Here is a 144,179-nt window from a genome sequence, read left to right as displayed (position 1 = left end):
TAATGGCATATTGAGCCTCAGATCTTCTTCTCTCATCCACAAACACCTGGTCACCAGCATTGTTGGTAAATTGGGTTTTCTTTAGGAAAGAGTGAAGCTGAAAGGGAAAAGGAATCCCAATTACTGGGTAGTACCTGAGCAATGGGCTCCCATTGAAGTACAATCTATGAGTTATTTGAGATATACTGGGTTTGTTTTGTGGCCTTTTCGAGTTCTTACATCTCCAAGATGCCTAATTTAATTTTCAGCCTTGATGTCTCAGTATTTCTCCACCCCTTTTGTGACATCTCTGAAATTTGCTCTCCCATCTCATTCCCACCGACTAGATTCCTTGGCTTTCTTTATCTTCTGCCTAAAATCTCATCTTGTAGAGGAAACTTTTTCAACCCTCTCATAATTCTAGTGCTCTCTCTATTAATTCTTTCCTGTTTTTTTCAATTCACTTTGTATATTATTTATTTGTATTTATTTTCTTTTAGTCTCTCCCATTAGATTGTGACCTTCTTTAGGGTAGAGACTGTTTTTTGCCTTTTTTCATTCCACAGAATGTAAGCATGGTGTAAGTGCTTAATAACTGCTTAATTCATGGATAATTTTTATGAACAAGAGATGTTTATCCTAGGAAAGGAAAGTATTAGGGAAGCCACCATGATGGTCTTTCTAGATCTGAATGGAGGTCATATGAAATGATACTTTTTTTATGTTCACCCAGCCCAGAAGACTGAACTAGCTAAGCAATGGCTAAAAGGGAAAGAGAAGCTACTATTGAACATCATGGCATATGCCTATAGTTTCTGCTGTTAGGAAGGCTGAGGGTGGTGGATCATTAAGTCCAGGACTTCTGATCTGCAGAACTCTTAAAGGTGATTGGGTGGTCTGAGCTAATTCTGTGAAAAAGTGGTGAATTTATGACAGCAGAAGATCACCAGTGTATTTCGTGGCAAGTAGCCAAGGTCAGAGAAACGGAATAGGTACATGTTTCTATGGTGATCAGAATTGGGATCAAGCCTGTGAGTGATCATTACATGCTCACCCCTTGTTATATAGGGGGATAGTTTCAAGAATAAAATGAATAATAAAAACAGAATTCAGTTTTGGTTTTTATTAGGGTCAAGCACTACTTTCTACCACCACCCTCACAGAGACTAAGGATTCTGTTACTGAATTTTAAAAGGGAATGGAATCATGAGTCAGTTTAATTGCCATAAGGAAAAAGTAAGCTTAAAAGTGATAGTCACAGAAAGGACCAATGCAACTTCTTTCCTGAAAGACTGGATCCGTTAATTCTCATGAAAATTCTCAAGAGAATTTTGAGACAACTGAGTTTACCTCAGGCTGTAATGACATCCTGAGGAGAATTTTTGAGACTGGTATCTGGAGAGTGGACTGGTGGAACTGTTTCCATAATGGTGATGAAATCAGTAGCTTCCATTAATGGCTAGAGGAGATTTTAACCTGAATCTTTTCATCAGAGATATGTGTTTAAAATATTTCTCTTCATAATTTTTGTTATGCTCTTAGTATAATGTGTTGATGTATAGTTAATAAGATCCAGGTTTGTCTAAGCTTGGACCTGATGAAAGAGATGATTAAAAACCTATAGGAAAAGAAGTATCCCCCGTTCATTTGTAAACTGGGTTGGAGGTGCAGTGTTAATTGGTTGATTGATGAGAACATGTGTATCACTAAAAGTTTTTAAGTATGAATCCTAACATACTCACAATTATTTTAGAGCTCAGAATGAGAATTAATGAGAAAATTATTCACTAGCAAGAAGTCAAGTCCTGACAACTGGCTATTATTTTGTTGTTAGCCAGTGAAGGGCATTTTATATCCAAAGCGGTCCTACATAGGCTAATGAGAAATACTGCTTCATAAATTAAAGCTGCCACAAAATGTAATAAGGTATATTGGGATATGATATGTTATGATATTCCCTGATTATAAGGACACTGACAAAGTTGTTGTGAAAGCAGTTCCAGTCCAGGCTACATGAATGACTACTTGATGGAACCAGAGGTCATTTCCAGCTCCAGGTCTCTGTGAAAGAAACAACAATTCTCCAAATGACAACTCACAAGTGCTGGGAATTAACAATACAATCTGTGAGGAAAATGTAATCAGAGAATTAGGGATTTGGAAGGGAGTTCATTATCCATTCTGTCCAATCATTACCAAAATATATTTCTAGTACATCATAGTTAAAAAGTGGCCACACATTTGATATTACCTGCCATGAATAGGATTCTAAATGTTCTTCATTTACCATTGATCTTTTCTCTGAATTTCTTACATATATTTCATGGAGGGCCCAAGCCACAGCATAGACAGTATTGTAGATGGTGTAGCTGAAAGCAGACATGGCCATATCAAAAGAGCACAATGGCAAAGTCTCCAAGGAAGCATTTGGTGAACATAATTCTTGTTCTAGGTATTCTGGTTGATCTGGGCACCTAAAAGCAGAGAGCCAGAATCCCCTCAGTAAAGCATCATCAGGGTATTTCAAAGGAGTTACTGTCTTAAGAAAAGTCTTGAATCCAGGAATTTCTCTTGTCAAGTATGAAAATGTGAGAGCCCCATGGAAAGCAAAACCTTGACTATAGAGGGGCCTCATAGTAATGTCCCAGTGAGACGTGGCAATCCACACCTTCTCTATTTGGAATATAGGAAATTGTGAATGTCTCAAAATCATTAATGAATCCGTGTCACCATAGACAAAAATCACTTTGACTGGTGATGTCATGATCCTGGGCATGAAGGTATTTTGTGATTCCATTTGGGTTCTTTCACTGACAGGAATTTTTTCTGTGAAGGATGCACAAACACCTTTCTTTGCCATTTCCCCCCTGATTTCCCAGAGGAATTTTTCCCCTCTCATATCATCTGAGATAACCAGTCCTATCCACTTCCATTCAAAATATACCATTAAGCGGACAACACCTTGGTGGAGAGAAGTGTCTTTGGGGGCCATCTGATAGAGGGAAGGAAACTGGATCTTGTCACTAAGAATTGCATCAAATGGGCCATAGCTGATCTGGAAGAGAAACAAACAGGAATCAGCTTGTTTCATTGTGATGTTGAGAGAACTGAATCAAAATGTGAATTAGTCAATGGGTCATTTTTGCTGACTGAAAAGATGATGTCAATTCCAGTCTATGGTTTAGTATCAGTCGCATTTTAATGTCTGAAAATCTCTGTGTTTATTCCTCTCTCTGAATCCTCAAGGCAGAAGGTGTGTGAATGTGTTTATTATGTTTGAATGATGAAAAAATTAATGAATAAGAGAAAGGAATGCACTAGGAATAAAGAGAAGGTAGAGAAAGAATGAAATAAATTATTTCACATAAAATAGGTGCACACAGAAGGGCTTTTATATGACAGCATAAAATTTTGAGGGAATGCAACAGTACCTCATTCATATGCTCATATGATTTGGATGAAGGAAGTATGTATATAGAAAATTGGGTATAGAAATATTTGGGGGAAGTAAGAGGGCAATAGAATAAGAGAAAGGGAAGTAATAAAAAACCAGGACTCATATAGAAAGTCAGTGAAACTAGAAAAAGTTTACAGGAAATTTCTCTGATAAAGGTCTTCTTTCTCCAAAGGATGCTTGCAGTTTTTGTTTTCTTCACTGGTTTTCAAGTGTATGACCAGAGCACTCTGAAATTCCAATGCTGGTGAAACCACAAGAGTCCCTGAGCTACTTCGTCAAGGCCTCTAAATCATGAACCTGTGTTTGTAGAGATATTAGGGATAAATAATATTTAAAGAAGTCATAAAACTTTAAAATTAGGAGTGAGGGTATAAATGGAGACCTTCACTCACTCCTCTTGCGAGGAGTAATTCCATACTAAAAACTGGTCTCCATTTCATTTAAATGAAGGATTCATATTTTCCTTAAATTTTGTTCCATGAAGATATCCCTACTTCTGTTCTGGATTCCAGACTAACAAAGCAGTCAGTTATATGCCTGAGAAACAATGACAATGCTCAGTATGCGGCCAGGCTGAAAAGTCCATTAGCCCATCTGCAAGGCCAGTGTTCCTAGAAGACCCTTTCTAGTCTTTAAAAGGTGAGCTGCCTTCTGAAAAGAGTTTCCTCATACAGCTGGTATAGCTGTGTCTTTTGTACTCATTAATTAAGTTAATTACCTATTTGTGAGCAATGTCATGAATTTACTCCTGCATCTGCCTTTTCAAAAAGGTTCTTAATTGTTCTCTTAGTACAGCGTTATTGATAAGCTTACCATGTGCTCCTACTCCATTTCTTTTTTTTTTGTACATATAACTATTCTCAGTGAATTAAGGTTGAACATTATTGGACTAAAAGATCTCCAAAGATAAAACACCAAGAGTGATGTGTAATAGACTGACCAGTCTTTCAACTGGGATTCCAGGCATGTATACTTTAATCACTATACTTGCACCAGTGAATTGTGTAATGGTGAGTAGATATTTTAATCTTTCCAATCTTTAGTGACTTTATCTTTGTAATGGGCAAGTATATCCAGGCTACCTATCAGATACTTTCACGAACTGGAATCTAAATGACTCCAATTCTTTTCTTTGTCTATAATTTGGGTGATGCTCCAGGAGAAGTTTATCTTCCCTGATGATTGAGGCAGCTTAAAGGTGCAGAGACAAGAGGCTTTAAGTGGTGTTAAGGAGACCTGAAATCAAATTCTGACACAACTTCTTAGCTTTATGTTCCCACACGTGTAACTTATTTTTTCTCAGTCTCAGTATACTCTTCTGTAAAATTGGGTTTATAATAGTACCTGAGATGGTTGTTGTGAGGAACAATATTAGTATTTGTATAAAGCACATTAAAAACCTTAACGTACTTCATAGATGCAAGATATTGTTGTTGCTGTTATATTGTTAATAATATAATATTAATTTTTTTGTTGATAAAGTCATAGAGAAAGTGAGGTTGAATTTCATTCACCTGTGTAAACCTGTAAAGGTCAAGAAGTGTCCCCATCTGGACAGAGAGAGCTGAGGTGACCCCTCCAATAACAGCCACAGACCTTTCCTGTTTCCTGCAGTTGTAGTTAGGAATGGGCTGGTCTTGGCCAGACAGCCATCTCAGGGAGCTCTCCAAGGTTTTCTCATCACTGTGGTAGGTGTTGTAGAGGTGGAATCCCAGGGAAATGTTGGGCAACAGATGGGGATCTCTGTTAATCTCCTCTACAGCAAACAGTAGAGCCAGAGCCTGCTGGTAATTTTTGTGGAGCCACCTGTAGGGATGAGTGCCACAGAATATTAGCAATTACTACAAAAAAATCTACTTTTCAGGAGCAAGAATTCCCCAAGCGTGTGAGTCAAAACTATGGGCTCAACAAGTTATTCTGTTCATTTTATTTATATTAAGAAGAGCCCTGTCCATGTGCCTTGTTCCTATATTCTTCCTTCCTTTTTATTACAGAGACAGTGAGGATTATTGGCCTTAAGTTTTTATGCTACTCTGTTTGGCTGAGTCAGTCCCTCATTCCAGCAATAGATATAGAGCATCCAGATCCACCTAGATCCTATAGAACATCTGGATGTTCCTTGACCCAGGAGAACGATTGATTAAAGGGTGAGAAAGTAAACACACCAATAAAAGTAATATGAGGAGGTACAGGTGAATGGCATTGGTATCTAAGAAAGCAGAGTAGAGATTAGGTGCCATTCCCATGAAGAAAAAAGGGAAGATTTTACAAAGGACATCATGACCCATGAAACATGAGGATGACTTTTCCATATGGGTCTTTTGGGAAAGGATCATTCCAAGGGAAGAAAATGAATGATACCAACCAGTTCACATAGGTGTGCGCCTAGGAGGAACTGCACATTTGGACTCCCAATTTCTTAATTTGTTCCTTTCTTATATATCTGATGAAAGATGAGGCTCAGGATTATATTTCCCTACTTTCTCACTTTTTTCCCTTCCTGTACTGGTACTGAGAAGAATAGAAAACCAAATTCATTTAAAATATTGTTGTTTAGTACAAGGTATTCAACTAAGAATTGTAAAAATAATAATAGTGAACTACATAAATATAAATGGATAAACTAGCCAATACAGGTTCAACACTGTTCAGATACTTTTGATAGATGTAATCAAAAGTATCTTCAGTGATGAAGTGAAGCTCAAATGTGAACTTCCATTCAGGGCCAGGTGCAAGGACAGTAATGAGACTCTTATTTTAAAAATATTATTGAAATATATAAGGATAACAAGGATTTCTAATTCTAAGGGATTCTAAATCCACCCAAATAAACTCCCTTGTTCCTCAAGAAACCACTTCTCCAGTGTTTTACAGGATACGCTAATTCTCTCTGATCCGACTAACCCAAATTTATGCTATCTAAATAAAAACTACCTTTATTATCCTTATAATTTTTAACTTCACCATCAAATTATAAAATAACAAAGGCTATCTGGTTGAGTCTCAACAAGAATCGTTAGGACTTTGAGCCTTAACAGACTCAGAGTCCAAACCAAAGACCAGGTTTTTCTTTGGTCTTCTCAGAGTTAAATCATTCTAAAAACTGCAATAGATAGTTAGTAGTGTTTCCCAAGTTGGGAAAGGAAAACACTGAGCTCCTTCAGGTCTTTCCCTCAGACAGAGAGAGAGGCAAAGATGTTACCTTCTCCAGCCCTGAGAGAGATTCTCTGAGAGTGTGTCTCTGCCAACTGCCAGAGACCAACTCCTAATTGCCAGAGAGAGCAACTGACACAGAAAAACCATTATAACTGTCAACAATTGAACTTAACACACACTCTCAGCTCTGCTTCAAACTCCAATTCTTTCTCAAGCCAGACTCTTTACATTGTATCCTTAAACTAATAAAATAATACTTTTTTCTAATATCATCTTTATAGAATCCAATCATGAAGAAGAGACATCACAGGTCTTCATGGCAATGTTTTAAAATATATCCAGTGTAGTAAGATTTCTACAGTAGCTACCACCTTTCAAATAATCACATACTATTTTATTGGAGATAGAAGGTGAGGATTACAGTGTCACGACTTGTGGGTAATTCACTCCAAATGATAACATCTACAATATTTTCAGTTCTTGCTTGAGAAGTCTAGTTTTCTGAGATTTAACGAACTTGTGTCCATTCTTTTTTACTTAGTTCATTTTCCATTCAATTTGAATCATCCAGTACAGAAGGAAAGCCTTAACTTTCTCCAAGGAATGCTATTCTCATGACAAAATTTAAAAATTACATAGAGTTTAGAGGGCATTTGACAGAAGAGGATTTTTGCATAAATTCTCACCACGGAATGGTAAAACCTTCTTTTCCTTCTAAATCATACCAACGAGTCTCCCTAAATCGATAATAATAATGATATAAAAGAATAAGAAAAATCATATTAACGCATTAAACAAATAAGCAATGATGAAAATGATTTAATGATTTTTTCCCCTTTATACAAAAAATCCATCTAGATCCAGGAGAATATCTGGAATGTTTTCTTATTAATGAGTGGAAAGAAAGACTAACCTGCTTTTCCTCAGCTATCACAAAGGGAAATTGTCCAGTGATTGGTGTATTTTAGTCTTAATCTCAGTTCCATAGTGCCAAATAACAGAGGCTTATATGCATGTTTACATTGCTATACACAGGAAGGACCTGCTATATAAACTACATTTTCTATTGTGACAAGGAAATCACTTTAAAAGACTGATATATATTGATTTAAGGTCGCCAAGGAATTCAGCTATGTAATTCCTAAATGAAAACTCAAGTCAGCCGTCAGTCTTTTATAGAGTTTAATTACAAACAGGAGGAAGAAAGGAATTAGAGATAGAGATAGAGAGAGAGAGAGAAAGGGGAGAGAAGGGAATAGGGCTTAAATACCCCCTCTGTTTAGGCTGGGCCAAAAGGTCCAAGCCCTTAGATAGCTGGGGCAAAGAAAGGAGATCAGTCCCTATTACTCACGTGACCAAAATGGAGAAACAGTTTCAGAGGCCCCCACCTCCAGCTTCCTTCAGAGCAAGCTTCTCAGAGAACCTCTCCAACCACTCAGAGCCAAAACTCTCCAACCCCCCCCTCAGTCCTCAGACCCCTCTATCTTTAAGGAAACCATCCAAGTTCCCTCCCCTCAGTTCTCACATCTACCAATCACTGTCCATTATTTTCCCTGTGCCAATGGTGGCTCTAGCTTAACCCAGGACTGCCCAGAGGTCTGTGGCTTTGCACATGTCTGTTGGAGGTCATATTCTCAAATAATTAAATCTTTATCTTTTGCTACAGCCCTTCCTAAATCCTGTTACCCTGAGTAGGGTAGAGATTGGAATAATTAAATTTTGATCTATGCTGCAGCCCTTCCTAAATCCTGTTAGGACTGAGTAGGGTGGAGATTGCAATTTCCAAGACTTGGTTCTGTCATTCCAAGTATCTCCATTGTATCAATTCTAAAATCAATCATGACTCAAAGAAATTCCTGTTCTATGCTTAAGCATAGGTCAAAGTCCTTTCCATTGTTCAGCAAAAGGTTTCTGTCCTAAAGTAATCTTAAGAAGGGAGGAGGAGGAACCTCTCATGCCAATGGGGTTCACATTCCAATAGCCAAGACCCACTATCAATAGGAAAATTTTCAAGTATGAAATTTCCCAATGGTGAAATTTCCAACATTTATAAGTCTAAGAAATTTTAAGGTTTACATTATGAAGGGAACTGATACAGGATGAAGCACAAAACTAAAGCCTGGTCATCAGCACAAATGTCAGTACAGCTTGTCTATGTCTCATAAAAGAAATATAGGTTCACTTCTTTTGGAATGCTACAATTTAGAAAAACTTAACTAGATAAACAGGAATTCTTCATGTATGACCTGTTGACATCACTGAGAAAGAGTGGGCATTCCAGAAAGATAGCTGTAAATCTTATTCAATATGTTCTTCACAGGTATCCTGGGTATTCCTCTGACTTTCAAATAACCCCAAATCTACTGATCTCTCATTTTTATTCTGTCACAGGGTGCTTTAGTCAGCTCTGTTGGGATATCCTATCCTGGACTTCTCTGCCTATATGGAACATATAAATAGTCCTAAGAAATATCAAAGAAAATTATAAATTCACATACTCCCAAGAGGGATAATATCTAATGGTATATTTTCCTATGGTAGGAGACCTGGGACAAATATAGCATCTTCACAGAAATAAGAATTCCCAGGACTCCGTAAAATGTTATGTTCACTGTCTATCATATAGGGCAAAGTAGAAAGGATATATGAGAGCTTTTATTCTTGTAGATGGGGCAGATCTCCTTGCCCAATTTTAGTACACTCTATATCACCAAGTATGCCCAAGGATATAAAAGACACAGAGGGCTCAAGAACTTCAGAGTATTAATATAATTCCAGGAGTTTTGGAGTCCACTTCTATTTTTAAGTATTACTATTAGATCCAGAATGGGGAGTGAATACAATAAAAGACTGAACCTGCATGGGACTGACCTTTTCGGGCATGGTATTTGTAGCCAAGTGAAGGATGTAAAAGGATTAAGAGACAAGAAGAGAGGGGAAACATCTATTTACTCATATTGTATGAGCCTGCTTTCTACTTCATCTATAAAGTTCTCTTTATAATCATCACAGGAAAAAGGATGTCACACAGATAGAGAGGCACTTACTGATAAGGCTTACAAGCTTTGTTAGGAGGACTTGCAAACAGGTCTGCTCCTGTTACATTGTTCACTTCAACTGAGAACAAGGATAAAAAGATGCCAATTACCAGGTCCCCATCTTGGGAAACTAAGGGATTGATCTGGTGGAAGCAGGGGAGGTTTCCCATCCTGTGCTCAGATCCTGGAAGCTGCATCAGCATAGAGAGGAGAAAAGAAGAAAGCAGTTGAGAAATACTTTTCTGAATAGGGAGCAACATCTCCCTGAAGATTAGCCAAGTTCCAAGGCTGAGAACACACTCAGACCAGTGCAAAATTAACTGCCTTAATCATGGACTGGTGAGGAACTGTCCAGCATCAGAACTGTCCTGTCCTTTTTTATTAGGTGATCATGCTCTGGTCTGTCTGCCACTCCTGAGGAAACACAATGGGACATTAGTCAGGCCCATAACTAAGTCAAGGGCAATGGTGCAAGGCAAAATGAATGTTTTATAGTTTCCTCAGCTTTTAGGTTTTGTTCTGTCTCCTGGCACCCTTGTTGTTAGATTCTGTTAGGGACCTCTCCCACTTCAGTCTCCACAGGGAAGTCATGATCCATGAAGAACTCTGGGGAGAAAACTGCCTGAGGCACCTCCAGGTGAGTCTCTGCATCCAAGGGAAAAAACAAATATAAAGTGTTTTGGACTCTTCTTTCCCTTGTTCTCAGTGGAGGCTACAATACAGAAGTGCCTTCCTAGGAAAGCAATTTCTGTGTTTTGGGTAGACAAAATAGTCCTTTGAATAAACTTTTAAAAAATTCCCTGGTAGGTGAGTAGCTTAAAAAACACACCTTAAGTGATGACAATTTCCCTGATAACTTCTAATTTTGATGGCCTTGATGTCAACTCCCTGCCTCACTTCTCTAGACTAGGCTATGAGGCACTCTCTTCTGAAGCTGTATTATAGTATGTGCAATGCTCACAAATACCTATCCTACTTCTCCTTTCACTGCCTTGTCAAGATCATTGCATCACAGTCTCAGAGAAAAAAGGGGCCTTGGAAGTTGCTTAGTCAAATAGATTTGTGACAGAATTCCCCTTCCCACTGACTAGCAATACCGACACAGCAGCATTACATTTCCTGCCTAGTAAGGTTATAATGACAGATGAAAGAAGTAACGAATTTAGAGTTGCCAGAACCTCTAGAGCGAATCTGATTCAATACCTTTTTTATAGGTGAGGAAACTGATGCCCAGGAAAATAAATGACTTGTGTGCATTTACACAATATGGAACAGATGAATTCTGGCCTTTTGACTTCACTTAATATTCTTATTGCCCATTAATGCTACCAAAGAAGGGCACAGGTATATACGATACATTCAGATTTCAGGTTGACATGTACTTGTTTAAGAATCTTCATTATTAGTATTTTGCCTTCATGGATTATCTGAATTATAATGTACATATATATTATATATATATTATATATATTATATATTATAATGTACATATATATTATAATGTACATATATATATATAATGTATAACGAATTATAATGTAAGAGGCTATTCAGGGTAAAGCATCATAGATGCAACAGAGCATTCTTGTGTGTATGATTAAATTACTAGAAAAGGAGAAGGAATAAAAACTTTAGGAGAACCTGGCATCACTCTTACAAAACTAGCCAATCTCAATATCATCCCCGGTTGTGGACATCCCATGCGGCCGTGGGAGAAAGGAGAAACAAGAGTTTGAATGAATGATTGGATAGATGGATCAATGAATGAATGAAAATGAATTTCATGACTAATTGTGTTACTTTCTGGTGACACCAATACCAAAGGAAAGACATTCTTTGTACTCTCGAAGCTTTTATTATAATGGGGGAGATAACAGATATAGAGAAGTGATTATCAGGTATGTATATTTTGGTGTGGAAAGTTAGAGAGATGAGTAGAGGCACTATGGAAAGGGGTAAGGCATCCATTCAGAAGTAATGGCAAAAGTGATTTGATAATAATTTCAGAACTGGAAAGAAAGCTTGAAAAAGCTAGCAGGTAAAATGAAGCATACCTTTCAGGGAGCCTAAACTCTGTGGGTGACTAAAATCATCTCTATTCCGGAGAGCAGATCTGCAGGGTGGGAGGTAAACTGTGCAATTGTTAAGTCCCTGGAATTTGGCCTCTGTGGAGACAGGTGAAGCAGGTGTTTTTTCCTGGTCAAAAGTCTTTGAGTCAAAGTCATAGAGAAGCCTAAAACTCCACGTTACCCTCTTCAAGGAAATCAATCCATAGGCAGAATATGTTTATTACCCATAGTAAAAATGCTAGTCATTCTGATACCTGTGTACTTGAATTGGGGGCTCCAGCCTATGGCCTCTCTCCTTCCCTTGTATGAGAGTACCTGGTGTGATTTGCAAGGATAGAATTCTTTTTACTGTCTATAGGAGAATGATGGAGAAGAGATAACTGGGCAAGTGTTATAGAGAGATAGTTAGGTAGATACAATGTTTATCAAGTTCTTTATATGTAGCAGGCTCTGTGCTAAGGTCTGTGGATACATATAGCAGCAATCGAGCCAGCCCCTGTCTTCAGAGTTTACAGCATAGTGGGGGAATATAATAAATGAAAGGGTATTGGAAAGCAGAGAACAGAAGGAGCCTCTAGGAAGTGACATTGAGTCCTGCTTTCTGACCATGTTAGGCAAAAGTTTCTCCTCTCAAATCCAATTGGAAGCAGGAGTACAGTTCAAGTTGTCCATGGTGTGGAGAAGGTCAGAGAATGGTGCCATGGTCAATAACTGCAACTAAGTACCAACTAAGTGTATCTTTCCCCATGATGTTTAGTCTTCTCCCAGACAAGCTACGATCAACCTACGGGTAGGCTTTGCAGTCCTGAAGTTGTTCCCATTGCGACGTTTTATGAAATGATTACGTATTCTTTAATGGCTCTATGCTCATGTTGCCAGTGGAAGCATTAGCCGTGAGACCTTGGCACTGATGCTGCCTGCAATCAATATGGCCCCTTACCTCATGAGTAAGCCCTTAACAGTGTCTCACTTTTGTTATCATTCCTTCTTAGTTCTGATTTTCTGGAAGTAATCCTACTAGTTTTTTAGGTTTAAACTTATATAGTCCTCTTCTCCCAGGAATGCCCCCAAAGGACCCAAATTGTTTATCGGTTAATACTTATAGATTTTCAAAGGTCTTTGTCAGAATTACTCTCAAGACCAGACATAAGTTAAGCCAAAAAACAGACTGGTCAGTGGTAAACAACTAGTGGCAAGATATCTAAAGATGTCCATCATGTAGACATTGGGGAGAAGTTAGAGAAGAGGTATGGACAAAGCATGAGAAACTATGGAGAAGCTTCAACATAGATCCCAGAAATAATTGCACACAAGCAGGAGATCCAGAGAAAGGACACACATATAGGGAGAGGCTCCTTTGGGGAATTTGTTATCCTTGGAAAAGAAACTCATCTTTTACTTTATTTATTTTTTTTAAATATATTTTATTTGATCATTTCCAAGCATTATTCGTTAAAGACATAGATCATTTTCTTTTCCTCCCCCACCCCCCCCCATAGCCGACGCGTAAGTCCACTGGGCATTAGATGTTTTCTTGATTTGAACCCATTGCTTTGTTGATAGTATTTGCATTAGAGTGTTCATTTAGAGTCTCTCCTCTGTCATGTCTCCTCAACCTCTGTATTCAGGCAGTTGCTTTTTCTCGGTGTTTCCATTCCCATAGTTTATCCTTTGCTTATGAATGGTGTTTTTTTCTCCTGGATCCCTGCAAGTTGTTCAGGGACATTACACCGCCACTAAAGGAGAAGTCCATTACGTTCGATTATACCACAGTGTATTAGTCTCTGTGTACAATGTTCTCCTGCTTCTGCTCCTCTCGCTCTGCATCACTTCCTGGAGGTTGGTCCAGTCTCCATGGAATTCCTCCACTTTATTATTCCTTTTAGCACAATAGTATTCCATCACCAACATATACCACAGTTTGTTCAGCCATTCCCCAATTGATGGGCATCCCCTCGTTTTCCAGTTTTGGGCCACCACAAAGAGCGCAGCTATGAATATTTTTGTACGAATCTTTGTGTCCATTATCTCTTTGGGGTACAGACCCAGCAGTGCTATGGCTGGGTCAAAGGGTAGATATTCTTTTGTTGCCCTTTGGGCATAGTTCCAAATTGCCCTCCAGAATGGTTGGATCAATTCACAGCTCCACCAGCAATGAATTAATGTCCCTACTTTGCCACATCCCCTCCAGCATTCATTACTTTCCTTTGCTGTTATGTTAGCCAATCTGCTAGGTGTGAGGTGATACCTCAGAGTTGTTTTGATTTGCATTTCTCTGATTATAAGAGATTTAGAACACTTCTTCATGTGCTTGTTAATAGTTTTGATTTCTTTATCTGAGAACTGCCTATCCATTTCCCTTGCCCATTTATCAATTGGAGAATGGCTTGATTTTTTGTACAATTGATTTAGCTCATTATAAATATGAGTAATTAAACCTTTGTCAGAGGTTTCTATGAAGATTTTTTCCCAATTTGTTGTTTCCCTTCTGATTTTAGTTACATTGGTTTTGTTTGTACAAAAGCTTTTTAGTTTGATGTAGTCAAAATTATTTATTTTACATTTTGTGATTCTTTCTATATCTTGCTTGGTTTTAAAGCCTTTCCCTTCCCAAAGGTCTGACATGTATACTATTCTGTGTTTACCCAATTTACTTATGGTTTCCTTCTTTATGTTTAAGTCACTCACCCATTTTGAATTTATCTTGGTGTAGGGTGTGAGGTGTTGATCTATTCCTAGTCTCTCCCACACTGTCTTCCAATTTTCCCAGCAGTTTTTATCGAATAGTGGATTTTTGTCCCAAAAGCTGGGATCTTTGGGTTTATCGTATACTGTCTTGCTGAGGTCGCTTTCCCCCAGTCTATTCCACTGATCTTCCTTTCTGTTTCTTAGCCAGTACCAAATTGTTTTGATGACTGCTGCTTTGTAATATAGTTTTAGGTCAGGGACTGCAAGGCCCCCATCATATGTGTTTTTTTTTTCATTATTTCCCTGGATATCCTTGATCTTTTGTTCTTCCAAATGAACTTTGTTATGGTTTTTTCTAAATCAGCGAAGAAGTATTTTGGTAGTTCAATGGGTATGGCACTAAATAGATAAATAAGTTTGGGTAGGATGGTCATTTTTATTATATTGGCTCGTCCTATCCATGAGCAGTTAATGTTTTTCCATTTGTTCAAGTCTAGTTTTAGTTGTGTGGAGAGGGTTTTGTAGTTGTGTTCATATAGTTCCTGTGTTTGTCTTGGGAGGTAGATTCCTAGGTATTTTATTTTGTCTAAGGTGATTTTGAATGGGATTTCTCTTTCTAGTTCTTGCTGCTGAGCTGTGTTGGAGATATATAGAAAAGCTGATGATTTATGTGGGTTTATTTTGTATCCTGCAACTTTGCTAAAGTTGTTGATTATTTCAATTAGCTTTTTGGTTGAATCTCTAGGATTCTTTAAGTAGACCATCATGTCATCCGCAAAGAGTGATAACTTGGTCTCCTCCTTGCCTATTTTGATGCCTTCAATTCCTTTATCTTCTCTAATTGCTACTGCTAGTGTTTCTAGTACAATGTCAAATAGTAGAGGTGATAATGGGCATCCTTGTTTCACTCCTGATCTTATTGGGAATGCATCTAGTTTATCCCCATTGCAGATGATATTAGCTGTTGGTTTTAGATATATACTGTTTATTATTTTTAGGAATGACCCTTCTATTCCTATGCTTTCTAGTGTTTTTAATAGGAATGGGTGTTGTATTTTATCAAAGACTTTTTCTGCATCTATTGAGATAATCATGTGGTTCTTGCTAGTTTGCTTGTTGATGTGGTCAATTATGTGGATGGTTTTCCTAATGTTGAACCAGCCCTGCATCCCTGGTATGAATCCTACTTGATCATGGTGAATGATCCTTCTGATCACTTGCTGGAGTCTTTTTGCTAGTATCCTATTTAAGATTTTTGCATCTATATTCATTAGGGAGATTGGCCTATAGTTTTCTTTCTCTGTTTTTGACCTGCCTGGTTTTGGAATCAGTACCATGTTTGTGTCGTAAAAGGAGTTTGGTAGAACTCCCTCTTTGCTTATTATGTCAAATAGTTTGTATAGTATTGGGATTAACTGTTCTCTGAATGTTTGATAGAATTCACAGGTGAATCCATCAGGCCCTGAGGATTTTTTCTTAGGAAGTTCTTTGATGGCTTGTTGGATTTCAATTTCTGATATGGGATTATTTAAGAATTCTATTTCCTCTTCTGTTAGTCTAGGCAGTTTGTATTTTTGTATATATTCATCCATTTCTCCTAAATTGGTGTATTTATTGCCATATAATTGGGCAAAGTAATTTTTAATGATTGCCTTAATTTCCTCTTAATCGGAGGTGCTGTCCCCCTTTTCATCTTTAATGCTGTGAATTTTCTTTTCTTCCTTCCTTTTTTTAATTAGATTGACCAGTACTTTGTCTATTTTGTTTGTTTTTTCAAAGTACCAGCTTCTTGACTTATTTATTAAATCAATAGTTCTATCAATTTCTATTTTATTAATTTCTCCCTTAATTTTTAGGATTTCTAATTTGGTTTTCTGCTGGGGGTTTTTAATTTGATCGCTTTCGAGTTTTTTCATTTGCATTTCCAATTGATTGATCTCTGCTCTCCCTTGTTTGTTAAGATAAGCATTCAGGGATATGAATTTACCTCTGATTACCGCTTTGGCTGCATCCCAAAAGGTTTGAAAGGATGTTTCTCCATTGTCATTTTCCTCGATGAAATTATTAATTGTTTCTATGATTTCTTCTTTAACTAAACGGTTTTGGAGTATCATATTGTTTAATTTCCAATTGGTTTTAGATTTGGTTTTCCATGTACCATTACTAATCATTATTTTTATTGCCTTGTGATCTGAGAAGGCTGCATTCATTATTTCTGCTTTTTTGCATTTGTGTGCTATGTTTCTGTGACCTAATGTATGGTCAATTTTTGTGAATGTGCCATGTGGTGCTGAGAAGAAGGTGTATTCCTTTTTATCCCTATTTATTTTTCTCCATATGTCTATTAATTCTAATTTTTCTAAGATTTTATTCACTTCTTTTACCTCTTTCTTATTTATTTTTTGATTTGATTTATCTAAATTTGATAATGGTTGGTTTGAGTCTCCCACTAGTATGGTTTTATTGTCTATTTCTTCCTTCAATTCTCCTAGTTTCTCCATTAGAAATTTGGGTGCTATATTATTTGGTGCATACATGTTGATTAATGATATTTCCTCATTGTCTAGAGTCCCTTTTAACAAAATATAATTATCTTCCCTATCCCTTTTGATCAGGTCTATTTTTGCATTGGCTTTATCAGATATCATGATTACCACTCCTGCCTCCTTTCTATCAGTTGAGGCCCAGAAGGTCTTACTCCATCCTTTAATTCTGACCTTGTGGGTGTCAACCCGCCTCATGTGTGTTTCTTGAAGACAACATATGGTAGGGTTTTGGATTCTAATCCATTCTGCTATTTGTCTACGTTTTATGGGTGAGTTCATCCCATTCACGTTCAAAGTTATGATTGTCATTTGTGGACTCCCTGGCATTTTTATTGCCTTCCCTAATTCTAACCTTTTCTTCCTTGGCTCTACCTTTTAGTCCAGTGATTTACTTTGAATCAGTCCCCCTTGTCCCCTCCCTTGATGTTTCCCTTTTTAGTCCCTCCCTTTTTCTTCCCTCCCCTCCCCCCTCTCTTTTCCTCCCTTTTTGTTCTCCCTCTCCCCCTCCCCCCCTTGGTTTTCCCTTCTCCTTACTCTTGTTGGGTAAGATAGAATTCAAGATCCCAATGGATCTGGATGTTTTTCCCTCTCAGAGTTGATTTCCCTGAGATTGAGGTTTAAGTAAACCCCCCCCCCTCTTCCTCTCCTTCTTATAGGAGTTTTCTTCCCCTCCCCTTCCCATGTGAATCTTTGTGTGAGAATGATTATTCTATTTGGTCTTTCTTTACCCTCTATTTATACATTACATTTCCCCCACATATTAGTATACATAGATTGATATAAATGTAGTCCTTATAGAAGAGAGTTTGAGTAAAAGAAGAAGATAAAATTTTTCCCCTTTCCTTAATATTTACCTTTTCAGGTATTCCTTGCTCTTTGATTTTCGGTATCAAACTTTCCACAGAGCTCTGATCTTTTCTTTGCAAAAAGTTGGAAGTCTTCTATTTTGTTGAATGCCCATACTTTCCCTTGGAAGTATATAGTCAGTTTTGCTGGGTAGCTGATTCTTGGTTGGAGACCCAGCTCTCTTGCCTTTCTGAAAATCATGTTCCATGCCTTACAATCATTCAGAGTAGAACTTGCAAGGTCTTGTGTGACCCTGATTGGCATTCCTTTATATCTAAATTGTCTTTTTCTGGCTTCCTGTAGGATTTTTTCTTTTGTTTGATAGCTTTGGAATTTGGCAATTACATTCCTGGGAGTTGTCTTTTGGGGGTTTAGTGTAGAAGGTGTTCTGTGAGCTCTGTCATTGGCTGTATTGCCCCCTTGTTCTAGAATCTCTGGGCAATTTTCTTTGATTATATCTTGTATCACCATGTCCAGTTTGGTGTTTATTTCTGGCTTTTCTGGGAGTCCAATTATTCTTAAATTATCCCTTCTCCCTCTATTTTCCAGATCTATCACCTTGTCGGTGAGATATTTTATGTTCTCTTCTAATTTCTTGGTATTTTGGCTTTGCTTTATTAATTCTTGCTCTTTTACACGATCGTTGTCTTCCAGCTGCCTGATTCTGGCCTTTAAAGCCTGGTTTTCCTTTTCAGTTTCATCATACCGGTTTTGTAGATGCGTGAATTTCTTTTGCATTATTTCCAACTTTTCCTCCCAGAAGGCTTCCATCTTTTTGGTCATTTCTGATTCAAATTCTTCATAGGTTTGTGGAGAGTTTCCATTTCCTTTGGAAGGTTTTGGAGCATTTTCTTGTATATTATCTTCTATTTGCTTTGTATTTTGTATTTGGCTCCATAGAATGTGTCCAAAGTTGCCCCTTTCTTCTTATTTTTCTTGGTATTTTGGGGCTTCTGTGCTTCTGTGGAGTTTGCCATCTCTGAATGTGGAGGATTAGCATTTCTTATCTCTGTCTGGTGTTCAGAGGCTTTAGTCCTGGGCAGATTGTCGTTTCTATGAGCTTTCCCTGGGTTAAACTGAATATGCCTCACTGGAACTGGAATGGAAGGGTCGGACCATGTTGCTTTCCGGAAGTTGCCTTCAGAATCGCTGGCCGTGAGGCTGTTTCATCGGCCTGCAGGGGGATGGGCTGCAGCTTCCCCAAGCTCCGAGGGCAGGGACTTTCACTGAGACTTGGATATCAGGATCCAGCCCCTGAGGCTGTCTTGCTCCAGGCAGTGACTTTCACTGGGACTCGGATAGAAGGCCCTGAGGGTTGTTGTTCCGAGGACCCTGCTCTCTGAGCCAGGTCGGGCTGCGGCTTCCCGGAGCCTTGGACTCTGCGCTCCTACCCCTTAGGTCCAAGTGATCTCGGGTTCTGGCTTTTGAGGGGAGCCGTACCTTTTGATCTGGGTCCAGGTCCAGGAGGAGGGTTCCCAGGGTCTGTGCTGTTGATCGTTTTGAATTTCAGCGCCTTAGGAGCTTATAGTTTGAGATCGGTCGGGAAGGGTTTTCCGGAGATCTGAACTTTAGCTTTCTCTAAGTCGCCATCTTAACCGGAAGTTCTACAATCATTACTTCTAACATGGGCATCAGAGGTTTTTCTCAACAAGCCTTAGCCCCTGGCATAGATGAAGCCTTGAAGACTCACAGCTCTCCTCCTGGGGCTTTGCCCAAGAGAATATTCTCATCTTTTACTTTAAATCCAGCTGCTCTTACTCTGTCCTATCCTTCTTTGGACAGAGAATTTCTTGTGAATTGAGAGATTTCAGGGATTCATGTCTATGAACTTAGTTGATTTCAACAAACATTTTAGGTACCCTCTGTGTGGAAAGACCAAAGCCGAGATGTGAGGAGGTTCAGAAACAAAGTTTAGAAGATGTGTAATCATTTCCTAATAGATTTCTTAGTCTGGTAATGGGAAAATGCAAGGGAAAAATTCAGTTATTAAACATTTTACATGCAAGGTTGAAGAGTGTTAAATAAGTTATAGTAAAGGGATATCATTGGAAGTATCCAGGGAAGATTTTCTGATTTTTACATTAATCTTTAGATGATGGGAATGACTTCCAATGCTGTTTCAAAGAGTAAAGATATAAATAAAGTCAATGGAGGGAAACAATGGAGCATGAACTCTAAATAAAGGAGAAACATGTTCAGATGTGTGGGTAATGGGGTTCATTGGCCAGCGTTGGCCTCATTGTTAGAATATGTACAGTACCATTTGCCTTCTGCCAGTCTATATGGTGCTGCTGAACTTACTTCTTTTTGCCCTTGCTTCTGAGAACACAGTAGGAAATAGACTCTTTCTTATAAGCTTCCTTCATGGTGATGAAAAGACTTCTTATAGCTGCTGAACCAGAATTGAGTGTGCATAAGACATTTTCAAATAGATGAATTCTCTCTCTCTCTCTTTCAGAGTATTCTGTGAGAAAAGAACTATTATAGATCTCTCTAGGTGGGAGAATAGACAGTTGCAATTGCCTGTCTCAATTGTCTCATTTCCTTACCGTATTGCCATGTGACTGTGAATGTCTTTTTTTCCATTTAATTTCGATTCCTTTCTAATCTCAGATGATTGAACTGAGGAGAAGTATACAACATTGTGACCTTTGAAGGGTCAAAAGGATTGCCACATCTCTTAGCATCTATATCCAAGTCCAGTGAAAAACATGCCTTGGAAATGGACCTATCTGATCCATTTCAGACATGAATTGGCTCTGGCACTGTAGGCACTGTGTCCTGAAATAAGTAAGCAACTTACCTACTGGGTATGCCACACAGAGCAGTAAATTTAATGGTGAGAATGTTTGTTTACAAATATTCATTTTTTAAATATTGTCTTCAAGAATTGACAGGTTTTGTGGTTTTATTCCTTTTAGCACAATAGAATTCCATCACCAACATATACCACAATTTGTTCAGACTTTCCCCAATTGAAGGGCATTCCCTCATTTTCCAATTTTTTTGCCACCACAAAGAGCTCAGCTATGAATATTCTTGTACAAGTCTTTTTCCTTATTATCTCTTTGGGGTATAGACCCAGCAATGCTATGGCTGGATTGAAGGGCAGACATTCTTTTATCGCCCTTTGGGCATAGTTCCAAATTGCCCTCCAGAATGGTTGGATCAGTTCACAACTCCACCAGCAATGCATTAATGTCCCAACTTTGCCACATCCCCTCCAGCATTCATTACTTTCCTTTGCTGTCATGTTAGCCAATCTGCTAGGTGTAAGGTGATACCTCAGAGTTGTTTTGATTTGCATCTCTCTAATTATAAGAGATTTAGAACAATTTTTCATGAGCTTATTAATAGTTTTGATTTCTTTAACTGACAATTGCCTATTCATGTCCTTTGCCCATTTATCAATTGGAGAATGGCTTGATTTTTTATATAATTGATTTACCTCTTTGTAAATTTGAGTAATTAGACCTTTGTCAGAGATTTTTGTTATGAAGATTGTTTCCCAATTTGTTACTTCCCTTCTAATTTTGGTTATGTTGGTTTTGTTTGTACAAAACCTTTTAAATTTGATGTAGTCAAAATGATTTATTTTACATTTTGTGACTTTTTCTAAGTCTCACTTGGTTTTAAATTATTTCCTTTTCCAAAAATCTGACATGTATACTATTCTGTGTTCACCCAATTTGCTTATAGTTTCCTTCTTTATGTTCAAGTCATTCACCCATTCTGAGTTTATCTTGGAGTAGGAGGTGAGGTGTTGATCCAAATCTCATCTCTCCCACACTGTCTTCCAATTTTCCCAGCAGTTTTTTATCAAATAGTGGATTTTTGTCCCCAAAGCTGGGATCTTTGGGCTTATCCTAGACTGTCTTGCTGAGGTCACTTACCCCAAGTCTATTCCACTGATCCTCCTTTCTGTCTCTTCGCTAGTACCATATTGTTTTGATGACCACTGCTTTAGAGTATAGTTTGAGATCTAGGACTGCAAGGCCACCTTCCTTTGCAGTTTTTTCATGATTTCTCTGAATATCCTTGATATTTTTTTCTTCCAAATGAACTTTGTTATGATTTTTTCTAATTCAATAAAAATGTTTTTTGGTAGTTCGATGGGTATGGCACTAAATAAGTAAATAAGTTTGGGTATGATGGTCATTTTTATTATGGTCGCTTGTCCTACTCATGAGTAGTTAATGTTTTTCCAATTGTTTAGATCTAGTTTTAATTGTGTGGAAAGTGTTTTGTAGTTATGTTCATTTAGTTCCTGAGTTTGTCTTGGCAGATAGATTCCCAAGTATTTTATATTGTCTAGGGTGATTTTAAATGGAATTTCTCTTTCTAATTCTTTCTGCTGAGATGTGTTGGAGATATATAGAAATGCTGATGACTTATTGTAGCATACCAGGCATGTTAGCATCTTGGAAGTATGGTTGATGTATAGATATTGTATCCTGTATATTCATTTACCAGACACAGTCAGATCACTTAATGTTCATTGCATGGAAAGGGACAGTCCAAAGGACAGCGCAAACGACAAGCAAATTCCTGGGCTGGGCATTGACAGCCACAGAGTCCTGGCTTGGGCTACATTCATTTACAAAGAGTGGGTTGGATTAATCTCCTCCTCTTTGATTCTGTCATTGTCAATTCTATCAATGTAAAAACCTATATCATGTCACATATTGCCTCCATCGTAGCCCTATACAAGAACAAAGGCTCACGAGGCTGTGACAACTACAGAGGCATCTCACTACTCTCCATTGCCGGAAAGCTCCTCGCCCGTGTTATATTCAATAGACTCCTGTCATCTGTTTCAGAGCAGAACCTGCCTGAATCACAATGTGGCTTCTGACCAGATCGTAGCACCATTGACATAGTCTTCACAGTGAGGCAAATGCAGGAAAAATGCCTTGAGCAGAACCTGAGTCTCTACATTGTTCATAGACCTGACAAAAGCATTCGAAACAATGAACAGGGACGCATTGTGGGTGATCCTTAGCAAGCTCGGTTGCCCAGCAAAATTCGTCAAACTGATACAGCTCTTTCATGTCGGCATGACAGGGGAAGTCCTATCTGGTGGAGAGACTTCCGATCGCTTCGACATCTCCAATGGCATGAAACAAGGCTGTGTCCTCGCTCCAGTACTATTCAACCTATTTTTCACCCAAGTATTATGACATGCTGTGATGGATCTAGACCTGGGCATCTACATCAAATACCGACTGGATGGCTCACTATTCGACCTTCACCGCCTGACTGCAAAAACAAAGACAACAGAGAGACTCGTCCTGGAAGCTCTCTTCGCAGATGACTGTGCTCTCATGGCCCACCAAGAAAATCATCTCCAAACCATTGTGGACAGGTTCTCTACCGCAACAAAGCTATTTGGTCTGACTATCAGCCTCAGCAAAACAGAGGTGCTGCTCCAACCTGCACCAGGGAGGCCAACGAACCAGTCGTGCATCACAATCGACGGTACACAGCTTTCTAACATCAACACTTTCAAGTACCTGGGCAGCACCATCGCCAACGATGGGTCCCTAGATCACGAGATTAATGCCAGCATCCAAAAGGCCAGCCAGGCACTTGGGCGGCTGTGCTCCAAAGTCCTCCAACACAGCGGTGTAAACACTGCGACGAAGCTCAAAGTGTACAACGCAGTGGTCCTCAGCTCGCTCCTGTACAGTGTGAGACATGGACACTGTACCAGAAGCACATGAAACAGCTGGAGCAATTCCACCAATGCTCTCTCCGGTCAATCATGAGGATCCGATGGCAGGACTGAATCACCAACCAGGAAGTCCTCGACAGAGCCAACTCCACCAGCATCGAAGTCCTGGTCCTCAAAACCCAGCTACAATGGTCTGGACATGTCATCTGCATGGACCCACAGTGAATACCAAGACAGGTATTCTATGGTGAACGGTCAGCTGGACTCAGGAAACAAGGCCGACCAAAGAAAAGATTCAAGGATCAGCTAAAGTCCAACTTGAAGTGGGCTGGCATGACACCAAAGCAACTAGAACTCGCTGCCTCTGTCAGAAGCAGCTGGCGAGCCCACATTAACCATGCCGCCACCACCTTTGAAGATGAGCGACGTCGACGTCTTGCCGCTGCGCGTGAACGCCGACACCAGGCCACAACCGCACCTCCCGTAACAACGGGCGTCCCAGGCCCCATGTGCCACACACTGTGCTCCTCAGCCTTTGGACTCCAAAGCCACATGAGGGTACACTGTAGATGAAACTGCACAAAGACAGTGGTCATTCTCGGTCACCTAGAGACTACCACTACCACTATTTACTAATCACCTCTCACTTGACATTCCTAAGGTCTCCAATAAAAGCTGGGGAACATGTGCAAGCCTCCTCTTCTCTTACACCTCTTGCTCTTGCAGCCCTTGCTCTCTCCCTTCCCTCTTACAGTCTTGATTTTGGTCTTGCCTATAATGCTCCTCATGCCTGACTGATTTATGCAGCACAGCTGCCCCGCACATCTCCCATTAATCTCTGTGCCATCTGGCCCATGGGGGATGTCCCAGAGTTCTCAGCTCCACACATGTTCTCTTGTTTCTCATACTTATAATTTCTCTGCTTGCTTTCTCTTTCTAGGGAGATAATTGCGGAGCTCACAACTTCCCATGTGTTTTAACTTGTGGTCTCTCAGTCGTTAGTCCTGAATCTCTTCCTCTGACTGCCTTATCTATTTTACATCCATATTCCTCTAGCCTCCAATTTCCTTCTCAGGTCACCACCCACAGGTTCATTATATAGGAGCTGCTGACAGGTCCTATACTTATGTGGGTTTATTTTGTATCCTGCAACTTTGCTAAAGTTGTTGGTTATTTCCACTAGCTTTTTGGTTGAATCTCTAGGATTCTTTAAGTAGACCATCATGTCATCTGCAATGACTGATAGCTTGGTCTCTTCATTGCCTATTTTAATACCTTCAATTTCTTTTTCTTCTCTAATTGCTACTGCTAGTGTTTCTAGTACAATGTTAAATAATAGCAGTGATAACAGGCATCCTTGTTTTACTCCTGATCTTATTGGGAATGCATCTACTTTATCCCCATTGCAGATGATGTTGGCTGATGGTTTTAGATACATATTGTTTATTATTTTTAGGAATGACCCTTCTATTCATATACTTTCTAGTGTTTTCAATAGGAATGGGTGTTGTCTTTTATTTTTATCAAAGACTTTTTCTGCATCTATTTAGATAATCATGTGATTTTTGTTGGTTTGCTTGTTGATGTGGTCAATTATGTGGATGGTTTTCCTAATATTGAACCAGCCCTGCATTCCTGGTATAAATCCCAACTGATCATAGTGAATAACCCTCGTGATGACATGGTAGCAATGCATTACCCAAAAGAGTGAGTTTCTAAAGATGTGATTTTAGTCCCTATAAAAGATGGATAGAGATAATATTTTGGGAATGGATGCCTTTCTATCATGTTGTATATTTAAAACTCAGCTCCCTCACCAAAAGAGAAAACCACACTAACTACAAAGATACATACATACATATATATAATATATATATATATGAAATATATATACTCTGTATATTCACACATTAGTTATGGCACATACATATGGATATATATGTGCATATACATGAATATACATACATAACTATCTATATATGTTAGTAGTTGAATCCTTCAGGATACATAGGAAGTTTGATTCTGGAGCTTGAGCTTGGAGGAGCCCCGCAGACAACTCTCCTTCACACTGCTCACAAGAGATAAGTTAATAACAATATACATAAACATAGTGTGCTTGGCTTTGACAATAAGATCCACTTCTTCTGAGATTCAAATAAGAGATAGTCTAAATTTTCTTCTTTTTTAAATTATCAAGAATATATATACAAACTCCAGAAAAGTTAATCCACAAATCCCACAAAAAATCCACAAAAAAAAATTTTGATCCAATGCCCATAACCTACATCTCAAGCCTAATCTCCAACTATCCAACCCAATATGTCTCTCTTGATAGAAGATATAAGATGTAACCTTCTATTCTGGACATAGACCTGGCCTCAAAATCTGGATTCAAAACCAGTTTTTGATGTATACTGGCCATGTGGCCTTTGGGCAATGTACCTAATCTCTTATATGCCATAGGCATGTTTCTCTGGACAAGTCCAAGGGAACAAATTGTAGAGAAGGCTCCATGTTTTGGTCATTCTCTTACATGTGGATTGCTGGCAATGTTGACAGTTTCTTCTATCACTGCCTACATGTCCACCTACCAATGGATAGTAAGAATCTTCTCACTTGAAACCTATGGTTTGGAAAGATTGGAAAAAATCTAAAAAGTAGAAATACATCAGAGTGTATAAATGGAGATTTTGAACCTTTGGACTTCATCCTCAAGAAGAACCTTGGGCCAAATTATTGTTGTGAACTTTGATTAGAATTTGAGCAATTTTAGGATAAAAACCTTGCTACCTCCCAGAAAAAAGAAGGTGCCATGAAGATGCCTGCAGAGATCACATGCTGCACCAGAAGATCCAGAATGAACTTTGGGATGTGAATTGAACTATGGGGAGTTGAAATACTTTTATTTTGAATGTATACTCTTATGCCAAAGGGGACTGCCCCCAAATTGGCTATTTTGTCAACCTAGTAATCATTGATTTTGTTTTCTTTTCCTTTATCCACAAATTATTGCGATTTATAAATTGATAATGTTTTTATGATCCTTTGGGGAGACTGTTCTCTGAAAGGATCACAGTGGGGTATGTATAAATAGAGATTTTGAAACTTTGGATTTCATCCCCCCAGAAGTCCCTTAGTATTTCCCCAAATTCCTTTTAATCTCTCCACCACATAGGATAAGTTCTGAGGCTCCATCTCCCTCTCTCTCTTTTACTTGTGACCAGGCTGAGTTTAGGTAGTTCCTTTACTTTAGTTCTAATTAATAAAACTTTATAAAATATAATATTTTAATATATGTTATATATTATATTTCTATTATATATTATTAATAAATTATATTAATATAACAAAATATTAATTTTAAAACTCACAAGAGGCCAACTAGTCTATACCTGAATGTGAATTCTTGCTAGGCCATTGCCTTCAAATAGTGATGAAGCCTAAAGATTTCTACTCACTTAGTAATTCACTATTTCTCAAAGCAGCCCAGGACACTGGGATTTCTCCAAGTGTTAGAAAGTTTCCATTACATTGTGCTCAGATTTATTTTACATCTCTTGCCCAATGATCCTAGCTTTACCTTTTGGGATGAAGAAAAACAAATTGAATCTCTCATCCCCATGCCAACCCACAAATACTTGAAAGTAGCTATGGTGACATTCTACCAAATCTTTGCATCGCTAGACTAATTCTCATTCCGTTGAACTGATTCTCAGAGGAAACGACTGCAAGGTTTTTTACTTCCTCATTCATATTCTCTGGATAATTTTTAAAGCTTACTTTGTCCTTCCTAAAATGTGGTATCCAGACTGGGTACAACATTCCAGATGAAGTTTCAGAAGAGTAGAGTATAATACAACACTTGAATTTTTCATTCTAAATCCACCAGTCTAAGTAGATCGATCTGTGTCTAACCTGTGGATGTCTTGACTCCCAAGTGAGTCTATAATCCATTAGAGGTCAGAGGCTGTGTTTCTGCATTTCTCGCACATTGCCTAATGTTGTATGAAGCACAGATTTCACAGTTGTTATTGAGTTAAATAGAATTTTGGCCACAAGGACAATAAAGTTGCATAGTGAGATAGTGAAGATAACAGAAGTATGTTCCTGATCATTGCTTTTATTGTGTTATGATCTGAAAAAGTTGCATTTATTATTTCTACTTTTCTGCATTTCTTTGCCATGTTTTTATGACCTAGTACATGGTCAGTATTTGTGAATGTGCCATGTGCTGCTGAAAAGAAGGTGTATTTCTTTTTGTCCCTAAAAGAGACAATTGAAAAATAAGAGAGAGTCTATAGCCCCTTTGCATGAATCCACAGATAAATCAGTAACCTGCCACTTCTGTGAGAAGAAGGGCCACAAAATGATAGAGTGTAGAACTTTTCTCAAGATTATCAGAAGGAATACGCAGTTTAATAACAACTACAGAAGTGATAATTTTAGAAATTATAATAATTATAGACATAAAAACTTTAGAAATCAAAATCATAGAAATAGAAATTGGGAAAATAATGACAGTGCTCCAAATGCAGAAAATGATAATAGTGCCCAACAACAATATATAAAAAATGGTGCTCGTCCAAGAAATACTCGAGGTGCTAATGCCCCTTAGGGGGGTACCCAAGGAACATCCCAAATACAATAAAGGGGGTTCTTCTTAGCCTATATTGATTTTGTTGATATTGATTAACCTTTTTCAGTTTTGTCTCCTGTCCAAATTGTAGGAAAGAATGAATAAAGAACTTAAAACTATGATTGGAAAATTATGCACTGAGAAACATTTAAAATGGCCTGAAATTCTCCCTCTGGCCCTATTTTATCTTAGAAGAAGGCCTAGAGGAGACCTACACATCTCACCATTTGAGATGCTTTTTGGACATCTGCCTATACAGGCTAAACCTTTTCCCCGTGCATATACATCACTATTAGGGGGAGATACTACTATTGCTTCCTACATACAGGAATTACAGCACAAACTGTGTGAACTTCATGAATCCAGAGCTGCACTACAAGCCAGACCACTAGATTTTTCTCTTCATGACCCAAACCCAGGAGACAAAGTGTATATTAATAATTTCAAGCTTACTGGAGCAACTCAACCTTCGTGGGAAGGACCATTCCAAATATTGTTAACTACTCCAACACCTATAAAGGTTGGAGAGAAGGACTCTTGGATTCATTGCTCACATGTAAAGAGAGCATCTTCTGTTGAGACTGATTGACTTTATCCTATCACATGCATTGAAGATACTAATCCATAGACAAGTGGATACTGTTTTCAAGAACACATTAAATTCATGTTTTTTTCTTTTTTCCTCCTTATTTTTGCTTTTCATTTATTTTTGATTAGAATATTTGATATTTTTTCTTTTTTCTTTTTCTCATTTCTTGTACTTAAGGTACATACAATTAATATTATTTTTCTGCAATAATATGTTTTATATATATATATATACATATATATATATATATATACTTGCTATAATATCAATGCATACCCAAAAGCTTTAAACTATAGCAACCTGCCATTTATTGATAAAATGTTATGGGACTGTGATTAATGTTTATGTCTGATTCTAGAAAAAGGGATAAAAACAAGGAGCACAGACTTAACCTGAATTAGTGCCAAAAGAGCAGACAGTAAATACTAATGTGGACTCGAGGTTGTGATGCTTGACATGTTAAGTTGTAGGACTTCCTTGTATCTACACTCTTTGTGAAGTACTCAGACATTTACCAAATTTCGACTATCATGCTAGCTCCCTATACCCCTGAGAATGATAAAAATCAGACCAGGGAATGACGCTTCCCTATCAAAATAGAATTCTAGTTTTTTTTTTCTTCCTTTAGTATGTCAAGTTTCTGTAGTCTTGGCTGCAAATGGGTAAGTGAAATATTATTGCATTCTGTCCTACAGACTTGTGGGATAGAAATTACTTTAAATTGGACCTATACAAGGGCCTATTTTGAATTTTTTCCTTTCCTTATGTTTTTGGTTATTTTTTCTTCTTTTGATAATTGACTCAAACATCCCCATAACTCAACATTGCATCGTGAGCTGAACTGGATGTTTTTTAACACCAACTTCAGGGGGGGATTGTATTTTAATAAAAATCTAAGATTTTGATTTTTTTGTTCAAGAAATATCTTCAAGGAAAGAAGCTTGCTGACTCCTAAATCCAGAGAATGAACTGTTGCAGAAAGATGCCAGAAAACCCACACTACATCAAGAAGATCAAGAATGAACTTTCGGTGTGGGTGATTGAACTGAAGTTTGATTGAACATATATTTGTAAATATACACTTTTATGCCAAGGGGACTGCCCCTAATTTGGCTTTCTGTCAATGCACCTAGCAAAACATTGGTTTTGCTTTCTTTCTTTTCTATTCCTCCATCACTACTGTAATTTCCTCTTAGAAAATTGAACATAGTATACAAGAAGTGCTTTAGGACTATAAGATGATTATGTTAAACGATCAATGGGGAGACTAGTCTCCCAATGATCAAGGGGGGGGATTGTGAATCTTAAAAACTACTCAGACTCTACTTTAGAAGATTTGATTAAGCTATTCCACATTTTTAACCATGGAGGTACTTGATCAGGAATGTATTGAGAACTTTTAAAATTACTCCACCCTACTTGGACAGTGCCTTAGGGGAAAATAAAGTTGCAAACTCCTGATTGAACAATTAAAGTCCCTAACTCATACTTATAGTAAAGCTGGAACCTTAAGCTAGGTGTGTTTTTAGATCTAATACAAAAAGGTGCTAAGTACCTATAAATGTTAAATTAGTACCTAAAAGGTCAAGCAACTTACAAAAGGCATGCTTAACAAAGAGGTGTGAAGTACTCAGAGCATTTAATCTAACTAGAGAAGGTGAGAACAAAAGAAGATGAAAACTAAGAATGGCCAGTCCTGGAAAAAAGTGTCTACTGTGATTGGTAGATGTGAAATTTTAGGGGAGGTGAAATAAGAGAAAATTTCTTTAAAAATAAGGGGTAAAAGATAATTTAGTTAGTTGGAGTTCTGAGATGACATGAGGGACATTTTGAATTGAGTTTGCAATTGAATTCAGTTTGGAGAGGATTTCAGTTTGGAGGGAAAGAACCCAGCCTGGAGATGATCTTGTGGTGAGTGATGAAGACTGACTTGCTCTCACTTAAGCTCAGGCCTAGGCCAATTTGGCCTAGGCCCTTTTCTATTGCTTGGCTCAGCTTGAGCTGGAGCAATTAATTCTCTCTCTCTCTCTCTCTCTCTCTCTCTCTCTCTCCTTCCCTTAATGCCATCATTCTTCATATTAATTAAAATCTCCATAAATCCCAGCTGACTTGGGTACTTTTCATATTTGGGAATTTCCCATGGCAACCACTTATTTAGATTTTAAGTCAAAACACTAAAATTATCTTTACAGTTTGGTCAAAACCTTTATAGTTTTTGGCATTTACAGTTTTTAACAATCTCATTATTTGCCTCATTGATAAGATTAAGCCAGGGTGGAGTTGATCTGCAAAACTGGATGTGCTCTGAGGGCAAAACCTCGAGACAGGGAGGGAGAGAATGATGGAAGCTTTTGACTGTGACTAGGATGTCCTCTCTGTGCTTCTCCTCCTGCTGCCTCCCTGCCACCTGTGATCAATGCCATGAGCCTGTCACAGCTGTTCCAGCAAAGCACTCCTCTTGGACTAGAGCCCTTTCCTGCCCAGAGATTCCAGCTGCCATTGGAGATTCTGCACTGTAAGTGGAGGATGGGTCCTGGATCTTCTTTCTTCCTTTCCCTTGAAGCTGAGTGTTCAAAATTCAGGCTTTTTTTTTGGGGGGGGGTACCTTTTAAGTTGAATCCAGCAGGAGGGTTCCCTAGCTCTGTTCTGTTATTAGATTTGGTTTTCTGTTCCCTTGAAACACTGTGTTTTTGGTTGGTGTGGAAGGATTTTCAGAGATGTGGACTTTTTCTGTGTCTTAGCTGCTATCTTGACTCCTCCTCCCACTGTATATTTGTTTTCCTTTATGTAATAGCTTATTGTAATTCCATTTCCCACTAATTCCTTATGTAAGGTAGTTAGTTGATGGAGAGGAATAAACAGTTAAGTTTTAGGTAAGAACTGTTTGTTGTTGGATTAGATAAGTAAGATAGAATGGGTTTAGAATAAGGGGAGATTTATATAGTGATGAGCATATTACAAATCTATAGATTTGGTCAGATGTTCAGAGGGCAGAATGGAGAAGGTAAGGGATAGAGTAAAATTCATGGATTAACTTTAAGAGAAAAAGAGGAAAATTTGGATACAATCCCTGGGAGAAGATTCTGATTAGGAAAAAGGGATCTTGTGAGTTTTTACTGGCATTAATGGTCACTCTGCTTCTCTGGATCTGGCTTTGATTGAGCTGGAAGGAGCTTCTTTGCTCTGGCAATTTTCCCTTGGAAATCCTAATCTCATGGAAATGTATTGATTCCTGGGTTTGAGCATCTACCTTGGAGCAGACTGCCTTTTCCCTAAGTACAGAGACCATCTTCCTGAGATCCATCTGTCAGAAATCCATTTGGTGAAGGTAAACCCCGGGGTTTGATCATCTGGGATTCTGAGTATACCTAAGAACAACCCCAGGCTTTAGGTAAGGGCTCAAATACATCTTTGAGTCCTTACTCTTTATCCTTTTGGATAATTCATATCAATTATGTTGGCAGATAGTCGGATAGCTAGGTTTTCTGGGTCTTAGAGATAAGGAGTTTAGAGTAGTTTGAGTGAATTCTCAAAAAGAAATAATTCACTGTGAGGTGAAAGACTTTGGGTGGAGATTAGAACTGTAGTTTTAGGAACCTATCTATTATTTCCTCTTTACTCTTGTTATAAAAATCAACTTTGTTTCTAAATCCCAAGGAGTTTTGTGCTTTACTGGTCCTGAAGAGGTCTCTAGATGAGTAGTTATCATCTCCTATCCATTTAGGAAGGAATTTTATTTCAGCAGCATCATCAAAATTAGCAACAATATGATCAAAACAGCAGTAGTCATTACAATTGGGGGATACAGTCCATGTATGAGAGGGGAACTTGGAAAGTATCCAGAGTGAATGTCATGATATAGTCATTGGAGTTCAAACATCATCCAATCAGATAAATATGACTATGCTACATGAATGTGGATTATTCTTCAAGTGTATCATTTCAGGAACAGAAAGTACAAGGTTGTGCCCCAGAAAATATCTTGTCTCTGGAATCTCATTTATTCTTGATCTGTCTCTGGGTATTTCGGTCTGGCTTCAGGAGGATCACATAACATTTGGGAATAAAGATGCAGCCCAGTAGCCCAGCACTGGAGGCCAAGATGGAGAAGATCTCTACAGTCACCATGGCCTTCCCTTTGGTGCTCTGATATGTGGGCAGAAAAGAAGCCCAGACACTGCAAAACACCAGCATGCTGAAAGTGATGAACTTGGCTTCATTGAAGGTATCAGGCAGGTTCCTAGCCAGAAAAGCTACACTAAAGCTTCCCAGAGCCAGAAGGGCCATGTAGCCCAAGACACAGTGAAAGGCTAAGACAGAGCCCTCATTACATTTAAGGATGATGTGACCATATTGAGAGTGTGTGTCTGCCTCTGGAAAGGGGGGATAAGTTCCCAACCAGATGCCACAGAAAATCACTTGCAACCCTGAACATATGAGGACAATACAGACAGACACTCTAGGATGCATGAATATGCGTATCCTGCTCCCTGGCCTGATCCCTTTGAAAGCCAGAACCACTATGAAGGTTTTGGCCAAAACGGAGGAAACAGCCACTGTGAAGACAACTGCAAATACTGTTTGTTGTAAGAGGCAGGTGGCAGGGGTAGGATGGCCTATGAAGATTAGGGAGCAGAGGAAACAGAAGATAAGTGAGATGAGGAGAGTATAGCTGAGAGTCCTGTTATTGGCTTTGACTATGGGAGTGTCTTGGAACTTCACAAAGACCCCCAGAACCAGAGCTGTCAGTAAAGAGAAGGAGACAGCTATGAAGGCCAAAGTCATCCCCAAAGGTTCTTTCATATTCAGGAAGGTGACAACCTTGGGGAGGCAGAGATCTTTGTGCTTATTTGGATATTCATCCTCTGGACACTTTGTACATTGTTCTGCATCTGTAAGAGAGAAACATGGACTCCAAATTTAGATTCAATGGATTATCCCTATGCCCAGATATAGAAAATAGTCATGCTAGCTGTGACACCTTCTTTTGAGTCCAGAAGTCACAAGATTCCCATCTGTCTATGGAGAGAGACAATGTCTTTATTAAATAACATGGCACCTAGGGTTAGACCCAGTCTTTTCATGTTGTTTATCATTGACTGGTCTTAGATCACATTGATTCTTTGTATTCCTTTTCCTTACCTGATGACACCTGTTCTTTTTAATTTATTCTCTTAGTTCCATTAATTTGGGAACTGGAGGCTGTTAGTATCAAATGTAAAGATCACTTCTGAGTTGTTGTGTTCTATCCTGCATCAACAACTAGCAAAAGATTGCCTGTATTAGTTCTTCTTCATTCCTTCCAGCTCCCACTTCACATCTTCCCATAATGAATTTGTGTGAATTTTATGCATACATATATATGTATACATACATACATACATACATGTATCTATCTATATCTATCTATATCTATCTATCTATCTATCTATCTATCTATCTATCTATCTATCTATCTATCTATCTATCTATCTATCTATATCTATCTGTCTATCTGTCTGTCTATCCATCCATCCATCTATCTATCCATCTATCTATCTATCTATCTATCTATCTATCTATCTATCTATCTGTCTGTCTGTCTGTCTGTCTGTCTGTCTGTCTGTCTGTCTGTCTGTCTGTCTATCTGTCTGTCTGTCTGTCTTCTTTTCTGCTCTGCTGATTGATTGATTGATCAGGTTGAGTACTGATGTCAGATCTTCCCTAGCTGTCAGCAGAAACTGAAAAGGAGCTGGGCTTTCCACCTTTTGTTAAGGTGTTCTGTATTAGTTGCAGCCTTCACTCTTGGAGCTTGATTAGCCAGGCTCTCAGAGCAGTCTGTGGAGGAGGGGTGAGCTTCTCTGCCCTTTGAAAGCTTGATAAGATTAAGTCATGGTGGAGTTGATCTTGCAGAGGTGAATTTGCCCTGAGGTCAAAATCTCAGGAAGGGGAGGGCAATATGGAGTGTCTTGGCTTCCATTGGGCTGCCTTTTCTGAACTTCTCCAGTTGCCTCCCAGCCACCTGTGTTCAAAGCTCTGAGCCTGGCAAAGCTTTGCCCACAAGGTACTTCCTCCAGACTAGTGTCCTTGCCCAGTCAGAGATTCCAGCCACTACTGGAGGCTTGGTACTGTAGGTGGGGGAGGGGTTCTGGGACCTTACTTCTTCCTTCCTCTTAAACCCAAGTGTTCTAGAATTCAGGCTTTTTTGGGGGGTGTACCTTTTATGTTGGATCCAGCAGGAAGGTTCCTTAGCTCTGTCCTGTTGTTAGATTTGGTTTTCAGTCATCTAGCAGCATTTTCTTTTTAATTGTTGAGGAAGGATTTTCTGAGGTCTGAACTTTTGCTGCCTCTACCCTGCCATCTTGACTGCCTCAGGAATATTTCTTATGGAAAAATCCTCTTTTGTTTTGTAACTGATTGTCCTGTTAATGCTCAGGAAATTGATGCCTTTCCTGGATTTAGTTCCTCCCTCTGAAACATATTTTCTTGAAATCCCACAGAAGTAACTCAACTCCTCAATGTTCTAGAATAGTATAAGACAATAAGGTGCTGACCAGCAATGTTAGAGGCAGCTTTTAATTTGGGAGTTCCCATTAGAAATGATGTCACATGTTAAATCTAGTCCCAGCCCCCATCCCTATGATTGCTTTTTTTCATATTGGCTAAAATGACCCAAGTAAAAGTCTGTTGCCTTTAGCATTCTCTAGTGTGTCTGACTTTTCTGTGTCATTCTGTGGATCAAACTTGAAATTTGAAATTGAATGTTGGACTGTTAGTCAGGAGCAATGGGTATCAGTCTGTGGATGGCTCATTGATAGCCTAATACAGTCATATAATTTCTCTGGATTTCATGTTTGAATGAAAATGTGTGGAAAAGATGATCTGTGAGGACCCTGCTCATCTTCAACATCCATTCAGTTATGAGAAGATCTTCCTCTGATACCAGATCCATAAATTAGACAAAGAGTGAAGTCTACGAATTATTTTGCATTATACCCACAAGAATGGAAAACCTCCTTCCATATCCACTTTCTCAGCCAATATTATATACCACATTCAAAGTTAGCCAAGGCAACCTTCATCTCCTTAACTCATTCTCCATTTTCACCATTAACCTTCTTGACTTGACTACTGTCAAAGTTCTTTCCCTCCTAGTAATTTTCAATTCATCAGACCTTCCAATATTCAGGTACATCAGTTTACCCATTGATGTGGGTTTTTGTTCCGTTGTTAAAGATAATGGTTCAAATCTGGCTGCCCAATCTGTGGGACTCTTGTCCTTGACCTTTCACAAGATTGGGAGTATACAACAGTTCTGTCTAATGTGCTAAAGGCATCCCTCATGAACTCCTGACATCAACATATCAAGGGACCATTCCAACTGGCCCCTTATTATCCTTCAATCTCACCTCATGATCTTCTCACTTCTTCCTGCACTGCATTGTATGCTCCTGTACATCTTGTGCCCTGAGTCTTCTTTTAACGATTTTATTTGGTTATATGGTGAAAATCTGTTCACATCTCGCTTGCTTTTGGAGTAATTTTCAATTTCAATTCTTTGAAGACTGTTGTATTTTGAATCTCTCAGACAGAATATAAAACATCCTTAGAGTTGTTGTTTAGAAGATCAGTTTTCATTTCTAGAATAAAGTTGGGGTCATAAAGGAGAGCTACAATTTTCCACATGCATTATAGACTGTGTGGAAGAGAGGATTACAGAATTCATTGCAATGGCTTGATTGCAAAAACATCATGAAGGAAGATGATGGAATGCTCCTTGCCAGCAGGGGATGGGCTAGAACCTCTAGCTGAGAAAAGCAGCTGGACAGTTTGAATCTTGCTTCTTTCTCTTCTGACAAGGAGGAGAGAAGAGCATCATCTGAGCTCAACATGCTGAGGTTCTTCAAATCTCTGAAGTTGATCAGAGCCCAGCCCTACCCATTTCAATAGTGAATAGAGACTTTTTCCCTGTTGGGAATAGAAGAGACTATCCACCCAAGAAGAGTTACAATTGGCATCTTCTATAATTGATATCCCTCTAAATCAGGAATCCAATAGCCAAACTCTATATCTCTCCAGGGACTCAAGTCCCCAGACTTAGTCATAAATCTTTAATAGGGGAATTTAGGATATTAGTTAGGGATTCCTACTTTTCCCTCTACCCATAAAACCCCATTGTCCTTATATTACAGAGAATAAATAGTTGTTGTTACCTAGTGGAGCCTGAGCTTCAATTGACAGTTGAAACCAAAGAGGGAGAAAGGAACATCTTCTTCCTTTCCATCAAATAGTTGTTGAGATCAGGATAAACATCCACAAGGGGAGTAAGATCAGAAATCAGAGACTGAAGGGGAACTTTGCCTTTTGCCTCTCAGCTCTGGACCTTGGTCAGACCTCTCCCTTTCCATTGTGTAGCTCTACCTGAGAGGTCAGGGAGAGCCTTCTTCCATCTTTCCCCTTTCTTACTCACATAGTTATAGATTGATTTCTGACTCTCTAGGACAACTGCTCCCCTTTTCCTGTTCAGCTCTGGGTAATTTACTGTATTGTAGGTCTCCAATATGAATAAAGCTGAACAATCTGTGTAGGTTATTTTTCTACATGAATGTGATATCCTTGGAAATACACAGTCTTTACCAAGTATCATGAGTGAAAATTAAGAAAAAGTTAACCTGGGGCAGTGAGGTTGCTCAGTGCCTCAGCCACTTCTGGAGTTTAGAGGACCTGGCTTCAAATCTAGTCTCAGATACTTTCTGTTTGTGTGATCCTGGGCAGGTCCCTTTATCTCAACTGCCTAACCTTTACTAATCTATTTCCTTGAAAATGATACTTGAATCAATTTTAAGACAGAAGGGACGTGTCTTTCATTTTTTTCTAATAAAGGAAAAGTTAAATTGAGGCACCCTTCTATAAGAAAAATAAATGATCAACATTTTATTAAAGGATGAATCAATGACACTGCCTTTGGTCAAAGACCCTGAGCTTAATTATAACACATTTTAGGGGATAATAACAGAGAACCAAACAGAGTGAGTGGCATCATGGCGTTAAAGATAATATAACTGATTACAGAGCTGAGTTGTGGGGAACAATATGATTGTATTAAAATCTGGTAATAATAGATTAGCAATAACCCCCTCATTGTTCTCTGTGAGTCAACTATTTTCATTATTGAGTTTAGGTACAGTGTTTAGACATAAGGGATCAGACCTTTTGTATATTAAGCCAGATGTCATTGAATGATGCCTTGTTGGTGTTAAGACACTAGACCTGACTCTCTCTTGATATGAATCCTCCAAAATTTGCTAATTACTTGAGGCAACAATAGAACAGTGCTCATCAAGATTGCTGGATTGTAAAACCTAATCAATTGTAATGATTTACAAAGTGTCTGCAATGTACAGACAATGAATTCAAACTCTTTGGGTGGAGTACAGACTTATAATAAAGATCTTTGTAAAGTTCCAGAACAAACAGTATAATGTGGTCCAGAAGAATTCCAGCTGAAGGACCTTACCAAGTCAGGGGGATACCTCTGAAATTCAGGAGAGGGACTAGTTCTCCCATTCAAATCAACAAACATCTTTAGAGAGTAGGTCTGGCTTTCTTTGGATGTTCATTGAACAATCAGTAGAGTGGAATTACAATACATACCTTTTCTCTCCAAGTCAATTGGAAAGCAGGTCCAATGTGTTTCCATTGTTGAATATCTCTTCCAAAACTCTCTTTTTATCTGGAAATATCTAGGTATTTAGAGTTTTTCTCTCTGGGCAGAAATTGAGAAGTTCTAAAACCTAACTATATGAATTTTTAGAATTGTAGTCCTAAAGAGAAAGTGTTTTTTCCTTGTCCTGGCATAGAGATTTTTTTTTTTCATTTTTGGATGTGTAAATCTTGAAATCTCTCAGACTTGTGAATGTTAAAAATTTCCCCATCAGGGAAATTCTTAATTGGAACAAATTCCCTACTGAGAAACATTCCTCATTTTGATGTGAGAACTCGCCAGGATCAGAAATGGGAGGACCTCTATTCCACCCGTACTTAAGAATGCTTTAGGGCAGAAAACTCCTTGCTAAACAAAGAAAGTACTTGGAACCATGCTTATGGTGGGGCAAGGAGTTCTTTGAGCCAGGCCTGTTTTTAGAATTGATACAATGGGATGCTAGGTACCTAAAAGGGTTGGGCAAGTTTTCTCTTGATGAGAATAGTTGACTCAGCTGTGTTTTCTCTTGTTCAGACTTAATAAGGAAATTGGTTGACACAGCAGCATTTTTTCTGATTCAGACTTACTGAGGAGATTGGTCGACTTAGCAGGGATTTAGATGGGCAGTCCTTTGGAAAGCATCTACAGTGATTGGTAGATGTAGGGACTTAGAGGAGGTGACATGGGAGAAAAACCCCTATATAAGAAAAAGCAGAATCTCTTGAGGATATTCCTTTTGGAGGATCTCTGATGAGGATCGCTTGGGAAGAATCTCTTGAGAGAGGCTCTGGAGAAAGGAAACTCTTGGAGGACAATTTCTAAGGAGGTCTCCCTGGAGCTCCTCTAAGGGGACTCTGTCCCTCTGGAGGCTCTGGAGCGAGGCCCTTTGGAACAGTCTCTGGCTGGAAGGCTCTCTGGTGAAGTCAGCTGAGATGGAACTGGCCTGGTGTTACTAGAATCCTTGTTTACTCAGACCTTGTGGTGAGTGTTAAAAAACTGACTGATTTCTCTCTTAAGACTCAGGTCTAGGCCATATTGGCTTGAGGCCCTTTATACTTATTCCTTTCTTACTCTCTCTCTCTCTCTCTTTCTTTGATTACTCATTGTATTGTTAATTAAAATCTCTATAAAACCCAATTGACTTGGGTATTTGAATAATTGGGAATATTTCCCTAGTGACCACCTTATATTTGATTTAAAAACCAAGACACTGTAGTGAAAAATATTTTCTGCAGTCAAATTTACTCACCCTCCCTTATATCTATCACAATTTATATCTTCCACTATTTTAATCACTACAGTTTAAGACCTCAACCATTTTAAATCTCACAGATGGAAATCCACTTGGAAAAAAGCACAGTTAAAGCCACATACAAAGTTCAGTAAAATTAAGTTTGGAGGTGGACCATGCCTGGCAATAGCAAATGTTGAGAGTGAGGAAAAACGGGAGACACAGAGAGAGACCAAGTAGAGGAGAGAGAGGAAGATAGAGAGAGGGAGGGAAATAGGATCAAACCAAATGGAGGTAAAGAGATAGAGGGAAAGAGACAGAGACAGAGATTGATAAAATGTTGGACAGAAACAGGAGAGACAGAGACAGAGGGAAGGAGAAGGGAGAGGGAAGAAAGAACATCTTGATGAGGTAGCTGTAGTTCACAAAAACTTCCAGGTTGTGTCCCTTATTTAGGTGTCAGAAGGACTGCAGGGAAGACTCAATTGCTCTCTTCCCTCTTCCTTATTTTTGTAGCTAACAGGCATCTGGTGCCTGATATTAGCTTCCTTAATCTAACATTCAAATTCCATAAAATTTAATTTCTTCCAGCACAAATCTGCTCTTCCAGGTACTCCTGGACTCACACCACAGTCCTTGGTGTTGTTATTATGGAGAGCAGCACAACATCAAAAGAACATCCCATTCCCCCTGGATAGATGTGTGCAATGGTGATGGCCACTGCTCTATATCTGAATATGAAATCAACTTCTTTTAATGGCCTTTGCAAGATGATTTAGACTAAACACCTCACCTTAAATCATTCAACATAAACAATACTGTATATCCTGAGACACTCAGACTGCATCATTTCTATCAGCACCTTTGATTTCCTGCTGGAGTGGAACTCTGCTTCCTGGAATGAACTCTCTCAGGCTTTCACTTTAGAACAGAATATCTATCTATATCTATATCTATATCTACATCTATATATCTACATCTATATCTTCATCTATATCTATATCTACATCTATATCTACATCTATATCTATATCTAATCTATGTGTGTGTTTTATCTCTCTATATTTGTATATATATATATATATATATATATATATATATATATATATATATATATATATATATATATACATAAATACACAAACTCATCCAGGACAAGAATAAGGGCGAATTTTAGTTTCATCAAAGAAATAAGATATTAAATTATTTCATCCCCATAGATCCCTATAGATCTCTGTGTTGTGAGATCAATGGACTCTTTCTATGATTACTTATGTCAGGATATATCTTGGGTTGCCTTTGGCCTCATATGGTCACTTCCTCTGACAGTGATGTTCCTGGGAGTGACTACACAAGAATAACATCAGTTATTTTCTATAACGTACCCTTCTGACTGGAAATTTCTCCTTCTGGGCATGGAGAGCAGTCAAAGCAGCAAGTAGGCTGCCCCTCCAAAGGGGTCTTCTTAAATCCAGGACAACAACTTTCACTACATACTGCACAGGGAACCTAAGAGAATGACAGGAGAGTGAAATATGCATCTTTAACTGAGAGCTGCCGATGTTTGAGGCAGAAAAAGGATTTTTATCTATGTAACTCTGCTTGACAGCTACTCCTTAGAGAGGTAATTTGTAGTGTAGATAGAATATTAAGCTTGGAGTCAAGAAGATATGAAAAATATATGCTATGTGGCTCTGGAAAAATCAATTTACCTTTGTCTTTCACAGTTTATTAAATCTTCAAATGGCATTAATTTTTTTTAAACCCTCACCTTCCATCTTGGGGTCAATACTGTGTATTGGCTCCAAGGCAGAAGAGTGGTAAGGGCTAGGCAATGGGGGTCAAGTGACTTGCCCAGGGTCACACATCTGGGAAGTGTCTGAGGCCAGATTTGAACCTAGGACCTCCCGTCTCTAGGCCTGACTCTCAATCCACTGAGCTACCCAGCTGCCCCCTCAAATGGCATTAATAACAATACATCAAAGGATTGTTGTGAGGATAATATCATATTTATAAAACTACTTGGAGCACATTAGGTACATGATAAATGCTTCTTCCTTTGTCCCTTCTTTTATAAATCTTTTTTTTCATGCAAAACATTTTCTATATTAGTCATTTTGTGTAAGAGATATCATATAGGAAAAAAAAAGAAAAAAAGAAATTGACACAGGGAATTATAGAAACCAAGAAAGTTGTATGTCTAATTTAGGTCATACCATATGAGACTATATAGCAGGGAAAGAGCAGGTCCTAGACTCCTACCAAAGTCACTAACATACTTTGAATCCCAGATCCAGGGTGCAATGAGAAAGGGAAAGTGTGCACATGGATGAATTTCTGGGATAAGGATTGGTCTTAGGTGCTCTATGTTGTTCTATGAGAGGAGAACCTTTGGTAAAAATGTTAACATCGTGGCTCACATCCCGAGTGCAGGCAGGGACTCAGCACCAGTTTTGATCTCAATCTGATGTCTACAGAGGAATAAGCAGGGCAGGATTCCCTTACCCAATAGATGCAGCAATTCTGTTATTCTGAATCAGCAAAGCTTCCTAATATCTGAGTCATTCTACTGTTGCTTAAATCTAAATCCAGGTCAAAAAGTAGGAGAGTTCAGAGCAATGTTGGGAGGATGGGAGAGTATAAGCAAACTGCCTTTATCCAGAATGAAACCATTATGAAAACACTGAAATCTTTATATCCTCACCTGAATTATCCTGACATCTTGGAATAACACTGAAGTCAACACTCCCCAGAAAACAGCAAGATGACTATTCTAAACCTTCCCTCCAGAAGTGTCTAGAGCTGATGTGAACATGAGGCAAATACCAAAGTTAATAAGTCAACCATATAACTGCTCAAATAAATAAAAAATACTAGAATAAAAAGTCATTAGAATGAGGATGTTGAAGACATAACCCAGAAGAAATCTATACGATGTCTCAAAGATGTCTCCAAAAAGTCTCAAAGAAAAATACAGATTTGCTGTAAGCTCACATGGAATTACTGAAAGAGATGAAGCAAGAGTTTTCTAAATAACTAAAATGCTTTCTTCAATGAAATTCATGTAGTTGAGAAACATTGGAAAAGAAATAACAGATTTCAAGGAATGAATTGCACAGTGATTAAACAGATTGAAGAAGAGATACACAACTTTGCCCAAGACACAAACTCTGAAAATAACCTTAGGCTAAACAGAAGCTATCGACTTTATGAGACAATAAGAAATACTAAATTAAAAAGACATAAAAATAAAAGGAAAAGTATTTTTTTTGTAAAAATAAGTGGCATCTAAAACATATTTAGGAGATAAAAAATTAAGTTTGGACTTCTGAAATGCCTTGACCAAAGAGAGAATCCAAGCACCATTATTCCTGAAATATTTTTCTTTTTCTTTTAATTTTCCAGTCACTTCCTTGTAATTTTTTTTAAAAACACCCATATTTTTGGTCCTGTAATCAGTACTATGTATTGCTTCCAAGGTAGAAGAGCAGTAAGGGTTAGGCATTGGGGATGCAATGGATAGAGAAGTCAAATTGTGCTTCAGATACTTGCTAGCTATGTTACCTTGTGGAAGTCACTTAACTATTTTCTTCAGTTTCTTGCATGTAAAATGGGGATACACTGGAGGACGCAAAGGCAAATCATTCCATAATCTTTGCCAAGAAAATCCGTGCACAAAATATATAGGATCACATTGAGTTCAACATGACTTAATGATAACAAGAAGAGATTCCACCAAGTGTGCCCATTGCTTGTGTCATCTTGAAAAAATCATTTACCTTCCCTGAGCAAGAGTTTTTTCATGTATAAAGAGGAAAACAACAGACTTAGATTGTCTGTGAGATCACATCATTGTCTTGGTCTATAATTTTATTCTAATAATTGGTTGTCTACTATTTGTAAATACAAGCAATAAAGAGTAATCAAATAGGGCCATAAATGTTCTTGTGATTAGAAGTATCAATCTAACATTTAAAATGTTTCTGACCTTTGAGTCCCACCAGTCCCACACTATGGCATCCTCACAGATTGTGAAATCTTGACCAAATTGAGCTTTGGGGACAAACTGCCCCACTTTCACCAGAGCGTCAGTGCCATTCGGAAAGAACACATAGTTCATAATGGCATACTGAGCCTCAGATCTTCTTTTCTCATCCACAAACACCTGGTCACCAGCATTGTTGGTAAATTGGGTTTTCTTTAGGAAAGAGTGAAGCTGAAAGGGAAGAGGAATCCCAATTACTGGGTAGTACCTGAGCAATGGGCTCTCATTGAAGTACAATCTGAGTAATAGGGGAGATACTGGATTTGTTTTATGGTCTTTGGGAGTCCTGTAGTCTTATATGTCTAAGATTCCTAATTTCATTTTCAGCCTTGATGTCTCAGTATCTTTCATCCCCTTAAAAAAATAAAATATTGCCAAGGTCTATTAATCTCACTTTTGTGACAACTCTGAAACTTGCTCTCCCTCCTCATTCACACCAACTAGAATTTTCTTTCTTTAACTTCTGCCTAAAGTCTCCTCTCGTAGAGGAAACTTTTTCAACCCTCTCTCTAGTGCTCTCCCTTTTTATTCTTTCCTGTTTTGTTCCCAATTCATTTAGCATATTATTTATTTTCTTTTAATCTCTCCCATTAGATAGTAACCTTCTTTAGAGTACAGACTGGGTTTTTTGCCTCTTTTCATATACACAGAATACACAGTGTAAGTGCTTAATAACTGCTAATTCATGTACAATTTTATGAACAAGAGATATTTATCCTAGAAAAGAAAAGTTTTAGGGAATCCACTATGGTGGCCTTTCTACGTCTGAAGTCATATGGAATAATAATTTTTTATGTCTGCCTTGCCTAGAAGACTGAACTAGCAGCAATGGCTAAAAGGGAAAGAGAAGCGACTACTGGGCACCATGGCATATGCCTATAGTTTCTGCTGTTAGGAAGGCTGAGGGTGGTGGATCATTAAGTTGAGCACTTCTGATCTGCAGCACTCCTAAAGCTGACTGGGTGTCTGACCTAATTCTGTGAAAAAATGGTGAATTTATGATAGCAGAAGATTATCAATGTATTTCATGACAAGTAGCCAAGGTCAGAGAAATAGAATAGGTTCACGCTTCCATGGTGATCAGTATTGGGATCAAGCCTGTGAATGATCATTACCTGCTCACCCCTTGTTATATAGGGGGATAGTTTCAAGAATAAAATGAATAATGAAAACAGAATTCAGTTTTGGTTTTTATTAGGATGGAACACTACCTTCTATCGTCCCTCCCACAGAGACTAAGGAATCTGTTATTGAATTTTAAAAGGGAATAGAATCATAGAGTCAGTTTAGTTGCCATAAGGAAAAAGTAAGCTTAAAAGTAAGACAACTGTGAGAGTCACAGAAACGACCAATGCAACTTCTTTTCTGAAAGACTGGATCAGTTAATTCTTGTGAAAAATCTTGGAGAATTTTGAGACAACTGAGTTTACCTCAGACTGTAACAACATCCAGAGGAGAATTTTTGAGACTGATATCTAGAGAGTGGACTGGTGGGAATGTTTCCATAATGGTGACAAAAGCAATAGGTTCCATTAATGACTAGAGGAGATTTACCCAGAATATTTTTTAATCACAGATATCTGATTAAAATATTTCTCTGCATAATTTTTGTTATACTCTTAATATAATTTATTGAGGTATAGTTAATCAGATCTGTTTGTTTAAGCCAGGACCTGATAAAAGAGATGACTAAAAACTTATAGAAAAAAAAAGTATCTCCAATCCATTTTTAAACTGGATGAGGGTGCAGAGTTAATTGATTCATGGGATAATGTGCATCACTAAAAACTCATGAGGAAGTATCCTAACATGCTCATGATTTCTTTAAAGCTCAGAATAAGAATTAATGAGAAAATGATTCACTAGCAGGAAGAGAAGTCCTGACAACTGACTATTATTTTGTGGTCGGCCAGCGTAGGATAATTTTTAACCAAATTCCCCCATATAGTCTTTGAGAAATATTGTCTCAACAATTATAGCTGCCACAAAATGGAATAATGTATATTGAGAGATGATAGAGTATTCCCTGACTAGAAGTACACTGACAAAGTTGGCGTGAAAGCAGTTACAGTCCAGGCCACATGAATGACTACTTGATGGAACCAGATGTCATTTCCAGTTCCAAGTCTCTATGAAATAAACAGCAATTCTTCAAATGACAGCTCACAAGTGCTGGGAATTAACAATACAATATCTGAGAAATATCTAGTCAGAGAATTAGGGATTTGGGAGGGAGTTCATTATCCATTGTGTAGAATTAATAACCAAAATATATTGCTAATAGATCATAACTAAGAAGTGGCCACCCATTTGATATTACCTGCCATGAATAAGGTACTAAATATTCTTCATTTGCCATTGATCTTTCCTCTGATTTTCTTCTAGATATTTCATGGAGAGCCCAAGCCACAGCATAGACAGTATTGTAGATGGTGTAACTGAAGCCTGACATAGTCATATCAAAAGAGCACAATGGCAAAGTCTCCAAGGAAGCATTTGGTGAACATAATTTTTGTTCTAGGTATTCTGGTTGATCTGGGCACCTAAAAGCAGAGAGCCAGAATCCCCTCAGTAAAGCATCATGTGGATATTTCAAAGGAGTTACTGTCTTAAGAAAAGTCTTGAATCCAGGAATTTCTCTTGTCAGGTATGAAAATGTGAGAGCCCCATGGAAAGCATGACCTTGACTATAGAGGGGCCTCATAGTAATGTCCCAGTGAGATGTTGCAATCCACACCTTCTCTATTTGGACTATAGGCAATTGTGAATGTCTCAAAATCATTAATGAATCCGTGTCACCATGGACGACAATCACTTTGCCTGATGATGTAATGATCCTGGGCATGAAGGTCTTATGTGATTCCATTTGGGTTCTTTCACTGACAGGGATTTTTTCTGTGAAGGATGCACAAACACCTTTCTTTGCCATTTCCTCCCTTATTTCCCAGAGGAATTTTTCCCCTCTCATATCATCTGAGACAACCAGTCCTATCCAGTTCCATTCAAAATATACCATTAAATGGACAACACCTTGGTGGAGAGAAGTGTCTTTGGGGGCCATCTGATAGAGGGAAGGAAACTGGACCTTGTCACTAAGAATAGAATCTAATGGGCCATAGCTGATCTGGAAGAGAAAGAAACAGGAATCAGTTTGCCCCATTGTGATGCTGAGAGAACTGAAGCAAAATGTGAATTAGTAAATGGTCCTTTTTTGTTGACAGAAAAGATGATGTGAATTTTAGTCTATGCTTTAGTATAAGTGGTATTTTAATCTCTGAAAATCTCTGTATTTATTCCCCCTCTCTGAGTCCTCAAGGAGGCAGTGATGTGGTCCAGTGGCAGCATTCTGTATAGACAGAAGTTGTGGGAATGTGTTAATTGTGTTTGAATGATGAAAAAATTAATGAATAAGAGGAAACAATGCACTAGGAATAGGGGAAGGTAGAGAAAAATGGAATAAATTATTTCACATAAAAGAGGTACACATGGAAGGGTTTTTAAAAGGTCGTATAAAATTATGAGGGAATGTACTTCACTCATATGATTTGGATCAAGGAAGTTAAGTATGCATATACACAATTATGTATAATATTTTTTTTCTTTACAGGGAAGGATGAGGGCAATGGAATAAGAGAAAGGGAAGTAATAAAAAACAGGACTAATAACAGAAGTCAGTGAAACTAGAAAAAGTTTACAGGAAATTTCTCTGATAAAGGTCTTCTTTCTCCAAAATATAGAGAACTGAATTAAATTTCCAAAAATAAGAATCATTGCCCAATTGATAAATGGTCAAGGGATATGAACAGGCAATTTTCAGAAGACATAAATGTTATCTATGTTCTCATTTTTTGTTCTGCATCAGTTCGTGGAGGTCTTTCCAGCTCATATGGAAATCAAGCAATTTACTCCTCCTTATTCCATAACAGTATTATATAAGCATCATTTCCCACAGTCATTCCCCAATCAAGGGACGCCATCTTGTTTTTCAATTTTTTTTTGCCAACATAGAGAACACAGCTATAAATATTTTTTTACAAATATTTTTTATTATTATCTCTTCAGACTACAAACCTAGTATTGGTATTTCTGGGTCACAGAGTAGGCATTCTTTTAAAGCCCTTTGGGTATAATTCCAAATTGCCCTTCAGAATGTCTGGGTCAATTCACAGCTCCACCAACAGTGTATTAGTGTCCCAATTTTGCCACATCCCTGACAACATTTATTACTTTCCTTTGTTGTCATAATAGCCAATCTGTGAATCTAGTAATTTCTGAAAGCAGATTCATTCCTCCTTTACTGTCAGGATCAAAGAAGAACTAACCTTCAATGGATGCACCATTCTGACACTTCCCTATACAGAACCTTATCCAGTCATGTGCCTTTTGGCCAACAAAGATGCAAGATGAATTCTTTACGTGGTTCCCCTGACTTAGGGATCTCACTTTGGTTTCCAAATCCCAATAAAGATCTCTGTGCCCTTTAAGCTTTCAATTATTGTTTTCTTTGCTGGTCTTCAAGTGTATGACAAGAACACTCTGAAATTCCATGCTAGTCAAACCAAAAATCTCCCTGAGCTAATTCTCCAAGGCCTCTAAATCCTGAACCTATATGTGTAGGGATATTAGAGATGAATAATATTGAATGAAATTGTGAAAGCTTTAAAAATAGGAAGGAAGACAGAAATAGAGACTTTCATTCATTCATCTTTTAATATGAATAATCCCATATTAAAAACTGGTGTCCATCTCATTTAAATCAAGGACTTATTTTTTCCCTTATTGCATTCCTACTTTTGTTCTATATTCCAGACTACCAAAGAAGTCAATTATGTGCCTGACAAACAATCACAATACTCAGTATGCGGCCAACTTCCAAGAGCAGTGTTGCTAGAAAGACCCATTCTGGTCTTTAATAGGTGAGCTGCCTTCTGAAAAGAATTTTCTCATACAGTTAGTATAGCAGAGTCTCTTGTATTCATTAATGACATTAATTACCTATTTGTAAGCAATGTCATGAATTTACTTCTGCACCTGCATTTTCATAAAGGTACTTATGGCTCTCTTAGTATAGCATTATACACAGGCTTACAATGTACTCATGCTCCATTTTTTTTTTGTACATATCACTCTTAATGAATTGCAGTTGAACATTTTTGGACTAAAAGATTTCAAAAGATAAAACACCAAGAGTGAGATAAAATGTGAGAGTCTGACCAGTCTTTCAACTGGAATTCCAGGCATGTAAACTTTAATCCCCACTCTTTCACCCGTGAATTATGTAATGCTGAGTAGATATTTTAAGCTTTCCAATTTTTTATGACATCATCCGTGTAATGAACAAGTATGTCTAGGTTTCTTATCAGATATTTTCATGAGCTGGAATCTAAATGACTCCAATTCTATTCTTGGTCAATAATTTGGGTGGTGTTCCCAGAGAAGTTTATCTTCCCTGATGACTGAGGCTGCTTAAAGATGCAGTGACAAGAAGATTTTAGCTATGTTAAGAAGACCTGAGATCAATTTCTGCCACAGGAACTTCTTTGCTGTATCATTGCAGACAAGTAACTTAATTTTTCTTCCTCTCAGTGTCCTCCTCTGTAATATTATGCTTAAAAGAGCACCTGAGGGAGTTGCTGTGAGGGGAAGAATAACAGTATTTATATAAAGCATATTAAAAACCTTAAAGCACTTCACAAATGCTAGTTATTGTTGTTGCTGTTGTGTTATTAAAATAATAAGAGTAATGTTTTGGTTGATAAAAGCATAGAGAAAGGCATAGTCAGGTTGAATATCTTTCACCTGTGGAAACTTATAGAGGTCGAGTAGTGTCCCCATCTGGACAGAGAGAGCTGAGGTGACTCCTCCAATAACAGCCACAGACTTGTCCTGCTTCCTGCAGCTGTAGTTGGGAATGGACTGGCCTTGCCCAGACAGCCACCTCAGGGAGCTCTCCAAGGTTCTCTCATCACTGTGGTAGGTGTTGTAGAGGTGGAATCCCAGGGAAATGTTGGGCAACAGATGGGGATCTCTGTTAATCTCCTCTACAGCAAACAGTAGAGCCAGAGCCTGCTGGTAATTTTTGTGAAGCCACCTGTAGGGGTGAGTGCCACAGAATATTAAGAAAGCCTACAAAAGAATACTTTTCAGGAGGAAGAATTCCTCAGTCACCAGAGTCAAAACTAAAGTCTCAACCATTTCATTTATATTAAAAATAGCCCTATCCATGTGCCTTGTTCCTATATTCTTCCTTTCTTGTGATTCCAGAGTAGTGAGGACTGTTGGCATTAAGTTTTTATTATTTTTTATTACTCTGCTTGCCTCCTTCGAATAACAGATATATAGAGTATCCAGATCCACCTAGATCCTGTAGGGCATCTGGATGTTCCTTGACTCTAGTAGAACAATTTATAAAGGGCAAGAAAATATTCCAATGAAAGTAATACAAGGTGGTACCGGCAAATAGCACTGATATAAAAGAAAGAAATGTAGAGGTTAGGCCCCATTCCAATGAAGAAATAAAGGAAGACTCTATGAAGGGCATCATGGCCCATGAAATGTGAGAATGACTTTGCCATATGGGTCTTTGTTCAAGGGGCCATTCCAAGGGAAGGAAATGTATGATACAAACCAGTTCTCATAGGTATGAGAATAAAAGGAACTGCACATTTGTGCTCCCAAGGTCTCAATTTGCTCTTTTCTCATATATCTGATGGAAGATGAGGTTCAGGCTCAGAGTTCCCTACTTTCTAACTTTTTCCTTCTTGTACTGGCATTGAGAATAATAGAAAATTAAATTTATTTAAAAGATTATTATCTCATAACTGGTCTTCAACCATGAATCCAATCATAAAGAAGAGACACTTCAGACATTCATGGCAATATTTTAAAATATATCTAGTGTAGTATAATTTCTCCAGCATCTACCACCTTTCAGACAATCTTAGTTTTATTGGATATAGAAGCCGAGGATTAGTGTCACAACTTGTGGGTAATTCACTTTGCATGATAGCATCTACATCATTTTCAGTTATTTCTTGAGAATCCATTTGCTAGTTTTCCAAGATTTAAAGAAATTGTGTCCAGTTTTTTACTTCATTTTCCATTCAATTTGAATCATTGAGTATAGGAGGAGAGCCCTGACTTCTCCCATGAAATCCTATTCTCACAACAAAAATTTAAAACTGTGTGAAGTTTAGAGGACATTTGACAGAACAGGATTTTTGCTTAAATTCTCACCATGGAATTGTAAAATCTTCTTTTCCTTCTAAATCATACCAACAATTCTCCCTAGATGGAGAATAATAATGATAGAAAATATAATAAGAACAATAATATTAAAGCATTAAATAAATAACCATTGATGAAAAAGATTTAATTATTTTTCCCTTTTGTAAAAAATCCATCTACATCCTGGAGAATATCTGGAAATCTTTTTATTAATGAGTAGAAAGAAAGACAAAAAAGGAAAAAGAAATCCAGACAAGTTAAAATAGTGGCAGAAGGTAAGATAGGTCCATAGAAGCATTTGACAGTAAGAAGTTACAAAATAAGAGGTCAGGATGCTCATCTGCCAAAGGATTATCCATTGTATTTCATAATCTGTCCCCTACAAGTATGACAGAGTTAATTGCTAACCTTTTCCATAGCTTTCACAAGGGGAAATTGTCCAGGAATTGGTTTATTTTAGTTTTAATTCCAGGTCCATAGTGCCTACTAACAGAGGCTATACACAGAAAAGACCTGCTATATAAACCAGGTTTTCTATGAACGGAACTGATCCAGGAGGAAGCACTAAACTAAAGCCTAGCCATCAGCACAAATGTCAGGACAGCTTGGCTATGTCTCATGAAGGAAATATAGCTCCACTTCCTTTGGAATGCTATAGTTTGGAAAAGTTGAACTAGATAAACAGGAATTCCTCACATATGACCTACTGAAAATCAGAATACTCCAGACATCACTGAGAAAGAGTGGGCATTCCTGTAAGACAGTTCTAAATCTCACTGAACACTTACTATACAGGTATCCTGAGTATTCCTCTGATTTCCCAATAACTTCAAATCTATTGATCCCTCAGTTTTAGACTCTGCCCCACAGTGCTCTAATCAGTTCTATTGCTATATCATATCCTGGCATTCTTTCCCTATCAGGAACATATAAACAGTCCTAAGAAATATCAGGGAAAATGATAAATTCACATGCTCCCAAGAGGGAGAATATCTAATGGTATCTTCCAATACCAGGAGACCTCAGACAAATATAGTGTTATCACTGAAGTAGGAATTCCCAGAACTCCCTAAATGTTATGCTCACTTTTTACCACATAGACCAATGTAGAAAGAACATATGAAACATTTCATTTTTGTAGATAGGGTAAATCTCTTTGCCAATTTTAGTACACTCTAAACCACTAAGTCTGCACAAGGATATAAAAGGGAGAGTGGGCTCAAGAATTTATAATATTACCATAATTCCAGGAGTCTTTCATTCTTAAGTATTAATATTAGTTTAGGAATGGGGAGTGATTCAATAAATGACTAAACCTGCTTAGGACTGATCTTTTTGCATATGGGTATTTGCAATTAAATGAAGAGGAAGAAATAGAAGAAAATGGTTTTTTTTTCTGCTTAACTCTGAGGGTCAATGAAACCTAAGGAAAACTGTGAAGGATATAAAAGAATTAAGAAACAAGAAGAGAGCAGAAGCCTGTATTGACTCATACTGTATGAGTCTGCTTCATCTATAAAGTTCTCTTTGAATTCATCAAAGGAAAGGGATGTCATACAGATAGAGAGGCACTTACTGATAAGGCTTACAAGCTTTGTTAGGAGGACTTGCAAACAGTTGTGCTCCTGTTACATTGCTCACTTCAACTGAGAACAAGGATAAAAAGATGCCAATGATCAGGTCCCCATCTTGAGAAACTATGGGATGAATCTGGTGGAAGCAGGGGAGGTTTCCCATCCTGTGCTCAGATCCTGGAAGCTGCAGGAGCATAGAGAGGAGAAAAGAAGAAAGCAGTTGAGAAATACTTTTCTGAATAGGGAGCAACATCTCCCTGAAGATTAGCCAAGTTTCAAGGCTGGGAAAACCCACTCAGACTAGAGCAAAATTTACTGGCTTAATCATGGACTGGTGAGGAACTGTCCAGCATCAGAAATGTCCCGTCACTTATTAGATACCCATGCTCTGGTCTGTCTGCTACACCTGAAGAAAAACAATGGGACAATAGTCAGGCCCTAAACCAAGTCAAGGGCAATGATGCAAGACAAAAATGAATGTTTTATAGTTTCCTCAGCTCTTAGATTTTGTTCTGTCCCCTGGCAGCCTTGTTGTTAGATATGGTTAGGGACCTCTCCCACTTCAGTCTCCACAGGGAAGTCATGATCCATGAAGAACTCTGGGGAGAAAACTGCCTGAGGCACCTCCAGCTGAGTCTCTGCATCCAAGGGAAAAAAACCATAAAATATTTTGGACTCTTTTTTTTTTCTTGTTCCCAGTGGCATCTACAATACAGAAGTGCCTTTCTAGGAAGGCAATTTCTGTGTTTAGGGTAGTCAAAATGGTCTGTGAATAAACCTGTAAAAATTCCCTGGTAGGTGATTAGCATAAAAAAGACAGCTTGATTGATGACATTTTCCCTGACAGCTTCTAAGACCAATGGCCTTGATGTCAACTCCCTCAACTCCCTTCCTCACTTCTCTAGACTAGGCTGTGAGGCACTCTCTTCTGAAGCTGTATTATAGTATGCACAGTGCTCACAAATACCTATCCTACTTCTCCTTTTACTGCCTTGTCAAGATCATTGCATCACAGTCTCAGAGAAAAAAGAGGCCATCGAGATTGCTTAGTCAAATAGATTTGTGACAGAATTCCCCTTCCCAATGACTAGCAATACTGACACAGCAGCGTTATATTTCCTGCCTAGTAAGGTTATAATGACAGATTCTGATGATACACATTGTGTTCTTTTGATGATGGAAGTAAAGAATTTAGAGTTACCAGAGCCTCTAGAGTGAGTCTGATTTAATACATTCTTTTTATAGGTGAGGAAACTGATGTCCAGGAAATAATATGATTTGTCTATACTTTCACTATGGAGGAGATGAATTCTGTTCATTTGGCTCCAAACTTAATATTCCTGTTGTGCATAAATGGTACCAAAGGAGGGCACAGTTATATCTCATCCATTCCTGAATTATCATGTACTGAAGAGGCCATTCAGGATAAAGCATCATGGCCATAACTGAGTATTCTAGTGTGTGTAATTAAATTACTAGATAAGGAGGAATACAAACCTGAGGAGAACCTGACATCACTCTTACAAGACTAGCCAATCTCAATATCACCCCCAGTTTTGGACATCCCATGTGTGCTGTAGGAGAAAGGGGAAGCAATGGTTTGAAAGAATAATTGGCTAGATGGATCAGTGAGTGAATGAAATTGAATTTTATGACTCATTGTGTTACTTGCTGGTGACATCAATACCAAAGCAAAGAGATTCTTTGCAATCTAGAAACTTACATTCTAATAGGGAGAGAGCACATATAAAGAAGTGGTGATCAGGTATGTATATTGTAAAAATTAAATTATATTTATACTAATAAAATATTATATTTTATGAGGTTTATTAAGGAGTATTAGAAATCAAGGAATAAAGAAGATGCAAAATAAAAACCCACATTCCCATGGCTGATTAGCTAATTCAGAATTTCTGCGCTTAGCTTACCACTAACTTACTATATCATTGCAATTGAAGAGAAGAAAGAGAACGAGAGAGGTGTTACTGCCAGTTAAATACCAGTTGTGATCTTGCCAACCTGGGGACTCAGGTGAGATTATAGGGAATTCTGGGAAATACCAAGGAATTCTGGGGATTGAAGTCTGGGGTTAAAAATCTCCATTTTTAAATTTCCCCCTGAGTCCCGAGGAAGGCCAGTCTCTTCAATGGGTCTTGTAAGCATACCAACTTTGAAATTACAATAATTTGAGGATAAGAGGGAAAGAGAACAAAACCATTAATTGCTAGGTGCATTGACAAAAAGCCAGTTAGGGGTCAGTCCCCTTTGGCATAAGAGTATACATACAAATGCATCCAGACCCCGACACAGTTCAAATAACCACATCCCAAAGTTCACACTGGATCTTCTGGTACAGCTTGTGGTCTGTGGAGGCATCTTGAAGGTGTCTTCTCCAAACAGTTAACTTTTTGGATTTGGAGAGGTAACATGTTTCTTAACCTAAAATTACTCTCAAAAGAAAGTTACACTTTGCAATTTAAAATAATAATTATACATTCCCCCCTGATGAGGGTGATTGAAAAATACAGATATCATTTAGGGATGCATGGCTGAGTTATGATGTATATGAATCAATTGGCAAGAGAAATAAAAAACACACAAAAAAAACAAAATAAAAAAGATAATTTCTGGATGAAATATAGACTATCAAAGTCTTATGTGTAAAAATTCTAAGTAAAGGAAAAATAAATCTATAACAGGTCCTTGAATCAGGGCCCAATTAAAATGATTTAAGCATTTACCCAATCAGTAGCCCAGACTACAGAAAGTTGCCACATTATGAAAGACAGAAAAGGGTCTAGATTGTAGGAGTCAGGTAGGAGCCAAATTTGAGATACTTGGTAGAATATGGAACAAGGAAGACCTACCTTTAACACATGTTAAACAGCCACAACTACATTCAAGTCCTCTTGTCATGGCTCAAAATTTTCATCAACCCCATCGGGATTGGTTGGTCTCTTTGACCCTGTGCTTAATTGGCACTATACAGTTTAGCTTTGTGCTTCTTTGACACTGTGCAATGGCTCTTTTTTTATTCTCTTGTCCTGGAATCAGACAGAATCATTAAGCAAAGTCCCATAATTTTTTAAACAATTAATGGCATCATTTTTGTAGTCTCAAGTTTTTTGGGTATGCATTAATATTATAGTAAATATTTTTTAAACTTATATTACTGCAAAATAAAAAAAAGTTAAAGAAAATCTTAATACTGGTGACATGTGTTTCAAATATAAAAAGGAGAGAAAAAATAAAAAACTGAAATAGTATATATTGCACATGCAAGAAAAATATAAAAATAGAGTTTTAAAATTAAAAAATATGGCTTATAATCATTGACACACTGTCAATTTTAACAATTTATTTTCATATTAAGATTTTATTTATTTTATTATTTATTTTATATTATATTTATATATAACATATTATATTATTAATATTAATAAAATATAGAATACAAAGGTTTCTCAAAAAAAAATGAGATACATTTCCTCCTCATACCTGTCCATGATCCACTGTGAGTACAAGCAAATGATTTTCACAAAGTAACAGTTTTTTCATAACGAACAGTAGTACAACACATAATGCAAATTCAAAAAGTATTAATATCCCCAAAATTCACAATAGTTCAGTTAATTACAATTAATTACAATAGCAAAGAAATCCACTATCATATTTCATATAAGTCTGCTGTATGAAGTTTAAAACTAATGGGGGGGGAGCTGGGTAGCTCAGTGGATTGAGAGTCAGGCCTAGAGATGGCAGGTCCTAGGTTCAAATATGGCCTCAGACACTTCCCAGCTGTGTGATCCTGGGCAAGTCACTTGACCCCCATTGCCTAGTCCTTACCTCTCTTCTGCCTCGGAGCTAATACACAGTATTGACTCCAAGACAGAAGATAAGGGTTTAAAAAAAATAAAGCAAATGGATGCTTGTCACAAGTTTTTCAGGTGTAGCAATGTTTCAACCAGGGAATGATTTTGTTTTGTGTCCTATCTTGTATTGCCATTTAATGACCTTTTGTTATTTATTTTCAGGTCTAATTGTTGTTTCAGGTTGCAAAATCTCACTATATGGCCAATTTTTCCACAAAGGAAGCATCTTTGATTATTGGATCTCTGTCTAAAGGGTTGTATATCTCTCCTTGGTCTATAAGCTTGCAATGTAGCTATGTTTTAAATTTCATCAATTTCCTTTTGTTTAATTGTGCTATTTGACTCCTTGAGTTTGGCTTTACACTCTTTTATTATTTCATCTTTGTCACTTAGGATTTCTTTATGACCTGTGAATATGTAAGTTGCATTTTTCTTAAATCTTCCAGAATTAACATTTCCCAGTCTTGTCATTGAAGCTTAAAATATGTTCTAATAGGTGTGTTACCCCTTTCACAAAATTGTCTCCTTATGTGTTGAAGATTTTGTTCATTTAAATTTTCAAAGCCAAGCACATCCTCATCTACTTGAACAAATTACCCTTGTGGGACAACACCTATACTCACTCAAAAAAGAAAATCTGTATTAGTGACCTTTGTCACTAATATAGTTCCTTTTGTAACATTTTGTGCCTTTTCTATTTTTTTGTATTTTCTTGAATGTGTTATTGCTTTATCTACCTGATTTGCACTCACATGGTTTTATCTACCTCATTTGCACTAACAATATGGGTCATAGCAAGTCAAAGAGGAAATGAATCTTATTTTTTTAAAGTAGCCTCTATACTTTACCTCGATGATTGTAGAATATACACATTTTAATATTTTTGCTTTTATTCCTACATGTGTCATACAGTATTTGATTTCTATCTCTCGTTTTTTGCCTTTGAAGTCCATGTCACCAGTATTTTAAATGTTTTTACTTGTTTAGATTTTTGCAATTGTGAATTTTAAAACTATTCCACCCTTATCAGACTTTACTTTAGAACAGTGGTTCTCAACCTTTCTAATGCCATGACCCCGCAATACAGTTCCTCATGTTGCAGTGACCCCAAACCAAAAAATTATTTTGGTGGCTACTTCAAAACTGTAATTTTGCTACAGTTATGATTCGGAATGTAAATACCTGATATGCATTATGTATTCTCATTGCTACAAATTGAGAGGTTGAGAACCGCTGACTATTGGATAAAAACTGCTGGGAAAATTGGAAGACATCAGTGGAGAGATTAGGTTTGCATCATCATCTCACACCCTACACCAGGATAAACTCAGAATGGGTAAATGGCATGAATATAAAAAGGAAACTATAAGTAAATTAGGGGAACACAGAATAGTATACATGTCAGATCTTTGGGAAAGGAAAGACTTTAAAACCAAGCAAGAGCTAGAAAAAAAATCACAAAATGTAAAATCAATAATTTGGATTACATCAAATTAAAAAGGTTTTGTACAAATAAAACGAATGCAACCAAAATTAGAGTGGAAGCAACAAATTGGGAAACAGTGTTCATAACAAACTCTGACAAAGGTCTAATTATGCAAATTTATAAGTAACTAAGCCAATTGTATAAAAAATTCAACCAATCTCCAATTGACAAATGGGCAAGCGACATGAATAGGCCATTTTCAGTTAAAGAAATCAAAATTATTAATAAGCACATGAAAAATATTCTAATTTTCTTATAATCAGAGAAATGCAAATCAAAACAACTCTGAGGTATGTCCTCACACCTATCAGATTGGCTAACATGACAGCAAAGGAAAGTAATGAATGCTGGAGGGGATGTGGCAAAGTCAGGACATTAATGCATTGCTGGTAGAGTTGTGAATTGATCCAACAATTGTGGAGGGCAATTTGAAACTATGCCCAAAGGGCAATACAAGACTGTCTGCCCTTTGATACAGTCATAGCACTGCTGGGTTTGTACCCTAAAGATATAATAAGGAAAAAGACTTGTACAAGAATATTCATAGCTGAGTTCTTTGTGGTGGCAAAAAATTGGAAAATGAGGGAATGCCCTTCAATTGGGGAATGGCTGAACAAATTGTGGTATATGTTGGTGATGGAATACTATTGTGCTGAAAGAAATAATAAAGTGGAAGAATTCAATGGGAACTGGAACAACCTCCAGGAATTGATGCTGAGTGAAAGGAGCAGAACCAGGAGAACATTGTACACAGAGACTGACACACTGGGGTACAATAGAATATAATGGACTTTTCTATTAGTGGCAATGTAGTGATCCTGAACAGCTTGGAGTAATCTAAGAGAAAAAACATTATCCACATTCAGAGGAAAAACTGGGAGTAGAAACCCAGAAGAAAAACAATTGCTTGAATACGTGGGTTGAGGGCATATGACTAGGGATGTAGACTCTAAATGAACTTTCTAATGCAAACACCTACAACATGGAAATAGGTTCTGATCAAGTACCCATGTAATACCCCTGAAATTGCACATTGGCTGTTGGAAGGATGGGGAGCCGGGAGGGAGGAAAATAATGTTATTCTTGTAACCAAGGAACAATGTTCTAAATTGACTAAGTAAATTAATTAAAAAAAGATAAGACTATCTAAAGAATGGGAACACCAGTAGGGTCTTGAACCATGAAGCATCTTTCATATTAAGACAGAGGAAGGTAATCCCAACTTTAAACAAAATTGAACAAAAAAGGAGCAGACATAGGTCTAAGTATGGCATGTGTTAAAGACAGGGAAACAGGGGTTTGGTTGAAAATTAAGATAAATGTTGTGAAGGTGTAGAAAGTAAGTGGATATTTTTTTCTGGAAAGATGATGGAAGAGATGGTCTTTCCTTTATATAATTTATTCATGATAAATCAATGAGAAAATTAGAATGAATTAAAATGATGATGAAACACCTTGTTAATTAAAAAAAACTCTTATGAACACATGAATACTTGTCACATGTTCTACAGATTTAGCCAATCTTTCAACCTTAGATGAGATATTTTTAACAATGTCTATTATTGCCATTATTCCAAAATTTGGTGGGAGAAACCAGAAAAACCTCTGTACTATTGATGAAGAGTTACAAATGTAATAAATCCATTTCGAAGCTTCAAGGCTTCACAGGAAAAAATCATTCCCAACTCCTGGATGAGATTATAACACATCACAGTGCAATTAAGCTACTTGGGCACTTCCCTCCCTCTTGGTATGAGAGTGTAATACTGTAACAGAACTGTCTCCAAAATGTCCCAATCATTTGCACGTGGAACTGAGGACTAAAAAGTGAAAATCATTGCAGATATGTCATCTACTATGTTTTCAATAAATGAAGAGATGGGAAAATACAACAATGTCATTGCGCTTTACTTCAACTACAAATGGACCATTAACTCTTGTTACAAAAAACTCAGAGGCAGGCAAATAAGCAGTCAGAGACAGTTGTGCTCCCAGATATGTAAAAATCACTTTTGAAGACCTATTAAAATCAATTGAGATTATTAAATAATTAAATTCTCCAAAGCTTTCATACAGGTGGAAACCAGTTTGATGGAGTCCATTCATCAGCTCTGTGTGACAATTAACTTAGGCAAAAAAGGTACAAAAAGCTGTTTATGGGCTTTTCCCAATGATATGTTCTTCAATGAAATCATAGGGAAGGTACAAATAAAGACAATGTAACAGAATAATTCAATTTTGCTAGCTTACAAAGTTGTTAACAGTATATTACATACATCTTGTATTTAGAATTATGTTACAGAGACTTCTTTATTCTGGGGAGAGGAACAAACTGAAACAGTTAACATCATTAAGGCAATGTGTTCTGAAAAGACTTAAAATTCACCTCCAGACTCTTTGAGGTTCCTTCCCATTCCAGGTACCATCAGTCATCTAAATCCCTTTGTCCATACCTCTGGGGTCCCCAATACTGAGGGAGAGTTCCCACACTGAGTATAGATATTTGGGTTTGAGTTTTGATTTGCTTCATTTGAATAATTATTTCTCCTACCAATATCATTATTCCTGAAACTTCTATTCCTATTTCCTCAATTTCTTTTCTTACAATTCATAATTACATTACCCACTTTTCCACAAAAATAACAAGTTAGTGGTTGTTTTGTGGATTCTTGTAAGGGATCTCCTTGCTTTGCTTTTCCAATTGTTTCAGTTAATTATTTTATTTCCATCCTCAATGTCTCCACTAGAGTAGTGTTCTCTTTATCCTTCTCACACTGTTTAGCACTTAATTCCTTTATTTTCTTCCCTAATGTTTCTACTAAATGAGTGTCCTCTTCTTTTTCCTTATGCTCCTCAAAAGCATAAACTTCCATTCTTTTTAAGTCTTCAAAGTTCATAGTAGGCCAGTTTGGAAACTAGTAATATAATTCTTAACTACCTTATAATTGTTTTTCATAAATTGAATTCTGATTTGTCTAAAATCCCTTTCCCTATCAAGATCCAATTCTATATACCTTTCTCCCAGTTCAACAATCCTATCCATAAACTGAGAGGGGTGTTCACTGTCTTCCTGTTTTAGATTCTCAAATTTAGTCCATGTTCCAGGCCTATTAGAACAAGCTCTCATAGCTTTTAGTAATGCATTTATAGTCTGGCATAGTTGTAAGTAATCTTGCTTTGAATTTGGGTCCCATTTGGGATCTTCAGTTGGCCAACTCGATGTTCCCTCTCCCTGGGCCTGATTAACAAGAGAAATAATCTTGTTCCTTTCCCTTTCCATTTGCAAGGCCTGGAGCAAATCTTCCACATCAAGCCATGTGGGATTATACTTGCAAAAATTATTTCAACTTTATTTATGAGCAATATACGCTCACATTATAAGAAAGGTATTTTTTCTTTGTATCTCTCAATGTCCTATGGAGAGAAAGGTGTATGATGTTTAATGTTTACTAAATCTCCACTTCTGTTAAATGTAGGAACATCCCTTGAAGGTAAAAGGACTTTATTTCAATATTCTGTGGTAACTGCTGCTTGGCCTTTGTTCTGGAGTTCAATGGAGTGGGTTGTAGTGAGGCTAGTAGGGGAAGGGTGTGGGGTGGGTAAATGGAGAGAAAAGGGTTTGTAAACCTCAAAATTTCTTAGACTTATAAATGTTGGAAATTTTACCATTGGGAAATTTCATACTTGAAAAATTTCCTATTGATAGTGGGTCTTGACTATTGGAATGTGAACCCCATTGGCATGGGAGGTTCCTTCTCTTTCCTTCTTAAGATTACTTTAAGACAGAAACCTTTTGCTGAACAATGGAAAGGACTTTGACCTATGCTTAAGCATAGAACAGGAATTTCTTTGAGTCATGATTGATTTTAGAATTGATACAATGGAGATACTTGGAATCAATCTCCACCCTATTCAGTCCTAACAGGATTGAGTAAGGGCTGCAGCCTAGATCAAAATTTAATTATTCCAATCTCTACCCTACTCAGGTTAACAGGATTTAGAAAGGGCTGTAGCAAAGGAGCAAAGATTTAATCATTTGAAAATATGACCTTCAACAGACATGTGCAAAGCCTCTGGGCGGTCCTGGGTTAAGCTAGAGCCTCCATTGGCACAGGGAAATTGATGGACAGTGATTGGTAGATGTGAGAACTGAGGGGAGGCAACTTGGATGGTTTCCTTAAAGATGAGGGGGGTCTGGAGACTCGGGGTGGTGGTTGAGGAGTTGGTCGGAGTGGTGGCAATGTACTCTGAGAAGCTTGCTCTGAAGGAAGCTGAAGGTGGGGGCCTCTGAGACTGTTTCTCCATTTTGGTCACGTGAGTAATAGGGACTGATCTCTTTTCTTTGCCTCAGCTATCTAAGGGCTTGGGCCTTTTGGCCCAGCCTAAACAGAAGGGGTATTTAAGCCCTATTCCCTTCTCTCCCTTTTTCTCTCTCTCTCTATCTCTAATTCCTTTCTTCCTCCTATTGAAATTAAAACTCCATAAAAGGTTGACAGCTGACTTGAGTTTTCATTTAGGAATTACATAGCTGAATTCCTTGGCGACCTTAAATTAATATATATCAGTCTTTTAAAATGATTTCCTTGTCATATTGTGGCTGACCACACGGGAGTCTAAAGAATCCTCTCAATAAAACTTTTGAAATTCCTTGCCTTTTTACTATACCGTCTCACCACTTAGTCCCTTTTTTTTTTATAATAAAAAACTTGGCTTAAAGACACAGCAGCTAGAACACGTGAGTATAAAAAACTTTTTCTCTTTTCTCCTTAAGTTAAATTGGAATCAGCAGTTTTTTCTTTTTCTTCCCTTTAATCTAAATGGACAGCTGGGTAGCTCAGCGGATTGAGAGCCAGCCCTAGAGACAGAAGGTCCTGGGTTCAAATCGGACCTCAGATACTTCCCAGCTGTGTGACTCTGATAGACAGAAAACAGCTGTTTTAAATCTCAGCAACAGGACTCTAAACTCCTGGCTGGAAGAGCTGTTTCTAAATATCCTTTCCCTTAAGGAACAACTTCCTGGATTTAAAAAAAAAAACAACCTTGTGGAAAGTTTGTGGCTTTGCCCTGCTCCCCACGTGTTTTGTGGAATTACAAAATATATATTTAAAAAATGAGTACTACATTCTTTGACAATTATATGGCAGCTGAAGAAGTAGGGGCATTGGGGAATGCAGGATACCTCCAAATTTTTATATTAATAGGTACTGTCATTTTTGTACTCCTCAATACTATATTTAGAGATGAAAAAATAAAAAAAATTGAGGATAAAATAAAACAAAATGAGGATAAAATAAAACAAAATGAGGATAAAATAGAAAATATTGAGGATAAAATAGAAAATATTGAGGATAAAATAGAAAAAATTGAGGATAAAATAGGAAATATTGAGAATAAAATAGAAAAACTTGAGGATAAAATAGGAAATATTGAGAATAAAATAGGAAATATTGAGGATAAAATGGGAAATATGGAGGATAAAATAGGAAAAATTGAGGATAAAATGCAAGCCCAATTAGAAGATCTAAAAAGTTTCTTACAGGATTAATGGGCAAACACCCACTCTACCAGAAACAGACCTGTTTCTGAACCTTTGAATGAGGAAATTTCCTTCCCTGAAATAGAGATGGAAAACACCTTCCCTTTAGCCCAGTTAACAGACTGCTTCTCTCGAGTAGTGCAAATCTTGTCTGAATTTAATCCCCAAAACCCTTCCCATGCAATCCCAGCTTCTCATGTTCCTTCTCCTACAGAAAACCAAATTCCAATGCAAGGGAGATCTTGTCCTCCTAGAGAAACCTGTCCTTGTCAAACTGACCCACAGGTACAAAATTCAACTAGAGGCCTGTTTCCTCTAAGAGAAGTACCTGAAATAGGATGGAATGGGGATGTGGTGACTTTAAGACATAGGATACCGTTTACTCCCCAAGAAATAAATGAATTTACACAAAATATCCCCACATATGAACAAGATCCTTTTCTAGTAACAAAAAAGATGGGAGACATATTTTTTCAGTATAATCCGTCTTACAAGGACGTTGAGAGCTTACTACAGGCTTTTTTAAGTGAACATGAAAAAAATAAAATAATTGCCCATGTCAACAAAACCCGGGGGCGTAATGCAGCACATTGGCCATCTCAGGATCCTGAATGGGACTATAACAATCCTGAGGATTATCTACAACTATACCGTTGTAGAGAGGCCATCCTCACGGCCATGAAGGAATGTGCAGACAGTACAGATAAGTGGATGGAACTGGAAAAAATTAAGCAAAAGGAAGACGAAACACCCTCCAGATTTATGGACAGAATTATCGAGTTTGGGGACAGATACTTAGATTGGGACTTAACTAAAGAGAGTAGTTTAAGACAAGTTAGAAGAATCTTTGTAAACAATTCTTGCAAAGCAATTAAGAATTATTTTAGAACACAATGCCCAAGATGGTCAGATATGGACCTTGAAGAATTGCGAAAAACAGCTATATATGTTTTAAAGGGAGACAAGGAAAAGGAGGAAGAAAATAATGATGACATGGAGGAAGTGAAGAAAAAAATAAGATATTTAATAGATAGGATGACTAAATTAGAAAGTGGGCATGATAATGAACCAATGACAATTGCCCCTCTCCAGAAATCCAATTATCAATCCATTACTTGCCACTTCTGTGAGAAGAAGGGCCACAAAATGATGGAATGTAGAACCTTTCTTAAGATGTTTGGAAGGAATACACAGTTTAATAATAGTTTTAGAAATAATAACTATAGAAACGATGATAATGGTTATAGAAACCAGAATTCTAGAAATTATAATAATGACTATGGAAATAACTATAATGAATATAGAAATAAGAACTATAGAAACCAGAATTATAGAAATAGGAATTGGGAAATTAATGACAATGTTCCAATTAAAGAAAATTATAATGATAATGAACAACAATATATGAGAAATGGAGCTCGTCCAAAAAATACTCGAGGTACTAATGACCCTCAGAGAGGTGCCCTTCAGGAGGGTGCCCAGGGAACTTCCCAGTATAATAAAGATGATTCTTCTTAGATTGTATTGATTTTGTTGATGTTAATTAACCTTTTTCAGTTTTTTTTTCTCCTCTCCAAATAGTAGGAAAGGATGAATAAAGAACTTAAGACTATGATTGGCAAATTATGCACTGAGACCCATTTAAAATGGCCTGAAATTCTCCCTCTGGCCCTATTTTATCTTAGAAGCAGGCCTAGAGGAGACTTACATATTTCACCATTTGAGATGCTTTTTGGACATCCGCCTATACAGGCTAAGCCTTTCTCCCCGGCTTATACATCGCTATTAGGGGGAGATATTACTATTGCTTCCTATATACAGGAGTTACAGCACAAACTACGTGAACTTCATGAATCCGGAGGTGCAGCACAAGCTGGACCATTAGACTTTTCTCTGCATGACCTGAACCCAGGAGATAAAGTTTATATCAAGAATTTCAAGCGAACTGGAGCAACTCAACCTTCATGGGAAGGACCATTCCAAATATTATTAACTACTCCAACATCTATAAAGATTGGAGAAAGAGACTCTTGGATTCACTGCTCACATGTGAAGAAAGCATCTTCTGCTGAGACTGATTGACTCTATCCTATCATATGAATTGTGACTCTATCTTATCATAAGAATTGGAGATAATAATCCATAGACAAATGGATGCTTTTTTTTTCCCAAGAATATATTGAATTACTGATTTTTTTCTTATTTTTTCTTATTTCTTTTCTTTTATTTTTTTATCAGAATATTTGATTTTTTTTTCTCATTTTTTTGTACTGAAGGTACACATAATTAATACTAATATTATTTTTCCCTGCAGTAATACAAGTTAATATATATATATATATATATATACTCTTGCTATAATATCAATATATGCCTAAAAGCTTTAAACTATGGGAACCTGCCATTTATTGATAAAATATTATAGGACTGTGATTAATGTTTGTGTCTGATTCCAGGAAAAGGGATAAAAACAAGGAGCACAGACTAAACCTGAATAGTGCCAATAGAGCACACATGAAATATTAAAGTGAGACTCGAGGTTGCGACGCTTAACTTATGTTTAAGTCATAGGACTTCCTTGTATCTACACTCTTTTCGAAGTACTCAAACAAGTACAAAGCTTGACTATCATGCTGGCTCCCTATATCCCTGAGGAAAAAATCAGACAAGGGAATGACATTTCCCCATCAAAATAGAATTCTAATTCTTTCCTTCTTATATTATGGCAACTTCCTGTAGTCTTGGCTACAAATGGCTAAGTGAAATATTACTGCATTCTGTCCTACATACTTGTGGGATAGAAATTACTTTAAACTGGACCTAAACAAGGTCTATTTTGAATTTTTCTTATGTTATTTTTCTATTCTTTTGATAATTGGCACATACACCCCCATAACTGAACATTGCATTCTGAGCTAAACTTGATATTTTTTTTAAGATACTTACTTCAGGGGGGATTGTATTTTAATTTAAAATCTAAGAATTTTTTGAATTGAATTTTTGAAAAAATCCAAGAATTTTGTTTAAGATTTTACTTTTATAAAAAATTCAAAGATTTTGATTCTGTTTGAGAAAAGATCTTCAAGAAAGAAGCTTGAAACTTTTATATCCAGAGAATGAACTGTTGCAGAAAGATGCCGAAACCCTACACTTCATCAAGAAGATCAAGAATGAACTTTGGATGTGATTGATTGGACTGAACTTTTGATTGAACATTTATTGTAACTGTACACATTTATGCCAAAAGGGACTGCCCCTAATTTGGCTTTCTGTCAATGCGCCTAGCAAAACATTGGTTTTGCTTTCTTTTCTTTTCTATTTCCTCTCTCACTATTCTAATTTCTCTTAGAAAATTGAATATTGTGTATATCTTTAGTTAGAAGTGAATTTAGAACTACAAAATGATTATGTTAAATGATCAATGGGGAGACTAGTCTCTCAATGATCATCAGGGGGGACTGTAAACCTCAAAATTTCTTAGACTTATAAATGTTGGAAATTTCACCATTGGGAAATTTCATACTTGAAAAATTTCCTATTGATAGTGGGTCTTGACTATTGGAATGTGAACCCCATTGGCATGGGAGGTTCCTTCTCTTTCCTTCTTAAGATTACTTTAAGACAGAAACCTTTTGCTGAACAATGGAAAGGACTTTGACCTATGCTTAAGCATAGAACAGGAATTTCTTTGAGTCATGATTGATTTTAGAATTGATACAATGGAGATACTTGGAATCAATCTCCACTCTATTCAGTCCTAACAGGATTGAGTAAGGGCTGCAGCCTAGATCAAAATTTAATTATTCCAATCTCTACCCTATTCAGGTTAACAGGATTTAGAAAGGGCTGTAGCAAAGGAGCAAAGATTTAATCATTTGAAAATATGACCTTCAACAGACATGTGCAAAGCCTCTGGGCGGTCCTGGGTTAAGCTAGAGCCTCCATTGGCACAGGGAAATTGATGGACAGTGATTGGTAGATGTGAGAACTGAGGGGAGGCAACTTGGATGGTTTCCTTAAAGATGAGGGGGGTCTGGAGACTCGGGGTGGTGGTTGAGGAGTTGGTCGGAGTGGTGGCAATGTACTCTGAGAAGCTTGCTCTGAAGGAAGCTGAAGGTGGGGGCCTCTGAGACTGTTTCTCCATTTTGGTCACGTGAGTAATAGGGACTGATCTCTTTTCTTTGCCTCAGCTATCTAAGGGCTTGGGCCTTTTGGCCCAGCCTAAACAAAAGGGGTATTTAAGCCCTATTCCCTTCTCTCCCTTTTTCTCTCTCTCTCTATCTCTAATTCCTTTCTTCCTCCTATTGAAATTAAACTCCATAAAAGGTTGACAGCTGACTTGAGTTTTCATTTAGGAATTACATAGCTGAATTCCTTGGCGACCTTAAATTAATATATATCAGTCTTTTAAAGTGATTTCCTTGTCACAGGTTGGTCAGGGGATGGGGAGGCAGAGAAAGAGAGAGAGGATTGGATTGGGGGTGTGGGGGAGAGGAAAGGGGAAGAGGCCAGGCAAGAGAGGAGTAGTCTGGGTGAGGTCCAGAGGAAGAGCCATAGTAAGGTGGGTGGGATAGGTCAAGAGAAGGAGGCTAGGGAAAAGGATTGCCAAGAGAATAAGGTAAGTTGGGATGGTACAGGTGGGGATACGGGAGATTGACAGGTACTGGGTAGTTAGGAGAAGGAGGGTATATGTTGTAGGGTGGTAAGGGAGGGTAGAGAGATTGGTAGGAAACTGTATGGGAGTAGTAGGGGATGAGAGAGGTCTGACAGCGAGAGGAACTGAAGGGTTCAAGTCCTGATTTTGGTCACTATGAGAAGATACCTCCCCACAAGCCAGGTGAGATGATCTAATCAAGAGTTCAGGAGGAGGAATTAAAGGAGTTAAACTAGAATGATTTGTTTCCAAAGAAAGTATGGTTTCCTCACTAGAGGGAATGGTTGATTTATCATCATGATATGCCCATAACAGCCAGTATTTATAATCTTGGGAATCTTTGTTTTTAATGACTAACTTCAAGTCTTTTAAGATCTTGAAGTCAAAAGAGCCATATTTTGCCTATGTATAATATATGTCCATCCAGGCCTTGAAAAAAATTTTGGCTTCTTCTTTTGTCATCCAATTCTCCTTAGGTATATTAGGAGTATCCCAACAATTTAAAAGTTTATGCAGGGGTGAATCTGGAGGAATATTTCCTGATTTCCCTTGATTTGTTGCAGTATTTCCTATAGTGTCAAGTCTGTCTGTCTTAATCTTCCTATTTAATCTAGTCTGACTATTGCTAAATGGTCAGTTTAAACATTGAAAAATTCCCAAAACATAAAAACATGGAGATACAAAGTTTTTCAATGCTATTGTGGAAGGCAATGAGTGTAGGTTAAAAAAATAAGCTAATATAAGGAACTAAATATTTGTTGCACAGCAAGAGTACTAATAATGAATTGCACTTAGTATAATTATTGTTATTAATAATTAGTTATAATATGTTTGTTATAATGTTGTTTTATAATCAAGAATAGTGAATAATCATAAACAACATGTATCAATTATCAATTATTATTATGAATAATTAATGATAGTTGGTAGTGAATAATGATAGTTATTGAAAAATAATAATTATTGTTATTGATAGTATCATTAATACTATCATGTTCTATAATTATTCCTTAATATTGCATTGAATTAATTTGATTTAATTTTGGCTTTTTTCAATTTTAGAAATTTGGTTTTAATTTTAATTAAATATTATTAATATTTAGTTATTAATAATCCTTTTATTTAAATGTATTCGATTTAATATCAGTATTTTGGATTAGTAACAGCAGTAGGGAAAGTATTTTCTTTTAAATTAATTGCAGTTTTAATTCTCGACAGTAGGTGGCACTATAATTGCTTGTAGAGTGGAATACACGAACTTAGACTTTTATCTAACAAGCAGGGAGATAAAGGAAGAGAGAGAAAAAAAACATGGTGTGGCTTTTGATATGCTTATAGGAAACAGGCAGAATGTGCAGGGCAGGGAAGGGAGAGAGAAGGGTCTAGTCCTTCCCTTCCTCCATTGGTAAAAGCCACATATTTTCAAAGTTGGGGGTGCTGGGTGTCAGGGGCAGGAAGCCCCTAACTCTAATTACCTCCAGTCTGGGATTACCCCCATGTTTAGTCTAAGGGGTGTCTCCCCCTGCTGTTGTTGTGTTGAACACAAAGGCAGCATGCAGCCAGGAGTCTGTGTCAGCATCCTGGTAGGTATCAAGCCCTGAGGAGAGTTCAGGGGCTGGGAAGAAGCAGGAGTTTGCATATTTGGTAGTTGGGAAAGTCACAGACTATCAGGGTGCACACGGGATCCCTTCTGAGCAAAAGGATTCCTTCCCTTCCCTTCCTCTACCACCCCACCCTGGTCTAAAATGGGGGTTGGGGGGAAACCACGTGGGAGGGAGAGTCCTTAATGATCTGGGGAAAAAATCAGTATTTGCCTCCCTATCTGTGTCCTAAAACCCCCTGGTTCTGTTCAGAAAGGCCCAGACTCTGTACTCTACTGACCCACTGTGGGCTGACAGAAAGGAATGGCGGGGGAGGGGGAGGAGGAAGTCTCACTGATCAGATCCACCTGAGTGGCCAGTGTGAAAAGGGAAACTACCATTTCTCTGTTGAAGTCAAGGTGCTTTTTGCTTATGCAAGCAGACTCAAAAAGAAAAACTGAGACTTCTGTCTCCTGGCCAAGGTGATCAAAGGAGAAGAGCAGTTGCTCTAAAAAACCCTTTAATCTATCCTAAACAATTTTAAGTCTCAGAAGAAAAGTAAAGGTCCTAAAAAAAAGATTTTGGTTGCCATCTTTAATAAGTGAAAATGAATATATCTGCCCAGCTATTAATTTTATAAAGTTTATTAATAGGAAAAGTAGATCAGCACAGACTTAAATATCTTTCTTACTCTAAGTCTTCCGACCACATGCTCCCTAGTCTCCATTAATCTTTCTTTCCCTTACCTGTCTCTCCAGACCTGTGTCTGTCCAAGAAGCTCAGAAAAGAACTGCCCCCTTCCTTCTATTGATGTTCAGGATGCAACTTTGGCATTTAGAGAATCTGGATCAAGCAGGTCAAAAACTGGGGGTGGTGGTGGTGATGAATTTCCCCTGACACAAAGGCTATTAATTCTGCACCTTGAACACTTATATTTGATGGCAGTGAAGTTACCCACAGAGTTGCAAATTCTGTGACTACAGCTGCTCCAGTGTAATGTATACCATCCTTCATGAATGAAGAACCATTTGTAAACAAAACTAGATCTGAATTTTCCAAAGGAGTGTCCAGGAGATTATCATGAAGTTTTTCTGCCATGGACACTAATGATTTGAGACTATGGAATGGTTCTCCAGTTATTGGTAAATGTGGAAGCAAGGTGGCAGGGTTGAGTGTTGTGCAGCATCTTAAAGTAATGCTTTCACTGCCTAATAAAGTTATTTCATATCTTGTAAGTGTTTGGTCAGAGAATGCCTATGTTCTATGCCTTAACAACAATGCTTCAACTTCATGAGGACAGATTATCATTAGTGGGAATCCCAATACTAAATCCACAGATTTTGTTACTAGTGAAGTTGGTGCAGCTACACCTCTAAGACATGGTGGAGCTCCTGAAGCTATTGTGTCTAGTTGAGCTGAATAATATTAACACCTGAAGCTACACCCATCCATTCATGTACATGTAGAGTGAATGGTTTGTTGTAATCTGGGATGCCTGGAGTAGGGGACAGGATAGCCTGTTTTAATTTGGTAAGTGCTTTCAGAGATTAGCTTAAAGAGGAAAAGAATGGAGTTTGGATATAAACCCTGGGAGAGGATTCTGGGAAGGAGAGGATTGTGGGAGATTTTTGGACTGAAAATAACTGTCATTTCACTTTCTTCTTTGATTTCCACTGAGCTGGAAGGACTTGATTTCCACTGACTTGATTTCCACTGAGGAGGAAGAAAGTTTTGCTCTGAGAGATTTTTCCCTAGGCTGCCATACTTTCATGCAGAGATTATTGAGTCCTTAATTGAGAATCTGCTTTGGAGAAAACTATCCCTGAGTATAGAGATCATCTGCCAGAAGTCCTCTTGGGCTAAAGTAATCCCAATATGGTCATCTGGGACTTTGGGTTATTTAGTATAGCCAACCCCAGGCTTTTCTTTTGCCTTGTTTTGTTCATCCAGACTATGTAGATTAGTTTAGAGTTAGTTTTGGATTTTTTAAGGTAATATCAAGGAGCTGTAGGCAAGTCCTAGAGAAAAGAGAGACAACTCTCCTTTTGTAGGATACGAAGAAGTTGGGTGGAGCTTAGTTTTAAGAGTGTTAGGGTCTTACCTACCAGTTTTCCTTACATTATAAAATAAATTTGATTTTATTATAAGCCAAAGGGTTTGTTCTTTATTTGCCCTGGGAAGGTTCCTAGGTGGGTTATATAATTTCACATCCCTCTAGGACAGTTTCCTATTTCAATAGTATTTTGTTTAAGATTTTTGTACGGGGGATGGAGCCAAGATAGTAGAGAAATACACAACTCACTTGATCTCTACCAAATTACCCTACTAGAAACTATGATATAATACCCCCAAATTTTGGGGAATTATTTTGGAGCAGCATAACCAAAACAACTTAGTAGGCTGGCAGAAAAAGATCTATTGCATTGGGATTGCATTTGGTTACAAAGTAGCATGTGAAGAAAAATATGAATTCCACTCAAGTCCCAAAACAATTAATGGAGGAATTCAAAAAGTATTTTTAAAATCAAATAAGAAAGGCAGAAGAAAACTTGGGAAAAGGAATGAGAGTGAAAAAGGAAAATCATGAAAAAGTCAATTGCCTGATAAAGTAGGCTCAAAATACTGAAGAAATTAATGTCTTAAACAACAGAATAGGTCAATTGGTAAGAGGCGTACAAATCTAAAGAAGAGAGAAACTCCATAAAAAAACAGAATTGGCAAAATAGAAAAAGATATAAAAAATGCAGTAAAGAGAAGAATTTCTCAAAAAGCAGAATTGGATATATGTGAAAAAGGAATGAAGATTTACTGAGCAAAATAATTCTATACAAAGTTGAATTAGCCAAATAGAAAAGAAGTTAAAAAAGCTCACTCAAGAAAATCATATCTTAAAAATTAGAATTGGGCAAGGGGACGCTAATTACTCCATGAGACATCAAGGAATAATCAGAGTAAAAAAAATGAAAAAAATTAGAAGAAATTGTGAAATGTCTCATTTCAAAGCTAACTGTCTTGGGAAATGAATCCAGAAAAGATAAACTAAGAATTATAGAACTACCTGAAAGTCAGATCCAAAAAAGAGCATAGACATCATTTTTCAGGAAATGAATTAGGAAAGCTACTTTGATATTTTAGAAGCAGAGGGTAAAATAGATTTACAAAAATCCACCAATCACCTTCTGAAAAAGATCATAAAAAGATAACTCCCATTCTTATTATAGCTTGATTTCAGAATTCTCAGGTCAGGGAAAATATTGCTAGTAGCCAAAAAAACAAAAAAAACAAAAAACAAAACACAATTCTGACATCGTGGAGTAATAATCAGGATAACACAAGATTTATTGTTTTTTATATTAAAGAATGAGAGGTCCTGGAATATGATATTTCATAGAAGAAAGGGACTAGGAATACAACCAAGAATCACTTCCTCAGTAAAATTGAACATAATCCTTATGGGGAAAAATGTGTATTTAATGAAATAGAGGACTTTCAAACATTCCTGAAGAAAAGGCCAGAGCACAGTGGAAAATTTGAGTCTCAAACATATGACAAGTGAAGCATAAAAAGGTAAACTGGAAATATAAATCAAAAGACATTCATTAAATTTAAACTATTTATATATCTACATGGGAAGATTCTTCTTATAACTCCTAAGAACTTTAACTTTATTAGAGCAGTTAGAAGGAGTATGCATAAACAGAGGGCAAGGTTATGAGGTTAATATGATTGGATATCTAGAACAAAAATTAAGCCATAAGAAAGAGAAATGAATTGGGAGAAGGAGGATGGGAAAAATAGAATGGGGTAAATCATTGCACATAAAAGGGGCAAGAAAGAACTTTTCTAGTGGAAGATGGAGGGGTGAACAAGAATTTAGGGTTAGGGTTAGAAGTAATATATGTATATAATATAGACAGAGGGCAGGGGTATGAGGTAAATATGATGGGATACCTAAAAATATTAAGCCATAAGAAAGAGAGAAGAGAAGAGTGAGAAGAAGAGAAGAGTGAGAAGAAGAGAGAGAAGAATTGGGAGAAGGGGGATGGTGTAAAGATTAAAATTAATATTCAATACTCCAAGTATTATTTTAATATTACTTATTAAAATCCACTTAGAGCAGAGAGAAATAAAAAAACAATCAAATAAATAAAAAAAAAAACGAAAACAGAAAAGCCAAAAAGCCACTACCTCCTTCAAGCTGGTACCAGCCCAAGAGACTGTGTGGGTGGAAGAGGGAAACTCAAAACTCCCTCCAGGTAAGGAGATGCACAAACAGGAAAAGGAAAAGGGGATTGTGGGAAATGTAGTCTCGAGGGTTCAAGATTCTAAATCAATACAATGGGAAAAATAGAATGGGGTAAATTATGCACATAAAAGAGCTTTTACAATGGAGGGGAAGATGTGGGAGATGAGGAAGGAAGTATGTGAACCCTACTCTCATCAGAATTGATTCAATGAGGGAAGAACAGATACAATCAAATGGGCATACAAATCCATCTTACTTTACAGAAATGTAATGGGAGTGGTAAGAGGATAAGAGAAAGGTGTGAGGCTGATCGAATAAAGGGCAAATTGGGGGAAGTGGAGGTCAGAAACTAAACAGGGGCAAATAGGGTGAAGAGTAATACACAGAAATTATAATGGTGCCAAATCTTTTTTTAACAACAAGCTTCTCTAATAAAGGCCTCATTTCTCAGAGTCATAGGAGAAATGACACAAAAGTATAAGAATGCCATTCCCCACTGAAAAATAGTTAAAAGCTATTAGCAGGCAGTTCTCATACTGAAAGATGTGGGTTTTGCCACTCAAAAAGGTTAGTAAAGCAGAAGTCTGATGACTCTGTTTCTAGACTTGTATCCCAAAGAGATAAAAATAAAAAAGGGGAAGGACTTATATAGAGAGAAATTTTAAGGCAGCTCTTTTTGTGGGATCCCATAATTGGAAAGTGTGGGGATACCCATCATTTGGGGAATGACTCAGTTATAATATATGATTGTAATGGTAATTGTAATATGTATTGTTCTATAATAAATAATGACCATGAAGAGGTTAGAAAAACCTGCAAAGACTTACATAGTCTGAAGCAAAGTGAAATAATCAGAATTAGGAAAATATTGTAAACAGTGATAGGAATAGTGTACAATGAACCACTGTGAATAATTTAGCTATTCTCAATAATACAATGATCCAAAATAATCCTAAAGAACCCATGATAAAATAATCATCTTCTTCTAGAGGAAGTTCTGATGGAATCTGAATCCAGATGATAGGAAAAATATTGTTTTATTTCTTAATTCTTTTTGTTTGGCTTTTCTTACATAAAAGAATTAATATTGAAAAGCATTTTGTATGATTGCAATTGTAAAATCTAAATGTAATTGTAATATTAATAATATTAATAATATTATTATAATAATATATAATAATAATAATATTAATATATTATATATAATAATAATAATAATAAATTGTAAAATCTAAATCTAAACTGTTTACCATGTGGAACAGAAAGAGAATGAATTTGAGAATCTTAAAATTCTTTTTTTAAATGTTAAAAAGGTTTTACATGTGATTGGGAAAAAATGAAATAAAAATTTAAAAAGATTTTTGCATTTATATTCATTAGAAATATTGATCCTTATTTTTATTTCTTTTTCCTGTTCTTCCTGGTTTATTAACAACACCATATCTGTGTTATAAAAGGAATTTGGTAGAGATCCTTCTTCAGATAGTTCTCCAAATAGTTCAGATGGCATTGAAATAAACTGTTCTTTAAAGGTTTGGTAGAATTTACTGCAGCATCCATCTGGCCCTGAGACTTTTTCTTAGGAAATTCATTGGATGATTTGTTCAAGTTCTTTTTCTAAGGTGGAAATTTTTATGTATTCAATTTCTTCTTCTGTTAATCTGGGCAATTTATATTTCTTTAAATATTCATTTATTTTAATTCAGTTATCAGATTTATTGGAATAAAATTAAGCATAATTAACTCCTAATAATTGCTTAATTTCCTCTTAATAGGCTGTAATTTTGTCCTTTTTACTTTTAATACTGGTAATTTGATTTTCTTTCTTTTTTGGGTCAAATTATTCAATAGTTTATTTTTTTTAGTGTTTTCATAATATCAACTAACTACTTGTCTTTTAAAAAATTGATTCAATGGTTTTCTTATTCAAATTTTTCTTAATCTTTGCTTTGCTTTATCAGACTTTCTAATTTGGTATTTAATTGTGGGTTTTAGATATTTTCCCCCTAGTTTATTTAGTTGTATGACTCCCATACCTCCCCCCACACCAGAGACAGTGACCTATGACTTATTTGGGAAAAGTTCCATGGCTTCACCTGAAAATCTGAGCCCTCAGTTGGAGTCACTCTGGTTCCCGATTCCCACCCCCAAGAAGGATGCCTGGGAAGGAAGAATCACTCTGGTCTTTGGGTTAATCCTTCATTCCCAAAGAGAAGGATGCTTCCCTTGGTATGGGTAGGTGGGAGTGGGGATGATGGGAGCAGGGGCTGGTGGTGAACCTGGGTATAAGGTTCTTGGACTCTCTTCTCTTTCCCAATTTCTCTGGGATCACAAGGGCTGAAATTGCTGGAACTAAAGACTTGCAATGGGACTGGAGACTTTGGGTAAAGACAATTTGGTAACCTTCCTTCCTTCCTTCCTTCCTTCCTTCCTTCCTTCCTTCCTTCCTTCCTTCCTTCCTTCCTTCCTTCCTTCCTTCCTTCCTTCCTTCCTTCCTTCCTTCCTTCCTTCCTTCCTTCCTTCCTTCCTTCCTTCCTTCCTTCCTTCCTTCCTTTCTTTCTTTCTTTCTTTCTTTCTTTCTTTCTTTCTTTCTTTCTTTCTTTCTTTCTTTCTTTCTTTCTTTCTTTCTTTCTTTCTTTCTTTCTTTCTTTCTTTCTTTCTTTCTTTCTTTCTTTCTTTCTTTCTTTCTTTCTTTCTTTCTTTCTTTCTTTCTTTCTTTCTTTCTTTCTTTCTTTCTTTCTTTCTTTCTTTCTTTCTTTCTTTCTTCTTCCTTCCTTCCTTCCTTCCTTCCTTCCTTCCTTCCTTCCTTCCTTCCTTCCTTCCTTTCTTTCTTTCTTTCTTTCTTTCTTTCTTTCTTTCTTTCTTTCTTTCTTTCTTTCTTTCTTTCTTTCTTTCTTTCTTTCTTTCTTTCTTTCTTTCTTTCTTTCTTTCTTTCTTTCTTTCTTTCTTTCTTTCTTTCTTTCTTTCTTTCTTTCTTTCTTTCTTTCTTTCTTTCTTTCTTTCTTTCTTTCTTTCTTTCTTTCTTTCTTTCTTTCTTTCTTTCTTTCTTCCTTTCTTTCTTCCTTCCTTCCTTCCTTCCTTCCTTCCTTCCTTCCTTCCTTCCTTCCTTCCTTCCTTCCTTCCTTCCTTCCTTCCTTCCTTCCTTCCTTCCTTCCTTCCTTCCTTCCTTCCTCTCTTTTTACTTATAAATCTAATATGTTTCCAAGATTAATTTTAATTATAAAAATCATATACTACAATTTGTTTAGCCATTCACCAACTGATGGACAATGATTAAGGGTGGTCATGAGCAGTATCTCATAAAGCAGAAGCATTGGAGATAAATAAGTTAAAAGAGAGCTTGGAAAGAGATCCAAATAAATAAAGTCACCCCATGATGATATATAGATTAAAATGGAGGAAAAGAAATAGAAGAAAATGGATAAAGATATGTAAAATTATTCTAACAATTTTCATGATCTTGGACCCATCACACTCAAATCATGTCACAGTCCAAGCTACACTTCTAGGGAAGTCAAAATTGTATTAAGTAAAAGAAAGATAGGAAAAGCTGCTGAATTGGACAAAGTGAATATGAAGGAGCCTTGTCCTGAAGATGACACCATTGGGAAAACACAGAGGGATTGAAATTTAAGGTACCTAAAGAATGAAAAAATGTACTATAGATTCAGACTTTAAATAACAGTGATAATAAGAAATCCAAAATGGCATAAAAGGAGAGACCCCTTTGAATTCACTCAAATTTGTCTCCAAAAAGTATAAAAAGTGCCACAAAATGAATTCTGGAGCAGCAAAGCTAAGAAACAATGGAAGGAACAGTGATCCTCCCCTTCCCCTAACATAGGTCAAGAAATAATCTAAAAAGATCAGAATAAAAAGAAAAATATTGATGAGCTCCTGCAGATATCGCTTATCCCCATCCCAGGAACTGTGGGGACTCATCATGTTAATCTACTTCTGCTTTGGATATATGTGGAAAAGAGATCAAATGATTATTGATGATTTAGTGTATATTCTCGAAAGTAATGGCAACTATTTTTAAAAATTAGGTACAAAAGTGGGTACCACAAAATTTTACCCAAATCCAAATTATTTTGCATTTTTGACAATAAAGAAATTTGACCCTTTTGGAAAGGTCTCAACTTCTATGTTCCTTTCAGAAATGTACAGAAATTTCCAAAGATCCCCTTCAACCTTAAGTCCTTTGCATTACATCATGCTAAAAGTCATTGTAGAAGCTAAAAAAAAAACACAAGAAAGAGTCAGGGATGTGTGCCTTAGAAAATCATGGAATGGCTTGGAATCATTCTGATGCCTTTGACATGGTCAGCACATCAGTAGTCATCAAAATTGGAGGATATAGTCCGTGTATGAGAGTGGAACTTGGAAAGTATCCAGAGTGAATGTCACAATATTCTAATTAGGGTTCAAACATCACCCAAAAATATAAATATGACTATACTAGATTAATGTGGATTATTCTTCAAGTGTATCATTCCAGGAACAGAAAGGACAAGGTTGTGCTCCAGAAAATATCTTGCTTCTGGAATCTCATTTATTCCTGATCTGACCCTGAGTATTTCTGTCTGGCTTCAGGAGGATGATATAACATTTGGGAATAAAGATGCAGCCCAGTAGCCCAGCACTGGAGGCCAAGATGGAGAAGATCTCCACAGCCACCATGGCCTTCCCTTTTGTGCTCTGATATGTGGGCAGAAAAGTGATCCAGACACTGCAAAACACCAGCATGCTGAAAGTGATGAACTTGGCTTCATTGAAGGTGTCAGGCAGGTTTCTGGCCAGAAAAGCTACACTAAAGCTCCCCAGAGCCAGAAGGGCTATGTAGCCCAAGACACAGTAAAAGGCAAAGGCAGAGCCCTCGTTACATTTAAGGATGATGTGGCCATATTGAGAGTGTGTGTCCACCTCTGGAAAGGGGGGATAAGTTCCCAACCAAATGCCACAGAAAATCACTTGCAACCCTGAGCAGATGAGGACAACATAGACAGACATTCTAGGATCCATGAACATGCGGATCCTGCTCCCTGGCCTGATACCCTTGAAAGCCAGAACCACTATGATGGTTTTGGCCAAAACAGAGGAAACAGCCATCGTGAAGACAACTGCAAATACTGTTTGTTGTAGGAGACATGTGGTAGTGGTAGGATGGCCTATGAAGAGCAGGGAGCAGAGGAAACAGAAGATGAGGGAGATGAGGAGAGTATAGCTGAGAGTCCTGTTATTGGCTTTGACTATGGGAGTGTCTTGGAACTTCACAAAGACCCCCAGAACCAGAGCTGTCAGTAAAGAGAAGAAGACAGCCATGAAGGCCAGAGTCATCCCCAAAGATTCTTTCACATTTAGGAAGGTGACAACCTTGGGGAGGCAGTGTTCTCTCTGCTTATTTGGATATTCATCCTCTGGACACTTTGTACAATGTTCTACATCTGCAAGAGACAAAGAAGGATTCAAAGTTTAGATTCAAAGAATTATTCCTATATCCAGATATAGGAAATAGTCATGCTAGTTGTGACACCTTCTTCTGAGTCCAGAGGTCAGAGGATTCCCATCTTGCTTGGCTGAGATTCACTGTCTTCCATAAATAACATGACACCTAAGGCTAGACCCAATCCCTTCATGTTCATTATCACTAGCTGATCTTAAATCATTTAATTATATTTAATTGATTAATTAAAAGAATTTCCCCATGGTTTCATATTTTATGTTCTTTCCCTCCCCTCTTCCACCCACTTCCCATAGCCAATACAGAATTCCACTTTGTTTTCACATGTGTCATTGATCAAGACCTATTTCCATATTATTGATATTTGCACTAGGGTGATCTTTAGAGTCTACATCCCCAATCATATCCCCACCGACCCATGTGATCAAGCAGTTGTTTTTCTTCTTCTTTTTAAATTAAAACCCTCACCTTCCATCTTGCAGTCAATACTGTCTCCAAGGCAGAAGAGTGGTAAGGGCTAGGCAATGGGGGTCAAGTGACTTGCCCAGGGTCACACAGCTGGGAAGTGTCTAAGGCCATATTTGAACCTAGGACCTCCCATCTCTAGGCCTGGCTCTCAATTCATTGAGCCACCTAGCTGCCTCCAGTTGTTTTTCTTCTGTCTCTACTCCTACAGTTCTTTCTCCCATTTGCTATTTTTAATTCATTCTCTTAGTCCAATAAACTTGGAAACTGGAAGCTGCTAGTAGCAAATGTGAAGATCAGTTTGTTGTGGTTTTGTTATATTGTGCATCAGCAACTCTAGGAATAGGTTGCTGCATTAATCTTTCATTTATTCCAGCTCCTGATTCACCCCCTTCCATAATGAATTTGTATGAGTTTTATATATATTTTGCAGATGTTTATACATGTTGTCTCCTCCACGAGAATTGAAGCTCTCTGAAATCAGGAATTATTTCCATTTTGACTTTGTGTCCCCACCATTGATCACCAGTCTGTCACATGTCACTATGGAGTGACTGATTGATGATTTATTTCTTATAGACAAATCCTCTTTTGTTTTGTAAATGGTCATCCTGTTAATGCTCAGGAAATTGATGCCTTTCCATGATATATTCAATTCCAAAATATACTAATAGCATGGCTAATCAAATAGCTTCAACCTAAATTCTCATTGGGTCACAGATTGGATTCTTTTTCACTTGTTTTTGGAATAGCGAGTTGACCCTATTTTAAATCTCTCATTTATATCTATGAAATTGTTTGAGATTTACCCCACAAATGGTATTCCTATAACCTTCCCTGGCCCTCTAGAGCTATCTTGTTTTCAGCAGGTAATCTCTTCTCCAAAATACCCCCTTTATTTCTCTTGGCCTCTCCCTCTCTTTTTTATGGTTTTCTATAACATGAATCTTTCAGGCCCCAAAGAGGCCCCAGATTCTAAACTGAATTGTCTCCATGTCATTAGAGTTGAAAATTCCAATAATCTGCCTACTGGTGATGTCAGAAATCCCTACAGAAGCTGTCATTTTACTATAAAGTATAAGTACACATAAATTGCAACAGGAATAAACTATAGGACTTGGAGTCAGGAATGCCTAAGTTCAAACACTGCTTTAGACATGTACTAGTTATGTGACTATGGGCAAGTCACATCTTTGTCTTAGTTTTCATACCAGTGAAATAGGGATAATAATACCTCATGTCATTGTGGTGAGGTTTAAGTAAAATAGTGTAGATAAAGCACAAAATAAAAGCACACTATATAAATGCTAAATCCAATAATAACAATAATCATCATCATTATCATCATCACTAAATTAGTAAATATCTCTGATTCCAGGGAGGAGAAACATGTGTTCTCATAGCAAAGGAGGAGAACAGATAATGGTAGGACCTAGAATTTGTCTACATTCTAGGAACTAGTCATAGAACCAATCTTTCCTCTACTTTCCTCTTTTCCATTCTATCTTGCCTTGAAAAGAGTCTAAAGCAAGACTCAAATGTAATACCAATGGGTGAGTCATAATATCTAGTCTTTTCCCAGATGCCATGATATATTGACTCCCTAGGTATTGTCATCCAAGTGTATATTTACTCATCCTAATTTTGTCCCATTCTTTGATTCCTGAGTTTATTCATTTTCTGATGTCACTCCATATTCAATGTGATGTAGTTGATGGTTGGCAAAAAAAGACCTGTCTTCCATTCCTCTCTCTGAAACATACATTCTTGTAATTCTATAGTAGTCAACCAACTCCTCAATGTTCTAGAATAGTATAAGACAATAAGGTTTACTTTAGGTGCTGTGAAAGGAAATTCTTGGTTCTCTTTTCTATTCTGAGTTTGCACTCATGAAAAGGGAATCCTTTGTTCTTTTTCTTAGTTGGAGTTTAAGCTTTGGTTAACACCAACTTAAGTACCTCACTAGATTTTGAAGACAGGATTAATTCTCTTTTGTCTTCCTTTTGATTGAATCAACACAAGCTTAAACTAGGTGGAGGAGCTCAAAAACCACTTAGTGAATTCACACCCTGCCTAGTGCTAGGTGAGAAGCCAGCAAGATATTGGGAGAGCTCCACCCTTTTTTCTAACTCAAATATCCAGAAACTTGTGAATTCTTTTAAGCGTTCACACATTCAGAAAGGTATGGTTCCAAAGGTGTGAATCCTAGGAGAGTTGCTACCTTCAGAGGACAATAGGTTTAACAATTTTGGACACTTTGATTGGTCCCTGTGAAGAGGGGTGGGAATAGAAACCACCACAAAAGCCACAAAAATCTTTGGGCTGGCAGTCTGGTGAAGTTGAATCTTGTGGAGAGTGTCTCCTGGAGATAGTCATCAAGGAACCTCATTGGAGACTGCAGAGTGGATCCTGACTTCAACTTAGACTCTGACTGCTGGGCTACTGTGGAAGAGGTGAATGCTAAAATGAATGCAATAACTGTATTTTGCAAGGTTATCTCATGAAGAAATGAGATGAAACACTGATTGCCAATTGGGGGGATTGGAATGGAACATTCCAGTTAAGAAAAGGAAAGAGCAGTTGGGGGCTGCTGGTCTTTCCTCTTTGACTTGAAGAGGAAAGAAGCAAAATCTTCATTGAGACTACTTAGCTACCAATTTACAAAATCCCTTGATGAGCAGGAAAAGATCCAGACCATTTATCTGTGTTACAGTAGTGGTATAGAGACTTTTTTCCCTTTGGTGAAGGAAATAGTCTGTTCTTAAGAAGACTCATTCAAGCTATATCTTTGAGACAAGAAATACCATAATCTTGACTCTATAAAGACATTAAGATAGTCTGGGACTTAGTCCCTAGACTTGTGCCTCAAACCCCTGAAGACATCTATAGGAGGGAGATAACTCAGGGACTCCCTGTTTCCTCTTTCCTAATTCATACCATAACCCCTTACCCAGCGAATAGCTAATTTATTTTACTGAGGACTCAGACATCTTAAATGAACTAGAAAGGGATTACAAATACCATCAACTAAAGAAGAAAGAGACTGAAAGCTCTAGTCAGATCTGACTCTATTGTTCAAATAGCTCTGCCTGGGGGGAGGGAGAATTGGTATTACTCTTTATCTGTTCCCTCTCTCTCAAGTACCTGTCAAAACTTTGGTTCCTTTGATTCCTCACTAGTACACTACTTGGTTGGGTGAGTGAAAAGGCTGACTCCCTTTCCAATTTCCTAAGAGACCAGCTTCCATCTTGGAGGAGGCCACATGATTACTCACTACTAGCCCTCCTGGCTGTGTACAAGTATAGGTATTTTCTCTAACCTCTTTCACATTTCTCTATTTTATTGTTTCCCCTCTATTTTGGTAAATAAACTGCACCCTACCATTAAATCGAACCTTTATAGTGCTGACCTGCAAAGTAAGAAGCAGTTCCTAATTGGAGAATTCCCTTTAGCAGTGATGTCACAGGTCCTTCTAATCTCAACCTCTATCCTTATCATTACCTTTTTTATATTGTCTAAAATAATTCATAAAGTTAAATGCCTGCTGCTTTTAGCATTCTCTAGCATGTCTGAATTTTCTGCGTCACTCTGGATCAAACGTGAGACATGAGTTGAATATTGGACTGTTAGTCAGGAGCAATGGGTCTTTGGATGGCTCAATGGTAACCTCACAGAATTATTTAATTCTCTGGATTTCATGTTTGACATAAAATGTATTGAAAAGATGATCTCTGAAGACCCTGCTTGGTTTCAACACTGGTTCAGTCATGTGTAGATGATCCTCTGAAACCAGATCCACAAATTAGAGCAATGGAAAGAGCGCAAAGCCAAAACCTTCTGATGGACTATAGATTTATTATAGAAATATTCGTAAAGCTCCAAGAGAAATATGCAAACAGTATAACGTGGTCCACCAAGAATTCTACCTGAAGGATCTGACTAACTCAGGGGAATACCTCTGTAATTCAGCAGAGGCACTAGTTCTCCCAGTGAAATCAATAAGTATTTTTAGAGAGCATGAATGACTTGCTTTGGGAAGTTATTCAATAATCAGTAGAGTGGAATTACAATACATACTTTTTCTTCAATGGCAGGACCAATGTGTTTCCATTGTTGAGTACCTCTTACCAAATTCTCCCTTTCTCCAGAAATATATCAGTATTTAGACTTTTCCCTCTGTGGGCAGAAGTTGAGAAGTTCTAAAATCTAACTAGATGAATTCTTAGAATAGTAGTCCTAGAGAGAAAGTGTTGTTTTTTCCTTGTCCTGGCATAGATTTTCATTTTTGGATGGACATACCCGTTTTTAAAGAAGCACAGTTAAAGCCACATACAAAGTTCAGAAGAATTCAGTTTGGAAGTGGATCATTCCTGGCAATTGCAGAGACTGAGAGTGGGGGAGAGACATAGTGAGACAAAGAAGAGGAGTAAGAGATGAAGACAGAGATGGAGAGAACTAGGGGCAAAGCAATGGAGGCAGAGAGATAGAGGGAAAGAGTCAGAGATGGATAAAATGTTAGAGACATAAACAGAATGAGAGAAAAAACAGAGAGAAGGAGAAGGGAGAGGGAATAAAAAAACACCTTGATCAGTGTAGCTGTAATTAAGAAAAACTTCCAGGTTATGTTCCTTATTTCAGTGTCAAAAAGACTTCAGGGTGGACTTAATTGTTTTCTTTCCCTTTCCTAATTTTTGTAGCTATCAGGCTTCAGGTGCCTGATATTAGCTTCCTTATTCTAACATTCAAATCCCATAAAATGTCATCTCTTCAGCACAAATCTGCTCTTCCAGGCACTCTTGGACTATACCACAGTCCCAGGTGTTCTAATGATGGAGAGCAGCAAAGTATCAAGAGAACATCCCATTCCCCTCTGGATTTGAACATGAAATCAACTTCTTTTAATTGCCTTTGCCATTGATCTTAGACTAAACATCTCACCTTAAATAACCCAACCTAAAGAACACTGTATATTTTGAGACACTGAGACTGCTTCATTTCAATCAGCACCTTTGATTTCCTGCTGGACTTGAACTCTGCTTTCTGGTATGACCTCTCCATGGCTTCCACTTTAGTATCGAACACACACACACACACACACACACACACAAACATACACAGACATAAATTTCAACATACATATGTACATAAGCTTTAGTCACTAACCAGTATATCCTGTGCAAGAATAAGGGTAAATTTTAGTTCATCAAAGAAATAAGCCATTAAATGATGTTATCCCCATAGCTACTTCTCATCATGTCATAAGGTCAAAGAACCTTGTCTATGATTACTTATTTCAGGATATTTCTTGGCTTTTCTTTGGCCTCATGTGCTCTCCTCCTCTGACAGTGATGTTCCTGGAGGTTGTAGGTGACTGCAAAAATAACATTCCTTATTTTCTATAACTTACCCTTCTGACTGGAAATTTCTCCTTCTGGGCATGGAGAGCAGTCAAAGCAGCAGTTAGGCTGCCCCTCCAAAGGACTCTTCCTAAATCCAGGAAGACAACTTTCACTACACACAGCACTGGGAACCTAAGAGAATGACAGGAGAGTGAAATATGCATCTTTAACTGAGAGCTGCTGATGTGTGCGGCAGAAAAAGGAATCTTATTTATATAACTGTACTTGACAGCCACCCCATAAACATATAGATAGACTATTAAGCTTGGAGTCAAGAAGATCTGACAAATACTTGCTGTGTGGCCCAGGAAAAATCAATTTACCTTTGTCTTTCATAGTTTATTAAATGTTCAAATGGGATTAATAACAATACCTCAAAGGATTGTTGAAAGGATAAAATCATATTCATAAAACCACTTGGAACACATTAGGTGCATGATAAATGCCTCTTCCCTTGTATTTCCCTTTCATATATCTTTGTTCATGCAAAATATTTTTTATATTAGACATTTTGTGTGATAGATATCTTATAGGAAAAAAAGTAATTGACAGAAGGGAGTATAGAAACTAGGAAAGGGGTATGTCTGGTTTAGGTCATACCATATGAGACTATACAGCAGGGAATGAGCAGGTCCTATATCCCTACCAAGACCATTAACATATTTTGAATCACAGATCCAGGGTGCAAGGAGAAAAGGGAACGTGTACACATGGATGACTTGATGAGATAAGTATTGGTTTTAGGCTCTCTATGTTGGTCTATGAAAGGAGTACTTTTGGTGAAAAATGATAACACTGTGGCTCACATCTTGAGTGCAGAGCAGGGGCTCAGCACCTGTTTCCATGCCATTCTGAGGTCTACCCAGTAATAAGCAGGGCAGGATTCCTTTACCCAACAGAAGCTGCAATTCTGTCATTTTGAATCAGCAAAGCTCCCCAAATGGTTGACAGCATCTGAATCATTCTACTGTTGCTTAAATCCAAAGTCAGGTCAAAAAGTAGGAGAGTTCAGAGCAATGTTGGGAGGATGGGAGAGTATAAGCAAACTGCCTTTATCCAGAATCAGACCATTTTGAAAACACTGAAATCTTATATCCTCACCTAAATTATCCCGACATCTTGGAAAAACACCAAAACAACACTCCCCAGAAAAAGAAAGATGACTATTCTAAACCTTCCCTTCAGAAGTGTCTAGAGCTGATGTGAATATGAGGAAAATCCGAAGTTAATAAGTGGACCAAATGAATGATCAAACAAAGAAAAGAACACCAAAATAAAAAGTCATTAGAATAATGAGGATGTTGAAGATACAACCCAGAAGAAAACTATAAAATATCACAAAAAACCTCAAAGAAAAATACAGATTTGCTGTAAGCTCAAATAGAATTCTTGAAAGCAATGAAGCAAGAATTTTTTAAATAACTAAAATGCTTTATTCAATGAAATTCATGTTGTAGAGGAAAAACTGGAAAAGAAGTGACAGATTTTAAGGAGTGAATTGCATAGCAATTAAACAGATTGAAGAAGAGGTACATAATTTTGCCCATGACAGAAATTCTGAAAATAACCTTAGACTAAACAGAAGCTATTGACTTTGAAAGACAATAAGAAATATTAAAATAAATTCAAAAGACATAAAATAAGACAAAAAGTATTTTCTTTTGTAAAAATAAGTGGCATCTAAAATATATTGAGGTAATAAAAATAATGTTTGGACTACTGAGATGCCATGATCAAAGAGAGAATCCAAGCATCATTATTCCTGAAATATTTTCCCTTTTCTTTTCATTTTCCAGTGGTAAAGGTAAAAATTATGGTTGGACTGAATATTTGAGAGTTTGCTTGCCAGGAATTTAATTACTAAATTCCAATAAATTACTTGTCAGAATGGCTTTTATGGTTGTTTATTTACAAGTAGAGTGAAGAAAGTAAGGAATTGAAAGGGAGAGAGAGAGAGAGAGAAAGAGAGGGGGGGGGGTAGCTGCTCTGGCCTGGTCTGAACCAGGCAGGAATTCAGAGGCCCCAGAAGGGGGAGCCCAGAATTAATTTAACAAAGCCTCCACCCTCCTCCAAGATAGGGGCTTCTCCAGAGGCTAGTTCCTCCAGAAAATCCAAGGAAAGGGAGTCAGCCTTTTCACTCACCACATGTCCATCCAAAGGGAAGCAGTCTGAGATCTCAACCTGAGCTCCTCCAATGCCAAGTTCCAAGGTGAAAATGCCCTCACAGGAAGTGACCAACAAATTTAAAAGCAGTTCTTTGTGTCACTTCCTGTGCCTTCCTTCCACCTTTACATGTACCAATGGTGTCTTAAATTTGGCTTTTGAACTGCCCAGGCATCATCCAGTTGTTTTTGATTTGTCACTTGCTAGTACATGTGGGTCATAGACCTTCCCCCCTCCACACTTAATCCTTAAGTGGGGGAGTATACATTCCTGGTGACTAAAAATCTAAAGAATAAGTAGGGTGGAATTAATCTCATTTTCACACCAGTCAATAACATGCATTCTTAAAAAGAAAAAAAAAAACCTTATCTTTTTTTTTTTTTAAACCCTTACCTTCCTTCCGTCTTGGAGTCAATACTGTGTATTGGCTCCAAGGCAGAAGAATGGTAAGGGCTAGGCAATGGGGGTCAAGGGACTTGCCCAGGGTCACACAGCTGGGAAGTGTCTGAGGCCAGATTTGAACCTAGGACCTCCCATCTCTAGGCCTGGCTCTCAATCCACTGAGCCACCCAGCTGCCCCCAAAACCCTTATCTTTTGACCTGGAATCAGTACTCTGTATTGCTTCCAAGGTAGAAGAGCAGTAAGGGTTAGACATTGGGGATGCAATGGATAGAGAAATAGGCCTGGGGTTAGGAATATCTGCTTTCAAATTGGGCTTCAGATACTTACTAGCTATGTTACCTTGTGGAGGTCACTTAACCAAAATTTCCCACAGTTTCTCGTATATAAAATGGGGACACACTGGAGGAAGAAAGAGCAAACCACTCCATTTTCTTAGTTGGACATGACTTAATGACAACAACAAGAAAATATTCCTCCAACAAGTGTGCTTGTTGTCTGCATCATTTTGAAAAAAAATACTTACCTTTCCTGAGCATGAGTTTCCTCAAGTACAACGAGGAAGACAACAGACTTAGATGGTCTTTGAGATCGCTTCATTATCTTGGTCTATAATTTTAATGTAATCATTGGTTTTCTACTATTTGTAAATACAAGCAATAAGGAGCAATCAAATAGTGCCAGAAATGTTCTTGTGATTAGAAGTATCAATCTAACATTTAAAATGTTTCTGACCTTTGAGCCCCACCAGCCCCACACTATGGCATCTTCCCAGATTGTGAAATCTTGACCAAATTGAGCTTTGGGGACAAACTGCCCCACTTTCACCAGAGCGTCAGTTTCATTTGGAAAGAACACATAGTTCATAATGGCATATTGAGCCTCAGATCTTCTCCTCTCATCCACAAACACCTGGTCACCAGCATTGTTGGTAAATTGGGTTTTCTTTAGGAAAGAGTGAAGCTGAAAGGGAAGAGGAATCCCAATTACTGGGTAGTACCTCAGCAATGGGCTCCCATTGAAGTACAATCTATGAGTTATTTGAGATATACTGAGTTTGTTTTGTGGCCTTTTGGAGTTCTGTAGTCTTACATCTCCAAGATGCCTAATTTAATTTTCAGCCTTGATGCCTTGCGTATCTCTTTGCCCCTTTTCTCACTTTTTGTGACATCTTTGAAATTTGCTTTGAAATTTGACTAGATTCCTTGGCTTTCTTTAAGTTTTGCCTAAAATCTCATCTTGTAGAGGCAACTTTTCAACCCTCTTAATTCTAGTGTTCTCTCTGTCTGTTAATTCTTTCCTGTGTTTTAAAATTAATTTTTATATTATTTATTTTATTTTAGTCTCTCCCATTAGATTGTGACCTTCTTTAGGTTGTACACTGTTTTTTTTTTTGCCTCTTTTCATATCCACAGGATGTAAGCACAGTGTAAGTGCATAATAACTGCCGAATTAATGGATAATTTTATGAACAAGAGATGTTTATCCTAGAAAAGGAAAGTATTAGGAAAGCCACCATTGGTCTTTCTAGAGCTGAATGGAGGTCATATGGAACCATAATTTTTTTTATGTCCAATTGGTCCAGAAGACTGAACTAGCAGCAATGGCTAAAAGGGAAAGAGAAGCGACTACTGGGCACCATGGCATATGCCTATAGTTTCTGCTGTTAGGAAGGCTGAGGGTGGTGGATCATTAAGTCCAGGACTTCTGATCTGCAGAACTCTTAAAGGTGACTGGGTGGTCTGAGCTAATTCTGTGAAAAAATGGTGAATTTATGACAGCAGAAGATCACCAGGGTGTTTCATGGCAAGTAGCCAAGGTCAGAGAAAAGGAATTGGTTCAAGCTTCCATGGTGATCAGAATTGGGATCAAGCCTATGAGTGATCATTACATGCTCACCCCTTGTTTTATTGAGGGGGAGTTTCAAGTATGAAATGAATAATAAGAACAGAATTCAGTTTTTTTTAAATTTTTATTTCTCTATTGCCCCTCCCACAGAGACCAAGGATTTGTTACTGAATTTTAAAAGGGAATGAAATCATAGAATCAGTTTAGTTAACATAAGGAAAAAAGATTTAAACTAAAACAACCTGTGAGAGTCACAGAAAGGACCAATGCTACTTCTTTCCTGAAAGACTGGATCAATTAATTCTCATTAAAAATCTCAGGAGAATTTTGAGATAACCAAATTTACCTCTGGTGTAGAGACATACCAAGGAGAATTTTTGAGCCTGATATCTGGACATAGGGGACTGGTGGGAATGTTTGTTTCCATAAGTGGTTAAAAAATCAAAAGCTTCCATTAATGGCTAGAGGACATTTTAACCTGAATCTTTTTTTTCATCAGACATATGTGATTAAAATATTTCTCTGCATAATTTTCATTATGCTCTTAATATAATGTATTGATGTATAGTTAATAAGATCCAGGTTTGTCTAACACAGGACGTGATGAAAGAGAGGATTAAAAACCTATAGGAAAATAAGTATCTCAAGTTCGTATATAAACTCAGATGGAGGTGCAGAGTTAATTGATTGATTCATGAGAACATGTGCATTAGTAAAAGTTTATAAGTATGGATCCCAACCTACTCACGATTGCTTTAGAGCTCCGAATGAGAATTAATGAGAAAATTATTCACTAGCAGGAAGAGACGTCCGGACAACTGACCATTATTTAGTTGTTAGCCACTGTAGGACATTTTATATCCAAATCAAAACCACACAAGCTAATGAGAAATACTATTTCAACAATTATAGCTGCCACAAAATGGAATAAAGTATATTGAGAGATGATAGATTATTCCCTGACTAGATGTCAATGGACAAAATTGTTGTGAAAGCAGTTCCAGTCCAGGTCACATGAATGACTACTTGATGGAACCAGAGGTCATTTCCAGCTCCAAGTCTCTATGAAATAAACAGCAATTCTCCAAATGACAACTCACAAGTGCTGGGAATTAACAATACAATCTGTGAGGAGAATGTAATCAGAGAATTAGGGATTTGCGAGGGAGTTCATTATCCATTGTGTAGAATTAATAACCAAAATATATTGCCAATACATCATAACTAAGAAGTGGCCACCCATTTGATATTACCTGCCATGAATAAGGTACTAAGTATTCTTCATTTACCATTGATCTTTTCTCTGATTTTCTTCTAGATATTTCATGGAGAGCCCAAGCCACAGCATAGACAGTATTGTAGATGGTGTAGCTAAAGCCTGACATAGTCATATCAAAAGAGCCCAATGGTAAAGTGTCCAAGGAAGCATTGGGTGAACATAATTCTTGTTCTAGGTATTCTGGTTGATTTGGGCACCTAAAAGCAGAGAGCCAGAATCCCCTCAGTAAAGCATCATGTGGATATTTTGTAGGTGTAACTGTCTTAAGAAAAGTCTTGAATCCAGGAATTTCTCTTGTCAAGTATGAAAATGTGAGAGCCCCATGGAAAGCAAAACCTTGACTATAGAGGGGCCTCATAGTAATGTCCCAGTGAGACGTGGCAATCCACACCTTCTCTATTTGGAATATAGGAACTTGTGAATGTCTCAAAATCATTAATGAATCCGTGTCACCATGGACGACAATCACTTTGCCTGATGATGTCATGATCCTGGGCATGAAGGTCTTATGTGATTCCATTTGGGTTCTTTCACTGACAGGGATTTTTTCTGTAAAGGACACACAAACACCTTTCTTTACCATTTCCCCCCTTATTTCCCAGAGGAATTTTTCCCCTCTCATATCATCTGAGACAACCAGTCCTATCCAGTTCCATTCAAAATATACCATTAAATGGACAACACCTTGGTGGAGAGAAGTGTCTTTGGGGGCCATCTGATAGAGGGAAGGAAACTGGATCTTGTCACTAAGAATTGCATCAAATGGGCCATAGCTGATCTGGAAGAGAAAGAAACAGGAATCAGCTTGTTCCATGGTGATACTGAGAGAACTGAAGCAAAACGTGAATTAGGAAATGGGCCTTTTTTGTTGACAGAAAAGATGATGTGAATTTTAGTCTATTTCACAAATACAGAATAGAAATACAGAACAAATACAGTTATAAATACAGAAAATCTCTCTATTTATCCCTCTCAGTCCTCAAAGGGACAGTGATATAGTGCAGTGGCAGGATTCTCTATAGACGGAAGATGTGGGAATGTGTTAATTAAGTTTGAATGATGAAAAAATTAATGAATAAGAGAAATGAATTCAGTAGGAAAAGGGAGAAGGTAGAGAAAGAACGGAATAAATTATTACACATAAAAGAACTACATATGGAAGGTGTTTTATATTTCAGCATAACATTTTGAGGGAATGCAACAGTACCTCACTGATATTATTTGGATCAAGGAAGCAAGTAGTTATATACATAATTGGGTATAATAATACTTGTTTCTTAAAGGGAAACAGGAGGGTAATGGAATAAGAGGAAGAGGAGTAATAAAAAACCAGGACTAATAAAGGAAGGTAGTTAAATTAGAAAAAGTTTGCAGGAAATTTCTCAGGTAAAGATCTTTTTTCTCTTAAATATAGAGAACTGAATAAAATTTACAAAAATAAGAACCACTGCTCAATTGATGAATGGTCAAGGGATATGAACAGGCAATTTTCAGAAGACATAAATGTTATCTATATTATCATTTTTTGTTCTTCATCAGTCATGGAGGTCTTTCCAACTCATATGGAAATCAAGTAGTTTACTATTCCTTATTTCATAATAGTATTATATCACCATCATATACCACAACCATTCATCAAGCAAGGGACACCATCTTATTTTCCAATTTTTTGGCATCACAGAGAGCGCAGCTATAAATAATTTTGTATCAACATTTTTCATTATTATCTCTTTGGATTACAAATCTAGTAGTGGTATTGCTGTGTCACAGAGTAGGTATTCTTTTAAAGCCCTTAGGACATAATTCCAAATTGACTTTCAGAATTGCTGGGTCAATTCACAACTCCACCAACAGTGTATTAGTGTCCCAATTTTGCTCCATTCCTTCCAACATTTATTATTTTCCTTTATTGTCATAATAGCCAATCTTCTGAACCTAGCAATTTCTGAAAGCAGATTCATTCCTCCTCTACTGTCAGGATGAAAGAAGAACTAACCTACAATGTATGCACCATTCTGACACTTCCCTATACAGAATCTTATGCAATCGTGTGCCTTTTAGCCAACAAAGATGCAAGATGAATTCTTTACATGGTTCCCCTGACTTAGGGATCTCACTTTGGTTTCCAAATTCCAATAAAGATCTCTGTGCCCTTTCAGCTTTCAGTTATTGTTTTTTTTTGCTGGTCTTCAAGTACATGACCAGAACTCTGAAATCTCAATGTGAGTTATACCACAAAATTCCCTGAGCTAATTATCCAAGGCCTCTAAACCCTGAATGTATGTGTAGAGAATATTAGAGACAAATAATATTTAATGAAAATATGAAAGCTTTAAAATAGGAGTGAAGACAGAAATAGAGGTTTTCAGTCATTCCTCTTTTAATAGGAGTAACCCCATACTAAAAACTGGTCTCCAATTCATTTATAGCAGGACTCATATTTTCCTTTTTTTTTTGTTCCATGAAGCAATCCCTATTTCTGTTCTGGTTTCCAGACCACAAAAGCAGTCAGTTATATGCTTGACAAACAATGACAATACTCAGTATGCAGCCAGGCTGAAAAGTATATTAGCCTATCTATAAGGCCAGTGTTCTAGAAGATCCTTTTCTGGTCTTTAACAGGTGAACTGCCTTCTGAAAAGAGTTTCCTCATACAACCAGTATAACAATGTCTTTTGTACTCATTAATTAAGTTAGTTACCTACTTGTGAGCAATGTCATGAATTTATTCCTGTACCTGCCTTTCCATAAAGATACTTATGGCTCTATTATTATACCATTATATATATATATACCATTATAGATAGCCTTACCATGTGCTCATGTTCCAGGCTTTTTTTTTGTATATATCACTCTTCGCAATGAATTAAGGTTGAACATTATTGAACTAAAAGATTTCAAAAGATAAAACACCAACAGTGAGATACGATAGACTGACCAGTCTTTCAACTGGAAGTCCAGGTATATAAATTTTAATTTTGATTTCTACTCGTACATTACATGAATTATGTAATGCTGAGCAGATATTTTAAGCTTTCCAATTTTCAGTGACGTCATCTGTGTGATGGGCAAGTAAATCTAGGTTTTCCTATCAGATACTTTCATGAACTGCATTCTAAATGGCTCCCATTCTCCTCTTGGTCTACAATTTTGGATGATGCTCCAGGAGAAGTTTACCTTCCCTGATGATTGAGGCAGCTTCAAGGTGCAGTGCCAAGGGGATTTCAATGGTGTCAAGAAGACCAGAGATCAAATTCTGCCATGGGGACTTCTTAACTGCATGATTCTCGATAAGTAAATTAATTTTTCTCAGTCTCAGTATCCTCCTCTGTAAAATTAGGCTTATAATATCACCTGAGGGGATGGCTGTGAGGAACAATAACAGTACTTATATAAAGCACATTAAAAACTTTAAAGCACTTCATAAATGCTAGTTATTGTTGCTGTTATGTTATTACAAATAATAATATAATAGTATTTTTTGGTTGATAAAGGCATAGAGAACGGCATAGTCAGATTGCCTATCATTCACCTGTGGAAACTTGTAGAGGTCGAGTATTGTCCCCATTTGGACAGAGAGAGCTGAAGTGACTCCTCCAATAACAGCCACAGCCTTGTCCTGCTTCCTGCAGCTGTAGTTGGGAATGGGCTGGTCTTGGCCAGACAGCCACCTCAGGGAGCTCTCCAAGGTTCTCTCATCACTGTGGTAAGTGTTGTAGAGGTGGAATCCCAGGGAAATGTTGGGCAACAGATGGGAATCTCTGTTAATCTCCTCTACAGCAAACAGTAGAGCCAGAGCCTGCTGGTAATTTTTGTGGAGCCACCTGTAGGGGTGAGTGCCACAGAATGTTAACAAATGCCACAAAAAGAACTCTTTTCAGAAGGAAGAATTCCTCAGTCAGGAGAGTCAAAACTAAGCACTTAACCAGTTATTCAGTTCATTTAATTTATATTAAAAGAAGCCCTGTCTATGTGCCTTGTTCCTATACTCTTCCTTTCTTGTGATTCCAGAGAGAGTGAGGATTATTGGCCTTAAGTTTTTATGTGATTCTGTTTGCTTGAGTCACTCCTTTATTCCAACAATAGATACAGAGCATCCAGATCCACCTAGATCCTATAGAACATCTGCATGTTCCTTGACCCTAGGAGAACTATTTTATAAAGGACAACAATATAAATGTACCAATAAAAGTAATATAAGGTTGTACAGGTAAATAACATTGATATAAAAGAAAGCAGAGTAGAGGTTAGGTCGCATTCCTATGAAGAAATAACAAAGGCGTTATGAAGGGCTTCATGGCCCATGAAATGTGAGGATGACTTTGCTATATGGGTCTTTGGGGAAGGGGCCATTCCAAGGGAAGGAAATGTATGACACAAACCAGTCCACATAGGTGTGAGAATAGGAGGGACTGCACATTTGGGGTTCCAGTGTCTTAATTTGCTCCTTTCTCATTTATCTGATGAAAGATGAGGTTCAGGCTTAGTGTCCCCTACTTTCTAACTATTTCCCTTTTAGAATAGAAAACCAAATTCATTGAAAACATTGTTATCTTGTAACCATTATTCAATCAAGAATCCAGTCATAAAGAAGAGACATCTCAGGTATTCATGGCAATGTTTTAAACTAATGTCGTAAGATTTCTCCAGCAGCTACCCTGTCAGACAATCTCAGACTGTTGTATTGGGGATAGAAGCTGAGGATGACAGCATCACAACTTGTGGGTAATACACTCCCCATGCTAGCATCTCCTTCATTTTAAGTTCTTTCCATTTGCTAGTTTTCTGAGATTTAAAGAAATTATGTCCATTTTTTACTTAGTTCACTTTCTATTAACTTTCACTAAGTAATGTTATTCTCATGACAAAATTTAAAACCAATAGAGTTTAGATGGCATTTGATAGAACAGGATTTTTGTTTAAATTCTCACCGTGGTAAAACCTTCTTTTCCTTCTAAATTGTACCAACAATTCTCCCTAGATGGAGAATAATGATAGAAAAGAGAATAAGAGCAATCATATTAAAGCATTAAATCAATAACCATTGATGAAAATGATTTAATGCTTTCCCCCCTTTTCTACAAAAAATCCTTCTAGATCCTCGAGAATATCTAGAATATTTTCTTATTAATGAGTAGAAAGACAGACAAAAAAGGAAACAAAGTTATCCAGAGCAGTTAAAAAAGTGACTGAAGGTAAGATAGATCTATAGAAGCATTTGACAGCAAGATGTTACAAAAGAAGAGGTTAGGATGCTTATCTGCCAAAGGATCATCCATTGTATTACATAATCTTAACAAGTATGACAGAGTTAATTGCTAACCTGCTTTCCCTCAGCTATCACATGGGGAAATTGTCCAGGAAGTGGTGTATTTTAGTCTCAATCCCAATTCCATAGTGCTGACTAACAGAGAGGACCTGCTATATCAATCTACAAAGGGAACTGATCCAGGAGGAAGCACAAAACTAAGGTCTGGCCATCAGCACAAATGTCAGGACAGCTCAGCTATGTCTCCTAATGGAAATATAGCTCCACTTCTTTTGGAATGCTACAGTTTAGAAAAGTTGAACTAGATAAACAGGAATTCCTCACATATGACTTGCTGAAAATCAGAATACTACAGACATCACTGAGAAAAGAGTGGGCATTCCAGTAATACAGTTCTAAATCTCACTGAACACTTACTACACAGGTATCCTGAATATTCCTCTGATTTCCCGATAATTCCAAATCTATTGATCCCTCAGTTTTAGACTCTGTCTCAGGATGCTCAAATTAGCTGTGTTGCAATATCCTATCCTGGTCTACTCTGCCTATATAGAACATATACATAGTTCTAAGAAACATCAAGGAAAATGATAAATTCACATACTCCCAAGATGGAGAATATCTAATGGTATATGTTCCAATGGTAGGAGACCTGGGACAAATATAATGTCTTCACTGAAGTAGGAATTCCCAGGGCTCTGTAAAATATTATGTTCACTGTTTAGTAGTAGTCTCTCGGTAACTGAGGATGACGATTGTCTTTGTGCATTTTCATCTATGGAGGATAGATGAGTGTGCACAAAGACTTGTGCGTGAAGGAGATTTAAATGGAAAAGTCGATGCACAGAGACAGTCCCACTCTCTCGGCATTGGAAGCCTGGGTCCAGTGGCATGAAAAATCGTTACACCTGGAGACTTCCACTTCACTGTTTATCATATGGGGTAATGTAGAAAGGAAATTTGAGAGCTTTCATTCTTGCAGATGGGGCAGATCTCCTTGCCCAATTTTAGTACACTCTGTACCACTCAGTCTGCCCAAGGATATAAAAGGGACAGAGTGCTCTAAACTTCAGGGTATTAATATAATTCCTGGAGTCTTGGAGTCCACTTCCATTCTTAAGCATCAATATTAGGTCAGGAATGGGTAGTGAATACAATAAAAGACTGAACCTGCTTCGGAATGACCTTTTTGGGTATAGGTATTTGCAGCAGAGTGAAGAAGAGGAAATAGAAGAAATTAGTTTTTTTTTCTGTTTAACTCTGAGGGTCAATGAAACATAAGGAAAACTGTGAAGGATGTAAAAGAATTAAGAGACAAGAAGAGAGGGGAAGCCTGTATTGAATCATGCTATATGAGCCTGCCTTCTGCTTCATCTATAAAGTTCTCTGTCTAATCACCACAGCAAAATTAATATCATAGAGATAGCGAGACACTTACTGATAAGGCTTACAAGCTTTGTTAGGAGGACTTGCAAACAGGTCTGCTCCTGTAATACTGTTCACTTCAGCTGAGAATAGTGATAAAAAGATCCCAATTACCAGGTCTCCATCTTGAGAAACTAGGGGATTGATCTGGTGGAAGCAGGGGAGGTTTCCCATCCTGTGCTCAGATCCTGGAAGGTGCAGGAGCATAGAGAGGAGAAAAGAAGAAAGCAGTTGAGAAATACTTTTCTGAATAGGGAGCAACATCTCCCTGAAGATTAGCCAAGTTCCAAGGCTGAGAAAACACACTCAGACCAGTGCAAAATTAACTGCCTTAATCATGGACTGGTGAGGAACTGTCCAGCATCAGAACTGTCCTGTCCTTTTTTATTAGGTGATCATGCTCTGGTCTGTCTGCCACTCCTGAGGAAACACAATGGGACATTAGTCAGGCCCATAACTAAGTCAAGGGCAATAGTGCAAGGCAAAATGAATGTTTTATAGTTTCCTCAGCTTTTAGGTTTTGTTCTGTCTCCTGGCACCCTTGTTGTTAGATTCTGTTAGGGACCTCTCCCACTTCAGTCTCCACAGGGAAGTCATGATCCATGAAGAACTCTGGGGAGAAAACTGCCTGAGGCACTCCAGCTGAGTCTCTGCATCCAAGGGAAAAAACAAATATAAAGTGTTTTGGACTCTTCTTTCCCTTGTTCTCAGTGGAGGCTACAATACAGAAGTGCCTTCCTAGGAAAGCAATTTCTGTGTTTTGGGTAGACAAAATAGTCCGTTGAATAAACTTTTAAAAAATTCCCTGGTAGGTGAGTAGCTTAAAAAACACACCTTAAGTGATGACAATTTCCCTGATAACTTCTAATTTTGATGGCCTTGATGTCAACTCCCTCAACTCCCTGCCTCACTTCTCTAGACTAGGCTGTGAGGCACTCTCTTCTGAAGCTGTATTATAGTATGTGCAATGCTCACAAATACCTATCCTACTTCTCCTTTCACTGCCTTGTCAAGATCATTGCATCACAGTCTCGTAGAAAAAAGGGGCCTTGGAAGTTGCTTAGTCAAATAGATTTGTGACAGAATTCCCCTTCCCACTGACTAGCAATACCGACACAGCAGCATTACATTTCCTGCCTAGTAAGGTTATAATGACAGATGAAAGAAGTAACGAATTTAGAGTTGCCAGAACCTCTAGAGTGAATCTGATTTAACACCTTTTTTATAGGTGAGGAAACTGATGCCCAGGAAAATAAATGACTTGTGTGCATTTACACAATATGGAAAAGATGAATTCTGGCCTTTTGACTTCACTTAATATTCTTATTGCCCATTAATGCTACCAAAGAAGGGCACAGGTATATACGATACATTCAGATTTCAGGTTGACATGTACTTGTTTAAGAATCTTCATTATTAGTATTTTGCCTTCATGGATTATCTGAATTATAATGTACTGAAGAGGCTATTCAGGGTAAAGCATCATAGATGCAACTGAGCATTCTTGTGTGTATGATTAAATTACTAGAAAAGGAGAAGGAATACAAACTTTAGGAGAACCTGGCATCACTCTTACAAAACTAGCCAATCTCAATATCATCCCCGGTTGTGGACATCCCATGCGTGCTGTGGGAGAAAGGAGAAACAAGAGTTTGAATGAATGATTGGATAGATGGATCAATGAATGAATGAAAATGAATTTCATGACTAATTGTGTTACTTTCTGGTGACACCAATACCAAAGGAAAGACATTCTTTGTACTCTCGAAGCTTTTATTATAATGAGGGAGATAACAGATATAGAGAAGTGATTATCAGGTATGTATATTTTGGTGTGGAAAGTTAGAGAGATGAGTAGAGGCACTATGGAAAGGGGTAAGGCATCCATTCAGAAGTAATGGCAAAAGTGATTTGATAATAATTTCAGAACTGGAAAGAAAGCTTGAAAAAGCTAGCAGGTAAAATGAAGCTTACCTTTCAGGGAGCCTAAACTCTGTGGGTGACTACCATCATCTCTATTCCGGAGAGCAGATCTGCAGGGTGGGAGGTAAACTGTGCAATGGTTAAGTCCCTGGAATTTGGCCTCTGTGGAGACAGGTGAAGCAGGTGTTTTTTCCTGGTCAAAAGTCTTTGAGTCAAAGTCATAGAGAAGCCTAAAACTCCACGTTACCCTCTTCAAGGAAATCAATCCATAGGCAGAATATGTTTATTACCCATAGTAAAAATGCTAGTCATTCTGATACCTGTGTGCTTGAATTAGGGGCTCCAGCCTATGGCCTCTCTCCTTCCCTTGTATGAGAGTACCTGGTGTGATTTGCAAGGACAGAATTCTTTTTACTGTCTATAGGAGAATGATGGAGAAGAGGTAACTGGGCAAGTGTTATAGAGAGATTGTTAGGTAGATACAATGTTTATCAAGTTCTTTATATGTAGCAGGCTCTGTGCTAAGGTCTGTGGATACATATAGCAGCAATCGAGCCAGCCCCTGTCTTCAAGGAGTCTACAGCATAGTGGGGGAATATAATAAATGAAAGGGTATTGGAAAGCAGAGAACAGAAGGAGCCTCTAGGAAGTGCCATTGAGTCCTGCTTTCTGACCATGTTAGGCAAAAGTTTCTCCTCTCAAATCCAATTGGAAGCAGGAGTACAAGTAGTTCAAGTTGTCCATGGTGTGGAGAAGGTCAGAGAATGGTGCCATGGTCAATAACTGCAACTAAGTACCAACTAAGTGTATCTTTCCCCATGATGTTTAGTCTTCTCCCAGACAAGCTACGATCAACCTACAGGTAGGCTTTGCAGTCCTGAAGTTGTTCCCATTGCAACGTTTTATGAAATGATTACGTATTCTTTAATGGCTCTATGCTCATGTTGCCAGTGGAAGCATTAGCCGTGAGACCTTGGCACTGATGCTGCCTGCAATCAATATGGCCCCTTACCTCATGAGTAAGCCCTCAACAGTGTCTCACCTTTGTTATCATTCCTTCTTAGTTCTGATTTTCTGGAAGTAATCCTACTAGTTTTTTAGGTTTAAACTTATATAGTCCTCTTCTCCCAGGAATGCCCCCAAAGGGCCCAAATTGTTTATCGGTTAATACTTATAGATTTTCAAAGGTCTTTGTCAGAATTACTCTCAAGACCAGACATAAGTTAAGCCAAAAAGCAGACTGGTCAGTGGTAAACAACTAGTGGCAAGATATCTAAAGATGTCCATCATGTAGACATTGGGGAGAAGTTAGAGAAGAGGTATGGACAAAGCATGAGAAACTATGGAGAAGCTTCAACATAGATCCCAGAAATAATTGCATATAAGCAGGAGATCTAGAGAAAGGACACACATATAGGGAGAGGCTCCTTTGGGGAATTTGTTATCCTTGGAAAAGAAACTCATCTTTTACTTTAAATCCAGCTGATCTTACTCTGTCCTATCCTTCTTTGGACAGAGAATTTCTTGTGAATTGAGAGATTTCAGGGATTCATGTCTATGAACTTAGTTGATTTGAACAAACATTTAAGTACCTTCTGTGTGGAAAGACCAAAGCCGAGATGTGAGGAGGTTCAGAAACAAAGTTTAGAAGATGTGTAATCATTTCCTAATAGATTTCTTAGTCTGGTAATGGGAAAATGCAAGGGAAAAATTCAGTTATTAAACATTTTACATGCAAGGTTGAAGAGTGTTAAATAAGTTATAGTAAAGGGATATCATTGGGAGTATCCAGGGAAGATTTTCTGATTTTTACATTAATCTTTAGATGATGGGAATGACTTCCAATGCTGTTTTAAAGAGTAAAGATATAAATAAAGTCAATGGAGGGAAACAATGGAGCATGAACTCTAAATAAAGGAGAAACATGTTCAGATGTGTGGGTAATGGGGTTCATTAGTCAGCGGTGGCCTCATTGTTAGAATATGTACAGTACCATTTGCCTTCTGCCAGTCTATATGGTGCTGCTAAACTTACTTCTTTTTGCCCTTGCTTCTGAGAACACAGTGGGAAGTAGACTCTTTCTTATAAGCTTCCTTCATGGTGATGAAAAGACTTCTTATAGCTGCTGAACCAGAATTGAGTGTGCATAAGACATTTTCAAACAGATGAATTCTCTCTCTCTCTCTCTCTCTCTCTCTCTCTCTCTCTCTCTCTCTCTCTCTCTCTTTCGAGTATTCTGTGAGAAAAGACCTATTATAGATCTCTCTAGGTGGGAGAATAGACAGTTGCAATTGCCTGTCTCAATTGTCTCATTTCCTTACCGTATTGCCATGTGACTGTGAATGTCTTTTTTTTTTTCCATTTAATTTCGATTCCTTTCTAATCTCAGATGATTGAACTGAGGAGAAATATACAACATTGTGACCTTTGAAGAGTCAAAAGGATTGCCACATCTCTTAGCATCTATATCCAAGTCCAGCGAAAAATATGCCTTGGAAATGGACCTATCTGATCCATTTCAGACATGAATTGGCCCTGGCACTGTAGGCACTGTGTCCTGAATTAAGTAAGCAACTTACCTACTGGGTATGCCACACAGAGCAGTAAATTTAATGGTGAGAATGTTTGGTTACAAATATTCATTTTTTGCATATTGTCTTCAAGAATCGACAGGTTTTGTGATTTTATTCCTTTTAGCACAATAGTATTCCATCACCAACATATATCATGATTTGTTCAGCCATTCCCCAATTGAAGGGCATCCCCTCATTTTCCAATTTTTTGCCACCACAAAGAGCACAGCTATGAATATTCTTGTACAAGTCTTTTTCCTTATTATCTCTTTGGGGTACAAACCCAGCAGTGCTATGGCTGGATGAAAGGGCAGACAGTCTTTTATCGCCATTTGGGCATAGTTCCAAATTGCCCTCCAGCATGGTTGGATCAATTCATAACTCCACCAGCAATAAATTAATGTCCCGACTTTGCCACATCCCCTCCAGCATTCATTACTTTCCTTTGCTGTCATGTTAGCCAATCTGCTAGGTGTAAGGTGATATCTCAGAGTTGTTTTGATTTGCATCTCTCTAATTATAAGAGATTTAGAACAATTTTTCATGAGCTTATTAATAGTTTTGATTTCTTTAACTGACAATTACCTATTCATGTCCTTTGCCCATTTATCAATTGGAGAATGGCTTGATTTTTTGTACAATTGATTTACTTCTTTGTAAATTTGAGTAATTAGACCTTTGTCAGAGATTTTTGTTATGAAGATTGTTTCCCAATTTGTTACTTCCCTTCTAATTTTGGTTATGTTGGTTTTGTTTGTACAAAACCTTTTTAATTTGATGTAGTCAAAATTATTTATTTTACATTTTGTGACTTTTTCTAAGTCTCACTTGGTTTTAAATTATTTCCTTTTCCAAAAATCTGACATGTATACTATTCTGTGTTCACCCAATTTGCTTATAGTTTCCTTCTTTATGTTCAAGTCATTCACCCATTCTGAGTTTATCTTGGAGTAGGAGGTGAGGTGTTGATCCAAACCTCATCTCTCCCACACTGTCTTCCAATTTTCCCAGCAGTTTTTTATCAAATAGTGGATTTTTGTCCCCAAATCTGGGATCTTTGGGCTTATCCTAGACTGTCTTGCTGAGGTCACTTACCCCAAGTCTATTCCACTGATCCTCCTTTCTGTCTCTTAGCTAGTACCATATTGTTTTGATGACCACTGCTTTAGAGTATAGTTTGAGATCTAGGACTGCAAGGCCACCTTCCTTTGCAGTTTTTTCACGATTTCTCTGAATATCCTTGATCTTTTTTTCTTCCAAATGAACTTTGTTATGATTTTTTCTAATTCAATAAAAGTGTTTTTTGGTAGTTCGATGGGTATGGCACTAAATAAGTAAATAAGTTTGGGTATGATGCTCATTTTTATTATGGTCGCTTGTCCTACTCATGAGTAGTTAATGTTTTTCCAATTGTTTAGATCTAGTTTTAATTGTGTGGAAAGTGTTTTGTAGTTGTGTTCATATAGTTCCTGAGTTTGTCTTGGCAGATAGATTCCCAAGTATTTTATATTGTCTAGGGTGATTTTAAATGGAATTTCTCTTTCTAATTCTTTCTGCTGAGATGTGTTGGAGATATATAGAAATGCTGATGACTTATTGTAGCATACCAGGCATGTTAGCATCTTGGAAGTATGGTTGATGTATCGATATTGTATCCTGTATATTCATTTACCAGACACAGTCAGATCACTTAATGTTCATTGCATGGAAAGGGATAGTCCAAAGGACAGCGCAAATGACAACCAAATTCCTGGGCTGGGCATTGACAGCCACAGAGTCCTGGCTTGGGCTACATTCATTTACAAAGATTGGGTTGAATTAATCTCCTCCGCTTTGATTCTGTCATTGTCAATTCTATCAATGTAAAAACCTATATCATGTCACATATTGCCTCCATCGTAGCCCTATACAAGAACAAAGGCTCACGAGCAGGCTGTGACAACTACAGAGGCATCTCACTACTCTCCATTGCCGGAAAGATCCTCGCCCGTGTTATATTCAACAGACTCCTGTCATCTGTTTCAGAGCAGAACCTGCCTGAATCACAATGTAGCTTCTGACCAGATTGTAGTACCATTGACATAGTCTTCACAGTGAGGCAAATGCAGGAAAAATGCCTTGAGCAGAATCTGAGTCTCTACATTGTCTTCATAGACCTGACAAAGGCATTCGACACAATGAACAGGGATGCATTGTGGGTGATCCTTAGCAAGCTCGGTTGCCCAGCAAAATTCGTCAAACTGATCCAGCTCTTTCATGTCGACATGACAGGGGAAGTCCTATCTGGTGGAGAGACTTCCGATCGCTTCGACATCTCCAATGGCATGAAACAAGGCTGTGTCCTCGCTCCAGTACTATTCAACCTATTTTTCACCCAAGTATTATGACATGCTGTGATGGATCTAGACCTGGGCATCTACGTCAAATACCGACTGGATGGCTCACTATTAGACCTTCACCGCCTGACTGCAAAAACAAAGACAACAGAGAGACTCATCTTGGAAGCTCTCTTCGCAGCTGACTGTGCTCTCATGGCCCACCAAGAAAATCATCTCCAAACCATTGTGGACAGGTTCTCTACCACAACAAAACTATTTGGCCTGACTATCAGCCTCAGCAAAACAGAGGTGCTGCTCCAACCTGCACCAGGGAGGCCAACGAACCAGTCGTGCATCACAATCGACGGCACACAGCTTTCTAATGTCAACACTTTCAAGTACCTGGGCAGCACCATCGCCAACGATGGGTCCCTAGACCACGAGATTAATGCCAGGATCCAAAAGGCCAGCCAGGCACTGGGGCGGCTGTGCTCCAAAGTCCTGCAACACAGCGGTGTAAACACTGCAACGAAGCTCAAAGTGTATAACGCAGTGGTCCTCAGCTCGCTCCTGTACGGTGTGAGACATGGACACTGTACCGGAAGACATGAAATAGCTGGAGCAATTCCACCAATGCTCTCTCCGGTCAATCATGAGGATCCGATGGCAGAACCGAATCACCAACCAGGAAGTCCTCAACAGAGCCAACTCCACCAGCATCGAAGTCCTGGTCCTCAAAGCCCAGCTATGATGGTCCGGACACGTCATCCGCACGGACCCACAGCGAATACCAAGACAGGTATTCTATGGCGAACTGTCAGCTGGACTCAGGAAACAAGGCCGACCAAAGAAAAGATTCAAGGATCAGCTAAAGTCAAACCTGAAGTGGGCTGGCATGACACCAAAGCAACTAAAACTCACTGCCTCTGTCAGAAGCAGCTGGCGAACCCACATTAACCATGCTGCCACCACCTTTGAAGATGAGCAACGTCGACGTCTTGCCGCTGCGCGTGAACGCCGACACCAGGCCACAACCACAGCTCCCGTAACAACTGGCGTCCCATGCCCCGTGTGCCACAAACTGTGTGCCTCAGCCTTTGGACTTCAAAGCCACATGAGGGTACACTGTAGATGATAATGCACAAAGACAATTGTCATTCTCGGTCACCGAGAGACTACCACTACCACTATTTACTAATCACCTCTCACTTGGCATTCTTAAGGTCTCCAATAAAAGCTGGGGAACATGTGCAAGCCTCCTCTTCTCTTACACCTCTTGCTCTTGCAGCCCTTGCTCTCTCCCTTGCCTCTTACAATCTTGATTTTGGTCTTGCCTATAATGCTCCTCATGCCTGACTGATTTATGCAGCACAGCCGCCCCGCACATCTCCCATTAATCTCTGTGCCATCTGGCCCATGGGGGATGTCCCAGAGTTCTCAGCTCCACACATGTTCTCTTGTTTCTCATACTTATAATTTCTCTGCTTGCTTTCTCTTTCTAGAGAGATAATTGCGGAGCTCACAACTTCCCATGTGTTTTAACTTGTGGTCTCTCAGTCTTTAGTCCTGAATCTCTTCCTCTGACTGCCTTATCTATTTTACATCCATATTCCTCTAGCCTCCAATTTCCTTCTCAGGTCATTATATAGGAGCTGCTGGCAGGTCCTATACTTATGTGGGTTTATTTTGTATCCTGCAACTTTGCTAAAGTTGTTGGTAATTTCCACTAGCTTTTTAATTGATTCTCTAGAATTCTTTAAATAGACCATCATATCATCCACAAAGAGTGATAGCTTGGTATCCTGCTTGCCAATTTTGATGCCTTCAATTTCTTTTTCTTCTCTAATTGCTACTGCTAGTGTTTCTAGTAAATGTTAAACAATAGAGGTGATAATGGGCATCCTTGTTTCACTCCTGATCTTAATGGGAATGGATTTAGTTTCTCCCCATTGCAGATGATATTAGCTGATGGTTTTAGATATATACTGTTTATTATTTTTAGGAACGACCCTTCTATTCCTATGCTTTCTAGTGCTTCTTAATAGGAATGGGTGTTGTATTTGTCAAAGGCTTTTTCTTCATCTATTCATATAATCATGTGATTTTTGTTGGTTTACTTGTTGATATGGTCAATTATGTGGATGGTTTTCCTAATATTGAACCAGCCCTGCATTCCTGGTATAAATCCCACCTGATCATAGTAAATAACCCTCGTGATGACATGGCGGCAATGCATTACCCAAAAGAGTGAGTTTCTAAAGATGTGATTTTAGTCCCTATAAAAGATGGGTAGAGATAATATTTTGGGAATGGATGCCTTTCTATCATGTTGTATATTTAAAACTCAGCTCCCTCACCAAAAGAGAAAACCACACAAACTACAAAGATACATACATACATATATATAATATATATATATGAAATATATATACTCTGTATATTTACACATTAGTTATGGCAGATAGTCGGATAGCTAGGGATAGCTAGGTTTTCTGGGTCTTAGAGATAAGGAGTTTATAGTAGTTTGAGTGAATTCTCAAAAAGAAATAATTCACTGTGAGGTGAAAGACTTTGGGTGGAGATTAGAACTGTAGTTTTAGAAACCTATCTATTATTTCCCCTTTACTCTTGTTATAAAAATAAACTTTGTTTCTAAATCCCAAGGAGTTTTGTGCTTTACTGGTCCTGAAGAGGTCTCTAGATGAGTAGTTATCATCTCCTATCCATTTAGGAAGGAATTTTATTTCAGCAGCATCATCAAAATTAGCAACAATATGGTCAAAACAGCAGTAGTCATTACAATTGGGGGATACAGTCCATGTATGAGAGGGGAACTTGGAAAGTATCCAGAGTGAATGTCATGATATAGTCATTGGAGTTCAAACATCATCCAATCAGATAAATATGACTATGCTACATGAATGTGGATTATTCTTCAAGTGTATCATTTCAGGAACAGAAAGTATAAGGTTGTGCCCCAGAAAATATCTTGCTTCTGGAATCTCATTTATTCTTGATCTGTCTCTGGGTATTTCTGTCTGGCTTCAGGAGGATCACATAACATTTGGGAATAAAGATGCAGCCCAGTAGCCCAGCACTGGAGGCCAAGATAGAGAAGATCTCCACAGCCACCATGGCCTTCCCTTTGGTGCTCTGATATGTGGGAAGAAAAGAAGCCCAGACACTGCAAAACACTAACATGCTGAAAGTGATGAACTTGGCTTCATTGAAGGTATCAGGCAGGTTCCTAGCTAGAAAAGCTACACTAAAGCTTCCCAGAGCCAGAAGGGCTATGTAGCCCAAGACACAGTGAAAGGCTAAGACAGAGCCCTCATTACATTTAAGGATGATGTGGCCATATTGAGAGTGTGTGTCTGCCTCTGGAAAGGGGGGAGAAGTTCCCAACCAGATGCCACAGAAAATCACTTGCAACCCTGAACATATGAGGACAATACAGACAGACACTCTAGGATGCATGAATATGCGTATCCTGCTCCCTGGCCTGATCCCTTTGAAAGCCAGAACCACTATGAAGGTTTTGGCCAAAACGGAGGAAACAGCCACTGTGAAGACAACTGCAAATACTGTTTGTTGTAAGAGGCAGGTGGCAGTGGTAGGATGGCCAATGAAGATTAGGGAGCAGAGGAAACAGAAGATGAGGGAGATGAGGAGAGTATAGCTGAGAGTCCTGTTATTGGCTTTGACTATGGGAGTGTCTTGGAACTTCACAAAGACCCCCAGAACCAGAGCTGTCAGTAAAGAGAAGGAGACAGCTATGAAGGCCAATGTCATCCCCAAAGGTTCTTTCATATTCAGGAAGGTGACAACCTTGGGGAGGCAGTGATCTTTGTGCTTATTTGGATATTCATCCTCTGGACACTTTGTACATTGTTCTGCATCTGTAAGAGAGAAACATGGACTCTAAATTTAGATTCAATGGATTATCCCTATGCCCAGATATAGAAAATAGTCATGCTAGCTGTGACACCTTCTTTTGAGTCCAGAAGTCATAAGATTCCCATCTGTCTATGGAGAGAGACAATGTCTTTATTAAATAACATGGCACCTAGGGTTAGACCCAGTCTTTTCATGTTGTTTATCATTGACTGGTCTTAGATCACATTGATTCTTTGTATTCCTTTTCCTTACCTGATGACACCTGTTCTTTTTAATTTATTCTCTTAGTTCCATTAATTTGGGAACTGGAGGCTGTTAGTATCAAATGTAAAGATCACTTCTGAGTGGTTGTGTTCTATCCTGCATCAACAACTAGCAAAAGATTGCCTGTATTAGTTTTTCTTCATTCCTTCCAGCTCCCACTTCACATCTTCCCATAATGAATTTGTGTGAATTTTATGCATACATATATATGTATACATACATACATACATATATCTATCTATATCTATATCTATCTATCTATCTATCTATCTATCTATCTATCTATCTATCTATCTATCTATCCATCCATCCATCCATCCATCCATCCATCCATCCATCCATCCATCCATCCATCCATCCATCCATCCATCCATCTATCTATCTATCTATCTATCTATCTATCTATCTATCTATCTATCTATCTATCTATCTATCTATCTATCTATCTATCTATCTATCTTTCTGTCTGTCTGTCTGTCTTCTTTTCTGCTCTGCTGATTGATTGATTGATCAGGTTGAGTACTGATGTCAGATCTTCCCTAGCTGTCAGCAGAAACTGAAAAGGAGCTGGGCTTTCCACCTTTTGTTAAGGTGTTCTGTATTAGTTGCAGCCTTCACTCTTGGAGCTTGATTAGCCAGGCTCTCAGAGCAGTCTGTGGAGTAGGGGTGAGCTTCTCTGCCCTTTGAAAGCTTGATAAGATTAAGTCATGGTGGAGTTGATCTTGCAGAGGTGAATTTGCCCTGAGGTCAAAATCTCAGGAAGGGGAGGGCAATATGGAGTGTCTTGGCTTCCATTGGGCTGCCTTTTCTGAACTTCTCCAGTTGCCTCCCAGCCACCTGTGTTCAAAGCCCTGAGCCTGGCAAAGCTTTGCCCACAAGGTACTTCCTCCGTGTCCTTGCCCAGTCAGAGATTCCAGCCACTACTGGAGGCTTGGTACTGTAGGTGGGGGAGGGGTTCTGGGACCTTACTTCTTCCTTCCTCTTAAACCCAAGTGTTCTAGAATTCAGGCTTTTTTGGGGGATGTTCCTTTTATGTTGGATCCAGCAGGAAGGTTCCTTAGCTCTGTCCTGTTGTTAGATTTGGTTTTCAGTCCCCTAGCAGCATTTTCTTTTTAATTGGTGAGGAAGGATTTTCTGAGGTCTGAACTTTTGCTGCCTCTACCCTGCCATCTTGACTGCCTCAGGCATATTTCTTATGGAAAAATCCTCTTTTGTTTTGTAACTGATTGTCCTGTTAATGCTCAGGAAATTGATGCCTTTCCTGGATTTAGTTCCTCCCTCTGAAACATATTTTCTTGAAATCCCACAGAAGTAACTCAACTCCACAATGTTCTAGAATAGTATAAGACAATAAGGTGCTGACCAGCAATGTTAGAGGCAGCTTTTAATTTGGGAGTTCCCATTAGAAATGATGTCACATGTTAAATCTAGTCCCAGCCCCCATCCCTATGATTGCTTTTTTTCATATTGGCTAAAATGACCCAAGTAAAAGTCTGTTGCCTTTAGCATTCTCTAGTGTGTCTGACTTTTCTGTGTCATTCTGTGGATCAAACTTGAAATTTGAAGTTGAATGTTGGACTGTTAGTCAGGAGCAATGGGTATCAGTCTGTGGATGGCTCATTGATAGCCTAATATAGTCATATAATTTCTCTGGATTTCATGTTTGAATGAAAATGTGTGGAAAAGATGATCTGTGAGGACCCTGCTCATCTTCAACATCCATTCAGTTATGAGAAGATCTTCCTCTGATACCAGATCCATAAATTAGACAAAGAGTGAAGTCTACGAATTATTTTGCATTATACCCACAAGAATGGAAAACCTCCTTCCATATCCACTTTCTCAGCCAATATTATATACCACATTCAAAGTTAGCCAAGGCAACCTTCATCTCCTTAACTCATTCTCCATTTTCACCATTAACCTTCTTGACTTGACTACTGTCAAAGTTCTTTCCCTCCTAGTAATTTTCAATTCATCAGACCTTCCAATATTCAGGTACATCAGTTTACCCATTGATGTGGGTTTTTGTTCCATTGTTAAAGATAATGGTTCAAATCTGGCTGCCCAATCTGTGGGACTCTTGTCCTTGACCTTTCACAAGATTGGGAGTATACAACAGTTCTGTCTAATGTGCTAAAGGCATCCCTCATGAACTCCTGACATCAACATATCAAGGGACCATTCCAACTGGCCCCTTATTATCCTTCAATCTCACCTCATGATCTTCTCACTTCTTCCTGCACTGCATTGTATGCTCCTGTACATCTTGTGCCCTGAGTCTTCTTTTAACGATTTTATTTGGTTATATGGTGAAAATCTGTTCACATCTCGCTTGCTTTTGGAGTAATTTTCAATTTCAATTCTTTGAAGACTGTTGTATTTTGAATCTCTCAGACAGAATATAAAACATCCTTAGAGTTGTTGTTTAGAAGATCAGTTTTCATTTCTAGAATAAAGTTGGGGTCATAAAGGAGAGCTACAATTTTCCACATGCATTATAGACTGTGTGGAAGAGAGGATTACAGAATTCATTGCAATGGCTTGATTGCAAAAACATCATGAAGGAAGATGATGGAATGCTCCTTGCCAGCAGGGGATGGGCTAGAACCTCTAGCTGAGAAAAGCAGCTGGACAGTTTGAATCTTGCTTCTTTCTCTTCTGACAAGGAGGAGAGAAGAGCATCATCTGAGCTCAACATGCTGAGGTTCTTCAAATCTCTGAAGTTGATCAGAGCCCAGCCCTACCCATTTCAATAGTGAATAGAGACTTTTTCCCTGTTGGGAATAGAAGAGACTATCCACCCAAGAAGAGTTACAATTGGCATCTTCTATAATTGATATCCCTCTAAATCAGGAATCCAATAGCCAAACTCTATATCTCTCCAGGGACTCAAGTCCCCAGACTTAGTCATAAATCTTTAATAGGGGAATTTAGGATATTAGTTAGGGATTCCTACTTTTCCCTCTACCCATAAAACCCCATTGTCCTTATATTACAGAGAATAAATAGTTGTTGTTACCTAGTGGAGCCTGAGCTTCAATTGACAGTTGAAACCAAAGAGGGAGAAAGGAACATCTTCTTCCTTTCCATCAAATAGTTGTTGAGATCAGGATAAACATCCACAAGGGGAGTAAGATCAGAAATCAGAGACTGAAGGGGAACTTTGCCTTTTGCCTCTCAGCTCTGGACCTTGGTCAGACCTCTCCCTTTCCATTGTGTAGCTCTACCTGAGAGGTCAGGGAGAGCCTTCTTCCATCTTTCCCCTTTCTTACTCACATAGTTATAGATTGATTTCTGACTCTCTAGGACAACTGCTCCCCTTTTCCTGTTCAGCTCTGGGTAATTTACTGTATTGTAGGTCTCCAATATGAATAAAGCTGAACAATCTGTGTAGGTTATTTTTCTACATGAATGTGATATCCTTGGAAATACACAGTCTTTACCAAGTATCATGAGTGAAAATTAAGAAAAAGTTAACCTGGGGCAGTGAGGTTGCTCAGTGCCTCAGCCACTTCTGGAGTTTAGAGGACCTGGCTTCAAATCTAGTCTCAGATACTTTCTGTTTGTGTGATCCTGGGCAGGTCCCTTTATCTCAACTGCCTAACCTTTACTAATCTATTTCCTTGAAAATGATACTTGAATCAATTTTGAGACAGAAGGGACGTGTCTTTCATTTTTTTCTAATAAAGGAAAAGTTAAATTGAGGCACCCTTCTATAAGAAAAATAAATGATCAACATTTTATTAAAGGATGAATCAATGACACTGCCTTTGGTCAAAGACCCTGAGCTTAATTATAACACATTTTAGGGGATAATAACAGAGAACCAAACAGAGTGAGTGGCATCATGGCGTTAAAGATAATATAACTGATTACAGAGCTGAGTTGTGGGGAACAATATGATTGTATTAAAATCTGGTAATAATAGATTAGCAATAACCCCCTCATTGTTCTCTGTGAGTCAACTATTTTCATTATTGAGTTTAGGTACAGTGTTTAGACATAAGGGATCAGACCTTTTGTATATTAAGCCAGATGTCATTGAATGATGCCTTGTTGGTGTTAAGACACTAGACCTGACTCTCTCTTGATATGAATCCTCCAAAATTTGCTAATTACTTGAGGCAACAATAGAACAGTGCTCATCAAGATTGCTGGATTGTAAAACCTAATCAATTGTAATGATTTACAAAGTGTCTGCAATGTACAGACAATGAATTCAAACTCTTTGGGTGGAGTACAGACTTATAATAAAGATCTTTGTAAAGTTCCAGAACAAACAGTATAATGTGGTCCAGAAGAATTCCAGCTGAAGGACCTTACCAAGTCAGGGGGATACCTCTGAAATTCAGGAGAGGGACTAGTTCTCCCATTCAAATCAACAAACATCTTTAGAGAGTAGGTCTGGCTTTCTTTGGATGTTCATTGAACAATCAGTAGAGTGGAATTACAATACATACCTTTTCTCTCCAAGTCAATTGGAAAGCAGGTCCAATGTGTTTCCATTGTTGAATATCTCTTCCAAAACTCTCTTTTTATCTGGAAATATCTAGGTATTTAGAGTTTTTCTCTCTGGGCAGAAATTGAGAAGTTCTAAAACCTAACTATATGAATTTTTAGAATTGTAGTCCTAAAGAGAAAGTGTTTTTTCCTTGTCCTGGCATAGAGATTTTTTTTTTCATTTTTGGATGTGTAAATCTTGAAATCTCTCAGACTTGTGAATGTTAAAAATTTCCCCATCAGGGAAATTCTTAATTGGAACAAATTCCCTACTGAGAAACATTCCTCATTTTGATGTGAGAACTCGCCAGGATAAGAAATGGGAGGACCTCTATTCCACCCGTACTTAAGAATGCTTTAGGGCAGAAAACTCCTTGCTAAACAAAGAAAGTACTTGGAACCATGCTTATGGTGGGGCAAGGAGTTCTTTGAGCCAGGCCTGTTTTTAGAATTGATACAATGGGATGCTAGGTACCTAAAAGGGTTGGGCAAGTTTTCTCTTGATGAGATTAGTTGACTCAGCTGTGTTTTCTCTTGTTCAGACTTAATAAGGAAATTGGTTGACACAGCAGCATTTTTTCTGATTCAGACTTACTGAGGAGATTGGTCGACTTAGCAGGGATTTAGATGGGCAGTCCTTTGGAAAGCATCTACAGTGATTGGTAGATGTAGGGACTTAGAGGAGGTGACATGGGAGAAAAACCCCTATATAAGAAAAAGCAGAATCTCTTGAGGATATTCCTTTTGGAGGATCTCTGATGAGGATCGCTTGGGAAGAATCTCTTGAGAGAGGCTCTGGAGAAAGGAAACTCTTGGAGGACAATTTCTAAGGAGGTCTCCCTGGAGCTCCTCTAAGGGGACTCTGTCCCTCTGGAGGCTCTGGAGAGAGGCCCTTTGGAACAGTCTCTGGCTGGAAGGCTCTCTGGTGAAGTCAGCTGAGATGGAACTGGCCTGGTGTTACTAGAATCCTTGTTTACTCAGACCTTGTGGTGAGTGTTAAAAAACTGACTGATTTCTCTCTTAAGACTCAGGTCTAGGCCATATTGGCTTGAGGCCCTTCATACTTATTCCTTTCTTACTCTCTCTCTCTCTCTCTTTCTTTGATTACTCATTGTATTGTTAATTAAAATCTCTATAAAACCCAATTGACTTGGGTATTTGAATAATTGGGAATATTTCCCTAGTGACCACCTTATATTTGATTTAAAAACCAAGACACTGTAGTGAAAAATATTTTCTGCAGTCAAATTTACTCACCCTCCCTTATATCTATCACAATTTATATCTTCCACTATTTTAATCACTACAGTTTAAGACCTCAACCATTTTAAATCTCACAGATGGAAATCCACTTGGAAAAAAGCACAGTTAAAGCCACATACAAAGTTCAGTAAAATTAAGTTTGGAGGTGGACCATGCCTAGCAATAGCAAATGTTGAGAGTGAGGAAAAACGGGAGACACAGAGAGAGACCAAGTAGAGGAGAGAGAGGAAGATAGAGAGAGGGAGGGAAATAGGATCAAACCAAATGGAGGTAAAGAGATAGAGGGAAAGAGACAGAGACAGAGATTGATAAAATGTTGGACAGAAACAGGAGAGACAGAGACAGAGGGAAGGAGAAGGGAGAGGGAAGAAAGAACATCTTGATGAGGTAGCTGTAGTTCACAAAAACTTCCAGGTTGTGTCCCTTATTTAGGTGTCAGAAGGACTGCAGGGAAGACTCAATTGCTCTCTTCCCTCTTCCTTATTTTTGTAGCTAACAGGCATCTGGTGCCTGATATTAGCTTCCTTAATCTAACATTCAAATTCCATAAAATTTAATTTCTTCCAGCACAAATCTGCTCTTCCAGGTACTCCTGGACTCACACCACAGTCCTTGGTGTTGTTATTATGGAGAGCAGCACAACATCAAAAGAACATCCCATTCCCCCTGGATAGATGTGTGCAATGGTGATGGCCACTGCTCTATATCTGAATATGAAATCAACTTCTTTTAATGGCCTTTGCAAGATGATTTAGACTAAACACCTCACCTTAAATCATTCAACATAAACAATACTGTATATCCTGAGACACTCAGACTGCATCATTTCTATCAGCACCTTTGATTTCCTGCTGGAGTGGAACTCTGCTTCCTGGAATGAACTCTCTCAGGCTTTCACTTTAGAACAGAATATCTATCTATATCTATATCTACATCTATATATCTACATCTATATCTTCATCTATATCTATATCTACATCTATATCTACATCTATATCTATATCTAATCTATGTGTGTGTTTTATCTCTCTATATTTGTATATATATATGTACATATATATATATATATATATATATATATACATAAATACACAAACTCATCCAGGACAAGAATAAGGGCGAATTTTAGTTTCATCAAAGAAATAAGATATTAAATTATTTCATCCCCATAGATCCCTATAGATCTCTGTGTTGTGAGATCAATGGACTCTTTCTATGATTACTTATGTCAGGATATATCTTGGGTTGCCTTTGGCCTCATATGGTCACTTCCTCTGACAGTGATGTTCCTGGGAGTGACTACACAAGAATAACATCAGTTATTTTCTATAACGTACCCTTCTGACTGGAAATTTCTCCTTCTGGGCATGGAGAGCAGTCAAAGCAGCAAGTAGGCTGCCCCTCCAAAGGGGTCTTCTTAAATCCAGGACAACAACTTTCACTACACACAGCACAGGGAACCTAAGAGAATGACAGGAGAGTGAAATATGCATCTTTAACTGAGAGCTGCCGATGTTTGAGGCAGAAAAAGGATTTTTATCTATGTAACTCTGCTTGACAGCTACTCCTTAGAGAGGTAATTTGTAGTGTAGATAGAATATTAAGCTTGGAGTCAAGAAGATATGAAAAATATATGCTATGTGGCTCTGGAAAAATCAATTTACCTTTGTCTTTCACAGTTTATTAAATCTTCAAATGGCATTAATTTTTTTTTAAACCCTCACCTTCCATCTTGGGGTCAATACTGTGTATTGGCTCCAAGGCAGAAGAGTGGTAAGGGCTAGGCAATGGGGGTCAAGTGACTTGCCCAGGGTCACACATCTGGGAAGTGTCTGAGGCCAGATTTGAACCTAGGACCTCCCGTCTCTAGGCCTGACTCTCAATCCACTGAGCTACCCAGCTGCCCCCTCAAATGGCATTAATAACAATACATCAAAGGATTGTTGTGAGGATAATATCATATTTATAAAACTACTTGGAGCACATTAGGTACATGATAAATGCTTCTTCCTTTGTCCCTTCTTTTATAAATCTTTTTTTTCATGCAAAACATTTTCTATATTAGTCATTTTGTGTAAGAGATATCATATAGGAAAAAAAAAGAAAAAAAGAAATTGACACAGGGAATTATAGAAACCAAGAAAGTTGTATGTCTAATTTAGGTCATACCATATGAGACTATATAGCAGGGAAAGAGCAGGTCCTAGACTCCTACCAAAGTCACTAACATACTTTGAATCCCAGATCCAGGGTGCAATGAGAAAGGGAAAGTGTGCACATGGATGAATTTCTGGGATAAGGATTGGTCTTAGGTGCTCTATGTTGTTCTATGAGAGGAGCACCTTTGGTAAAAATGTTAACATCGTGGCTCACATCCCGAGTGCAGGCAGGGACTCAGCACCAGTTTTGATCTCAATCTGATGTCTACAGAGGAATAAGCAGGGCAGGATTCCCTTACCCAATAGATGCAGCAATTCTGTTATTCTGAATCAGCAAAGCTTCCTAATATCTGAGTCATTCTACTGTTGCTTAAATCTAAATCCAGGTCAAAAAGTAGGAGAGTTCAGAGCAATGTTGGGAGGATGGGAGAGTATAAGCAAACTGCCTTTACCCAGAATGAAACCATTATGAAAACACTGAAATCTTTATATCCTCACCTGAATTATCCTGACATCTTGGAATAACACTGAAGTCAACACTCCCCAGAAAACAGCAAGATGACTATTCTAAACCTTCCCTCCAGAAGTGTCTAGAGCTGATGTGAACATGAGGCAAATACCAAAGTTAATAAGTCAACCATATAACTGCTCAAATAAATAAAAAATACTAGAATAAAAAGTCATTAGAATGAGGATGTTGAAGACATAACCCAGAAGAAATCTATACGATGTCTCAAAGATGTCTCCAAAAAGTCTCAAAGAAAAATACAGATTTGCTGTAAGCTCACATGGAATTACTGAAAGAGATGAAGCAAGAGTTTTCTAAATAACTAAAATGCTTTCTTCAATGAAATTCATGTAGTTGAGAAACATTGGAAAAGAAATAACAGATTTCAAGGAATGAATTGCACAGTGATTAAACAGATTGAAGAAGAGATACACAACTTTGCCCAAGACACAAACTCTGAAAATAACCTTAGGCTAAACAGAAGCTATCGACTTTATGAGACAATAAGAAATACTAAATTAAAAAGACATAAAAATAAAAGGAAAAGTATTTTTTTTGTAAAAATAAGTGGCATCTAAAACATATTTAGGAGATAAAAAATTAAGTTTGGACTTCTGAAATGCCTTGACCAAAGAGAGAATCCAAGCACCATTATTCCTGAAATATTTTTCTTTTTCTTTTAATTTTCCAGTCACTTCCTTGTAATTTTTTTTAAAAACACCCATATTTTTGGTCCTGTAATCAGTACTATGTATTGCTTCCAAGGTAGAAGAGCAGTAAGGGTTAGGCATTGGGGATGCAATGGATAGAGAAGTCAAATTGTGCTTCAGATACTTGCTAGCTATGTTACCTTGTGGAAGTCACTTAACTATTTTCTTCAGTTTCTTGCATGTAAAATGGGGATACACTGGAGGACGCAAAGGCAAATCATTCCATAATCTTTGCCAAGAAAATCCGTGCACAAAATATATAGGATCACATTGAGTTCAACATGACTTAATGATAACAAGAAGAGATTCCACCAAGTGTGCCCATTGCTTGTGTCAACTTGAAAAAATCATTTACCTTCCCTGAGCAAGAGTTTTTTCATGTATAAAGAGGAAAACAACAGACTTAGATTGTCTGTGAGATCACATCATTGTCTTGGTCTATAATTTTATTCTAATAATTGGTTGTCTACTATTTGTAAATACAAGCAATAAAGAGTAATCAAATAGGGCCATAAATGTTCTTGAGATTAGAAGTATCAATCTAACATTTAAAATGTTTCTGACCTTTGAGTCCCACCAGTCCCACACTATGGCATCCTCACAGATTGTGAAATCTTGACCAAATTGAGCTTTGGGGACAAACTGCCCCACTTTCACCAGAGCGTCAGTGCCATTCGGAAAGAACACATAGTTCATAATGGCATACTGAGCCTCAGATCTTCTTTTCTCATCCACAAACACCTGGTCACCAGCATTGTTGGTAAATTGGGTTTTCTTTAGGAAAGAGTGAAGCTGAAAGGGAAGAGGAATCCCAATTACTGGGTAGTACCTGAGCAATGGGCTCTCATTGAAGTACAATCTGAGTAATAGGGGAGATACTGGATTTGTTTTATGGTCTTTGGGAGTCCTGTAGTCTTATATGTCTAAGATTCCTAATTTCATTTTCAGCCTTGATGTCTCAGTATCTTTCATCCCCTTAAAAAAATAAAATATTGCCAAGGTCTATTAATCTCACTTTTGTGACAACTCTGAAACTTGCTCTCCCTCCTCATTCACACCAACTAGAATTTTCTTTCTTTAACTTCTGCCTAAAGTCTCCTCTCGTAGAGGAAACTTTTTCAACCCTCTCTCTAGTGCTCTCCCTTTTTATTCTTTCCTGTTTTGTTCCCAATTCATTTAGCATATTATTTATTTTCTTTTAATCTCTCCCATTAGATAGTAACCTTCTTTAGAGTACAGACTGGGTTTTTTGCCTCTTTTCATATACACAGAATACACAGTGTAAGTGCTTAATAACTGCTAATTCATGTACAATTTTATGAACAAGAGATATTTATCCTAGAAAAGAAAAGTTTTAGGGAATCCACTATGGTGGCCTTTCTACGTCTGAAGTCATATGGAATAATAATTTTTTATGTCTGCCTTGCCTAGAAGACTGAACTAGCAGCAATGGCTAAAAGGGAAAGAGAAGCGACTACTGGGCACCATGGCATATGCCTATAGTTTCTGCTGTTAGGAAGGCTGAGGGTGGTGGATCATTAAGTTGAGCACTTCTGATCTGCAGCACTCCTAAAGGTGACTGGGTGTCTGACCTAATTCTGTGAAAAAATGGTGAATTTATGATAGCAGAAGATTATCAATGTATTTCATGACAAGTAGCCAAGGTCAGAGAAATAGAATAGGTTCACGCTTCCATGGTGATCAGTATTGGGATCAAGCCTGTGAGTGATCATTACCTGCTCACCCCTTGTTATATAGAGGGATAGTTTCAAGAATAAAATGAATAATGAAAACAGAATTCAGTTTTGGTTTTTATTAGGATGGAACACTACCTTCTATCGTCCCTCCCACAGAGACTAAGGAATCTGTTATTGAATTTTAAAAGGGAATAGAATCATAGAGTCAGTTTAGTTGCCATAAGGAAAAAGTAAGCTTAAAAGTAAGACAACTGTGAGAGTCACAGAAACGACCAATGCAACTTCTTTTCTGAAAGACTGGATCAGTTAATTCTTGTGAAAAATCTTGGAGAATTTTGAGACAACTGAGTTTACCTCAGACTGTAACAACATCCAGAGGAGAATTTTTGAGACTGATAGCTAGAGAGTGGACTGGTGGGAATGTTTCCATAATGGTGACAAAAGCAATAGGTTCCATTAATGACTAGAGGAGATTTACCCAGAATATTTTTTAATCACAGATATCTGATTAAAATATTTCTCTGCATAATTTTTGTTATACTCTTAATATAATTTATTGAGGTATAGTTAATCAGATCTGTTTGTTTAAGCCAGGACCTGATAAAAGAGATGAATAAAAACTTATAGAAAAAAAAAGTATCTCCAATCCATTTTTAAACTGGATGAGGGTGCAGAGTTAATTGATTCATGGGATAATGTGCATCACTAAAAACTCATGAGGAAGTATCCTAACATGCTCATGATTTCTTTAAAGCTCAGAATAAGAATTAATGAGAAAATGATTCACTAGCAGGAAGAGAAGTCCTGACAACTGACTATTATTTTGTGGTCGGCCAGCGTAGGACAATTTATAACCAAATTCCCCCATATAGTCTTTGAGAAATATTGTCTCAACAATTATAGCTGCCACAAAATGGAATAATGTATATTGAGAGATGATAGAGTATTCCCTGACTAGAAGTACACTGACAAAGTTGGCGTGAAAGCAGTTACAGTCCAGGCCACATGAATGACTACTTGATGGAACCAGATGTCATTTCCAGTTCCAAGTCTCTATGAAATAAACAGCAATTCTTCAAATGACAGCTCACAAGTGCTGGGAATTAACAATACAATATCTGAGAAATATCTAGTCAGAGAATTAGGGATTTGGGAGGGAGTTCATTATCCATTGTGTAGAATTAATAACCAAAATATATTGCTAATAGATCATAACTAAGAAGTGGCCACCCATTTGATATTACCTGCCATGAATAAGGTACTAAATATTCTTCATTTGCCATTGATCTTTCCTCTGATTTTCTTCTAGATATTTCATGGAGAGCCCAAGCCACAGCATAGACAGTATTGTAGATGGTGTAACTGAAGCCTGACATAGTCATATCAAAAGAGCACAATGGCAAAGTCTCCAAGGAAGCATTTGGTGAACATAATTTTTGTTCTAGGTATTCTGGTTGATCTGGGCACCTAAAAGCAGAGAGCCAGAATCCCCTCAGTAAAGCATCATGTGGATATTTCAAAGGAGTTACTGTCTTAAGAAAAGTCTTGAATCCAGGAATTTCTCTTGTCAGGTATGAAAATGTGAGAGCCCCATGGAAAGCATGACCTTGACTATAGAGGGGCCTCATAGTAATGTCCCAGTGAGATGTTGCAATCCACACCTTCTCTATTTGGACTATAGGCAATTGTGAATGTCTCAAAATCATTAATGAATCCGTGTCACCATGGACGACAATCACTTTGCCTGATGATGTAATGATCCTGGGCATGAAGGTCTTATGTGATTCCATTTGGGTTCTTTCACTGACAGGGATTTTTTCTGTGAAGGATGCACAAACACCTTTCTTTGCCATTTCCTCCCTTATTTCCTAGAGGAATTTTTCCCCTCTCATATCATCTGAGACAACCAGTCCTATCCAGTTCCATTCAAAATATACCATTAAATGGACAACACCTTGGTGGAGAGAAGTGTCTTTGGGGGCCATCTGATAGAGGGAAGGAAACTGGACCTTGTCACTAAGAATAGAATCTAATGGGCCATAGCTGATCTGGAAGAGAAAGAAACAGGAATCAGTTTGCCCCATTGTGATGCTGAGAGAACTGAAGCAAAATGTGAATTAATAAATGGTCCTTTTTTGTTGACAGAAAAGATGATGTGAATTTTAGTCTATGCTTTAGTATAAGTGGTATTTTAATCTCTGAAAATCTCTGTATTTATTCCCCCTCTCTGAGTCCTCAAGGAGGCAGTGATGTGGTCCAGTGGCAGCATTCTGTATAGACAGAAGTTGTGGGAATGTGTTAATTGTGTTTGAATGATGAAAAAATTAATGAATAAGAGGAAACAATGCACTAGGAATAGGGGAAGGTAGAGAAAAATGGAATAAATTATTTCACATAAAAGAGGTACACATGGAAGGGTTTTTAAAAGGTCGTATAAAATTATGAGGGAATGTACTTCACTCATATGATTTGGATCAAGGAAGTTAAGTATGCATATACACAATTATGTATAATATTTTTTTTCTTTACAGGGAAGGATGAGGGCAATGGAATAAGAGAAAGGGAAGTAATAAAAAACAGGACTAATAACAGAAGTCAGTGAAACTAGAAAAAGTTTACAGGAAATTTCTCTGATAAAGGTCTTCTTTCTCCAAAATATAGAGAACTGAATTAAATTTCCAAAAATAAGAATCATTGCCCAATTGATAAATGGTCAAGGGATATGAACAGGCAATTTTCAGAAGACATAAATGTTATCTATGTTCTCATTTTTTGTTCTGCATCAGTTCGTGGAGGTCTTTCCAGCTCATATGGAAATCAAGCAATTTACTCTTCCTTATTCCATAACAGTATTATATAAGCATCATTTCCCACAGTCATTCCCCAATCAAGGGACGCCATCTTGTTTTTCAATTTTTTTTTGCCAACATAGAGAACACAGCTATAAATATTTTTTTACAAATATTTTTTATTATTATCTCTTCAGACTACAAACCTAGTATTGGTATTTCTGGGTCACAGAGTAGGCATTCTTTTAAAGCCCTTTGGGTATAATTCCAAATTGCCCTTCAGAATGTCTGGGTCAATTCACAGCTCCACCAACAGTGTATTAGTGTCCCAATTTTGCCACATCCCTGACAACATTTATTACTTTCCTTTGTTGTCATAATAGCCAATCTGTGAATCTAGTAATTTCTGAAAGCAGATTCATTCCTCCTTTACTGTCAGGATCAAAGAAGAACTAACCTTCAATGGATGCACCATTCTGACACTTCCCTATACAGAACCTTATCCAGTCATGTGCCTTTTGGCCAACAAAGATGCAAGATGAATTCTTTACGTGGTTCCCCTGACTTAGGGATCTCACTTTGGTTTCCAAATCCCAATAAAGATCTCTGTGCCCTTTAAGCTTTCAATTATTGTTTTCTTTGTTGGTCTTCAAGTGTATGACAAGAACACTCTGAAATTCCATGCTAGTCAAACCAAAAATCTCCCTGAGCTAATTCTCCAAGGCCTCTAAATCCTGAACCTATATGTGTAGGGATATTAGAGATGAATAATATTGAATGAAATTGTGAAAGCTTTAAAAATAGGAAGGAAGACAGAAATAGAGACTTTCATTCATTCCTCTTTTAATATGAATAATCCCATATTAAAAACTGGTGTCCATCTCATTTAAATCAAGGACTTATTTTTTCCTTTATTGCATTCCTACTTTTGTTCTATATTCCAGACTACCAAAGAAGTCAATTATGTGCCTGACAAACAATCACAATACTCAGTATGCGGCCAACTTCCAAGAGCAGTGTTGCTAGAAAGACCCATTCTGGTCTTTAATAGGTGAGCTGCCTTCTGAAAAGAATTTTCTCATACAGTTAGTATAGCAGAGTCTCTTGTATTCATTAATGACATTAATTACCTATTTGTAAGCAATGTCATGAATTTACTTCTGCACCTGCATTTTCATAAAGGTACTTATGGCTCTCTTAGTATAGCATTATACACAGGCTTACAATGTACTCATGCTCCATTTTTTTTTGTACATATCACTCTTAATGAATTGCAGTTGAACATTATTGGACTAAAAGATTTCAAAAGATAAAACACCAAGAGTGAGATAAAATGTGAGAGTCTGACCAGTCTTTCAACTGGAATTCCAGGCATGTAAACTTTAATCCCCACTCTTTCACCCGTGAATTATGTAATGCTGAGTAGATATTTTAAGCTTTCCAATTTTTGGTGACATCATCTGTGTAATGAACAAGTATGTCTAGGTTTCTTATCAGATATTTTCATGAACTGGAATCTAAATGACTCCAATTCTATTCTTGGTCAATAATTTGGGTGGTGTTCCCAGAGAAGTTTATCTTCCCTGATGACTGAGGCTGCTTAAAGATGCAGTGACAAGAAGATTTTAGCTATGTTAAGAAGACCTGAGATCAATTTCTGCCACAGGAACTTCTTTGCTGTATCATTGCAGACAAGTAACTTAATTTTTCTTCCTCTCAGTGTCCTGCTCTGTAATATTATGCTTAAAAGAGCACCTGAGGGAGTTGCTGTGAGGGGAAGAATAACAGTATTTATATAAAGCATATTAAAAACCTTAAAGCACTTCACAAATTCTAGTTATTGTTGTTGCTGTTGTGTTATTAAAATAATAAGAGTAATGTTTTGGTTGATAAAAGCATAGAGAAAGGCATAGTCAGGTTGAATATCTTTCACCTGTGGAAACTTATAGAGGTCGAGTAGTGTCCCCATCTGGACAGAGAGAGCTGAGGTGACTCCTCCAATAACAGCCACAGACTTGTCCTGCTTCCTGCAGCTGTAGTTGGGAATGGACTGGCCTTGCCCAGACAGCCACCTCAGGGAGCTCTCCAAGGTTCTCTCATCACTGTGGTAAGTGTTGTAGAGGTGGAATCCCAGGGAAATGTTGGGCAACAGATGGGGATCTCTGTTAATCTCCTCTACAGCAAACAGTAGAGCCAGAGCCTGCTGGTAATTTTTGTGAAGCCACCTGTAGGGGTGAGTACCACAGAATATTAAGAAAGCCTACAAAAGAATACTTTTCAGGAGGAAGAATTCCTCAGTCACCAGAGTCAAAACTAAAGTCTCAACCATTTCATTTATATTAAAAATAGCCCTATCCATGTGCCTTGTTCCTATATTCTTCCTTTCTTGTGATTCCGGAGTAGTGAGGACTGTTGGCATTAAGTTTTTATTATTTTTTATTACTCTTCTTGCCTCCTTCGAATAACAGATATATAGAGTATCCAGATCCACCTAGATCCTGTAGGGCATCTGGATGTTCCTTGACTCTAGTAGAACAATTTATAAAGGGCAAGAAAATATTCCAATGAAAGTAATACAAGGTGGTACAGGCAAATAGCACTGATATAAAAGAAAGAAATGTAGAGGTTAGGCCCCATTCCAATGAAGAAATAAAGGAAGACTCTATGAAGGGCATCATGGCCCATGAAATGTGAGAATGACTTTGCCATATGGGTCTTTGTTCAAGGGGCCATTTCAAGGGAAGGAAATGTATGATACAAACCAGTTCTCATAGGTATGAGAATAAAAGGAACTGCACATTTGTGCTCCCAAGGTCTCAATTTGCTCTTTTCTCATATATCTGATGGAAGATGAGGTTCAGGCTCAGAGTTCCCTACTTTCTAACTTTTTCCTTCTTGTACTGGCATTGAGAATAATAGAAAATTAAATTTATTTAAAAGATTATTATCTCATAACTGGTCTTCAACCATGAATCCAATCATAAAGAAGAGACACTTCAGACATTCATGGCAATATTTTAAAATATATCTAGTGTAGTATAATTTCTCCAGCATCTACCACCTTTCAGACAATCTTAGTTTTATTGGATATAGAAGCCGAGGATTAGTGTCACAACTTGTGGGTAATTCACTTTGCATGATAGCATCTACATCATTTTCAGTTATTTCTTGAGAATCCATTTGCTAGTTTTCCAAGATTTAAAGAAATTGTGTCCAGTTTTTTACTTCATTTTCCATTCAATTTGAATCATTGAGTATAGGAGGAGAGCCCTGACTTCTCCCATGAAATCCTATTCTCACAACAAAAATTTAAAACTGTGTGAAGTTTAGAGGACATTTGACAGAACAGGATTTTTGCTTAAATTCTCACCATGGAATTGTAAAATCTTCTTTTCCTTCTAAATCATACCAACAATTCTCCCTAGATGGAGAATAATAATGATAGAAAATAGAATAAGAACAATAATATTAAAGCATTAAATAAATAACCATTGATGAAAAAGATTTAATTATTTTTCCCTTTTGTAAAAAATCCATCTACATCCTGGAGAATATCTGGAAATCTTTTTATTAATGAGTAGAAAGAAAGACAAAAAAGGAAAAAGAAATCCAGACAAGTTAAAATAGTGGCAGAAGGTAAGATAGGTCCATAGAAGCATTTGACAGTAAGAAGTTACAAAATAAGAGGTCAGGATGCTCATCTGCCAAAGGATTATCCATTGTATTTCATAATCTGTCCCCCACAAGTATGACAGAGTTAATTGCTAACCTTTTCCATAGCTTTCACAAGGGGAAATTGTCCAGGAATTGGTTTATTTTAGTTTTAATTCCAGTTCCATAGTGCCTACTAACAGAGGCTATACACAGAAAAGACCTGCTATATAAACCAGGTTTTCTATGAACGGAACTGATCCAGGAGGAAGCACTAAACTAAAGCCTAGCCATCAGCACAAATGTCAGGACAGCTTGGCTATGTCTCATGAAGGAAATATAGCTCCACTTCCTTTGGAATGCTATAGTTTGGAAAAGTTGAACTAGATAAACAGGAATTCCTCACATATGACCTACTGAAAATCAGAATACTCCAGACATCACTGAGAAAGAGTGGGCATTCCTGTAAGACAGTTCTAAATCTCACTGAACACTTACTATACAGGTATCCTGAGTATTCCTCTGATTTCCCAATAACTCCAAATCTATTGATCCCTCAGTTTTAGACTCTGCCCCACAGTGCTCTAATCAGTTCTATTGCCATATCATATCCTGGCATTCTTTCCCTATCAGGAACATATAAACAGTCCTAAGAAATATCAGGGAAAATGATAAATTCACATGCTCCCAAGAGGGAGAATATCTAATGGTATCTTCCAATACCAGGAGACCTCAGACAAATATAGTGTTATCACTGAAGTAGGAATTCCCAGAACTCCCTAAATGTTATGCTCACTTTTTACCACATAGACCAATGTAGAAAGAACATATGAAACATTTCATTTTTGTAGATAGTGTAAATCTCTTTGCCAATTTTAGTACACTCTAAACCAATAAGTCTGCACAAGGATATAAAAGGGAGAGTGGGCTCAAGAATTTATAATATTACCATAATTCCAGGAGTCTTTCATTCTTAAGTATTAATATTAGTTTAGGAATGGGGAGTGATTCAATAAATGACTAAACCTGCTTAGGACTGATCTTTTTGCATATGGGTATTTGCAATTAAATGAAGAGGAAGAAATAGAAGAAAATGGTTTTTTTTTCTGCTTAACTCTGAGGGTCAATGAAACCTAAGGAAAACTGTGAAGGATATAAAAGAATTAAGAAACAAGAAGAGAGCAGAAGCCTGTATTGACTCATACTGTATGAGTCTGCTTCATCTATAAAGTTCTCTTTGAATTCATCAAAGGAAAGGGATGTCATACAGATAGAGAGGCACTTACTGATAAGTCTTACAAGCTTTGTTAGGAGGACTTTCAAACAGGTCTGCTCCTGTTACATTGCTCACTTCAACTGAGAACAAGGATAAAAAGATGCCAATGATCAGGTCCCCATCTTGAGAAACTATGGGATGAATCTGGTGGAAGCAGGGGAGGTTTCCCATCCTGTGCTCAGATCCTGGAAGCTGCAGGAGCATAGAGAGGAGAAAAGAAGAAAGCAGTTGAGAAATACTTTTCTGAATAGGGAGCAACATTTCCCTGAAGATTAGCCAAGTTTCAAGGCTGGGAAAACCCACTCAGACTAGAGCAAAATTAACTGGCTTAATCATGGACTGGTGAGGAACTGTCCAGCATCAGAAATGTCCCTTCACTTATTAGATACCCATGCTCTGGTCTGTCTGCTACACCTGAAGAAAAACAATGGGACAATAGTCAGGCCCTAAACCAAGTCAAGGGCAATGATGCAAGACAAAAATGAATGTTTTATAGTTTCCTCAGCTGTTAGATTTTGTTCTGTCCCCTGGCAGCCTTGTTGTTAGATATGGTTAGGGACCTCTCCCATTTCAGTCTCCACAGGGAAGTCTTGGTGCATGAAGAACTCTGGGGAGGAAACTGCCTGAGGCACCTCCAGCTGAGTCTCTGCATCCAAGGGAAAAAAAACCATAAAATATTTTGGACTCTTTTTTTTCTTCTTCCCAGTGGAATCTACAATACAGAAGTGCCTTTCTAGGAAGGCAATTTCTGTGTTTAGGGTAGTCAAAATGGTCTGTGAATAAACCTGTAAAAATTCCCTGGTAGGTGATTAGCATAAAAAAGACAGCTTGATTGATGACATTTTCCCTGACAGCTTCTAAGACCAATGGCCTTGATGTCAACTCCCTCAACTCCCTTCCTCACTTCTCTAGACTAGGCTGTGAGGCACTTTCTTCTGAAGCTGTATTATAGTATGCACAGTGCTCACAAATACCTATCCTACTTCTCCTTTTACTGCCTTGTGAAGATCATTGCATCACAGTCTCAGAGAAAAAAGATGCCTTCGAGATTGCTTAGTCAAATAGATTTGTGACAGAATTCCCCTTCCCAATGACTAGCAATACTGACACAGCAGCGTTATATTTCCTGCCTAATAAGGTTATAATGACAGATTCTGATGATACACATTGTGTTCTTTTGATGATGGAAGTAAAGAATTTAGAGTTACCAGAGCCTCTAGAGTGAATCTGATTTAATACATTCTTTTTATAGGTGAGGAAACTGATGTCCAGGAAATAATATGATTTGTCTATACTTTCACTATGGAGGAGATGAATTCTGTTCATTTGGCTCCAAACTTAATATTCCTGTTGTGCATAAATGGTACCAAAGGAGGGCACAGTTATATCTCATCCATTCCTGAATTATCATGTACTGAAGAGGCCATTCAGGATAAAGCATCATGGCCATAACTGAGTATTCTAGTGTGTGTAATTAAATTACTAGATAAGGAGGAATACAAACCTGAGGAGAACCTGACATCACTCTTACAAGACTAGCCAATCTCAATATCACCCCCAGTTTTGGACATCCCATGTGTGCTGTAGGAGAAAGGGGAAGCAATGGTTTGAAAGAATAATTGGCTAGATGGATCAGTGAATGAATGAAATTGAATTTTATGACTCATTGTGTTACTTGCTGGTGACATCAATACCAAAGCAAAGAGATTCTTTGCAATCTAGAAACTTACATTCTAATAGGGAGAGAGCACATATAAAGAAGTGGTGATCAGGTATGTATATTGTAAAAATTAAATTATATTTATACTAATAAAATATTATATTTTATGAGGTTTATTAAGGAGTATTAGAAATCAAGGAATAAAGAAGATGCAAAATAAAAACCCACATTCCCATGGCTGATTAGCTAATTCAGAATTCCTGCGCTTAGCTTACCACTAACTTACTATATCATTGCAATTGAAGAGAAGAAAGAGAATGAGAGAGGTGTTACTGCCAGTTAAATACCAGTTGTGATCTTGCCAACCTGGGGACTCAGGTGAGATTATAGGGAATTCTGGGAAATACCAAGGAATTCTGGGGATTGAAGTCTGGGGTTAAAAATCTCCATTTTTAAATTTCCCCCTGAGTCCCGAGGAAGGCCAGTCTCTTCAATGGGTCTTGTAAGCATACCAACTTTGAAATTACAATAATTTGAGGATAAGAGGGAAAGAGAACAAAACCATTAATTGCTAGGTGCATTGACAAAAAGCCAGTTAGGGGTCAGTCCCCTTTGGCATAAGAGTATACATACAAATGCATCCAGACCCCCACACAGTTCAAATAACCACATCCCAAAGTTCACACTGGATCTTCTGGTACAGCTTGTGGTCTGTGGAGGCATCTTGAAGGTGTCTTCTCCAAACAGTTAACTTTTTGGATTTGGAGAGGTAACATGTTTCTTAACCTAAAATTACTCTCAAAAGAAAGTTACACTTTGCAATTTAAAATAATAATTATACATTCCCCCCTGATGAGGGTGATTGAAAAATACAGATATCATTTAGGGATGCATGGCTGAGTTATGATGTATATGAATCAATTGGCAAGAGAAATAAAAAACACACAAAAAAACAAAATAAAAAAGATAATTTCTGGATGAAATATAGACTATCAAAGTCTTATGTGTAAAAATTCTAAGTAAAGGAAAAATAAATCTATAACAGGTCCTTGAATCAGGGCCCAATTAAAATGATTTAAGCATTTACCCAATCAGTAGCCCAGACTACAGAAAGTTGCCACATTATGAAAGACAGAAAAGGGTCTAGATTGTAGGAGTCAGGTAGGAGCCAAATTTGAGATACTTGGTAGAATATGGAACAAGGAAGACCTACCTTTAACACATGTTAAACAGCCACAACTACATTCAAGTCCTCTTGTCATGGCTCAAAATTTTCATCAACCCCATCGGGATTGGTTGGTCTCTTTGACCCTGTGCTTAATTGGCACTATACAGTTTAGCTTTGTGCTTCTTTGACACTGTGCAATGGCTCTTTTTTTATTCTCTTGTCCTGGAATCAGACAGAATCATTAAGCAAAGTCCCATAATTTTTTAAACAATTAATGGCATCATTTTTGTAGTCTCAAGCTTTTTGGGTATGCATTAATATTATAGTAAATATTTTTTAAACTTATATTACTGCAAAATAAAAAAAAAGTTAAAGAAAATCTTAATACTGGTGACATGTGTTTCAAATATAAAAAGGAGAGAAAAAATAAAAAACTGAAATAGTATATATTGCACATGCAAGAAAAATATAAAAATAGAGTTTTAAAATTAAAAAATATGGCTTATAATCATTGACACACTGTCAATTTTAACAATTTATTTTCATATTAAGATTTTATTTATTTTATTATTTATTTTTATTATATTTATATATAACATATTATATTATTAATATTAATAAAATATAGAATACAAAGGTTTCTCAAAAAAAAAATGAGATACATTTCCTCCTCATACCTGTCCATGATCCACTGTGAGTACAAGCAAATGATTTTCACAAAGTAACAGTTTTTTCATAACGAACAGTAGTACAACACATAATGCAAATTCAAAAAGTATTAATATCCCCAAAATTCACAATAGTTCAGTTAATTACAATTAATTACAATAGCAAAGAAATCCACTATCATATTTCATATAAGTCTGCTGTATGAAGTTTAAAGCTAATGGGGGGGGAGCTGGGTAGCTCAGTGGATTGAGAGTCAGGCCTAGAGATGGCAGGTCCTAGGTTCAAATATGGCCTCAGACACTTCCCAGCTGTGTGATCCTGGGCAAGTCACTTGACCCCCATTGCCTAGTCCTTACCTCTCTTCTGCCTCGGAGCTAATACACAGTATTGACTCCAAGACAGAAGATAAGGGTTTAAAAAAAATAAAGCAAATGGATGCTTGTCACAAGTTTTTCAGGTGTAGCAATGTTTCAACCAGGGAATGATTTTGTTTTGTGTCCTATCTTGTATTGCCATTTAATGACCTTTTGTTATTTATTTTCAGGTCTAATTGTTGTTTCAGGTTGCAAAATCTCACTATATGGCCAATTTTTCCACAAAGGAAGCATCTTTGATTATTGGATCTCTGTCTAAAGGGTTGTATATCTCTCCTTGGTCTATAAGCTTGCAATGTAGCTATGTTTTAAATTTCATCAATTTCCTTTTGTTTAATTGTGCTATTTGACTCCTTGAGTTTGGCTTTACGCTCTTTTATTATTTCATCTTTGTCACTTAGGATTTCTTTATGACCTGTGAATATGTAAGTTGCATTTTTCTTAAATCTTCCAGAATTAACATTTCCCAGTCTTGTCATTGAAGCTTAAAATATGTTCTAATAGGTGTGTTACCCCTTTCACAAAATTGTCTCCTTATGTGTTGAAGATTTTGTTCATTTAAATTTTCAAAGCCAAGCACATCCTCATCTACTTGAACAAATTACCCTTGTGGGACAACACCTATACTCACTCAAAAAAGAAAATCTGTATTAGTGACCTTTGTCACTAATATAGTTCCTTTTGTAACATTTTGTGCCTTTTCTATTTTTTTGTATTTTCTTGAATGTGTTATTGCTTTATCTACCTGATTTGCACTCACATGGTTTTATCTACCTCATTTGCACTAACAATATGGGTCATAGCAAGTCAAAGAGGAAATGAATCTTATTTTTTTAAAGTAGCCTCTATACTTTACCTCGATGATTGTAGAATATACACATTTTAATATTTTTGCTTTTATTCCTACATGTGTCATACAGTATTTGATTTCTATCTCTCGTTTTTTGCCTTTGAAGTCCATGTCCCCAGTATTTTAAATGTTTTTACTTGTTTAGATTTTTGCAATTGTGAATTTTAAAACTATTCCACCCTTCTCGGACATTACTTTAGAACAGTGGTTCTCAACCTTTCTAATGCCATGACCCCGCAATACAGTTCCTCATGTTGCAGTGACCCCAAACCAAAAAATTATTTTGGTGGCTACTTCAAAACTGTAATTTTGCTACAGTTATGATTCGGAATGTAAATACCTGATATGCATTATGTATTCTCATTGCTACAAATTGAGAGGTTGAGAACCGCTGACTATTGGATAAAAACTGCTGGGAAAATTGGAAGACATCAGTGGAGAGATTAGGTTTGCATCATCATCTCACTCCCTACACCAGGATAAACTCAGAATGGGTAAATGGCATGAATATAAAAAGGAAACTATAAGTAAATTAGGGGAACACAGAATAGTATACATGTCAGATCTTTGGGAAAGGAAAGACTTTAAAACCAAGCAAGAGCTAGAAAAAAAATCACAAAATGTAAAATCAATAATTTGGATTACATCAAATTAAAAAGGTTTTGTACAAATAAAACGAATGCAACCAAAATTAGAGTGGAAGCAACAAATTGGGAAACAGTGTTCATAACAAACTCTGACAAAGGTCTAATTATGCAAATTTATAAGTAACTAAGCCAATTGTATAAATAATTCAACCAATCTCCAATTGACAAATGGGCAAGCAACATGAATAGGCCATTTTCAGTTAAAGAAATCAAAATTATTAATAAGCACATGAAAAATATTCTAATTTTCTTATAATCAGAGAAATGCAAATCAAAACAACTCTGAGGTATGTCCTCACACCTATCAGATTGGCTAACATGACAGCAAAGGAAAGTAATGAATGCTGGAGGGGATGTGGCAAAGTCAGGACATTAATGCATTGCTGGTAGAGTTGTGAATTGATCCAACAATTGTGGAGGGCAATTTGAAACTATGCCCAAAGGGCAATACAAGACTGTCTGCCCTTTGATACAGTCATAGCACTGCTGGGTTTGTACCCTAAAGATATAATAAGGAAAAAGACTTGTACAAGAATATTCATAGCTGAGTTCTTTGTGGTGGCAAAAAATTGGAAAATGAGGGAATGCCCTTCAATTGGGGAATGGCTGAACAAATTGTGGTATATGTTGGTGATGGAATACTATTGTGCTGAAAGAAATAATAAAGTGGAAGAATTCAATGGGAACTGGAACAACCTCCAGGAATTGATGCTGAGTGAAAGGAGCAGAACCAGGAGAACATTGTACACAGAGACTGACACACTGGGGTACAATAGAATATAATGGACTTTTCTATTAGTGGCAATGTAGTGATCCTGAACAGCTTGGAGTAATCTAAGAGAAAAAACATTATCCACATTCAGAGGAAAAACTGTGGGAGTAGAAACCCAGAAGAAAAACAATTGCTTGAATACGTGGGTTGAGGGCATATGACTAGGGATGTAGACTCTAAATGAACTTTCTAATGCAAACACCTACAACATGGAAATAGGTTCTGATCAAGTACCCATGTAATACCCCTGAAATTGCACATTGGCTGTTGGAAGGATGGGGAGCCGGGAGGGAGGAAAATAATGTTATTCTTGTAACCAAGGAACAATGTTCTAAATTGACTAAGTAAATTAATTAAAAAAAGATAAGACTATCTAAAGAATGGGAACACCAGTAGGGTCTTGAACCATGAAGCATCTTTCATATTAAAACAGAGGAAGGTAATCCCAACTTTAAACAAAATTGAACAAAAAAGGAGCAGACATAGGTCTAAGTATGGCATGTTTTAAAGACAGGGAAACAGGGGTTTGGTTGAAAATTAAGATAAATGTTGTGAAGGTGTAGAAAGTAAGTGGATATTTTTTTCTGGAAAGATGATGGAAGAGATGGTCTTTCCTTTATATAATTTATTCATGATAAATCAATGAGAAAATTAGAATGAATTAAAATGATGATGAAATACCTTGTTAATTAAAAAAAACTCTTATGAACACATGAATACTTGTCACATGTTCTACAGATTTAGCCAATCTTTCAACCTTAGATGAGATATTTTTAACAATGTCTATTATTGCCATTATTCCAAAATTTGGTGGGAGAAACCAGAAAAACCTCTGTACTATTGATGAAGAGTTACAAATGTAATAAATCCATTTCGAAGCTACAAGGCTTCACAGGAAAAAATCATTCCCAACTCCTGGATGAGATTATAACACATCACAGTGCAATTAAGCTACTTGGGCACTTCCCTCCCTCTTGGTATGAGAGTGTAATACTGTAACAGAACTGTCTCCAAAATGTCCCAATCATTTGCACGTGGAACTGAGGACTAAAAAGTGAAAATCATTGCAGATATGTCATCTACTATGTTTTCAATAAATGAAGAGATGGGAAAATACAACAATGTCAATGCGCTTTACTTCAACTACAAATGGACCATTAACTCTTGTTACAAAAAACTCAGAGGCAGGCAAATAAGCAGTCAGAGACAGTTGTGCTCCCAGATATGTAAAAATCACTTTTGAAGACCTATTAAAATCAATTGAGATTATTAAATAATTAAATTCTCCAAAGCTTTCATACAGGTGGAAACCAGTTTGATGGAGTCCATTCATCAGCTCTGTGTGACAATTAACTTAGGCAAAAAAGGTACAAAAAGCTGTTTATGGGCTTTTCCCAATGATATGTTCTTCAATGAAATCATAGGGAAGGTACAAATAAAGACAATGTAACAGAATAATTCAATTTTGCTAGCTTACAAAGTTGTTAACAGTATATTACATACATCTTGTATTTAGAATTATGTTACAAAGACTTCTTTATTCTGGGGAGAGGAACAAACTGAAACAGTTAACATCATTAAGGCAATGTGTTCTGAAAAGACTTAAAATTCACCTCCAGACTCTTTGAGGTTCCTTCCCATTCCAGGTACCATCAGTCATCTAAATCCCTTTGTCCATACCTCTGGGGTCCCCAATACTGAGGGAGAGTTCCCACACTGAGTATAGATATTTGGGTTTGAGTTTTGATTTGCTTCATTTGAATAATTATTTCTCCTACCAATATCATTATTCCTGAAACTTCTATTCCTATTTCCTCAATTTCTTTTCTTACAATTCATAATTACATTACCCACTTTTCCACAAAAATAACAAATTAGTGGTTGTTTTGTGGATTCTTGTAAGGGATCTCCTTGCTTTGCTTTTCCAATTGTTTCAGTTAATTATTTTATTTCCATCCTCAATGTCTCCACTAGAGTAGTGTTCTCTTTATCCTTCTCACACTGTTTAGCACTTAATTCCTTTATTTTCTTCCCTAATGTTTCTACTAAATGAGTGTCCTCTTCTTTTTCCTTATGCTCCTCAAAAGCATAAACTTCCATTCTTTTTAAGTCTTCAAAGTTCATAGTAGGCCAGTTTGGAAACTAGTAATATAATTCTTAACTACCTTATAATTGTTTTTCATAAATTGAATTCTGATTTGTCTAAAATCCCTTTCCCTATCAAGATCCAATTCTATATACCTTTCTCCCAGCTCAACAATCCTATCCATAAACTGAGAGGGGTTTTCACTGTCTTCCTGTTTTAGATTCTCAAATTTAGTCCATGTTCCAGGCCTATTAGAACAAGCTCTCATAGCTTTTAGTAATGCATTTATAGTCTGGCATAGTTGTAAGTAATCTTGCTTTGAATTTGGGTCCCATTTGGGATCTTCAGTTGGCCAACTCGATGTTCCCTCTCCCTGGGCCTGATTAACAAGAGAAATAATCTTGTTCCTTTCCCTTTCCATTTGCAAGGCCTGGAGCAAATCTTCCACATCAAGCCATGTGGGATTATACTTGCAAAAATTATTTCAACTTTATTTATGAGCAATATACGCTCACATTATAAGAAAGGTATTTTTTCTTTGTATCTCTCAATGTCCTATGGAGAGAAAGGTGTATGATGTTTAATGTTTACTAAATCTCCACTTCTGTTAAATGTAGGAACATCCCTTGAAGGTAAAAGGACTTTATTTCAATTTTCTGTGGTAACTGCTGCTTGGCCTTTGTTCTGGAGTTCAATGGAGTGGGTTGTAGTGAGGCTAGTAGGGGAAGGGTGTGGGGTGGGTAAATGGAGAGAAAAGGGTTTGTAAACCTCAAAATTTCTTAGACTTATAAATGTTGGAAATTTTACCATTGGGAAATTTCATACTTGAAAAATTTCCTATTGATAGTGGGTCTTGACTATTGGAATGTGAACCCCATTGGCATGGGAGGTTCCTTCTCTTTCCTTCTTAAGATTACTTTAAGACAGAAACCTTTTGCTGAACAATGGAAAGGACTTTGACCTATGCTTAAGCATAGAACAGGAATTTCTTTGAGTCATGATTGATTTTAGAATTGATACAATGGAGATACTTGGAATCAATCTCCACCCTATTCAGTCCTAACAGGATTGAGTAAGGGCTGCAGCCTAGATCAAAATTTAATTATTCCAATCTCTACCCTACTCAGGTTAACAGGATTTAGAAAGGGCTGTAGCAAAGGAGCAAAGATTTAATCATTTGAAAATATGACCTTCAACAGACATGTGCAAAGCCTCTGGGCGGTCCTGGGTTAAGCTAGAGCCTCCATTGGCACAGGGAAATTGATGGACAGTGATTGGTAGATGTGAGAACTGAGGGGAGGCAACTTGGATGGTTTCCTTAAAGATGAGGGGGGTCTGGAGACTCGGGGTGGTGGTTGAGGAGTTGGTCGGAGTGGTGGCAATGTACTCTGAGAAGCTTGCTCTGAAGGAAGCTGAAGGTGGGGGCCTCTGAGACTGTTTCTCCATTTTGGACACGTGAGTAATAGGGACTGATCTCTTTTCTTTGCCTCAGCTATCTAAGGGCTTGGGCCTTTTGGCCCAGCCTAAACAAAAGGGGTATTTAAGCCCTATTCCCTTCTCTCCCTTTTTCTCTCTCTCTCTATCTCTAATTCCTTTCTTCCTCCTATTGAAATTAAACTCCATAAAAGGTTGACAGCTGACTTGAGTTTTCATTTAGGAATTACATAGCTGAATTCCTTGGCGACCTTAAATTAATATATATCAGTCTTTTAAAGTGATTTCCTTGTCACAGGTTGGTCAGGGGATGGGGAGGCAGAGAAAGAGAGAGAGGATTGGATTGGGGGTGTGGGGGAGAGGAAAGGGGAAGAGGCCAGGGAAGAGAGGAGTAGTCTGGGTGAGGTCCAGAGGAAGAGCCATAGTAAGGTGGGTGGGATAGGTCAAGAGAAGGAGGCTAGGGAAAAGGATTGCCAAGAGAATAAGGTAAGTTGGGATGGTACAGGTGGGGATAGGGGAGATTGACAGGTACTGGGTAGTTAGGAGAAGGAGGGTATATGTTGTAGGGTGGTAAGGGAGGGTAGAGAGATTGGTAGGAAACTGTATGGGAGTAGTAGGGGATGAGAGAGGTCTGACAGCGAGAGGAACTGAAGGGTTCAAGTCCTGATTTGGGTCACTATGAGAAGATACCTCCCCACAAGCCAGGTGAGATGATCTAATCAAGTGTTCAGGAGGAGGAATTAAAGGAGTTAAACTAGAATGATTTGTTTCCAAAGAAAGTATGGTTTCCTCACTAGAGGGAATGGTTGATTTATCATCATGATATGCCCATAAGAGCCAGTATTTATAATCTTGGGAATCTTTGTTTTTAATGACTAACTTCAAGTCTTTTAAGATCTTGAAGTCAAAAGAGCCATATTTTGCCTATGTATAATATATGTCCATCCAGGCCTTGAAAAAAATTTTGGCTTCTTCTTTTGTCATCCAATTCTCCTTAGGTATATTAGGAGTATCCCAACAATTTAAAAGTTTATGCAGGGGTGAATCTGGAGGAATATTTCCTGATTTCCCTTGATTTGTTGCAGTATTTCCTATAGTGTCAAGTCTGTCTGTCTTAATCTTCCTATTTAATCTAGTCTGACTATTGCTAAATGGTCAGTTTAAACATTGAAAAATTCCCAAAACATAAAAACATGGAGATACAAAGTTTTTCAATGCTATTGTGGAAGGCAATGAGTGTAGGTTAAAAAAATAAGCTAATATAAGGAACTAAATATTTGTTGCACAGCAAGAGTACTAATAATGAATTGCACTTAGTATAATTTTTGTTATTAATAATTAGTTATAATATGTTTGTTATAATGTTGTTTTATAATCAAGAATAGTGAATAATCATAAACAACATGTATCAATTATCAATTAAAATTATGAATAATTAATGATAGTTGGTAGTGAATAATGATAGTTATTGAAAAATAATAATTATTGTTATTGATAGTATCATTAATACTATCATGTTCTATAATTATTCCTTAATATTGCATTTAATTAATTTGATTTAATTTTGGCTTTTTTCAATTTTAGAAATTTGGTTTTAATTTTAATTAAATATTATTAATATTTAGTTATTAATAATCCTTTTATTTAAATGTATTCGATTTAATATCAGTATTTTGGATTAGTAACAGCAGTAGGGAAAGTATTTTCTTTTAAATTAATTGCAGTTTTAATTCTCGACAGTAGGTGGCACTATAATTGCTTGTAGAGTGGAATACACTTGAACTTAGACTTTTATCTAACTAGATTAATGTGGATTATTCTTCAAGTGTATCATTCCAGGAACAGAAAGGACAAGGTTGTGCTCCAGAAAATATCTTGCTTCTGGAATCTCATTTATTCCTGATCTGACCCTGAGTATTTCTGTCTGGCTTCAGGAGGATGATATAACATTTGGGAATAAAGATGCAGCCCAGTAGCCCAGCACTGGAGGCCAAGATGGAGAAGATCTCCACAGCCACCATGGCCTTCCCTTTTGTGCTCTGATATGTGGGCAGAAAAGTGATCCAGACACTGCAAAACACCAGCATGCTGAAAGTGATGAACTTGGCTTCATTGAAGGTGTCAGGCAGGTTTCTGGCCAGAAAAGCTACACTAAAGCTCCCCAGAGCCAGAAGGGCTATGTAGCCCAAGACACAGTAAAAGGCAAAGGCAGAGCCCTCGTTACATTTAAGGATGATGTGGCCATATTGAGAGTGTGTGTCCACCTCTGGAAAGGGGGGATAAGTTCCCAACCAAATGCCACAGAAAATCACTTGCAACCCTGAGCAGATGAGGACAACATAGACAGACATTCTAGGATCCATGAACATGCGGATCCTGCTCCCTGGCCTGATACCCTTGAAAGCCAGAACCACTATGATGGTTTTGGCCAAAACAGAGGAAACAGCCATCGTGAAGACAACTGCAAATACTGTTTGTTGTAGGAGACATGTGGTAGTGGTAGGATGGCCTATGAAGAGCAGGGAGCAGAGGAAACAGAAGATGAGGGAGATGAGGAGAGTATAGCTGAGAGTCCTGTTATTGGCTTTGACTATGGGAGTGTCTTGGAACTTCACAAAGACCCCCAGAACCAGAGCTGTCAGTAAAGAGAAGAAGACAGCCATGAAGGCCAGAGTCATCCCCAAAGATTCTTTCACATTTAGGAAGGTGACAACCTTGGGGAGGCAGTGTTCTCTCTGCTTATTTGGATATTCATCCTCTGGACACTTTGTACAATGTTCTACATCTGCAAGAGACAAAGAAGGATTCAAAGTTTAGATTCAAAGAATTATTCCTATATCCAGATATAGGAAATAGTCATGCTAGTTGTGACACCTTCTTCTGAGTCCAGAGGTCAGAGGATTCCCATCTTGCTTGGCTGAGATTTACTGTCTTCAATAAATAACATGACACCTAAGGCTAGACCCAATCCCTTCATGTTCATTATCACTAGCTGATCTTAAATCATTTAATTATATTTAATTGATTAATTAAAAGAACTTCCCCATGGTTTCATATTTTATGTTCTTTCCCTCCCCTCTTCCACCCACTTCCCATAGCCAATACAGAATTCCACTTTGTTTTCACATGTGTCATTGATCAAGACCTATTTCCATATTATTGATATTTGCACTAGGGTGATCTTTAGAGTCTACATCCCCAATCATATCCCCACCGACCCATGTGATCAAGCAGTTGTTTTTCTTCTTCTTTTTAAATTAAAACCCTCACCTTCCATCTTGCAGTCAATACTGTCTCCAAGGCAGAAGAGTGGTAAGGGCTAGGCAATGGGGGTCAAGTGACTTGCCCAAGGTCACACAGCTGGGAAGTGTCTAAGGCCATATTTGAACCTAGGACCTCCCATCTCTAGGCCTGGCTCTCAATTCACTGAGCCACCTAGCTGCCTCCAGTTGTTTTTCTTCTGTCTCTACTCCTACAGTTCTTTCTCCCATTTGCTATTTTTAATTCATTCTCTTAGTCCAATAAACTTGGAAACTGGAAGCTGCTAGTAGCAAATGTGAAGATCAGTTTGTTGTGGTTTTGTTATATTGTGCATCAGCAACTCTAGGAATAGGTTGCTGCATTAATCTTTCATTTATTCCAGCTCCTGATTCACCCCCTTCCATAATGAATTTGTATGAGTTATATATATATTTTGCAGATGTTTATACATGTTGTCTCCTCCACGAGAATTGAAGCTCTCTGAAATCAGGAATTATTTCCATTTTGACTTTGTGTCCCCACCATTGATCACCAGTCTGTCACATGTCACTATCGAGTGACTGATTGATGATTTATTTCTTATGGAAAAATCCTCTTTTGTTTTGTAAATGGTCATCCTGTTAATGCTCAGGAAATTGATGCCTTTCCATGATATATTCAATTCCAAAATATACTAATAGCATGGCTAATCAAATAGCTTCAACCTAAATTCTCATTGGGTCACAGATTGGATTCTTTTTCACTTGTTTTTGGAATAGCGAGTTGACCCTATTTTAAATCTCTCATTTATATCTATGAAATTGTTTGAGAATTACCCCACAAATGGTATTCCTATAACCTTCCCTGGCCCTCTAGAGCTATCTTGTTTTCAGCAGGTAATCTCTTCTCCAAGATACCCCCTTTATTTCTCTTGGCCTCTCCCTCTCTTTTTTATGGTTTTCTATAACATGAATCTTTCAGGCCCCAAAGAGGCCCCAGATTCTAAACTGAATTGTCTCCATGTCATTAGAGTTGAAAATTCCAATAATCTGCCTACTGGTGATGTCAGAAATCCCTACAGAAGCTGTCATTTTACTATAAAGTATAAGTACACATAAATTGCAACATGAATAAACTATAGGACTTGGAGTCAGGAATGCCTAAGTTCAAACACTGCTTTAGACATGTACTAGTTATGTGACTATGGGCAAGTCACATCTTTGTCTTAGTTTTCATACCAGTGAAATAGGGATAATAATACCTCATGTCATTGTGGTGAGGTTTAAGTAAAATAGTGTAGATAAAGCACAAAATAAAAGCACACTATATAAATGCTAAATCCAATAATAACAATAATCATCATCATTATCATCATCACTAAATTAGTAAATATCTCTGATTCCAGGGAGGAGAAACATGTGTTCTCATAGCAAAGCAGGAGAACAGATAATGGTAGGACCTAGAATTTGTCTACATTCTAGGAACTAGTCATAGAACCAATCTTTCCTCTACTTTCCTCTTTTCCATTCTATCTTGCCTTGAAAAGAGTCTAAAGCAAGACTCAAATGTAATACCAATGGGTGAGTCATAATATCTAGTCTTTTCCCAGATGCCATGATATATTGACTCCCTAGGTATTGTCATCCAAGTGTATATTTACTCATCCTAATTTTGTCCCATTCTTTGATTCCTGAGTTTATTCATTTTCTGATGTCACTCCATATTCAATGTGATGTAGTTGATGGTTGGCAAAAAAAGACCTGTCTTCCATTCCTCTCTCTGAAACATACATTCTTGTAATTCTATAGTAGTCAACCAACTCCTCAATGTTCTAGAATAGTATAAGACAATAAGGTTTACTTTAGGTGCTGTGAAAGGAAATTCTTGGTTCTCTTTTCTATTCTGAGTTTGCACTCATGAAAAGGGAATCCTTTGTTCTTTTTCTTAGTTGGAGTTTAAGCTTTGGTTAACACCAACTTAAGTACCTCACTAGATTTTGAAGACAGGATTAATTCTCTTTTGTCTTCCTTTTGATTGAATCAACACAAGCTTAAACTAGGTGGAGGAGCTCAAAAACCACTTAGTGAATTCACACCCTGCCTAGTGCTAGGTGAGAAGCCAGCAAGATATTGGGAGAGCTCCACCCTTTTTTCTAACTCAAATATCCAGAAACTTGTGAATTCTTTTAAGTGTTCACACATTCAGAAAGGTATGGTTCCAAAGGTGTGAATCCTAGGAGAGTTGCTACCTTCAGAGGACAATAGGTTTAACAATTTTGGACACTTTGATTGGTCCCTGTGAAGAGGGGTGGGAATAGAAACCACCACAAAAGCCACAAAAATCTTTGGGCTGGCAGTCTGGTGAAGTTGAATCTTGTGGAGAGTGTCTCCTGGAGATAGTCATCAAGGAACCTCATTGGAGACTGCAGAGTGGATCCTGACTTCAACTTAGACTCTGACTGCTGGGCTACTGTGGAAGAGGTGAATGCTAAAATGAATGCAATAACTGTATTTTGCAAGGTTATCTCATGAAGAAATGAGATGAAACACTGATTGCCAATTGGGGGGATTGGAATGGAACATTCCAGTTAAGAAAAGGAAAGAGCAGTTGGGGGCTGCTGGTCTTTCCTCTTTGACTTGAAGAGGAAAGAAGCAAAATCTTCATTGAGACTACTTAGCTACCAATTTACAAAATCCCTTGATGAGCAGGAAAAGATCCAGACCATTTATCTGTGTTACAGTAGTGGTATAGAGACTTTTTTCCCTTTGGTGAAGGAAATAGTCTGTTCTTAAGAAGACTCATTCAAGCTATATCTTTGAGACAAGAAATACCATAATCTTGACTCTATAAAGACATTAAGATAGTCTGGGACTTAGTCCCTAGACTTGTGCCTCAAACCCCTGAAGACATCTATAGGAGGGAGATAACTCAGGGACTCCCTGTTTCCTCTTTCCTAATTCATACCATAACCCCTTACCCAGCGAATAGCTAATTTATTTTACTGAGGACTCAGACATCTTAAATGAACTAGAAAGGGATTACAAATACCATCAACTAAAGAAGAAAGAGACTGAAAGCTCTAGTCAGATCTGACTCTATTGTTCAAATAGCTCTGCCTGGGGGGAGGGAGAATTGGTATTACTCTTTATCTGTTCCCTCTCTCTCAAGTACCTGTCAAAACTTTGGTTCCTTTGATTCCTCACTAGTACACTACTTGGTTGGGTGAGTGAAAAGGCTGACTCCCTTTCCAATTTCCTAAGAGACCAGCTTCCATCTTGGAGGAGGCCACATGATTACTCACTACTAGCCCTCCTGGCTGTGTACAAGTATAGGTATTTTCTCTAACCTCTTTCACATTTCTCTATTTTATTGTTTCCCCTCTATTTTGGTAAATAAACTGCACCCTACCATTAAATCGAACCTTTATAGTGCTGACCTGCAAAGTAAGAAGCAGTTCCTAATTGGAGAATTCCCTTTAGCAGTGATGTCACAGGTCCTTCTAATCTCAACCTCTATCCTTATCATTACCTTTTTTATATTGTCTAAAATAATTCATAAAGTTAAATGCCTGCTGCTTTTAGCATTCTCTAGCATGTCTGAATTTTCTGCGTCACTCTGGATCAAATGTGAGACATGAGTTGAATATTGGACTGTTAGTCAGGAGCAATGGGTCTTTGGATGGCTCAATGGTAACCTCACAGAATTATTTAATTCTCTGGATTTCATGTTTGACATAAAATGTATTGAAAAGATGATCTCTGAAGACCCTGCTTGGTTTCAACACTGGTTCAGTCATGTGTAGATGATCCTCTGAAACCAGATCCACAAATTAGAGCAATGGAAAGAGCGCAAAGCCAAAACCTTCTGATGGACTATAGATTTATTATAGAAATATTCGTAAAGCTCCAAGAGAAATATGCAAACAGTATAACGTGGTCCACCAAGAATTCTACCTGAAGGATCTGACTAACTCAGGGGAATACCTCTGTAATTCAGCAGAGGCACTAGTTCTCCCAGTGAAATCAATAAGTATTTTTAGAGAGCATGAATGACTTGCTTTGGGAAGTTATTCAATAATCAGTAGAGTGGAATTACAATACATACTTTTTCTTCAATGGCAGGACCAATGTGTTTCCATTGTTGAGTACCTCTTACCAAATTCTCCCTTTCTCCAGAAATATATCAGTATTTAGACTTTTCCCTCTGTGGGCAGAAGTTGAGAAGT

General features: G+C 37.7%; 3 protein-coding genes and 2 pseudogenes across 3 annotated transcripts; all 5 read right to left on the bottom strand.

Annotated features, from left to right (window-relative positions):
* Nucleotides 1-9,833, bottom strand: part of VN2R561P (vomeronasal 2 receptor 561 pseudogene) — a 25,258-nt pseudogene extending 15,425 nt beyond the window's left edge.
* A 22,841-nt stretch (nucleotides 9,834-32,674) lies between these two features.
* LOC130458169 (vomeronasal type-2 receptor 26-like) lies at nucleotides 32,675-52,633 on the bottom strand. Its single transcript, XM_056821311.1, has 6 exons — nucleotides 52,440-52,633; nucleotides 49,436-49,727; nucleotides 45,957-46,760; nucleotides 43,580-43,807; nucleotides 40,977-41,100; nucleotides 32,675-33,570 (listed from the first exon to the last, which is right to left on the bottom strand). Exons 1-6 carry the CDS (start codon nucleotides 52,631-52,633, stop codon nucleotides 32,675-32,677), a joined length of 2,538 nt encoding a protein of 845 aa, XP_056677289.1.
* A 25,729-nt stretch (nucleotides 52,634-78,362) lies between these two features.
* On the bottom strand, nucleotides 78,363-97,730 carry LOC130457955 (vomeronasal type-2 receptor 26-like). Its single transcript, XM_056820826.1, has 6 exons — nucleotides 97,537-97,730; nucleotides 94,362-94,653; nucleotides 90,804-91,607; nucleotides 88,438-88,665; nucleotides 85,148-85,271; nucleotides 78,363-79,258 (listed from the first exon to the last, which is right to left on the bottom strand). Exons 1-6 carry the CDS (start codon nucleotides 97,728-97,730, stop codon nucleotides 78,363-78,365), a joined length of 2,538 nt encoding a protein of 845 aa, XP_056676804.1.
* A 9,610-nt stretch (nucleotides 97,731-107,340) lies between these two features.
* On the bottom strand, nucleotides 107,341-124,348 carry VN2R560 (vomeronasal 2 receptor 560). Its single transcript, NM_001099568.1, is given in 5 exon segments — nucleotides 107,341-108,236; nucleotides 115,602-115,725; nucleotides 118,206-118,433; nucleotides 120,583-121,386; nucleotides 124,061-124,348. Coding segments are annotated over 5 exon segments (2,088 nt in total). The 5' UTR covers nucleotides 124,097-124,348.
* On the bottom strand, nucleotides 138,607-139,503 carry VN2R664P (vomeronasal 2 receptor 664 pseudogene; annotated as a pseudogene).

Source organism: Monodelphis domestica, chromosome 3, assembly GCF_027887165.1.
Source record: "Monodelphis domestica isolate mMonDom1 chromosome 3, mMonDom1.pri, whole genome shotgun sequence".
In the NCBI taxonomy this organism is placed as follows: Eukaryota; Metazoa; Chordata; class Mammalia; order Didelphimorphia; family Didelphidae; genus Monodelphis; species Monodelphis domestica.
This window is presented reverse-complemented; position numbering and strand designations above follow the sequence as displayed.

Bases quoted from the DNA above. Each gene is read 5' to 3' on its own strand.
- LOC130458169 (XM_056821311.1), bottom strand. From the start codon at position 52,633: ATGCTCCTGCAGCTTCCAGGATCTGAGCACAGGATGGGAAACCTCCCC. The intron at 43,808-45,956 runs GTAATATCAAAT...CTTCCCTTTCAG, and splicing joins TAGTACCTTATTCATGGCAG to CTTCACTCTTTCCTAAAGAA. The intron at 33,571-40,976 runs GTACGTTATAGA...TCTCTCTTACAG, and splicing joins AGAAATTTCCAGTCAGAAGG to ATGCAGAACAATGTACAAAG.
- LOC130457955 (XM_056820826.1), bottom strand. From the start codon at position 97,730: ATGCTCCTGCACCTTCCAGGATCTGAGCACAGGATGGGAAACCTCCCC. The intron at 85,272-88,437 runs GTCAGAAACATT...TCATTCTCTTAG, and splicing joins GGGGCTGGTGGGGCTCAAAG to GTTCCCAGTGCTGTGTGTAG. The intron at 79,259-85,147 runs GTAAGTTATAGA...TGTCTCTTGCAG, and splicing joins AGAAATTTCCAGTCAGAAGG to ATGTAGAACATTGTACAAAG.